Raw genomic sequence first — 144,179 nt, 5'->3', positions numbered from 1 at the left:
TCAAATCAAGAGTGACTAATCATCTCTCTCTTTTTATAGTCTTACATTTTATTGCATAAATTGCTAAGTTTTTGCAGGTTCTAGGACAATTAAAGAAGAGCACTATATGCACAAGTACCTTTTTAAAGACCAAGTTTCTTTTAGAAGAACATGATCATTCAATGTAAAATTAGATACATTGTACCATTTCTACTAAAAACATACCAATCTTTACTACTCATTCTAAGCCTACATTCGATCGATAAATTTCCATCTCCCTACTACCAAAAACTCATTCCCCTGCCTCATTTTCACTCACTAATCCCAAAATTAAAGTCATTCAATTCTCTTACAAAGATGACTCACCCCATTTTATTTTTCCTTTATGTCAAATAAACCTTGCTTCAATGCAAATTTTCCATCTATAGTTCTTCAAATTATTATTTCATACTCACGTTAGATGATCGAGGATTCATTAAGGCCTGCTTTCTAACAAGTTTTGACCCATCAACTCTGACACATCATCTGGGATCAAGACTAGATATATTTCAAGTACCTTGAGGCTTGCATGCCTTAATGGAAAGTTCTCTTGCCAATAAACAATGGGAATACATCAATGTCCCCTATTTGTTGGATCTTCTAGGTTACTCGACTACGACACATCTATTTGTACCTAGTAAGATGTACTTAGGCATGTTGACACTCATGAACATCAATGGTGAGTAGTCTCATGTTCGCAAATGGCATTAATTAATCACAAGTAATCCAACAATTTCTTTTCTATGTTCGACATCGAAACATTTATTCGCATAGATAAGAATTACGCCACTAAGTGGGAACGAATAAAGACTACATGATTTTAGTCGTTTGCAATAAGATTCAATTCAGAATTCAGTAGCCATAACAATAAAGATTCCAGTCTCATCCTCAATTCATACCACCAAGAGAAAGAAAAAGAAAATCAGATTATTTTACTTCACATTCCATGATCCAGCAACAATAACCGCATTCTTCAATATACATAGCTTGTCCATTTTTCAGGTAAGTGAAGGTATGTAATTTTCTAATTTTTAATCATGTAATTCCTTAAATGCTAAAATTGTGATTTTGGAAAATACCTCACTTCATTTATATTCCCTTTCTCATTTGCCAAAAACTGAAAACATCTTTAGTTTGGGGGAAGGGATATCAATTCATATTCACATTTCATGTCACATGTCACATTTCATTTCATCCTAACCAACATAATTTTTCCCAATCAACTATTATTGCATTTTGATTCCAAAAGTTTATATGTTTTGCAATGATCAATTAATGAGCACATTAAATGGTTGACAATCACTATGGGACTTAAAAGGTAATTCTCAATGTTTTCAAGTGTTTCGATGCAACAAAAATAACAAAATTATTGTTACACAATAACCAATACTCATAAAATTTTGGTTGTCACACAAGAACTAACCATAAAAATATTTATGCTGCAATCAAATATCTTTCAAAGTACACTTTGCAAAAAGAATAAAATTGCCAAATGATATTACTATGCAAAGTTAAAAGAGAATCAATACAAAACCAAAGCTCATATAGAAAAAAAACATTTCACGAATATCAACTTATGATTAGAGGAATAAATGCAATAGTTGCATGAGGAAATGCAAGATCTTTAGTTGGGGGGTATGCTGGGCTCAAAAATGTCATCCACTTTCACCTTCATTTCCATCATTTTACCATCATTCTATAACTTTATAGCCCCATCACCTTACATTAAATAACCAATTTCATCATTACATGGGTTTATCATTATTATTTTCCAAGTCACTAATTTTAAGTATTATAAGTGAATTTGTGATTAAATGTTAGGAAATTAACATGTTTTCATATATATCTAAAAGTGTTATGAATTTTGTGATATTGTGGGCCTACTTTGAGATTCTAGAAGGGTCCTACTGGCCACCCAACCACAAATTCGAATTTCAAATTCCAACTCATGAGGATTTGTGGAATAATTGTAGGAGATGTGGATCATTAACTGTGCACATTCAAAGGAGAAAAATCATGGATGAGAGAATTTTGAGAGGATTTGTATCTTACATTTTTAGGAGATTGGCTGTAACCACAAGAGATAAATGTGGATTTAGTGAGAGATCTAAGGATCTATATTTATTGTATAGTTATCCTCATTTTTTGTATAAATAGGAGTATACCCTTCATACAAAGTGTGGTCAAGTTATTAACTAGTTAGTGTTGTTGTCAATTGTTGTTAGATGCAAGTTAGAAGTTGTGAGTGTTAGTGTTAGTTTCTAGTTGCTAGTTGCAGGTTCCAAGTTCTACATGTAATTTGTAAAGTGAGGGTAAATAATTCTTGTGATATCTTGTAACTTCATTTTTATGAAATACATACTCCAATTTCATATTCAATATGTGATAGTTTGTCTGGTGTGCTTGCTTAGGAATGGAGGGCCACATCAACCCCAATTTGCATACCTTTGTACATATTGGTAACATAGTATAGTTTTGTTATTTCATTTATTTTATGCAAGTGTGCCTTCTCCTTTCAGTAAGTGTGATTTACTTTTTGGCAGATGTGATTTCAATTATGCAAGTGTGGTGTGATTTCAATTCTGCAAGTGTGGTGTTATTTCATTTATGCAAGTGTGGTGTGATTTCAATTCTGCAAGAGTGAATTCCTTTATGCAAGTGTGATTTCAATTTATTTATGTTTGGTTTGATTTGGTTTGGATTGGACTAATTTATTATGTTTTGTAATTAGTTTTAATTTCATTAGATTAATCTAATCTGGAAGATAACCACCTAGTACATATAGTACAAGTATACCTCGTCGGTTCTACGAACCCCGGGTTGACAATAAATGACAGGGATTTAACTCATAATTAAATCACCCAACAATATATATGAAACCAAGACCTATTACCATAGGTTCCATTATTTTTCTCTTCTTATTCTTGAATAATTCTCAACTATTCATGTTTATGCAACTCTGACAAGCATTGAAGGATCACTGCATTAACCTCTACCTGCTTTTCATGAGCCCTTGCAAGTATTTCTTGAGCCTCAACAAAATTGTCAGTGTCTTATTTGCAGCTTCTAATCTTTGCCCTCAAGCTTCTCAATTTATCTACTATTCCAAGACAGAACTCTTCTCCTTTCTGCCCAACTGATCTATAGGGAGAGTCATGAGAATTCTAGTCTACGATTTTGCTCGTTGTCTTTTATTCTCTTCTTCCTGCAAGTGTACCATGTTAGATAAACCAAATAGATACCAAAATCAGATCTATACCTTATTTTTGTTCAGGGGAGTCTTATCTCATCTGCAAGATCAATCCACAATAGCGTCATACATATATAATTATAATCATGTCCATAGAATAATATCAACACATCAACATCATAACAAAATAACAACATCATCCCTGACCATACCAACTATATACCATGACACCAATTATGACAAAAATAACCTTGACAATGTCAAAATTTACCTAAATAGAGCGTAACCTGCTCTAATACCACCATCTAATGTCCCTACCCCTCATTTACCCGCTTTTCCAAGCTCTTCAGGTAAATGTGAAACAAATTGCTACTATGATATGACTCAACCTCCTAGATGACCTTAAGGAAATCAAGTCTACACAACAAGACCTTACTAACTTTCCTCAAGTGCTAAAGGACCCCCAAGAGCTGACCCACACTTCCTGTACCTTTTTCCCTTAGACAACTTACCATTTTCTAAACTATATCCGTGCTCACTCTCTTGCCAGGCTCTCCAAGTGACTGAGAACCTCCACTCACTCCCATGAGCCTTCTTGAGTGTGACTATAGTCTTTTTCTGTCAGTTCTATGCCAACGACTATGAGATTTAAGGATATTTTCTAAGGCGAGGACCCAATCACTGTGTAGAACACCATGCAACTTCCAAAACTCATAAAATACATGAAGACAATTCTTTTGATAACAATCTTTATCAAGGAATTAACCAAATCTGGTTTAACCATAATTGTCATTCTATCAAGCTATAATCAACCCTAGTGAAAATTCCATGTAAAGGTACATAAGGCCATGACGATGGGACAACTATTCCAAGCTTAATGATGGGGAAACATCTGAATGGGTGTTTATTCGGTTTATTATTGCTAAGGAAATTGTCAAAGGCAATGGCAAAGGATTTGGAAAGGCATGAAGCATTTATTGGCATTTTATTTATGAAAATAATAGAAATTAGGAGAAAAGGAAGGTGAAAGGTCACAAGTTGCATGCAAGGAGGAAATTAAATGAAAATAATGGAAAATGAAGAAAATAGAGGCCTCATTAATAAATAGGCTTCTAAGGATCAGTGGGCAGGACTTGATCAGTTCAGTTTTGGAGCTCTATCATTATTCTCTCTCTCATACTCTTGGATACTTAGAATTTTGTTGGAGCACTCTTCAAGGGTGTGGCATACTTGGAGTTTTGGAGCAAGAAGAAAAAGGAAGAGTAGGAAAGCACAAGTGAGCATCGACATCAGTAGCTGCAATGGGTTTTTCTTGTAGGTATCGAGTTGCATGTATGCTTTCCTCGCTAGTTTTGGCATGCATGGCACATGCATGTTGTTTCTTGGTCATGATATTCCATTGGGATGGTGGATGGTCTGGATTGATAGTGGATTTCCTAGCTTTTCCATTTCCTCGATAGCCATGGTGGTTGTGGGTTTATTTCATTGTTGTGTTTTTGGTTGGTTCTCATGTTGCCTTAGCTTGGGTTGAGTTATTAGTCTCGTAGCCTTGGTTGGACAAATGCTCTAGATCCTTGGAACAACTTGCGCTGAGTTACTAGTCCCATAGCCTAGATTGGACAAATGCTCTAGAGCCCTTGGTGGGTTGATTTACTAGTATCGTAGCCTTGGTTGGAAAAACTCTATGGAGCCCAGTAAAAGTTATGGGTTGAGTTACTAGTCCTGTAGTTTGGTTGGACAAATGCTATGGAGCCCTGGATGGCTGGGATAGAGACCAATCTGATGATGATTTTGTGATGTCTAACCATGAGTTAGAATCAATGTTTGATAGGTTGAGGTCGATGGCCTCTAGAAGCCCTGGATGGTTTTTGATTGATGTGTTCTATGAGATCCCACATTCATGCTTGGAATATGGCATGGGGGTGAATGGTTGAATAGATATTTGGCTCATCCATTCTACAGTCAGGTGGAATGTGGAAGTCCCATCCCGGGTTTGAATTTTTCAACATTAATGGGAAGATATTTCTCCTTGTGTCCCTATGATTATTATGATGGATTATATGTGTTTTATATGGCTGTGATTTCATTGCTATTTTTTTCCCTATTATGTTGGTTATTTACATGTTTTATGACAATAGCCCTGAGTGGCGCTCACCATGTTCTTACTTGTTATTGAATGATTAATGTATCTATGACCTAATGGATGAAATGGAATCTAATGTGATAAGGAGACAATGTTTCACATTGAAGATTAGATAAGTATGAGACCCCTATGGTCAAATCTATTATTTACACTTGTAGGTTGCATATTTACTAAGCGTTTGACAAAATGCCTATCATGGCTAGTAGGTGTCCAGTCAAGGTCTTGAAGAAGAATTTACTTTAGTAATGCCATTTCCATGTTATTTTATTTATTTGAAGAGATGGTTCAATTATGGGCAGTGACTTGGGCTTTGGGCTTGAAAAAGTGGCTCAAATCCTGGAGTCACTAGCATAGCACTAACAATTTGGGTCTCTGGTCACTGGAAGGGAGGCTTGTGAGAGTGACTTGAGGGTTACATTCACAAGCATGCCTTGCCATGGGAGAGAATTTGGGTTTAATTCATCTAAATGTTAGGTTAACTAAGGGGTTGGGCACCTGGAGTGGTGGATTAACTCCTCGGGGTCTTGAAGCACCTGAGCGAGGTTTATGTATTGTATTTCCATCAATTCCATTTCCTTATGGTAACCTAGGAGGTTGAATCATATCATAGTAGCCTCTCATTGCATGTTTACGCTGGCTGGATGGTTGTTGAGTAAATGTGGGAGGAGGGTGTTACAGAGTGGTATCAGAGCGTGGTTTCACTCTCCTTGGGATGTGTGTCGATCATGCTTTCATGTTGGTTGCATATGTGTTCCTTATGCATTTAGTCCATGTGCTTCTTTCATTTTCATCATGTTGACCATGGTTGTAGTGTTTTCACCATGTGAAGGTTGAAGGTGTTGTCATGGTTTATGCCTTCATCCTCACCTGTTATCAAATGCACGTGAAGTGGTTGTTGTTTTCATCCATGAGATCATGGTTGTGTGGTTGATATGGTAATGCATTAATGATTAGACTCTAGCTAGAATTATGTGTATATGGTTTTCTACTCATGTGTTATATGTCTATATGAAGTTGTTATGCATGAAATGTAGGTCAAACATGCCTTGTGAAGTCATTGTATGCAATTTAGGTCATCATGATGCTATTGGTTGTTATGATGCTAATGTATTGGCTAAGATAGAGCAGGAGATGAAGATAATCCTAATGAGGTTGTGGGCTTAGAATTTGGGATAAGAGCATATAGTTATATAGGTATTGCATGTTTGGAATGCAGGTATGTAAGTTAAGGAATGTTATATGCATTAGGTTATATACATTATGTTTATGTACATGTCTTTGGATGTTATGGTTACATACATGGTAGATGATAGTTGATTAGTATAGTTATATGCACATGTGTCATGTAGTCAAGAATGATATTAACATGTGGTTGTAAGCATTGTTATTGTTCATTCAATTAAATAATCTTAATTTATGGTATGTTCTATGGTTAGTGCAGTATACTTCAATTTCTTCTTAATAGCCACTATTTAGCAATCACATAAACATAAAGTAAAATGTTGATAGAACATTAATAGATTGGTAGAAAACAAGCCAAGACAAGAGACACAAGATGTGGAGGCTAGCCAAGGACAAACCCCAGTGAGGGGAAACCCTTTGATCAATTCTTCTTTAATCTTCAATAGTTCAGTAGAGAGAAATAATACAATTCATAAATCTGTAATTTTATAACAGCAGCAACAAACCCTAAATCAGCAAAGTCAAACTTAGTCAAACAACCCTGGATTGACCTCTAGTCAACCTTGAAGAACTCGGTCTTCAACAACAAACTTTGGTAGCCCAAAAAAGCCCTTGGTCAACGGTCAAAACAACAATCAAAGATCAGTAGTTTGCAGTCATCCCTAACCAGTCAATGCTTTAGTCAATGTTGGTCAACGTAGCCCTAGAAAAGTTAGCGCAGGTCAACCCTTGATCAATGCTTGGTCAACGCTTAAAAAAAAATCCTTTCGCTTGGTCAACACAACCCTAGAAAAGTGAACACTGCCCAAACATTCAACGCTACCCTAAAATCAGTCAACCCTGCCCTAAACAGAAAATGTGTCCTTCTTCTTACATGTGTGAGAGAAAGTACTCCTATGTTGGCCCAATGAGATGAGGAGAGAGAAGATGATTTGAGATGAGATAAGTGAATAATGACTCAACCTCACTTGTACTTATATGATGTGCTAGGCATGTGTGCCACACATTTAGCTGTTGGTCAACCTTAACAATTTGTCAAGTAAATAAAAATAAATTCATATCTCCATAAATACTAGTTAGAATCGGGTGATTGTTAGATCAATCATACACCTCTCGACGAGAGGAATCTAGGAAAAATATCAACTGGCATAAATAAGATGATCCACATGGAGTTTGGCCCTTGTTTCCAATTTTGACACTCCCTCTCAACTTGGGAGAACTCCATCTGCTACTTTGTTTGACCCTCAGTACTATCTCTCCCATCAAATGAACTGCCCTGCACTACTCAGCTCTGCTCTGCGTTTCTCTGCTCTGCTAAAATATGAAGAAGAAGAAATCATCAAGGATTTGTCAGACCATCCTCCACTAACCCGAAGTCAGCTTCAGAGTGTGTCATACCACTCTCACTAATCCTAGATCAACATCATTGATCCCAGATCAATGAAGATCATCCTAGCATAGGGAGTATGGTAGATACAACGATGCATCCATTGATAGTACTACTAATGGTCCCTAACCCCATTCCCATACTCATTGATTAGATGAGAGGTACTTCCCATGAGTCCCAAACTACATGGGTAGGATGCCTCGATAGGATAACTAATCATCCTGTCCCAAAGTCACCACGAGGTATCACAGGACAGGGTTGAACATTTCAACCTATACATAACACACCACTAAGGGAGCGTGAGTCACCCTATGTTCGCATGTAGCTCCAAGAAGTACCCCAAGCCCCCTAGAACTCCCAGAGATCAATGTATGCATCATACACCACCCTCATAAGAGGGTCTATCAACGACACCAAGTCATTCTCGGAAAGTCAAGAATTTGACCTTTCCCAGGGGCTTCGTCAAAATGCCGGCGACCTGCTCATCTGTACTGATATGTTGGAGCCTTATTGCTCCACACTGCACCATATCCCGAATAGATTGGTACCTGATATCCATATGCTTGGAGCGATCATGAAATACGATATTATTTTATAAACGAATCCCACTCTCATTGTCACACATATCACGGTAGTATCCAATGTAAGTCCAAACAGCTCACTAAGGAGCTTCCACAACCAGACCGCCTCACAAGATGCCATACTTGCAACAATGTACTATGCCTCAGTGGTGCTCAAAGCCATTGACTTCTGCTTCCTCCTCATCTAGGATATTGAGGCAGATCCCAAAGAGAAACAACACCCGGAAGTGCTCTTTTGGTCCACCACACTGCCTACCCGATCAACATCAGTATATCCATGTAACCTCACATCTCCAGTAGTGTATCTCAACCCTTGAGTGATTGTGCCATGAAGGTATCTTAATATATTCTTGGCACCAATCCAATGTGTGTGGTGAGGCTCAACCAGATGTTGACTCAACGTGTTGATTGCAAAACATATATACGGACGAGAGTTCACCAAGAACATCAATGCTCCAATGAGTTGACGATACTCAGTAGCATTTTGTAAAATAGGTCCGGTAGCACTACCACTTAACTTCTTGAAGTCAAGCTCCATCGAGGTAGTCATGGTCTTGCAGTCCACCATACCGAATCTCTCCAATATATTCACCACATATTTTCTTTGAGATAGGAAAATCTCCCCTGGATTCTTCTAGACTTCTAGTCCTAGGAAATAGTTCATTAGTCCTAGGTCCTTCATCTCAAACTCAAAAGCAAACTCCCTCTTACATTTTTGAATGAGAGGGTCTGCACCTGTCAGAAGGAGGTTGTCAATGTATAACACTAGTATGATAGGTTTGTCATCCTCAACCTTAAAGTAAACGTTAGGTTCGGCTTCACTCCTAGTGAATCCCAGCTCCATCAAGTAGCTATCAATCCTCTCATACCATGCTCGAGGTGCTTCCTTTAGCCCATAGAGGGTTTTCTTCAACCTACACACATAAGATTCCCGATAATGAATCTCAAATCCTTCAAGTTGTTCCACATAGACTTCCTCTTTGATTGAACCATGCAAGAATGTGGTCTTGACATCCATCTGATGTAGGTTCCATCCTTGCGAGGCAGCAAGGGCTATGAACGAGCGGATGGTGGTATATCGGGCGACAGGTGCAAATATCTCTTCATAGTCTATACCTTCCTTCTAAGAGAAGCCATGAGCGACAAAACAAGCCTTATACTTTTTAGCACTTCCATCAGCTCCATGCTTTATCTTGTAAAGCCATTTTAAAGTGACAACAACTTTGTCGTGGAGTTTGGGGACCACATTCTAGATATCGTTCTTCATGATGGACTCATATTCCTCAATCATAGCATCTTTCCATACTTGATGCTTGACATCTTCTGTGAACGACAAAGGCTCATTTTGAATGATCGTGCTCATGATGGTCAAGTATCCCTGATACCTGGCCAACTTCTTACATTCACAAAAAGTCATTTTGGGTGCAATGTTTCCTTCGGCATCATCAAGTGTCCCCCTGAGCCATGAAGGCCTCTTCCTAGAAGAGGAAGGCTCTTGCGGAGGGGGATCAATAGGATCCATAGGTTCTTCCACATCGGGCATCGTCTCATGTTCCTTTTCCTCCGGTTTCCCGGTGTCAGCTTCATTAGATTCCCTTAGAGTAGGACTATTGTCAACTTTGCTAAGAGCTATATCTTCATCAAAGGTGACATCATGGCTAATCTTAACTTCCCTTTGACCAAACACATAGATTCTATAGCCCTTATTATTTTCACTATGGCCCATGAATATTCCTTTCTTTCCAGATGCACCCAATTTATTCCTTTTCTCTTTCGGAACATGAAAATATACATGACTTCCAAAAATTCTAAAATGAGATACGTAAGGTTTCTTACCAGTGAACATTTCTTTGGGAGTCTTGGAACCCAATGCTTGATGAAGGCATCATTTTTGCACATATACAATGATATTCGCAGCTTCGTCCCAAAGAAACTTTGGAAGCCTTTGATCATGGAGCATAGCATGGATAGCTTCTGTTAGCACCTAAATCTGCCCTAGGCTGAAGGAAGGAAAAATTCAGGGTAACCAAAAACCACGCTCAGTCTGGTAGCTAGCCCTACCAGAGCAGGAGAGGGCTCTCTCTGAGTCACACTCAGTGAATAGTGTTGTGGGGAAAAATGCCTATGCAGGACGATCCTATCCACCTAAGGTGTGACAGTGCCTTAGCAACAAACAGAGACAACTATTCTGGTTTCTTCCTTTATGAAATGGGAAAGAAGAGGGATCAATGGACTTACCGATGTCTTCCGTTTGTCCCTTGATCCAGATCCTCTTCTCCTTTGGATGTTCACAGCTACTTGCCTCCTCGCAAAACCACAAGAGAACAGCTACTTGCCTTCCTGCAAGATCACAAGAGAACAGCTACTTGCGACAAGAGAACAGCTACTTGAGACAAGAGAAGAACACAACACAAAGATAGATATTCATATTCATAAAAGATTCAGGATTAGAAATAAATCAAATACACTAATGCAATCATACATCAAAGATACATCAGTATATAAGAGAAAACCAAGATAGCTTTATTGATAAATAACAAGGTTCAGGAAGAGATACAACCCAGAGGGCTCCAATCCAGCATCTCCTTCCCAACAGAATGGAATTCCTATCTTCACCTCCCTTCAAAGCATTAAGCACTCAATGATTCCAGTCTCAAACCAACAGCAATTCTTTGCAATAACAAAATTCCAGCCTCTAGATCTCATGGAGGAGAGATCTATATATAGTTATTTTGGAGAGAGGATGAGTCAGATTGAGATCTGACTAGTGTCCTCTCCCACTCTCAGTTCTTGAGTCCACTTGGAGGTTCTTGCTTCCACTTGGAGATTTGGAACCTCTTACTCATCACCAGTCGAATTCCCTGAGGCAAGTGTCATTTTGGAAGCTTCCTGAGCATTGACACCTTGAGGAATGAGCCTGCCACTTGTCCAAACTCGCTCAGCACAGGTAGCCTTTGTTGCAGTTGACATTCAACGTAGGTAGACAGTGGAGCAGTTGACATTCAGCGCAGATGCTCAATGGAGCAGTTGACATGATCCTGAATTGACTTGTTTTTGAGCAGTTTCAGGTGGAGAACTTCTGTGAATTGCTGTGGTTTTCTAGCCTTGTTCCTCTAGGGGTAGGAACAACATGTTTAGGGACTTTGGATCTCTTAGATTATTGACATTTCATGCTCAATGCTGTAAGGCACAAAAATGTCTATAACAGTTGCCCCCTAAAGTATGAGGCCGTTTATCGGGTGAAATGCTTTATCCAGGAGGGTCCGAAGTTCATCCATTTGCTGGGAGGAGACCTGTAATAAGATACAATACAATACATTATGATTCATACTGCTTTCATGATCTAGCTGAGGCGGGCATTCCCATGCTCAGCTTTATAAATTCATTTTTGTACATAGCACAGACAATCGTCTGATGGTAGACTGATAATTTTGGTGAAATTATCATCCTTTGAGTAGGATGATCATCTGCTGCAATGATGTACATGTTAAATGCCTTTATCTTTCCTGAATATATATCGTAGCCCGGATTGATGAAACTAGATCCGGGGTCTTCAAACTCGTTCAATCTTCACTCTAAGTACAAGTCGATCCATGTGAGAATTGCGCTGAAGTCGAACATGGAAAGACATCGCTTGATTACCGGTCAATGATGTAAACCGTTAACAAGCGCGAGAGGAATCATCGATAATGATAATGACCCTCAAGGTACTGCAGTACAATTCACGTGGTGTGAATAAAGGACTTGGCGTCGAACACCACGCAAAATCTTCTGGTCGAAGGTCATTGATGTATACCTGTCGCCGGAAGTGAGAAACTTGCCATTGAGGCATGCAAGCTTCAAAGTACTGAAGGGGTTGTTCCTAGATCAACTTCTTGGATAATGAGCTGATGTCGACAAGAAGCAATCCGTCAAAGGAGGGCCTTAATGAATCCCACATCAGTGACACGGAACAGAGCTAATGATTTTAATGGAGGTGAGAACGATCTGTGACATATGATTCAGGGTGGCGGTCATGAATGGATGAAGGATAATGTATGGCAGTGGATGGGACCCGATTGACTCTTTCTGAACGACTTCTCTTGAACATATGGCGACACTGATGCGATGGATCGGTAGCATTACCCCAAATATGGATGGTATGGCGAGACCATGGTGATGTGACCAGTGAATGAAACAACCCAACCCGATTGTGGTACGGAGGAAAAGTGTCATGTTCAAGAGCGACCTGCTACCATCAAAGTTCTCTTTAGTTTTCTCCCAATTTTCCCCAGTCATTGCTGACCAGTACCTCTTTATTTTTGTCAAGCTTGAGGAGGATAACATATGCTTGTTCTATAACCTGCCCTTCGGGCAAGCCCATCGCTACGTTTTAACGAGCCTAGCGATAGTGAAACTCGTTCTCGTCTAAAGACAAGTTTGTCGCTACTTAGTGATTTTAACGAGTTTAACGACAAAGACAACTTGGTCCCTTTTCATTTTTAGAGAGTCTGAAAAGGTACATAAAGTTAACTCCGAAATTCCTTTTTCGTCATCTAATCCCTTAAGTCCGAAAAAGTATAAAACAATACAGAAGGGATGAGTTTTCGATCATTTTAATGAGCCGAATAAAACGAGCGCTCGATCTTTTTGTGCAATAATCCCTCAGGTCCAAAAAGATTAAAATCTAGAGGAGGGATAGCACTTCCGGTCGCTTTAACGAGCTGGAAGGCCAAAACTCTGAAATCTTTTCATATTTTACGAGTCAGTTGAAAAGAGCTTAAAGAAGACTCGTCTTTTGAGGAACGAGTGATAAACAGGGTTAGCAGCTGATTCCAGGTACAGGTTGGAATTTTCCAATCATGGCAGTGTCACAAGGATGGCTAGGTGAAATCACTCTTCGCAGCTGTTCCTCAAAATGGGTAAACGATCATATGGAGGCAAACGGTCGACCAAATGAAAAGTGGGGGTGACGGTGCAAACACGACCAAGGCTTTTATGGCAGATAAGGTTACATACACAATGGTTATTTACCGGGATGGGTTCATTTTTTAACGAGCTTGAATGCGCCAAAACACTGCTCGAGCTTATGTTTATTTTTTAACGAGCATGAATTCCGCGTTAAAACTGCTCGGATCTTGCGTTTATTTTTTAACGAGCATGAACTTTATGCTAAAACTACTCGTTTATATGGTCAAATTTTGATTTTTTACCATAACTAGTTTTTCCTCTTTTCAAGGACAGTACTGCATTCTCAATTGCTGCATCAAACTTAGTTAGAAATGAATGACATTTGCTTGAAAATGAGATTAAAACCCTAATATTTCGCTTTGAACTATGTAAAAAGCAATTAAAAAGTGTTTTTACCTCTCATTTTACCATTTCATTTGAACTTGGCTTGTTGGAGCTTTGGAGGTGCCTCTTCCCCCTTGATTTTCACCAGCTGATTTCGGGAGATTCTGTGGACGATTCTCGGCGCCGTCTGGACCAAGTAGGAGCTAAACCCTAGCTCTTTCTTTTCATGGTTTCCTTTTCCATTCTGTGCCTGTTTTCTTGTTCTCCTGAGCCCCTGGGGTTTTGCTAGGGCGCTCTGCCATCAGCGCAGGCAGTCCATTCGAAACCTGTGTTGAATGTCAAGCTGCCTTAAGGCAGTTTGACCTTCAACACAGGTAGGACACTTGCCAATTGCGTTGATCATAGAAAAGCAGTTCTATTTGCACAGTTTTTTGATGAAATTTCGCTAGTTTCTCATCAAATTCAGGAACTTACTCTTTCTCTTATTTGCTTTGCAGGGATCTTTGAACAAAATGTCCCTTACATGGCGAGAACGAGAACATGAAGAAGAGGACATGATTGCCCTCCATGATCCTGTCACGGTGAACGCATTGCGGAACTGCGGCCTGCTGAAGTTTTTCCGTATCTCGAGCATGAGAGCACAGATCTCCTTACTGCAGTATATGCTTGATGCTTGGGATCCTATCAACCAAGTATTCCAGATTAGGGGTAAATCCATCCCCTTGACCATCGTAGACATTTACTTCTTGACTGGGTTGTCAAGGCGGGGTGCCCCCATTTCTTTGTCAGGTTCGGCCCGAGGGAATGACTCTGTGAGAGACTATGTCCGCCAGTATTGCAGGGAAGGTTCCCAGCCGAGCAGAGACGGCAAGGTCGTTATCCGTGAGATTACTGACAGGTCTCTCAGGTCCATTCTGTATACTATTGGTGGGATGGCCGGTAGGGCATCTCTTCATGTTGCCAATAGATCTTATGTGCAGCACGCCTTGGAGTGTCTTCAACCGAAAGTATTCAACTGGTGTGATGCAGTACTTCTTCAGATGAAAAGTCAGTTGAACAAGGTAAAGGACGGGAAGCTGAAGAACTTTCGATTTGGTTCTATTCTGACTGCCTTTGCCTTGGAGAAAATACCACTGATGCAACCTCAGTATATCGCACTCGACTTGCCTTCTCCTACCGAGCCACGCATGCAGAGATGGGTTGATCACATGTCTAGGCATGCTGGTCAATCTCAGATTTCTTTCACTGATACCTTCTTTAGGTGGTTCGAGCGTCAGGAGATGGTCTATTCCGAGTATCCATACGTTGGTATGGATTTCCGAGGTGATCCGGACTTGGTACTGTCGGATGGCGAACAGTGGGGCGCTATTGGTAAAATCTTCGACCATATTACTGTTTACTGTTCTTATTTATAATGTCCTTGTGCTTTATTCTATCAAGACTTCTAATCAAACTCATGTGTGCATGCAGATGTTGGTCCTGTTCGTCCAGCAATTCGCCCGAGAGCGCCAGTCGCTGCCCCAGCAGGAGAGACTGCTGGGAGGGTTATTCTCCGCGATCTTGACGTGACCGAGACCCTTACAGCTATGCAGGAGCAGGTTGAGAGCCTTACTCTCGGCATTCCCGATGTGAGGATTGATGAGTTACCTTTACAGTTGCAGCGGCATACTACTGGTGTGCCTAGACGATGGACTCGTCTCTTGCGCATGATTGCACAGGCCGTGACGTGCTATCATGAGCATCACTAGGCTAGGGTGCCCCCTAGCATTTTTGAGTTTTTGGGTCATGCGATCGATTTTTGTCTTGGTTACAGAAAATTATGTGTGAACGATAAACAGCTTATATATATATTTTGATTTTCGGGGTTTATTCTGGTTGAGTTATATGATCCATATGTGCAACATTGATGATGTGTCTCTTTTTATAAATGTCGCAAATGTCTATCTAACACATAGTTTTCTAATGAGTCGGTTAATGTGTTTAAGTTCCTGGAAATATGTTGGTATTGAATTAAATCAAACTGTCTTTCCAAAATCTTAACCCTTAGAAACATGCGATAAATAGCTGGATTGCGGACAGAATATATACCATTGAGTTGTAGTATCACGAGTTGTGAGTCTAGCCTGACGATTAGTCGGCGTATACCATGGGTGATGGCATCAGAGAGGAGTTCTATCAACGCGCTATACTCAGCGATATTATTCGTTGATTGCCCAATACACACACCTCTGAAACTCACTAACTCGCTGCTTGGATCAAAAATGGCCCAGGCCGCGGAGGATAGGTTCCGCGAACTACGACTCGCTCCGTCGGCATATCCCACACATGTCTCAGAAAGGTTCGACATCTGCAATAAATGTAAAAAGGTGGATTACTCGACCAAAACAAACACTTTAGCGAAAACAAAATACAACAAAAGCACACAGGTTACTATTTAAGCATAGTAACGCTTGAGGTACAACCCATTGCGGGGTTGCGCCAGTGGAATTCCGTCATAATCCATTAACTCGTAGGCTCCTTTTGCTAACACTCGTTTAACAATATAGGGACCCATCCATAAAGAATTAAATTTACCTTCTCCCAATTTGTCGGATTCTTGGTCGTAAAGCAAGACCAAGTCACCTTCTGAGAAGACACGGGGTTTGACATTTTTGTCGAACTGCGCCTTGACTCGTTTCTTATGGGCTTCGTTAGCCAAAGCGGCGTCACGACGGGTTTCATCCAATTGGATTAATTCCAAGAAACGGGCCTCTTCTTCTGAAGTTCCGGGGAGGAGGTCGATTGCGAGTTTAAGGGACGAAATTTCGCACTGGACTGGTAAGACTGCCTCCAGGCCATACACCAGTTGGAAAGGTGTGAACCCAGTCTCATTCTTTACCGATGTTCGGTAAGCCCACAAGGCTGAGTACAGGATTAGGTGCCACCTTCTTTTGTGAACTCCGATCATCCTTTGCAACATACGCTTCAGGACCTTGTTGATCGCTTCAACTTGTCCATTGGCTTGCGGATAATACGGGGTAGAGCTGTCGTGAGATAGCCCTAGCTTGGCAGCTAATTCAACCATCATGTGATTGCGAAAATGCATCCATGATCTGTAACTATAGCCTGTGGAACGCCGAACCTGGCGACTACATGATTGAAAAAGAAAAGGGCAGCTGTTTCACCAGTGTTATCCAATGTAGGCATCGCCTCGGCCCATTTGGTAAAATAGTCAACGGCGACTATAATATACCCATGCCCCCAGGTCGAGGTGGGGTTACATTGCATGAAATCGATGCCCCATTTGGCGAAAGGCCCAACAGCAACTATTGGCTGTAAAGGTGCGGGTGGTCTTCTGGTTTTGCTATCAAAAATTTGACAAGCATGGCAACTTCTGACTGCGATTATGCAATCTTTGAACATGGTTGGCCAGAAGTATCCTGCTCGTAATATTTTTTGTGCTATTGCATATCCAGATTGATGCCCCCCACACGCGCCTGAATGACACTCATTCAGGGATTTTTCGGCCTCCTCATGGGTAAGGCACCTCCTCAGAACTGTATCGATACCACGACGGTAAAGTGTATCACCGACGATCATGTAGTCTTTCGCTTGGTATCGTATACGTTTCTGTTTAGAGTGAGAGGTGTTAGGCCTGAACTTTTGGGTTTGGAGATAAATTATGATACCTCCATACCATTCATTGCTTGTAGATATCAGAAACAAACTCTTGTCCACGATTGATTCTTCGGATGTTTTATCGTTGGACGACGATGGGAGATCGCACAATAATTCTGCGAAAACTAGAGCTTTCTTTGATTTGGATTTTACAAATTCCAGATCAAACTCTTGAAGGATCGCTATCCATTTTGAATATTTTCCCCCCAGCAACTGTCGCGACAGTATATAAGTCATGGGGTTGCAATCTGATAAAATGGTAGTTTTCCGAAAGAGGACATAATGTCGAAATCTTTGAATCGCTTGAACAGCTGCAAGCGCTAGTTTTTCAACATAAGAATATTTGCTTTCTGTATCATTTAAGTTCTTACTCAAATAATATATAGGATGTTCAATTCCATCGACTTCTTGAACTAAAACCATCACAATGGTTGTATCTGCTGCAGCCAGATACAGGTTAAAATCTCTTTGATAGTCCGGGGCATACATTAATGATGCTTTTACTAGAGAATCTTTCAGAGCATCAAAGGAAGCTTGCGCTACCTGATCCCAGACAAAAGGTACATCCTTTTTCAAAAGACGAGTATAACCTTTAGCAAGTTCCGCGTAATTTGGAATGAACCTCCTCAGAAAGTTTGCTTTCCCTTGGAGTTTCTGAATCTGAAGCAAATTTGAAGGTGGAGGCAAATTAATGATTGCCTGAACCTTGCAAGGGTCGAGACGAATCCCATCCTTGGAGACTACAAAGCCAACACAACTGACGCAAAACACACATTTATGTGGATTGAGTCTTATCTTGTAGTGTCGGCAACGTAGAAATATCGCTCTTAAATGCTGCGGATGATCAGTCCGCTTTCGCGAATGAGCCGGAAGGTCGTCGAGATATGGTTGAATGATGTTCTTGATGTCATGGAAGGCATAATTCATTGCCCTCTGAAACATCGCCCCTGCGTTCTTTAAACCAAAGGGTAATTTTCGATAAGCGAATGTGCCCCACGGACAAATGAATGCAGTCTTTGACTGGTCCTGTGGGCGGATATTTATTTGATTATACCCGGAAAATCCATCCATAAATGAAAAGATTTCACATCCGGTGCATTCATCAATTATCTGGTCGATGAAGGGTGTAGGGTAGTTGTCCTTCGGACAAGCTTGGTTTACATCCCTATAGTCGACACACACTCTAATCGTCCCTTGTTTCTTCATAACAGGGACAATATTCGATACCCAATCGGTTAGAGGAACCGGGTAGATGAAACCAGCATGGAGAAGCTTTTCAACTTCTGCTTTAATGGCAGCGGCTTTCTTGGGGTGTACCTGCCGAAGCCGTTGTCTTACTGGTTTGACATCAGGATACATTTTAATTTCATGTTCAACTATACTCGAGTCAATGCCTGGCATTTCATCATATGACCAAGCAAAGACATCTCTGAATTCGCGGAAAAGAGCGTTATATATTTCCAGTTCTGAAGGAGAACATCCTTTGCCGACATAAATATTCTCTACAACATTTGTTTTAGTCGAGATATTTATGGCTATAGTCTCTTCAATATTGGATAAGTTTCGCTCGGAATCCACCGTGTTTACAGTATTTGATAGGAATTCAAAAACTGAAGGGTGATAAAGGTCTTGTTGAGTATCTTCTTCGTATTCCGGAAGAAGGGAACGATGGTGGTGATCATTCCATGGTGCCCCCTCAATCAACATTGATTGTAAGATTCCTTCGTCAGTCCCATGCACTTTCGACCAAGGATCTAATGGGGTACCATATTCTCTAGACCTATCTACCCAAACGCTTGACGAGCGTTGACTTGGGTTCGCCTCCCATGCCTGAAACATTGATTGCTACAATATTTCTATAGGGCTTGGGGGCAAAACCATTGTATGATCCATGTCTTGTTTTTCTGCGACCTTCGTGGAAGATATCATGTTGCAGGTTGCTACCAACGCTATATTTCCTATATAAACAGGAGGTGGAAGCGCGAAAGTTCCCATCAATGTGGGGTCTTTCAATAGGCCTACTCCGATATCTTGAAGCGAATGGTTGCTCTCATGGATCATGGGAATGCTTCCAGTAACTTGTGAACCGTTAAGGAGGAAGTTCTGTTGGTCGACGACCGTAATCCCTCCTTGAAAAGGGAATGCAATCTTCCTAAAATAAGTCGACACTACAGCTTGCATGGCATATATCCATGGTCTTCCCAGTAGGATGTTGTAGTCAAGATTCGCATCGATGACTTCAACATCTATCTCTACTGTTTTTCCTCCTAGTTCAACCTTCAAGTTATTTAGGATGCCGTACGGGGTGTACGTCCTTCCATCGAATGCTTTTAGTGTTGTCGAAGATCGCGACAAGGTTGGAGACCCTAGAGTTTTCCAGCAACTCATCGACATGATACATGTAGATGCCCCCTCATCAATAATTGTTTGGTGAACAGTTTTGTTGAGGGCTTTCACTTGAATAAGGAAAGCTAGTTGAGCTGGTAACTGAGGATCATATCCTTTGTGGTCAAAGGATACAAGATTGGAATCCTTAGGATCAACCCCACCAATAGCCGATAACAATGCCTGCCTTTGGGATGGGCAATTTTGTAGTACCTCAAGAGTCGACATAGCGGATGGCGATTGTGCCAAATCTTCCACTATGTTATAATGTTGCGCCGCTCTGGCGCGAGGATTAAATGTCGACTTGTGTACTACTCCCTTCGGCGGTTTTATTGTTAATTCAGGAATTATTGGTGGGACAACTTCTGTCGAAGTTGTTGTCGAACTACTTGGTTGATCTTTACCTTTGTCGTTCGACAGCACAGGATTCCCGTAATCTTTGTTCCTTGTCGAGATCAAAGCATCATTCTGTTGCTTGGAGATCGACAACATTAGCACTTGCGACGGGGAAGCATTTCCACCTTCAACCAGATTTTGACCTTGATTGGGAAACGGATCAGTTAACACAGCTGAGGTGTGTGAACTTTTGAAGAACCTTTTAAGCTCAGCTTTGTATGGACATTCTCTTGTCCGATGATCCTCATCACATATTTGACATGGATAATTTGGTTTCCCTTTCGCAGGAGGGTTAGAAGAAGTTTTTTGAGGGGATGACTCACCCTGTTTCTTCTTCTTCCCTTTGTTTTGCTTCTTCTTGCTTCCTGGTTGATTGGGTTCTTTGCCTTTATCTGCTGATACGGCATTTACTTCCGAAGCAAGAATTTCTTGATTTGTATTTTGATCTGAAGTCTTACGGGCTTTCTTTGACGAAGCCTTTGTCGACTTTGCGTTTGCTGTGCCAATCACACCGTCGCCGGCATGAGAGTCACTATTTGATTTAGCAGGAGGAGGAATTGAAAATTCCGGTCTAGGGGCGTCAGGTATTTTGTCGTAAAGCGTGCCAGACTGAGTGTATACTAAGTCTAGATACTGTGCACGAGCAATAACTTGCTCCTCTGTTACGACTCCCCCTTTGGCCACATCTTCCGTTATGGCAGGAAGTAACGACTTTATAAACCATTCAGCTAATAGCTGATCGGGAACGTAAGTCTTCACCATCCTGCGACGACGACGCCACTCATGTATATGATCGGATATATGAGTTGCCGTCGTCTGCTTGAAGTTGGTTAATATTTCCGTTCCCGTTTCATACCTTATTGGTAATTGAAAATGGGTTAAGAAAGTCGTGGCTAGGGAACTGAAATTGTCGAAAGAGGCTCTAGGTAATTCAATATACCATTTAGCCGTTGGACCTGTCAATGTCCTCTGAAAAAGGCGAAGCCTTATCGAATCATCGTTCAGGGTGTTTGATGAACACCACAGATGAAATGTCATCACGTGATTCGATGGATCTTCGCCTGGATTTCCATTAAATTTAGGAATGTCCGATGGAAGTTTGTGAGGAATCGCTGGCCACCAAGGGGCGTAAGCAATTGGATCGTTCGTTAATCGGTGTAAATCCGGTAATTCTAAAGTTGCCACGAATGGTAACTGTTGATTCAGGTTAGGTGAGGCGTACCCAGGATACGATGGAATCGCCTGAACAGTTGGTCTTTGCATACCAGCATAATGTAATTGATGTTGGTATGACTGATACGGTTGGTGGACTTGACCACTGTAAAGTGGTTGGTTTTGACCGTTTTGAATATACGGTTGTCCACTGTTCGCAAAGATCTACTGCTCAGAACCTTGGTACACTTGCTGGAATTGTGGTTGTTGGTATTGCACTAGCCATGGTTGTGAAGCCATGCTCTGCTGTGCTATACTAACCGACGAACCAAGATGTGGGGTAATTGTACCCGTTTGGACCTGTGTTGCCCCACCAGTCGGCGATTGTGGTTGTGTTACAGGGTCAAGGGGCTGTTGCATTACAACCTGAGAAATCTGAGGTTGACACACAACAGGCATCGTTTGAACTTGTGACACTGTTACAATAGCTGTCGTTGTTGGGATGTTCGACATAGGTACACATTGTTGCATAGAATACACAACTCTTGGCTGTTGGGGTAGCATAGGTACCCAACCACTTGTCGTAACTCCAGTATAACCTGAATACTGTTGAGAACTGTCGTATGGATGTCCTCCCAGAGGGGGTAATGAAAGGGCATACTGCCCCCCATACGGTAGAAATCCGAAACTCAAGGGGATTGTTTTCCCTTGGGGACTAGATGGCCCAAATTAACCTCCATAGGGATCAATTTGTCGAGCCTCAACATAAGAATTACCGGGTATTGTCCCGGAGGAAAAAACTGGAACAGACCACACTGTCGAAATAGTCCCTGGGTGGACTCCTTCTAGCGGTTGCGAGCTAGTTGGGACAGATGGTACACCGGCAAACATCGTTGGAGTGACGGCAGGGAGTTCTGCTGTCGCTGTGTCATTTGACACAGTCCTAGATGTTGATGGTTGCTCAGACATTTTGAGTCTATCCAATAGATTGCCTAGTGATTCTACAGGAACTTCCACTGGTGATGGACTAACTTCTGATGTAGAAGGAAATAGAGTGACCCCTACTCCAAAATGGGTTGGAGTACTTGCTTGCAGATCCTCTACAATTTCCTCTATCGCAATCAAACCAGGTGGAAGAGGAAGACCGTCAGGTCCGTAAAATATTTCTGGTGCCGAAGAAGTGGTTGAATCGACAGTGACAGTTGTTTGAGGAACAAGACTCTCTGGACCGGTCACAGACGGAACTGGTTCAGTTACACAAGTACTTGTTCTCAGACTAGGATCAGTGTCACTGTCCCTCTGTGGCTGTTGAACTTCTTCAATAGAGGCAGGGTTTCCAGAAATGTTTGGAGTAACCGGAATCTCAGATGTCGTTGGAACACTTGTTCTAACTTTGATAGGAGATTTCGAACCGGTTAAACAAGTTCGCTTTGTCCGTACTGTTTTCGATTCCGGAGACAAAGACGGTTGACTCGTAAGCCTCCGCGAACGACGGGGTTTCAATTGACTTTCTTCCACGATTGCGGATTACTCGATCAACTAAAATACAAAAGGGGAAAGTGTGTTTCTGAATTGAATGAATTTTTTAGACGCTTTAGACACAACTTGCTTTTTCACTTTTAAAGAGTCGAGAAAAAGCTAAAGATGACTCTAGTCTCCTTCGATGTTTTAACGAGCCCGAAGTGACAAATGCTCGGATGGACTTTTTCTGTTATAGAGTCTGAAAAAGGCCAAAAGAAACTGCTCTGGAGTTCTAGGCAGAGGGTGTGCCAAACTTTTCGCAAAACCGCAGAATACTTTTTAGGGTACGGGCGGTCGATCTTCGTGAATGCTGTGTTCACTGCATTGCGATCAGTAGGGCGGCCGACACGGCTTCCTAAGGATAAAGGATATATGCCTATAGGGGTCTCCCAATATATACGCGACGGTACGTGGGAGCACAATCTGTACTAGTGCTATCGTCCCTCAGGAGGAATCACCCACCTTCCACGAGATCGACAGTCACTAGGCTTAACGACGCCGGAACACGTCTCTAGCCTAGACCTCTATGTTGTGCGTTATGTTGCAAAGCGTTGTTAGGTTCATTCAGTTTATTTTAAGTTGATCTTTTTAGAATTTGCCTTTCAAGGTTCACCACGAGATGTATGATACAAATTCCTAAATGCAGTCTAAAGATGATAAGCAAGCTTTATATCTTTTCAACTTTGAAAATCCTAGCTACTAAGGGAAAAGAAAGACACCATCTTTTCTCCAAGAACAATCAGCACACTCTAATGCACTGTTCCTAAATCAAGCATGCAAACTTATCAAAATGCAAATGCACAATGCAGGTGTTTGTTTTCCGCTTTCTTAGTATTGATGCCTACAAAGAAAGCTTTTTTGTACAACTTTGAATTTGCTTTTAAATGACAAGTACAAACAAGTTTACTTTTTCGAAATCAGAAAGGGTAGAAGAGATTACAACACTTAACGATTTCCGAAATGAACTTTTGTTTCGACACTTTAAAAGAGACAAATTCAAACCAATAAGCAAGAGTAAATGTATAATCAATCTGCAAACAGCCAATGAACCCTCTCCTAAGATCACAATCAACAGATCTGAATCAAGGGTTACAGGATGATTATTTCACTCATGCAAAGGAAAACTGTAAATGATGCCACAAACACATAAAAACACTCACAATCTTTTTGTACAAAAGGAGGTGGAATCTAAGCAAAGAAAAGGAGTTATCAGACTGGTACCTATGCTGGTTACAGGCTGCAAAAAACAGAGATCAAAACAGGGCAACAGGGAGCAGAGAACCCCAGCTACACAAGGCTAAACTGGTTCAGCGCAACTCCAACACTGTGGGTTTGACATTCAGCGCAGGTAGCATTCACGGGACCTGCGTTGAAATGCAGACTGCCTTCACAGCAGTTGCGCTGAAGGAGAAACTCTCGTTTCCCCTGGGTTCTGGGTCACAAAATGCTCAAAAATCAACTGTTTCAGGCCAAATCAGAAACACAAGCAAGGTATAATCAAAGGGATGCTTTGAAAGGGTACTAAGATCTATCACAAAGGATCATCAAATCATTTGTGAGTCCATTGTTCAGATCATAGACAAAATCCAGTGAAGGATTAAGGCAGCAACTGTCTACTTTGCAGAAGCAGTTCGATTGTTGCTGTTGAGTCTATGAAACAAACAATGATGTAAACACAAATAAAATGACTAAAACAGATCTCCCCAGTGGAGTCGCCAATTTTTTGTGGGGAAAAATGCCTATGCAGGACGATCCTATCCACCTAAGGTGTGACAGTGCCTTAGCAACAAACAGAGACAGCTATTCTGGTTTCTTCCTTTATGAAATGGGAAAGAAGAGGGATCAATGGACTTACCGATGTCTTCCGTTTGTCCCTCGATCCAGATCCTCTTCTCCTTTGGATGTTCACAGCTACTTGCCTCCTCGCAAAACCACAAGAGAACAGCTACTTGCCTTCCTGCAAGATCACAAGAGAACAGCTACTTGCGACAAGAGAACAGCTACTTGAGACAAGAGAAGAACACAACACAAAGGCAGATATTCATATTCATAAAAGATTCAGGATTAGAAATAAATCAAATACACTAATGCAATCATACATCAAAGATACATCAGTATATAGGAGAAAACCAAGATAGCTTTATTGATAAATAACAAGGTTCAGGAAGAGATACAACCCAGAGGGCTCCAATCCAGCATCTCCTTCCCAGCAGAATGGAATTCCTATCCTCCCTTCAAAGCATTAAGCACCCAATGATTCCAGTCTCAAACCAACAGCAATTCTTTGCAATAACAAAATTCCAGCCTCTAGATCTCATGGAGGAGAGATCTATATATAGTTATTTTGGAGAGAGGATGAGTCAGCTTGAGATCTGACTAGTGTCCTCTCCCACTCTCAGTTCTTGAGTCCACTTGGAGGTTCTTGCTTCCACTTGGAGATTTGGAACCTCTTACTCATCACCAGTCGAATTCCCTGAGGCAAGTGTCATTTTGGAAGCTTCCTGAGCATTGACACCTTGAGGAATGAGCCTGCCACTTGTCCAAACTCGCTCAGCGCAAGTAGCCTTTGTTGCAGTTGACATTCAACGCAGGTAGACAGTGGAGCAGTTGACATTCAGCGCAGATGCTCAGTGGAGCAGTTGACATGATCCTGAATTGACTTGTTTTTGAGCAGTTTCAGGTGGAGAACTTCTGTGAATTGCTATGGTTTTCTAGCCTTGTTCCTCTAGGGGTAGGAACAACATGTTTAGGGACTTTGGATCTCTTAGATTATTGACATTTCATGCTCAATGCTGTAAGGCACAAAAATGTCTATAACAAATAGATAAGCAAAAATGGTCTGAGGTGACTTACAGTGGAATATTGATCTTAGGCTAGTAAGTGAATATGGATACAAGAAACAATTTTTATGAATGACTGAGCTTTTGGGATGGTATGGGACCAACGGTCAACAAAGAATAGAGAATTTAATACAAAGGCACAGATTACTTCGTGAGGCAACGCAGGCGGAAAGTGTAGCAATTTAGTTTGGAATAACGTGGAATGGAGAGATTGTTGAGGAGTGTGAAAAGGGCATAGGAACATGAATCCTTTTCAACAGAAGAAGAACACTGAACATAAAATTTTCCCACAGGCAGAGCAATAAAATTGAATTCTACCTAATCTCACTCAGAAAATTTCACTGGATATGAACATGAATTGAATTATGAAACATAATGAAATACATATGAAAACATAAGAGACACATTTGCTACACTCACAACCACAAGAATCTCATGAAACAGAGCTGCTTCCTTTCATTAATTCTCTGTCAAAAATATACAGTGAAGAAACAGAGTTTCTTTCCCACAGTCTCCCAGAAGTTACAAGCCAACCAACCCTTTGCAAATAGCTTGCATACAATATATAGAATGTGCCATGAAGAGATAGAATTCCCAAGGGTTGGGGAGTTACTTGAATCATCACAAAATGGAGATGAAGAGCCAACCATCAGCTATAGGTGTAGCATTACAAACATGAAAAATGGCTTGGGTGACCGTTTGCCTTCCTTTGCCACTTGGCTAGAAGAAAATCTGGGGAAAAAATACTTTAAATGCCACCTTAGGTGCCAAAAAACCGAAATGTAGATGAGCGGGCCCACTTGGAGAAGTCGCGAATCGAAATTTCGCGAAACGAAAGCAAGTTTGGCAATTTTTCCTCTGTGCGCCGCGCCATTTTCTTTGTGCGCCGCGCTACTTTGGGGCCTGTTTTGGGGCACTTTTAGGTGTCCAAAATGTACCGAAGTGGGCTTGTTGGAATGCCTGTCCTGTCTACCTTCTATCCCAACTAGAATTTCTGAATTTGGTGCTCATTTTCCCCTCCAAATCTTCATTCTCCCAAGACTGCTTCCTGTGTGTCAAAAAAGGGGCAGAGAGGCCATTTTTTGGGTGTTTTTAACCTCCTGGAGACTCAGATCTTGCCCAAATTTCTTGTCCAAGCACCAGTAGTCTTGATTTTCCATGATGAATCCAAAAATGCAAACCATTCTTCATTTGGAGCTCCCAATTTTTAGTGTCGCGCCACTGGGAGAAAAAACCTGTGTTTTGCCCAAAAATTTGTCATGTGACCAAAATTTCCCCAAATTCCTTGAAATTTGGGCTAGAGGTTCTCTATGGAGTGCTATGCTGTGTCAAAGAAGCCTCAGCCAAGATTCAAAGCTGACCTTGCTCTTTTGCCTCTTTTGCCTCTTTTGTTGCTTTGCTCAATTTTGCCTTCAAGCTCCTTATTCGGGCCTTTACACTCATGTTTCGTGCCCTGTAATGGAAAGCCATGTGTCTCAGTAAGGCAAGGTCCTGATCGGCCTTTTCCAGCATCCTCTCCAAGTGCATGTTGACTCTCTCGAGATTGGCCTCTCGATCCTCATTGATCTCTTGCTCCAATGATGTGAGCTCAACTCTTATCCTTTGAGCAGCTTAGCAATGCTCACGAATGTTTTGCAGCTCCATAATCGCCTGCTGATCCTCTAGCTGTTTGTTTCTCTGCTCTAGGTACTTCATGTTCCACTTGGCCCTCTCCAAGTCAAGGGATAAGGCCTCAATCACTGATTGTTGCTCCCGGATGATCACTACAAGCTTTGCATTTGTTGGTTCTGTATATGTCTCATCATCATGGAGGAGAACGAATTCGGTCTCTCGTTCACCTAATGGCCCTTCCTCCTGCACTGGCTCCTTACCTCTACCCTACTCATGTGATGATGATGTCAGAAGTTAGGCCCCTTCCACCCTGGGTGGAGATAACACTCGCTTTGCCGCTACAAACAAATGTCTACTGCCTCTCTAATAGGTGATGAATACTGGCATAGTAGTGGTCTCGTGGCACTCATACTGATGTGAAGGACCACCTATCTCATGCTCTGCCTCTGATAGTACCTGTGGAGTGCTGAAGAAGTCATGGGAGATGAAGTATTCCCAAGCAATGCCCTGCAATCCCAACTGATGATCCACCAAACCCGGATAAGAGCAAAGTGATAAACATTGTTGAGCTGCTGCCGAGGTGTTTTACGCTGCGTGAAATTTTTCATCCTCTCTATGTTCCTGCAAATGAAAAATGGGAGGTTCATCATCCGCACCCTGGTAAAGTGCATGAGCAACCTGATGTGATAGGCATATAGGTGAGAGAAACTCCCCTCACAACTGAAGTATTTCATGATCAATTTCATGAGCAGAGCATACTCATCTTTCAAAAATCTGAATGGGAAGGCTCTCGTGAGATGCCTCAAGCAACTGGCCTTAATGTAAGGTTCATAATGATGCCTATCCACCTTTTTCTTCTTATGCCACTATTATCCAACATTTGGTATGCCTGTTGCCACTGATATAGTTTCAGGTGTCAATGTGAAGGTGACCCCGGCCAAGGTAAATTGACCACCATGTAGGTGAAGCAAAAACAGACGGGCCAACTCATGATGAATTCTAACATTTGCCACCCTTTGTCAAAATTCAAAACATGTTGGGTGATGGAAACATGACATATCAAGAGGGCATGCCTGCAACTCAGTGAGGGTGTTTGGCTCATCCCTAACATGTTTGCCACTCCTATGATGTCTCCTGGGAGCCTATTCTCCTGAAGCTCTATCACTGTGAGTTTCCCCCTCATATTCTAATGAACCCTCAGATGCCATGACTGTTGTTTATAGACTGTATTTAGGCTACCCCTTTGATGATGGCGAAGCTGGGTGTTGTTTGTGATATCTGGCACCGAGGGGAACAATCAAACAAGGGAGTATTAGGAGGGGAGTAATGTAATGGGAATAGGGGTTATAGGGAGAATTTTGTTTAGGGATTTCTAGGGATTTTGGGTATTTTGATGAGTTAGGGTTTGGGGTTTTAATAAGGTAGGGTTTGGGGTTTTTATTGAGCAATAGGAGGAGGGGAAAGGGAATATGAGTTTGGTAGTGTTAGGGTAGTGATAGTAGGAAAAATGGTATAGGGGAATAAGGAACAAGGGTAGGGTAGGAAAAAATAAAGCCTTGGCAGCGACAACACAATGGCACAACCCTAGCAAAATGGTTTTTTGGTGTTTGCTTGTGTTTAACTTTATGAAATGTTTTTGCATTCAATCACCGGCAATAAACCACCATATCTTTATCAAATTTGATGCACAAGTGAGTTTGAGAGCCTACCTTGCAATTAGAGGGGCCTCACAAAAGATTTGAGGGAGTTTTGGCACCTTCTGGGCGCTTTGTCTCTGTGCGTCGTGCGCAAAGCCTAGTGCGCCGCGCGCTGTGTGTGCATCGTGCTGGTTAGAAATTAACACTACGGGTGGGCTCTGTGTGCGCCACGCCCTGTGTGTGCACTGCGCCCCTGCCTGTGTGTGCCGCGCACCCTGAAACTTCCTCCAACTGCTCCAAATCACGCGATTTCACACTCCACGACCTTGCAATGCTTCTCTAAGTTCTTTGATTGCACAATGACTTAGATTTATGATGGAAACTTTTGTATATAGGCTTGGAGGTCGTGTTTTAAATTTTCTTTTTCAAAAAATCCACCTTTCTAATGTCCTGTTTGACACTTTTTCACTGACTTTAATACAACCCTAATTTTCACTCTTTCTCTGAATTTTGGCTCAAATGATGAAATTTTCGACACTTTTTGTGGGGATTGCATGATAGAGAATTTGGCCACAAAAACCATGACTGCATGTATAGAAATCAACTGAAGACTCTTTTTGAAAATTTTGTCATCAATAGCATTGTTTGACTTTTCTTAAAAACAGAGTTTTGAAGAACAGTCGAAGTTTATCAATATGACGATGAAACTTTGTGAATCATTACTTTGCAAGGTCATCACTCTGGCCTGCATGGCTTTACTGGACATATTTAAAGACCAAATTGTTTAATTCCTATATCAAATGACCAAAAATGACCTTTGTCCGTTGAAGGACCAGACCTTGACTGTCATGGACTTTGGTGATTATTGACACAAGACCTAAGCCAGCAGGAGCCAGACATGAGGGGAGATGACTAGCATGACCTTCTCCATCAGATCATGGCATGCCCCTAGCGGAATGCAGCTGAGTGAATGGAGCGGGACACCTAAAAATGAAATGCATAAAGAGTTTTGATATCTGATGGAGGACTGACCAGAGTGACTCTAACAGCTTCCACAATCATACGATTCTTCCTTTCCGCCACACCATTCTGGTTAGGATTATATTGTGTTTTAGTCTCCCTCTTAATGCCAGCCTGTTTGAAAAAGTCATGGAAATTATTGGATTCATACTCAGTCCCATTATCAATCCTTAAGATCTTTATCTTCTTTTCGGTTTGATTCTTGATCAAGGCTTCAAAGTGACGAAACAAGGAAAACACTTCATCCTTCTTTTTGAAGAAGTATATCCATGTATTGTGAGAATAATCATCTGTAAAATTGAGGTCATATAAATATCCTCCCAAGGAGTTCAAAGGCATCATACCAAATATGTCTTAGTGAAGCAACTGCAATATATTAGAGGCCTTGCTATGGCTTGAGGGGAATGGTCCCCTTTTGAGCTTTCCTTCGGCACATCCCGGACATACACCTTCTTTCTCTACTTTGAACTTGGGCATCCCTATCACCATTTGTCTCACATTTGGTAGAGGTTTATAATGAAGGTGAGAAAACCTCTAATGCCATAGTTCGGACTGAAGGGATGTGTCACAAGACATGACACCCAGCGGACTTCCTCCGACCTGATATAATGAATCAACTCGAAACCCAAGAGTGAAATCATCTTTAAAATTCTTTTTCCATACATGTACCTTGCCATCAATGAAGGCCACCTTGTAGCCTTTGTCTTCCATTGTCTAAATGGACACCAGGTTATTTTTGAGATCAGGTACATACATATAGGACTTCTTGCAAATGAATTGTATTACCCTGATTCAATTGAAGAGTGACATTCCCTGCACCTTTCACGAGCTATTTTGAGTTGTCCAACAATTTCCAGGTTGGTCTCCTTCTCTATCAGATTAGAGAGAGTTTCTTTGTAACCAGTGAAGTGCCTTGAGGCACCACTATCAATGAGCCAATTTCCCAGCGAGTACAGGGGGGCAGTAGTTGTAGAGAGGACCGCTGGTAGATAATATTCATCTTGCTTATTGTTAACAACGTTAGATTCATACTTGGAGTTTCTTGCCTTCTTGCAGGGAGGATCATCGTCATGATGTGAGTCCTTTTTATTAGGGCACTCCCTTGCATAGTGGCCCATTTTGTTGCAATTATAACATCTTTCTTTTCTTCCACCCTTCGGTCCAGCCTTTCCTTTAGATTCAGCCCCATAATTGTTTCCTTTTAGCATGAGAGGAGAATGCAGCGGGATTGACTCTAAGTGCAAGCATTTCCTGCTCTTCCATCCCTGTTTCTTCTTGAATGCATCTCGCCATGAGTTCCTAAAATCCTAGGATTACATTATTGTTGAGAAGAGTGGTTTTGAATATATACCATTCAGCTGGGAGCCCTCCGAGAGTTGTGATAGTCATTTCCCTATCAAGAATGACTACCCCAATTGATAGGAGATCATTCTTGATCTCTGTGATCCTTAAGAAATATGCTTGCATAATCTCATATTTTCCCTTCTTAATTTCCTTTAGCTTATTTATAAGGAAGAAAACTTGAATTGCATCATTAACTTTAAATAAGCTTACCAGTCTATCCTAGATTTTCTTGGAGGTGGTCAGCGCGGAAACATAGGCCACCAGGCATTTGTCGATAAAGTCCCAGATGATCTTCTTTGCTTTGACTTCTCCCCTGGTCCACTTGTTCCTAGCAGCAGTCGATTCATTTAATGGAGGCTCAACGTGTTTGCCTCTCACATGGTCGAACACTTCCTACTCTTCTAGTGTCAGATCGAGAGACATCTTCCATCCATGATAGTTATACTTCTCACGGATCTTGTCTTCAGCGGGGAAGTGTGATGAGGACCCATTGAAGTATTTGAGATTTCTTCAACAGCCTTTGGTGATTTCTATTTCTCTTTCTCTTGCTTGGGCTTTGTCTTGACCTCAACTCTGATACCATGTTAATTTATCGTATGTTCTATGCTTAGTTCAACTTACTTCAATTTCTTCTCATTAGCCATTGTTTAGCAATTACATAAACATAAAGTAAAATGCTGAGACAACACTAATAGATTGACAGAGAACAAGCCAAGACAAGAGACACAAGATGTGGTGGCTAGCCAGGGAAAAACCCCAATGTGGGGCAACCCTTTGATCAATTCTTCTTTAATCTTCAATAGTTCAGCAGAGAGAAATAGTACAATTCAAAAATCTGTAATTTTATAACAGCAGCAGCAAATGCTAAATCAACAAATTCAAACTTAGTAAAACAACCCTCTATTAACCTCTAGTCAACCTTGAAGATCTCAGTCTTCAACAACAAACTTCGGCAGCCCAAAATAGCTCTTGGTCAACAGTCAAAGATCAGTAGTCTGTAGTCAGCCCTAACCAGTCAACACTGGTCAACGCTTTGGTCAATGTTGGTCAACGTAACCATATAAAAGTCAGCACAGGTCAACCCTTGGTCAGCGCTTGTTCAATGCTTCACAAAAAAACCATTCTCTTGGTCAATGCATCCCTAGAAAAGTCAACGCTACCCTAAAGTGAGTCAATGCTGCTTTAAATAGAAAATGTGTCCTTCTTCTTGCACGTGTGAGAGAAGTTGCTCCTTCGCTTGCCCAATGAGATGAGTGAATAATGACTCAACCTATATATGATGTGTTGGGCATGTGTGCGACACATTTAGCTACTGGCCGACCTTGACAATTTGTCAAGTAAGTACAAATAAACTCATATCTCCATAAATACTAGTCAGAATCCGATGATCGTTAGATCAATCCTACACCTCTCGATGAGGGGAATCTAGGAAAAATATCAACGACCATAAATAAGATGTCCCACATGGAGTTTGGGCCTAGTTGCCAATTTTAACAGATAACTTCATGATTATGTTATATATTATATGTTGTTGATGAGTGTGTTATACATTAACTAATTGTTGTTATATGTTAGTTAACTTGACAGTTAGGGTTATAACATTACTATCTTGATTTTATATGTATCATGATAAATTGGGTTGGATTATGTAGATGGATATGGTTACGATATTCAGGTATGAGCCACCCTATTTGTGATTTGGTGTCGTACTAATCTAGGTTGACCTTGCATATGTGGTTGTTATGTATGAATGATAATTGTGTATGATTTATGATGTAAACATGTTAACTACTGACTATTTCGGATATCATGATCTTATTTATGTTTGAGTTAACATGTTGTGAAGTTATATCGTTCTAACTAGATTGATTGTGCAGACAAGATAACCTCCCTTGAAATACACTAAGGAATGAGTTCGCTTATGTTGTATATTTGGTGCTTGACTGTTTGATTGTTTCATTTATTTGGTGTTCGAACGTTTGGTGTCTATTACGTTATCTGGTCAATTCATTTAACATGGTATGTTTGCAAGTTGGTTGAATGTTTGATAAATTTCATGATATGAGTATGAATTTATAGGATTTCATGAAGGTATGATATTTTTTTAAGAAGATTGTGCTAACACATAAGTGTTGAGACAGTTGATATGTACTTGTTTGTAAGTAGGTGATAGTTGTAGAATTATGTATAATGACTATGAGTTGACTATGGATTATGACATGCTTATTTGTAAAGGTTGATTTCAAATTTATAGATATAATTGTCTTGGTATTTGAAACATATGGTTAACATGTGTGAGTAGTTGCAGGGTAACATGCGTGGTACTAGCATGACAATGTAATAGTTGATATGTTTATATAACGAACAATTAGGTGATGTTACTGTATATAGTAAGACTCAGTTGCAGCAAGTTAAAGGTAAAAGAAAGGAATCAAGTAATAATTCCTTTACCTATGTTTGGAAACCCTAATTCCAAATGAATAAGTACTTTTCATACAATAAGTCTTCTTAGCCTTTATTTTGTTTGAAATTATGTGGATATGTGATATAGTCATGAACATGTACTTGATAGGTATATTATCCAATTTGTAGTTGCAGGTGGATATGTCAAGGGAATTGGAGTACCTTGAGAGATGTTGTGGATGTGTTCAATTGAAAGCAATGTGCTTGGCAAAAAAAGGTAAGACAAATGGTATATTGATATATTTATTTATGCACTGGTAGTTATATATTTATGACAGCATGGTGGAGGGAGTTGCATGGCAAGAGAGGTTTCCATGAAATCTCGAAGAAGTCTCAGGTCGAGCTTTCCCTGGGAACCATGGGGATTGAGTTATGGTGTTTTTTGTCAGTCTTGTGCTTTTTTTTTTGTGATTTTTTGTTCTTGATTTGTGGCTTTTTTTATGTCTAGTGTATGGCCATACAACTTTGTTTGAAAATTCATGTTGCTATTGGTTTTCATGTTTTTTTTCTTCTTTGTTTCTTGTGCTTTCATTTTAAGTTTTGAGTCTTGGGAATTGGTTGGGAAAGAGGAAAGTTAGTGGAGCTCAGGGAGAGCTGAATGAAAAGCAAAAGGTAATGTAAGACATGGATGAATCCTGGTGCATGATTAAGTGCAGTAGAAGGTAAATAGTTTGAATGTCATTTGGATTGGTTGTGTCCAAGGTGATGGTGGTAGTACATACATGAGAAAGGTAACCATAAAGGTAAAGGAAATGGATCTGAAGTCTCAGATTCCTTGGCTAAGTTGGGAACTGTGGTTCCCAATGTTGCACATGTTGTGTACAATAAGAAAGTTATATAAACCTAAACCTTATGTTATCTGGTAATTATGTTATGATCATGGCTATGCTAATGTTTTTATATGTATACATGTATGTATGCATGCATGTATGTATGTATGTATGTCGTTTTCTAACAAGATCATGACTATTGTATTCTAAATGTCTATGCATATGTATATATGTATCTATGTCACTGTTTGACAGGGTGATGAGGAATCGTTCTTTGGAGGAATGATTACTTACACAGGCCAATGACATGAAGAGGTTCATGGTCTTACGAGGAATTAATTAGGAAGAGTAGTCTTGACAAATGTATGAGGTCAGTATCATGTGGATATCAATTGATATTGTATGCTTTTATTATGCATATGTCTATGTTATGACAAGTAACATTGAGGGATGCATCTGCATAATGAAAGACGTGTGGTCTGTGGCATGCTAGGATAAGCATGGATGGTGGAGAGACACTAGAAGCAAGGTTAATTCGTAGAGGTATTGTGGTTTCGGATGTGTGGTATTAATTTTGTTCATATGTCATACATGTTGTACATGTTGCATCTGTGATGATTTTGTGCATGCAGTATTGTGCATATGTAGTGTGTGTACATGTTGTTTATGCAATATTACGTATATGATGTTAGTATAGATAATGTAGTGTGAATGTTGCATATTCAGTGTTGGATATATATGGTGCTATGTACATCTTCAATATATGGCGTTGTGTACATATTGTACTATGTGCATGATGGATATGTGGTGTTGCAAGCATACTGTTCTCGACGGGTGTTGGATATGCAGTGCTGTCTACATATGATGCTATGTACATGTTGAATATGCAGTGTTATGTACATGTGGTGTTGCGTCCATGTTGTACGTGGTGCTATGTACATATGGTGTGGTGTGCATGTGGTGTTGTGTATATGTTGTACAAGTTGCGTTGTGTGTAGGTGGTGTTGTGTAAATGTGGTGTCGCGTACATGTCGTGTATGTGGTGCTATGTACACGTGATATTGTGTACACGTTATACAAGTGGTGTATTGTACGTGTGTCATTGTGTGCATGTTGTGCAGGTCGAACCGTGTACATGTGGTGCTGTGCACATGATGTGCAGTTGGTGCAGCGTACAAGTGGTACTATGTACATATCGTACATATGGTAGTGGTGCACGTCTGATATTGGTTGCATTTCATATATGTTGTGTTGAGGGCATGTGGTACTAGGTATGTGCATTATGTAGTCATGGTATCATGACATATGCATTCATTGTGTTGCACTCTATATATGTATTTGTGTTATGTTGTATATCGAGGTAGGTGTATGTATTGTGTTGTTCATTAGATGTAGGCGTATGTATTGTGTTGTGTTGTACATTGGGTGTAGGTGTATGTGTTGTGCGTCAGGTGTAGGCACATGTATTGCATGATGTGTATGTCATGTGTGGTTGTATGTGTGTTATGTACACTATGCGTATGTGCACCTGGTGAGGAGAAGGCATTGGGTGTTTTTTGGGTGTGGTAACCGATCCAGTGTGTGCACAAAAAGAAAAAAGGCAGAAGTAAGGATCGAAGAAGGATAAGTATCAATACTTTATTTCAGCTTTATTATACATGTGTTTTATCATTATGGTTTATGATGATTATGGGTGATCTATGAATGTAATTTATGATTTTGATCTATAGTGGTTGTGTTTTGAACTAACGTGATGTGATGTGTTTATTCATGATGTTTTGATCAAATAGTTAGTTTGAATTGTTGTGACAGGAAGCTAACATGATTGCAAGTGTACCTTATTGAATAACTACCAATGAGGTATGATTTGAGGTTATTTAAATTTATTTGAATATAATGGAAATTATATGCTTGGAGTAGGAAAGCATGAACATGCCTAGTTGGGTGGTTGAAATCGACTGCAAGAATCGACAACAACAACAAAATAAATTGAAAGAGGGAGTAGTATGTTGGTAAAGCACTTCAGGAACATGGTAATTGTGGGAGACTAGTACCTAATTGTGTCCATTTATTTCCAGGAGCATGCTATGACTGGTATGGTGGTTTTGAGGAAGGTATATGCCTTGGTTTATGTATCTTCCGATGTGAGGAAGCCTTGCCAAGGGATGGACCACACAAGATGGGGGTGACAACGGAACTTGGAAGGTGAGTAACTGCATGAAAGGGGTTGAACAGATTTCTAGAGGGACTGTATAGCAGAGAAGGGAAGGTTAGGGATGGATTTGTTTTTGTCATTAGCATTGCGAGATGGAATCAGATGCACATTGGGAGTGCACCCTGGAACAATGAGATGGTAGTTGTTCCCTAAGAGGGAAAGTGCTGCTGGATTGTAGCACTAGACATTGAATGCAGCTTTGATTTTTGACAGTGGATTCTAGACTTCTAGGAAGGAGGTGAATCCTGGTATTACTTGAGGGTGGAGGTGTGAGCCTCTGGATTCCCTTATTGCGGATACAAACATCATATAATTTTATTTGTTGGTTGAGAAAATGTGCATACGTATATCACAAGGGCTTTACTGGGGGAGCAATACCATACCACGTGGGTTCATATTGGGGGATATTTATTGAGGAAAAAATGGCATAATATAATGGGAGATATATAGGGGGTAGAGGATTTTTCTATTGGCAAGTATAAAAAATGGAGCCTAAAGTTAATGAAAAAATATAAAGGGGTATAAAAACCTTTAATGAAAAAATGGATACCAACAATATCTAGTGAAAGTAGGGGTTTTTAAATTGGGAAGGTATATCAGGTTCATATTGGTAGGGGCTTAAATAATGTGATTTTTGGAGGTATTTTCCAATATGTAGTCAAATTAAGGGTATTTTTTAATATGCCATGAACACACGCGATATGTCAGAGGTTCATTAGGTGAAGCCCTCGTGACATATATATGTGTATACCAGGAAAAATTTTAAGAATGGAAAATTATCTTGAAGTTTAAAAACATTGGCAAATCTCACTGGTCCCTAATATGGAAACTATAAATTATTTATTGATGTATTTGTAAAACTATTCAAATTTATAATGATTTTATATATACTCTCTATATAATGTTGGCAACTTTTAAGGTAAAATAACTTTATATTGTAAAATTTGGGCGAATCATTTTTATAAAAAATGGAAATTGGCAAATCGTATTTTTTTTTAAATCATGGAAAATTAGCCCACTTGTGAATATTAGCCCCTAAAATTTTCCATGGTGTATATTATTGCAAATACTGTATCAAGCTAGTTTATAAAACTCCATAGACAATATGTTTATTTGTTGGTTGAAGAAAATTTGTGTATATGTGTTTATTGTAAATACTGTAATGAGATGTGTTATAAAGCTCCATTTAAACGATATGTTTGACATGTTTCAGTAGTGGTCATTGTAATTATTGCAACGAGCTATGTTATAAAGCTCCATGGGAAGTATGTTTTGTTTTGAGTAGTCATGTTGGTTATAGGTGTCATTGAACACCGAGGACAGCGTTTCCCCAAGGGGGAGGGTTTTGTGACAACCCTGGTGAAAATTCCATATAAAAATATATAAGGCCACAGTGATGGGACATGTATTCCAAGCTGAATGGTGGGGAAAGAATCCTAATGGGTGTTGATTCAGTTTATTATGTCTAAGGAAATTGGAAAAAGGAAATGGAAAAGGCTTTGGAATGGAATGAGGCATTTATTGGCATTTTATTTATGAAAATAATGGAAATTAGGAGAAAAGGAAGGTGAAAGGTCGCAAGTTGCATGTGAGGAGGAAATTGAAGGAAAATAATGGAAAATAAAGAAAATAGAGGCCTCATTAATAAAAAGGCTTCTGAGGATCAATGGGTAGGACTTGATAAGTTCATTTTTGGGGCTCTCTCATTATTCTCTCTCTCTCTCATACTCTTGGATACTTAGAGTTTTCTTGGGGCACTCTTGGAGGGTGTGTCATACTTGGAGTTTTGGAGAAAGAAGGCAAAGGAAGAGATGGAAGGCGTAAGACGACATCGGTATCACCATGTTTTGCTTGCAAGTATCGAGTTGCATGTATGTTTTCCTCACTAGTTTTGTCATGCATGACACATGCATGTAGTTACTTGTTCATGATCTGTCATTGGCATTGAGGATCATTGGGATTGATAGTGGATTGTCTAGCCTTGTCATTTTCTCGATAGCCATGGTGATTGTGGGTTTATCTCTTTGTTGTGTTTTTGGTTGGTTCTCATGTTTCCTTATCTTGGGTTGAGTTATTAGTCCCAAAGCACTCGAATAGATTGGGTTGAGTTACTAGTCCCGTAGCCTGGGTTGGACAAAAGATCTGGAGCCCTTAGTGGGTTAAGTTACTGGTCCCATATCTTTGGTTGGAAAAATGATCTCGAGCTCAGTAAAAGTTGTGGGTTGAGTTACTAGTCTCATATCCTTGGTTGGACAAACTATCTGGAGCCCGGTAAAAGTTTTGGTTTGAGTTACTAGTTTTGTAGCCAGGTTGGACAAATGTTATAGAGCCCTAGATGGCTGGGATAGAGACCAATCTCATGATGGTTTTGTGATGTCTGACCACAAGGTGGAATTCCTCTAGAAGCACTATATGGTTTTTTATTGATGTGTTCTATGAGATCCCACATTCATTCTTGGAATATAGCACAAGGGTGAATGGCTGAAGAGAGATTCGACTCAGCCATTCTATGGTCGGGTGGAACATCGCGGTCCCATCCCGGGTTTAGATTTTGCATCATTAACGAAATGTTATTTGGTCCAAACTTAAATGGGAACTCAACAACTTATAGATATAATCATAAATACAGAGATGAAACAAAAAAACACTTCATTTCATTAATAGAAAAATATTGAACTATGCTTACAAACAAAATAGAAATAAGATAGCTCGAGTGATCGTAGCCTATCTCTAAGAAGAGATTTGGTGGCTTCATTCCTCTGAACTATGTTACAATGAGGCTCAAAGGCCTATTTATTATTGAGAAACAATGGAAAACCCTAAACATCCAAAAACCTAACCCTAGGAGATGAAGTGCCAAAACTGTGGGCCCTATTTGGGTAAATTTCTACATCAACTTCTTGGGGTCATAACTTTGGCATATGATCTCTGTTTGGCTATCATAATAACTCATCCCAAAGATCTCGGAGAGAAGGCCAAACACAAATTACCAAGCGTGCAATCCGGTTTGGGATGATTTTGGTCTCTTTTCTTTCCCTAAAAATGTCATTTAGGGCATCAAAACTGCTCCAGAAGTTTAGGACCTGGAAAAATGCCAAAAATAGTAAATTGTGTTGCAATTAAGGGGACCAAAAAACTGAACGAGACAGTCATTAGAGGAAATTTCAGCCTAAAATTTCCAATGAAATTTTCATGTACACAATATGTAAACCAATCAAAATCCTATAAATCTAAAAAAAAGTTACATGTAAATATTTTAGAGGGAAAATAATTATTATTTTTTTAATTGTAATTTTGGCTTATCTCCTAATAGATTTACTCAAATTTCAAGTGCAGACACTTGTTGGATGTGGAATTAAATTCTGCATCCAACGAGTAGACATTATGCATACATTGAGAATACACACATCAATAAAATTTGAAGATACATTAAAAAATATGTGTTCAACATGTTTTCTTAATGTATCTTCAAATTTTATTGATGTGGGTCTTCTCAAAAATATGCTTAATGTGTACTCTTTCGATGCGGAATTTCATTCTGCATCTAACAAGTTTCTACACTTGAAATTTTAGTAAACCTATAAGGATATAAGCCAAAAATACAATGAAAACAAAAATACTTCTCCTCTTCTCCCTCCAAAATTCATAACTATTATTTTATTATTTTTCCTTAAGAGGCCACTTTTAGGGAGAAAATTTCCCTAATGGTTGGGGGTCCAAGTGGAATAAGCAAGTGGCCACCAATATCCACCTGGATCATTCCTCCACCATTAGGAAGCAATGGTCCCGATTGTGTTGAGTGCTGCCATGAGATGGGGAAACTTCTGTTGAACTTGGTCCCTGGTGAAACACTTAACTTGGTGAAGGAGTTCGCCAACTTTGACAACTCGATATAGTTGGATCTTCTGTTGGCGACTATTCTTGATTTGTGTATCCATGATTTGATTAGTGGTGGCTTGTTCCATGTAGTCTGGGTTTATCTCTATTGGTGTGAGCTATTCTGCAATGTTGGATGTGTCCAACAATGGTGGAAAGTATGATCGAAGGCGTTCTACATTGAAAACTGGGTGCATACCAAGGAATGGTCGAAAGCTCGAAGGCATTGTCCCCTATAGCCTTGGTGATGGTATATGGCACATATAGGAGTGGACGAAGCTTGCGGTGACGTCGAGCGAGGTGCTCCTTCTACAAATGTAGCCAAACTTTGTTGCCCACTGGAACTTGTGCGCCACCAGATGCTGATCATGGTGCATCATGTACATAGAACTGGATTTGTCAAATATATCATGGACCTACTGGCAGAGGTATTGAATGCACTCAATGCAATTGTTACCCTTGTCGACGTTGGACTGGACATGAGCCAAATCTGCCTGAGTAGCTGCAAATGGTATGGCCACATCAATGAAACATAATGGCTGAAATACCAGCTCTACTTGAAAGGGCCTATGGGTCGTTGAGATGTGGAGAGCTCTGTTGTAGTTGTGTTGGACATAGGGGAGGCTTTCAACCCATGTTCATGGATTCTTCAAGTTGTAAATGCGTAGAATGTGTACGATCATATTTTTGAAAACCTCTATTTGGCCATCAATTTGGGGATGGAAAACCATGGACTTGGTAAGTCTTGTATCCAACATCGACCAGAGACTTGACCAAAATGAACTTAGGAATCTGTTGTCCCGATCTAAGACAATGGGATGCTGTGGTATCCCAAAGTGTACCCACAATCTCTCAAAGAAGAGCTTAGGAGTGGCCACTCCTGTGATAGTCTTCTTAAATGCCACCATGATGGCCATCTTAGATAATTTGTTGATGGCCACAAAAATGCAATCATTGTCGTGCTTAGTAGAATGAAGGCCTAACATGTAATCCATGGGATAGATTCCCAAGGCCAACTAGGAGTAGGTAGAGGAGGATACAGGCCTTGCTTCTTGATGGTTGGTTTGTCAATGGTGCAAGCGGTGTAGGATCTAATGTACTTCCCAACATCTTGAAAATGTTTCGGCCAATAAATATACTTCTACAATACTAACACTATTTTATGTACTCCGAAATGTCTAGCGACCTAACTATAGTGTGCCTCCAAAATCATCTTGGCACACTTGCTTGAAGGAACATAGATGTGTCCTAGGTGGCATAACAGTGGATCCTAAAGGTAAAAATTTTGTACTTGCTTCCCTTTCAGGAGTGCCTGGTATGTGCTGTGGAATTTTGGATCGCTCTTGTAAAGATACGACCACCCCAATGTCTTGTGCCCATAGGAGTCAATCATAGTGATCAACTCCATGACCGGTGGTTGGCTAAGGCAATCATCAACATTATTGGTGTTGACCTTCTTATACTTAATGTTCAAATGGAACTAGTGCAGGTAGGTGGACCATTTCTAATGGTGATCGTTCTACAACTTCCCTTGTGTTTGTATGAATTATAGAGGTCGGTGATCTGTGTGGATGATCGTTTCCTTCCCTAGAATGTAATGATTCCATTGATGGAAAGGCATACAAAATGGAATACATTTCTTTGTCATAAGTGGGGTACTTTTAGACTGTTTTTGAAAGTGTCTCACTGTGGTAAGCCACTAGATACCCATGCTGAGTAAGAACAACAACAATAGCATAGTTAGAGGCATCTGTCTCAATTTCAAATGGTTGTTATAGGTTTGGTAATGTGAGAATTGGTGCAGAAAAGAGGCGATTTTCCAACTTGGAGAACGCTTTTGCTCTACCCTTGGTGACTTGACTTAAAGGCCAAGTGATATGAGAGAACCCCAACATGAACCTACGGTAGAAGTTGGCAAGGCCCAAAACCTGCCAAGCTCTGTTAGAGTGGTTGGGGTTGGACAATCCCGAATAACTTATATCTTGGATGGGTCCACATGTACACTCTGCTCACCAATTATGTACCCCAGATATTCAACCTGGGTTAGGCCAAAGGTGAATTTCTCCAAGTTAGCACATAGCTTGTGTTGTCGTAGGGTTTTAAGGACTTGCCGAATATGGTGGAGGTTCTCGTCCAACCTCTTGCTGAAGATTAAGATGTTATCTAAATACACCACCATGAATGCATTGGTGAAGGGCCATAAGATGTTGTTAGAAAAGTATATATTACAGAGCAATCGAACACATAAAATATTGAAGAAATATAAACACAGAAAATGCATAAAACAAGAAAGACACAGATATACGTGGTTCACCCAGTTTGGGCTACGTCCACAGAGAAATAGCTAGTCCTTCCTTTTATATTACCCAACAAATTGAAGAGATACAACCTACATCAGATCCGCTGTAATTCCCTCTTCGCTCTCAATCTCCTCTCTCTTCCTCACTCAGAATACAGATATACATAGACACAATAAAATTCCCTCATATATAGCAAGGTGTTTCCTTCTAGGGCCAAAAACCCTAAATTAAACATTGCTTCTACTGTCAGATCTTCGCCGAATGAACAGCCCAGATTGACTATGAAATTACAACATTTAACAAGGCAATTTTACATCTATTCTTAGCTTCGAGGCCGCCCCCCTAGACCCCCCCTGCAATGAATATTTTACTAGAGGAGTTGCCACCCCATTACGAACTGGAGTCTAATGCAGTGATACCTTTGAATACAGAAGATAATCGGGTTCCACAACCAACAGATGTCGTCCATCAATCTCATGAAGGTTGCAGGGGCATTCGTTAATCTGAATGGCATGAACAACCATTCAAAAGGGCCCTCCTTGGATTTGAAGGTAGTCTTACACACATCAGAGGGTTTTATAGGCACCTGGTGATAACCTGACTTCAAGTCAATCTTGCTAAAATATTTGGCCCCCTTGAGTTGGTCAAGAAGGTCATCAATCTACGGGATTGGGTACCTATTCCAGACAATGATCTTGTTCAATGCTTGGTTGTCAATATAGAGCCTCCAGGTCCCATCCTCCTTCTATACCAATACAATTGGGCTCCCATAGGGTGATGAGCTTAGCTTAATGTTCCATTTCTACAATATTTCTTGAATCTTCCTCCTGATCTCATCGTTCTCCATAACAGAGTCCCGATAGATTGGCCCATTAGGTAGTAGTGCACTCGGGGTCGAATCGATGAAGTTCTTGACCTGACAGTGTAGAGGTACCCCTGTAGGTGAGGCAAAAATATCTTTGTACTCCACCACAACCTTATCCATATGTTGCTACTATGTAGAGGAGTCCTACCTGGAAGTCATGACCACAACATTCTTCTTGTCCTCAGGGTGAATCATAAGGAAAAAACAAATCCTGGTCTTGGAAATGATCTTACTATGTTGCTTTGTAGTGATCAAAGAGATGATGGTACGTTAACTTTAATATCCTGTACAACTTGTTGGCCAAGGCAATAATGACAGAGTGAGGTCTAGACTCATATACAATATGTCGCTTCTAGAAGTATGGTTGTCCTAACAATACATCACAAACTTCAAGAGGAGAAACATCACACAGTACCTCATCTGTGAAGAGCTTGACATTGTAGGGAAGGCGACATTGATACCTGACGTGAAGATATCGTCCTCGGTGAAGCCACTTGATGGTGTACAATAGTGGTTGTGTTCTAGTCTTTAGGCCCAACCACTTCACAACCTCTGCTAAAAGGAGGTTCATTTTTCTCCTGCTGTTGACGACGAAGTGCAGTGGAGAACCCTTCACCCACGTCTATGAGTGGAAGAAGAATTCCCCCTCCATTTGATATTCAAGCTCAATCCTCTAGATCTTGGTGGTGGCCATGGTGGCACTAGGCTTTGCATCAATGGTTTGCTTCCCTTCATCAGTTCCCTTATCAGGTTCTGATTCAGAGTTGAAACATGTGTCTGATTCAGAAGCCTTCATCTCATCCACCAGTGACTTCTTGGCCCAACACTCACATGTATTGTGAGTGGAGCTCTTATGGAACTCACACCATTTTCCCATGTCCTTCTTGGTCTTCGTCGTGTTATTATTTGCTTGCAGCTTCGGCAGGATGTCATGGGTAGCCCCGCCTTGGCTTGGTCCTTTGTTCTATGGTTTGGGCGTTCCTTTTCCTTGCTTTGGATTCACAGATCCAAAGTCCCACTTCTTCTATTTAAACTTATGCTTAATCTTGACAGCATACCAGTATGATGTGCTGAGCAAGGAAATTTCTAGGAATGCCATTCGTCTTGGACGTACTTGTGTATATAGTTGTGGTACTTGAGCACCAAATTTTGCTTAGTATCCTTGATACCCAGCTTCGTGCGAAGGGTATGAAAAATATTTGTGAACTCTACACATCTTGGTCCCTTCCTTGCCATAGTGTGGTCCACTTTATGTATTTATCTTCATAGCTCCCGATAAGGTAATATTTTTCCTTGATGGCATCTTGGAAAGAATCCCAAGGGGGTGTCGTAGAAAACAATGAGGGTTTGCTCTTGTTCTGTTCTTCACAGTAGGTTTCCCACCAGTCCTTAACATGTGGGGCAGCTTTGAGAAGTGAAAAAGTAATCTTTTCCAAATTGGAAAAGTTATGAACTGAAAAATATCCTTCCAACAGATTTAACCATTTATCTACGGCGTATGCATCTATCAAGCCTTCAAATATGGGAATATCAAAGTTAATGTGTACTTGAAAAGGAGTGGTGCCTCCAGAGCGGCTGTTGGATGAAGGTGCATCGCATGTGGGTAACCGTCAAAGGATCTGGGCAAAGTTATCCATCATCGCGTCCCTCTGTCACTCGAGGGCTTCTTCGAGAAACATTTTGAAAGGATCTCCTCCCCCCTGTCTTTATTTTCTTCTGCCATGGGAGGTCGTCTAGTTTTGTGAGGCTGATCTTGCAATAGTTCAAGTGGATCGAGCCGTAACTCCTTATACCCTGACCTCGTTGGGGACATGCAAAGAAAAACATAGAAGATAAGACCACTCTGATACCACTAATCTGAACTTAAATAGGAACACAACAAATTAAAAATATAATCATAGATACAGAGATGCAACAAAAAAACACTTCCTTTCATTCATAGAAAAATATTGAACTATGCTTACGAACAGAATGGAAATAAGACAGCTCAGGCAATGGTAGCTTATCTTTGAGAATAGATGTGGTGGCTACATGCCTCTAAACTATGTTACAATGAGGCTCAGAGGCCTATTTATTATTGAGAAACAATGGAAAACCCTAAACATCCAAAAACCTAACCCTAGGAGATGAAGCACCAAAACTGTGGGCCCCGTTTGGGTAAATTGGTACATCAACTTCTCGGGGTCGTAACTTTGGCATATAATCTCCATTTGGCTATCATAATACCTCATTTTGAAGATCTCGAAGTGAAGGCCAAAAAAAGATAAATTAGAGAATTTAGGATGTTTTCGGTCTCTCTATTTTCCCTAAAAACATTTTTTAGGGCCTCAAAATGGCTCCAGAAGTTTAGGACCCGAAAAAATGCCAAAAATAGTAAATTGTGCTATAATTAAAGAAACCAAAAAACTAAAAGAGACAGTGCTGGGGGTCCAAGTGGAATAGGTGGGTCGCCACCAATATCCACCTAGATCATTATTTATCCTTGTACCTCTATGAGTATTATGATGGATTATATGTGGTTATATGGGTGTGATTTCATTGGTATTTTTTTCCCTATTAAGATGGTTGTTTACATGTTTTATGACAGCAGCCATGAGTGGCTCTCACGATTCTCTTACTTGTTCTTGAATGATCAATGTATCTATGATCTAATGGATGAAATTGCAGCTAATGTGATAAGGAGACAATGCTTTATAACGAATCTTATATGAGTATCAGATCCCTATGCTCAGATATGTTATTTAGACATATAGGTTGCCATTTACTAAGTGTTTGACAAAATGGTTGTCATGGCTAGTAGGTGTCCAATCAAGGTATTGAACAAGAATTTTCTTCAATACTCTCATTTCCATGTTATTTTACTAATTTGAAGAGATGGTTCAATTATGGGCAATGACCTAGGATTTGAGCCTAACAAAGTGGCTCAAATCCCGGAGTCATTGGCATATCACTAACAATTTGGGTCTCTGGTCGCTAGGAGACAGTGTTGGAATTGTTGTCGATGGTGGAAAAGGAACAACGTAGGAGAAACAAGAAAATAGGAGGAACAAGGTATGAAGGAGCAAAGCAAAGGATAAGAAATTGCAAGGAGAAACAAGCAAAGGAGTAGCACAATACCAACAAAGGAATAGGAGCAGCACAACGCCAGCAAAGGCAGGAGTAGCAACAAGCAAAAGAAAGCAAAGGAGAAGCACAAGAGCAGAAATCAAGGGAGCAACACAAAGTAATTGTGATATGCTTGGATAATGTTGCAGAGATTGCTATATTGAAGAATTTGTTGTGATGTGAAATTGTTGATTGAGCTGAATTGTTGTGATGCAAAGGCAAGAATCCAAGGCAAAGGCAAAGATTTTTGTGATGCATTAAGGATACATATTGTTATTTGTTGTTGACATTTGACTGATGCATTTAATCATTACATATGGATGCAATTAGTATTAGATGAATTATTTATTTTTGTGTTCCAATATTCAAGATCTAAAGAGTTTGGAAACGAATGAGTGGAAGGAAAAGAGTCAAGAATATTCACTTCATATTCCTATATGGGATACAAATAGCCAACAAGCTATTTCTATAAAAGATGTGATTTTGGAAGGCATAGAGTGGTTAGAGAATGGGAGAATGTGAGAGATTTGATTGAGATATTATGCATTAGTTACCTCATATATTTGAAGTATATGTGATGCAGATTTGAAGGGAAGAACAGGCAAGAATGAAGAGGGAGACATGGAGAAATTTATGACCAGGTAAACCAACACTTTGTTGTTTCTTGTTTTCATCAGGGAATGGTAGTAGCCTTTCAAGTTGTGGCTTGATAAATATCCAGTTGGAGATGGTTGAGGTAGGAACCTCCTGTGGGTTGTAGCCTATAGAAAACATATGGGAGTTGGAGCTTCCTTGCATGTTGTAGCTTGCAGAAAATTGAGGTAGCAACCTCTTGTAGGTTGGAGCCTATAGAAAATCAGATGTAATAAGGAGTAGGAGCTTGCCTTTGCATCACAACAATAATAAAATCATGGTTTTCTCCCTTTATGGGTTTCCACATATATCTGGTGTCAATATGTGTTATTATTATTTGACGATATGATGTTTTGGTTTGAATATTAATTTTTGTTTAGATATTCAATCTGTTGGTCATCATTTTTCAAGTTTCTCATCTAATGGTTTATTTACTGAGATTAATCAAAATAATTTTAATGTCCATGAATATACTAAACTAATTCACCCCCCCCCCCACTTTAGTCAATCTTTCATCAATTGGTATTAGAGTCAGTTCCTTAAGTGTAATCCTAGTAGCTTAAAGGTAGATATAGTTCAATCATGGATTATCAAAGTGTTCATGTGATTAGTACATCAAAATTTCATGAATGGAAGGATAAAGCTAAAAATAAACTGATAGGTTATGGACATCGTGTATGGAAGCTTGTACGTGAAGGTTACTGTAAAGACTCTCCCTCTATGCAAGAAAAACAATGGAACGCTAAGGCAAAATGTACTATGTGTGATAATATTCATGATAAGAATATTGATATAGTAATAGACTTAACTTGTACAAAATAAATCTAGGATAGATTGCAGCTCATGCATGAAGGAGAGACTAGTAGTAGCAGTGCAGAAAAAGAAAAGAGGAAGAAGAAGAAGAAAAAGCCATGTCAAAAGGAAAGGGTTCAATTAAATGAAATCTCTGCATGTGTGAGTGCACTTGGCATTCATGGGAAAATACAAATGAAAATTTAATTGAACATCAAGCTAGGCTTGACTTAGCATTCGAGGAAATAGATATAATGAAAATTGCAAACAAAGATCTAAAGAAACTTGCACAGGTACGTGATGACAGACAACATCAATACAAGGAAGTGATTGGTAATCTGAAGACAAAAATTAGAGAGGCAAGGAGAATAGAAGAGATAATGAATAGTTAGCTAAAGGAGAAAGAGGTACAGTGTCAAAAGGTTAGAGGTTGAGACTATTTCAACAAAAAGGGAGTTAGATGAAAAGAACATGTTGTGTAAGAAACTAGAAGAGGAGTTTGTCTCTATGAAAAACTCAAAAAAGTGCAGTAGATTAGAAACAATGTGAAAAGCATAGAAGGAAGAAAAATACAACAACAACATGAGTTATAGAGAAGCAAAAAAAAACAAGAAACAACATCAAGAGCCAAAGAACGAGGTTAAGAAGGGGTTTGTAACAAGAAGGTCATTTCCTCCTAGATATGAGTTGAATGAATTTAGAATATCCAAAAGGAAAATCTATGCTCATGTAAAAGATATCAAATTCTTCTCCTGTCATGGACCTGGACATGCAATAGAAGAATGTAAGAGAAAAAAAAATCTAATCAACAGAAGATGCAACAAATAAGAAGTCTCCCGCAAGCAAGCAAATAGAGAATACATTCATTCACCAGGTACACAAATAATTTATATGGTTACTATTATTTATGCAATGGATTTGGACATAGATCTCTTTAATGAAAATTGTATAGAAAGAAGAACATGAACCCAAGAAGAAATAAACCATCTGCTCCATTTCATAGCCAAACGAGGTGTTATTTATGTAGCAATATTGGCCACATAGCCAAGGATTACAAGTTGCATTATAGTTTAAAGAACTCCAAACAAAAGGAAGAAGTCATTCAGAACAAACCAAACAATGATCCAAAAGGAAATTAAGATACACACAACAATAGGGAGTACACTAAAGTATGGAAGAGTAAAAATGAAGAGAAACTAGTGACCTAGCTTGGTCTAAGGGGGAGCTTCTCATGGAAGAAATGAAAAACTTGTTCTAACTTAGAGTAGCACTATTTCACGGGGAGATCACTTTTAAAAATGAAATGGAGAAATAAAAAATATGAGGAGACTAAAATTATGAAGTATGACAAAGGAATTTTCTATATAAATGTTTTTGACAAAATATCATATCATGCTTGAAGTATGTAGTTAAAGATCTTGAGGACCTAAGAACGGACATTTGGAGGTATCAATCCTAACTCCATATATCAACAATGAAACAAAATGAAAGAGTGCTTAGTAATTTTTTTAAAATAAATAATTGATTAAAGGAAGCCCAAACAGTGCTCCATTTAGAGAAACTATGAAAGACAAGTTATTTTTTATAGAGAAATAATACAAAAATTTGTGTATAGACAAACTATGCAGAGAAAAAGCATACAATGGAAACAAATATTATGATTTTACAGTAAGACTCTATAGCTAAATTAAACAAATCAACAAAAATAAATAAATATTTGAGGGTTGTAAGCTCGCTACCCATGGTTCTACATAAAGGGCGTAGGGTCTTAATCGCATCAAAATTCTAAGGGAAATGATACAACATAAAAGAAATCTCCATGTCAAGTAATGACAAGAAGAGTAGTGTGATTTATGCGCCTAATAACTTCTATGGGATTAATGAATAGTTGAATGTTGGTCCATGAAATTGTTTGCAGATCTCTTGTTGGCTTTGTAGAAAATGTGAGGCTTTTGGTAAAGCGAATGAACATATTTTTTGTGTAATTTTCTATGAAATTGGTGGTGCACTCAAGCCAACAACAAATCCGACAAAGTGGACACATATATTTTTGGCATTGTATACACATGAAGCATTCTTTTTAGGCACTGATTCTATGGAGCGAGTTCATGGTGTTTCTGCTATTGAAGTGTAAACTGGGAGACAATGAAGCATAATGAGTGTTTTCTCAGTGTGATCTCTTATACTACCATTATCAAGATTTTGGTGAAGAAAAATAGGTCAAACGAGGCTCGGTTTTTTAATAAATAAATATCATGAAGCCTGGAACAAGAACATAAAAGTATTGCAGTTATGATTTAAAAAACAAAAAAAAGGAAGAAGAGGGTGCTGGTAGTTATCAAGAAGCAAAAAATTTTCATTGACTATGGGGAGAAATAAACCCAAGTCTCCAAGTCTAGTAGCTAAGAAAAGGAGACCACGATCTCAAGAGACTTGCAAAACCAGGATCTATGACTGTGTTTAATACACAGACACCACAGAAAGATTGCATAAATGAGTCTTACATATTATGTGTTATTTGAAGAATGCATTAAAATGTACTGAAAGGATGAGCATGTCAGATACATGGCGGTGAATGGTAAAATTCATTTTCGCATGCATTTATATTGTGCCAGCGTGAATACTTTTGTCAATGTGCATATTCGACTACAACACTAGTTATTGGTGTTGGGAAAAATACTGAGAGGGAGGGTGAATCAATATTTTAAAACTCTATATATTAATTTTCTTTTCTGAAATGTATATGCGACTTGACTGAACCCAACTAGAATATATATGCAACTATTGTAAAAGAAACTAGTGTATGCTTAGTAAACTTTTAAAACAACTAATTCTTTATCTGTTAAACTTGAACCAGAATGTAAGGAAATTGATAAAAGTAAACATGTGCAGAAAGAATAAAATAAAGTATCATACATAAGTAACAAACATGAACACCAATATTTTAGGGTCGAAACCCAATGTGGGAGAAAACCACCATTGTTGTTGTCTCAGTCTTCAAAAACTTATTAATATCAAAAAAATCTTACAGTCTTGTACTGATGTAGACTCGTACCATTATGAAAGAACCCACCTGTTGATGACTACAACCTTCACTTGTTCTCCAGCTCCTACTAGAAGGGAGCTCCAACCCCCTGATCTGATCACCAGCTACTACTGGCAGGAAGCTTCAACTTCCTTTATGAAGGCTCCAACCCTCAGCCACTTTTGTGGACCATGTTTCATAAATTTTCACACTGGATCCAATATCAACACTTAAGCTCAAGATCAATAATCAAACTGTACCTCATCAATATCTGACACAACTGTATCAACCAATGACTGAAACCCAATCAACTTAATCAAATTTCAACCAATCCACTGGAACAGTTAGATCATTGTAACCAGTACACAGAAATGAACTCAGAATACTGCATCAACACACATAATCAACTACAACCATGATCATTCAAATGAAAAATTGTATACGCTACTTCACTAAAGGCAACCCACGTGTATACGCACCTTTCCATAGAGGAACCCGCGTACAGATCTTAATATATTGAAAACTGAAAACTTGTAATTTTGAATCAGACAGGGAGTTGACTAGAGATATTCTAAAATATTCTGTTAGCTTACATAACTCTCATACATTTAGCAACATCAATAATATTTTCAACCAATCAATATGTAAACAAATTCAACTTCATCATTCAATCAGTTTTACTTTAGAATTTATCACTCATCCTAGATCAACATGAGGACATCATTGAAAGACAACATAGATGCATCATCATAAATCAAGTTGATCAATCATTTATGAACAAAAACCCTTACTTTATATATGCGACTTGGTAGAAGCTAACCCGTGTGTATATGCGCTTTTCTAGAGACCAAACAACGTATAGATCTGCAAATTTTGACCTAAAATTGTGCAACTCTATAGAAATTTATAAAGACCCAAATCATAATATTCAGAGGTCAAAACATGCTTCAATACTTAGATCTAGTCAATCCATGAGAAGATCATACAATGAAAATTCATTTCATATCTCTTGATCTTGATCCATCATTGTATTCATCAGTGCATAATTATTTCAGAGCTATGTGACAATTATGGCCCTTACAATGCAAACATACTTCAAATTGAATTATTCATCAAAAACCCTTTCACTTTCACACTTAGCACTTTCATCTTCACCTCTTTATATAATTTATCCCTTGTCCAATACCATGGGTTAAAACTACACTAGTGTCGGTGCTAATCTTTGACGTGATCAATATCCATTTTCATGCTCATTACTATGGGCCAATACCATGGTAAAGACCCTTGGTATATAGAGTACCATGTTGCAAAAACCATATGCTACTTTGCTTCACCAAACTCGTGTGTATACGTGACTTGGCCTTAACGAATCCACATATATATTTTCATAAATTCTCGTATATCAAACTTCTATTTCTGATCTGTAAACCTTTTACCCATCACTCTAGTATTATGTTCCATCATTTTTTCATCTCTAAACAGACCTATGGATTCATCTAGTTACCATATAATTGTTCTGTTACACGTGAGTTTTCATCAAGGACAATACATCCATCATAATGCCAACAATCTCCCCCTTTGGACTTGATGGCAACCATGTTGGTGTTGATCACCTCAACCTGAAGAAACCTAACTATTATTCAAACACCAAAATATATTCTCCCCCTTTGACATCAAGAGAAAAGGGAAGATCAAAACTCCCCTTGTGGATCTGATTTGCACTATATTGTCCATGTCCCCCCTGAGCACATGCTGAATCTTTAGAAAGATTTTCAAATGAAGAACATGACTCTATAACTCAACTGAGTATGGCGTTTCTATCACCAAGGACTCATACTTACAGCAATCACCCAACCAAGTGGAGATACATATTTGACATGACCTCAAAAGCCCATACATGACTGAATATGACAATTATTATATCATAGGTCTCCACATTACCTTTACATCAAATGATAGATATGGCATTAATAACTGATACCAAAATATCTTAATAGTAGCATAAATCAGCAATCAGAATGCCAACAATGCATTATATTCTACAAGGCTAATGCTCCCCCCTAAACCTGTTCTACTTGTTCATTTTCAACAACTCATTCATTAAAGCATCTTCATTAATAAGATAAATATGAATGAGAAAAATATAACTCAATATCATATCAGTAGATTGTACCCATCAACACTAGACAAAAAAATTCAAATCATAGCTATCAGAAGCATGTCAGAGGCTGATCGTGAGTCAGTCCCACTATTTTTCTATTAGAGAAAAACATATGCGACTGTCTGTAAAGAAACTCATGCATATACATGACTATAATTCATAAAATACATGTATAGCCAACAACCTTCTAAATTTTCACCTGCAGAATGAGCAGACTTGATTAACAACAAAATGAGGCAGAGAGAACCCCCAAATTCTGTGTGAGATATTCAAATTCTTCTCTGGGAAGGGGTTTAGTAAATATGTTGGAAACTTGTTCTTTGGAGAGAACACACTCCAATTTAACCTTTTTCTCAACCACTTGTTCTCATAGAAAGTGATACTTAATGGGAATAGGCTTGGTCTCGGAGTGCATAACAGGATTTTTCGAAATACTAATAGCACTTGTATTATCACATAGGATGGAGATGGGTGGAGAACATTTGATTTGCATATCTTGTAATGTTTGCATCATCCAGATAAGTTGTGTGAAACATGATGTAGCTGCCACATATTATGCTTCTGTTGTAGATAAGGCAATGGAACTTTGTTTCTTACTGAAACAAGATACCAATTGGGACCACATGTAAAATGCACCTCCACTAGTGCTTTTTTTGTCATCAAAATTTCCAGCCCAATCCACATCTGTGTATGCATGAAGGGTAATTTTTGTATCTTTAGGATGCCATATACCAAATTATTTGGTTCCTTGGAGATATTTGAATATTCTCTTTACTGCCTAAAGATGTGATTCCTTTGGATTGGCTTGGAAATGTCCAACAATCCCAACTGCATGCATGATATCTTGTCTGGCACCTGTTAGATAAAGCAGACTTCCAATGATAGATCTCTACTCTAGTTGGTTTATTGTGGGAGAATCATCATTAGAACTAAGGCTACATCATGTCATCATGGGAGTAAATATGGGTTTGCAATCTTCCATCCCATACTTCTTTAGAATCTGCTGGAGATATTTTGTTTGTGAGAGAAAGATGTCATATTTTGCTTGTTGCACTTGTAGACCAAGAAAATAGGTTAGCTCCCCAAGTAAAGACATTTCAAATTCTTGCTGCATAACAGAAGCAAATTTTTGACTCACAAATTCTTCATTTCTACGAAAGATGATATCATCAACATAAAAAACAATAATTAGCAGTTTATCACCCTCAATTTTTGTGTACAAGTGGTTGTCTACGGATCCTTTTATGAAACCTTGTTGTTGAAGATATTTGTCAAGACGATAATACCATACTCACAGAGCTTTCTTTAGCCCATAGAAAGCCTTTTTGAGTTTGAATACAAGGTTTTCATCATTCCCCAAAATGAATCCTTCTGGTTGTTCGATATATACTTCTTATTCTAGATCTCCATTAAGTAAAGAAGATTTTACATCCATTTGATAAACGTTGAAATTTCATAAAATTAAAAATGCAAGAAACATTCTTATGGATTTAAGTCTAGATACAGGTGCAAGCGTTTCTTCAAATTCTATACCTTATTGTTGAGCATATCCTTTATAGACAAGTCTAGCTTTGTTCCTAATGACCTCTCTATTTTCATTCAACTTATTTTTGAATATCCATTTTGTCCCAATAATGTTTTTATCATGAGGCCTCGAAACAAATTCCCAAGTATCATTCTTTTAAATTTGATCAAGTTCTTCATTCATGGCCTTAACCCAACATTCATCTTTACTAGATTGATTTACATTTTGTGGTTCAATGGTGGATAATAAATCTATATAACTAGAAGATCCTACAAGGTTTGTTCCTGTTTGTACCCCAGATTCCTGTTCTCCTAGAATTTGAGTTTCTGAATGATTCTTTTGAATGTACCAAGATGGAGTCTTTTCTTTGTCTGATGTGTCTTCTTCTGCTGCTTCATTATTTTCTTATTCTATATCATTGTAATTTTGATGTGGAAAAAAATTCACCATCATCATCCTCTTTTACTAATGTTACCTTTTTGAGCCCTGTGCATGCTTCACAAATCACAACATCAATGCATTCAACAATTTTCTGAAGTCTCTTCTTGTAACATTTGTATCCTTGTAGGTTTTAACCCCGTACAGAAATTACCTGCATACGAATTCTAAAACAAAGAAAATAAACAATGCAATAACATAACACATAAAACACATACACATAGAGATTTTCCCCTGGATCCCAAAACCAGAACTACCAGCTTGATTTTTTATTATATTCCTTTCAATGTTACAATACATATTTATACATGCTGAAGCATCCAATACCATGGACCGAAAATCATCGCGTCTAAAACCATGTGCGAAAGTCATGCACAAAACCATAGGTAGGTCCACCCAGCCTAATATACAGTCCAAAAAAAAAATTCCCGGGGCGCTTCCCTGAACCCCGTAGAGGGGGGCTACCCACCCCACTCTAACCCCCCCAGTTCACTACGTGGGTTAGTCATGGAAAGAATAACATAACCCAACATTCTCCCACATTTTTTTTTCTTTCCACAGGGGGCCTCAAGAGAGCTTAGTCATTTATCCAGCCCTGCAAAGCCCATTGTTTCTCTACACCAAGACAACTTCTCAGAGCTCATAGATTTTGTCAATGCATCTGCAGTATTCTTCAAAGTGTCCATCTTTACTAGCAATACCTTTTTGTCTTCTATCATATCCCTCAAAAACTGATATTTAACATCAATGTGCTTTGAATTTGAATGGTAAGCAGGGTTCTTTGCCAAGAAAATTGCACTTTTCTTGTCACAGGCTATCCTTATAGCTCCCTGTACTAACCCCATACTTGAACACAATCTTTGCAGGCAACTGCTTCCTTGCTTGCATGAGTGGCTGCCATATATTCTGCCTCTGTAGTTGATAGTGCCACTACAGATTGTTTCTTACTCATCTAACTGACTGCACCTCCAAATAGGTTAAACACATACCCACATGTAGATCTTCTCTGATCCAGATCTCCAGCCCAGTTTGCATCAACAAAGCAATGGATATTAAAAAATCTGTCCAATCTTGGTCTTCCTTGATAGCACAAACCAGAATCACTAGTACCATGCAAATACCTGAAAACCTGCTTCACTGTTGTCCAATGCTCCTTCCCTGGTTTTGACATAAACCTTCTCAATACTCCCACTGCATGTGCAATGTCTGGTCTAGTATAGACCATCACATACATCAGGCTACTGACTGCACTTGCATATGGAACATGGGACATATCCTCTTCCTCTTCTTGTGTTTTGGGACATTATTCAAAAGATAACTTTACACCTACAAGAATGGGAACCTTCACCAGTTTACTATCCTGCATATTAAACCTCTGCAATATTGTCTCGACATACTTGCTCTGGTTTAACCAGAGCTTCCTCTTTGTCCGATCTCTTTTAATTTCCATGCCCAAAATATAGTTTGTAGCACCAAGATCTTTCATGTCGAATTTGGAGGAAAATTGGGTCTTCAAATCCTGGATAATTTCTTTGTCATTTCCAACCAGCAACATATCATCCACATACAAGACTAGATAAATAACACGGTCACCAATTAATTTAAAATACACACAGTGATATACTTTGCTTCTCGTGAAGCCAACAACCCGTATAAATGTATCAAATTTTTGATACCACATCCTTGGTGACTGTTTTAACCCATACAGAGACTTCTTTAACTTACATACCACTTCTTTCTTACCCTTAACCGCAAAGGCTTCAGGTTGCTTCATGTAAATCTCCTCTTCCAAATCTCCGTGAAGAAATGTTGTCTTCAAATCCATCTGTTTTACCTCAAAATCAAAAGCAGCAAAAACAGATAAAAGTAATCTAATAGAAGCTACCTTGGCAACAGGAGAAAAAATATCACTGAGATCAATTCCCGGCACTTGGGAATAACCTTTTGCTACCAACCGAGCTTTGTATTTCTCCACCTTTCCTTCTGCATTTGTCTTCTTCTTGAACACCCATTTTTTGCCAATGGGTTTCCTTCCAGCCAACAACTCCACCAGATCCAAAGCCTCATTTTTGTGCAAAGATGCCATTTCATCAACCATGGCCTCTTTCCAGAGTTTTCCATCCTCTAAATCTACGGCTTCCATCACAGTTCTGGGATCATTGTCAGTAATAGATAAAGCAAAATTTGAACAGAAAGCAGATGGACTATACCTTTCTGGCTGCCTTCTTTCTCAAACTGATCTTCTCACACCTGAATTTTGTGGCTCTTCATCTTCTGATTCCTCCTCTGTTGTAGAGTTTGATTCTTCCTCCTTAAGCTCAAACTCTATCTTCTCAGGTTCCTTTGGTTGGACTTCATGTTTAATAACATCTTTTACCTCTCTGAACACCACATCTCGGCTATACACAACCTTCCTTATTACTGGGTTCCAAAGCTTATAACCCTTTAAACCATCCTTATACCCAATAATGATGCACTTTTCAGATTTGCTATCTAACTTGGTTCATTTCTCCTTTGGAACATGTACATATGCATCACATTCGAATACCCTCAAATGTGAAAGAGAGGGTTTCTTACCAGTCCATACCTCTTTTGGAGTCTTATCCTCCAACGCTGATGAAGGTGATCTGTTGACCAGGTAACATGCCATCTCCACCGCCTCTACCCATAATTCCTGTCCTAACTCGACACCATTGAGCATTCTTCTTGCCCTTTCCATCAACGTCTTGTTCATTCTTTCTGCAACTCCATTTTTCTAAGGTGTACATGGAGTAGTCTTTTGTCGTGCTATACCACACTTCTTACAGAATTCTTCAAATTCCTTACTGCAAAACGCTCCACCATTATCTGTCCTTGGCACCTGCATGTTCTTCTTTGTCTAGTTTTCCACTAGAGCCTTAAATTCCTTAAACCTATCAAAGACTTCAGATTTCTTCTTAAGGAAATATATGCATGTATTCCTTGAGAAGTCATCTATAAATGATACATAGTACACAAACTTACCCAGTGATGGAACCTTCATAGGTCCAAACACATCACTATGTAGAAGCTCTAATATCTGCTTCGCCCTCTTACTACCAGAGGGGAAACTCAACTGATTCTACTTCCCATATACGTAATTTTCACATAAATCAAAATCCAGAGAGCTATTACGTATACCTTCTACCATACCTTTACCATGAAGTATTCGAAGCCCCTTCTCTCCAATATGTCCAAGCCTTTGATGCCACAGCATGGTCTTCTCTCCAGAGACCACTAGATTTTCTGCTCCACTTTCAGGAACCACATAACTGTTGCACCCATCAACAACAGTGCTACCTTGCAACTTGTACAAAGTTCCAATCCGAACTCCCCGCATCAATACCAGTGCTCCCCGAACCATCTTGCAGGTATCCTTCTCAAACACTTTTTTTACACCTACATCATCCAGCTTGCTTACAGAAATCAGATTTTTGGCCAATGCAGGAATATGTAGAACACCCGAAAGTATTCTAACCCTTCCACCTTACAACTTCAACTTTACTTTTCCACGACCAATGATTCTAGCCTTCCTATCATCCCCTAAGAAGACATCACCACCATCATATTTCTTATACTCGCAGAACCACTCTCTATGGGGAGTGAAGTGAAAGGCTACACCTGAGTCAATAAACGATGCCTCATGATCTACATGTGTACTTGAAGAAGCCAAGTACATATCCCCACCTTCATTTGAGGGGGTTTTGGCCTCCGCAAAAGGAGCATCATCAGATCCCTTTCCTTTGTGAGGATCTTTATATTTATAGTCCCTTTTGTAGTGCCCTTCCTTTTCGCATTTCCAGCACACCACCATTACAAGCTTTCCTGGAGATTTAGATATCCCTCTAGATTTTGATCTCCTACTCGATGACTTATTTTTTATTCTGTTTTGGGACCGTCCTCATACAGACAAGGCATCACCATTCTGGCTCTCCATATTTTTCCGTCTCATCTCCTCCGTCAGCAAGGATGAGACTATTTCATCAAACTGCAAGGCAGTTGCATTGCTACCTATTGCAATAACTAGACTATCCCATTCATCTGAAATTTTGATATCAACAGATGATAACTGACTTACCACAGTATTAAACGCATTCAGATCCTCTATCACCGAATCTCCATCTTTCATCTTCAGGTTATACAGCTTTTTCCATAGGAACAATTTATTCACGAGAGACTTAGATTGGTATAAAGTCCCTAACTTGTCCCACAAAGCCTTCACTGTAGCTTCCGCTGATACATTTAGCAATACTAAATCTAAGACACACAATCGTATTGTGCTCTTTTCCTTTTGATCAAACTTCTTCCATTCTTCATTAGACACTCTCGTTGGTTTAGTACCCGGATCTACCATGATCTGTTGATCTTTATCCACCAACAGATCCTCCATCTTGAGTTTACACAACTCAAAACTCTGACGATTAAATTTCTCAATCTCTATCTTTCCACTGCTCACCATCTTCCTTCACCACCGGAATCGATCCCGCAGATCTCCCACTAAACGGGCTCTACCACAGGCTCGAACGAAACCCCTCAACAACAAAGGTGTCCCCTTGAAGCCAAAACAACTCTGATACCAAATGTAGGTTTTAACCCCGTACTGAAATTACCTACATACAAATTCTAAAACAAAGAAAATAAACAATGCGAGAGCATAACACATAAAACACATATACAAAGAGATTTTCCCCTAGATCCCAAAACCGAGACTACCAGCTTGATTTTTTATTATATTCCTTTCAATGTTACAATACATATTTATACATGCCCAAGAATCCAATACCATGGACTGAAAACCATCACATCCAAAACCATGGACTGAACACCATCACGTCCAAAACCATGTGTGAAGTCATGTACAAAACCATAGGTAGGTCCGCCCAACCTAGTATAGGGTACCAAAAAAAAATTCCCAGGGCACTGCCCGACCCCTTAGACGAGGGCTACCAACCCCCCTGAAACCCCCTTGTCCCCCCCACGCTGCGAAATCGGCACAACGAAGGGGGGGGGGCTCCCGCCCCCCCTAACCCCCCAGTTCACTACATGCACTAGTTGTAACAATTTAAACTTTGAAACAGGAACTATAAACTCAAAACGGGAACTCTGGCCAAAAAACCCCGAAAAAACATCAAAAACAGTGCTAAAAATGAAAAGTGTTGATGCTGGAATAACACCTTTTATTTTTTTGGGTAAATTTTCAGCATGTTTTAAAAATGGCGGTGAAAACCAATTTTTTGTGAAAAAATTATCTAAAAAACACACTCGAAACGAAAAGGGTTAATTCTGGGAGAACACTTTTTTTTTTTCAAAAGTAAAATTTCAACATTTCGAAATAATGGCATAAAATATTTTATCATGACCCGAAAAAAATTAAATTTAAAAAAATAATGAAAACATAAAATTTAAAAAAAAAAATTAAAACAATGAAAAAACACAAAAAAAAAAAAGTAAAAAAAAAAAAAACAAAACAAAACAAAACATAGGTTAAAATATTTACTAAAAGCAAAACATAAAATAAAAATAAAAAATGAAAAAAAAAATCAATCATAAAAATGTAAAAGAAAAACAAAATTAATGATAAGAATTAAAAAAAAAAAAAAAAATTATAAACAATTAAATAGTAAAAAAAATATTTAAAAAAATTGGGAAAAAAAGAGTTATCTTGTAAACCAAAAAAAGAATTGGTAAAAAAACAAAATATATGGAAAAGAAAAAAAAATCATTTAAAATAAACAAAAAATTAAGTAGGTAAAAAAAAAAAAAAAAAAAGGAAAAAACCAAAAAAGTAAAAATTAAAATTGAAAACAAACTAGATCTAAAAAAAATAGAAAATTAACAAAAAAAAAAAAACTACTAAAATTAAGATTAAAATGTTGATTACTTAAAAAAAAATATAAAAATATATATAAAAGACAAAAATAAAAAATGTTAAAAAAAAATTATCTCACAAACCATTAAAAAAATTGGAAAAAAAGAAACAAAATTTGCATATATATATATATATAGTAAAAATAGAGAAATTGAAAAAAACATTAGCAAAAACTAGGAAAAAAAATAAATCAATAAATAAATAACTAGTTAAAAAAAAAAAAAAAAAAAAAATTTACAAAAAAATTAAAAAACTAGAAAAATTAATATTATATATATATATATATATATATATATATATATATAAAGCCAAAAAAATGTGTATTTTTTTGTTAAAAATAATAATAATTATTATTATTTTTTATGAAACATACATATTTTGTTTAAAAAAAATTTAATTTAATTTTTTTTTTTAAACAATCTTTTTTATTATTAAAAAAAAAAATTATAATTTTTTTTTAAACAATTTTTTTTCTTTAAAAATACAAATTATTAAACCTACCTTTTATATTTAAAAAAAAAAAAAATGAATTAAACCTACATTTTATATTAAAAAAAAATTAAAATTAAAATTTCTTTTTTTTAAATAATTTTTTTTTATTAAAAGAAAAAAATTTACATTTCTTTTCTAAACAATTTTTTTTTTTTTTTTAATTTTAATTTTTGTTTTAAAACAATTTTTTTTTAATTTAAAAATATAAATAATAAAAAATATTTTAGTCTTTTTTAAACCAATTTAAATCCTTTTAATTTAAAATTTAGAAAATTATTAAAAAAAAAATTTAAAAATTAACATTGTGTTTTTTTTTTTATTAAAAAAAAAAAACTGTTGTGGCCCTCTGCCCCCGGCCGCTCGTGGTGGTGCGGCCATGGGTGGAGGGCCTGCATTTTTATTTTAAAATATTTTTTATTAATTATATACTAAAATAAAAAACAAAAAAATTGTTTTAAAAAAAATTATAATTTTTTTTTAATAAAAAAAAAATTGTTTGAAAAAAATGTAAATTTTAATTTTTTTTTTTTTGTTAAAAATGCATTGTTTAAAAAAAAAATGTAAATTTTAATTTTTTTTTTTTTTTAATATAAAATGTAGGTTTAATTTTATTTTATTTTATTTTATTTTTTTTAATATAAAAGGTAGGTTGAATAATTTTATTTTTAAATAAAAAAAAAAATTGTTTTTAATAATAAAAAAGATTGTTTAAAAAATAAAAATTAAATTTTATAATTTTTTCAAAATAAAATATCTATGTTTAATAAAAAAATAATTACATTTTTTTTTAATAAAAAATACTCATTTTTTTGGTATTTTTCTTTTATAATTTGAATTTATTTTTGTTTTTTTTTTAATATTAATTTTACTAGTTAATTTCTATTTTTTTCTTTTTTTAACTAGTTTGTTTTTAATTTTTTTTTTTTTTTCCAGTTTTTTCTAATGTTTTTTTTTTTAATTTCTCTATTTTTACTTTATATATATATATATATATATATATATATATATATATATATATATATATATATATATATATATTTTTTTTAATTTTTTTTTTTTGTTTTACAAATTCTTTTATGGTTTGTGAGATATTTTTTTTAACATTTTTTTTTTTTTAAATATTAATTTTACCAGTTTTTTAATTTTTTTCGTTAATTTTCTATTTTTTTTTTTTTTAACTAGTTTGTTTTTAGTTTTTTTTCCTAGTTTTTGCTAATGTTTTTTTTTTTTAATTTCTCAATTTTTACTAACTTATATATATATATATATATAGATATATTGTTTTTTTTTTCCAAATTGTTTTATGGTTTATAAGATAAAAAAAATTTTACCTTTTTTATTTTTTATTTTTGTCTTTTTTATATATAATTTTATATTTGTCTTTTAGAGAGAATTATTTCATTTGGATTGAAAATTTAATTCCGATGTATAAATATGTAAAATATTGAAAATGCAAAATATTGACCTTCTTCTTTAAATATGCAAATCAATAAAAACCTCACTACAAAAAAAAAAAAAAAAAAAAAAAATAGAAACAAAAAAATATGAAGAAGAAGACCACTTCCAAAATTATTAAATTTAGAAAACATTTTTTTACATTTCATACATTAGAAAAGTTAAAGTCAAAAAATAGGTCTTTTAAAAAAAGGGTCTGATGCAAAATAACCACTTTTTTAAATCAGCGTGAAAATCACTACCATTCTAAAATGCAATGTACATAAAAAAAATTAAAAAAAATTAAAGTGCCAAAAACTATGCTCTAAAAAAAACATGTGTGTTCTACATCACCCCTTTTCAAAATCGGGTCACCTTTTTGCTATCTCTACAAAACGGGTAATAGTATCAGTTCCTGTTTCAAAGTTTACATTGTTTTGTGGAAAGAATAACACAACTCAACAATCCTTTGCTTCTAGATGAGTAACCAAGAAGTATTCCTTCATCTGCTCTAGCTTCAAACTTACCAATTTTTTCATCATTATTTTTTATGAAACAATTGCTTCCAAAAACTCTTAAATTCTCTATAGTGGGGGGCTTACCATACCAGAGTTCATACCAAGTTTTATCACTATTCACATGAACATGAGCCTTGTTGAGAATATTTATTGCAGTATGTGTAGCTTCACCCCATAATGTGTCAGGAGTTCCAGACTCATCAAGCATAACATGAGCCATTTATTGAACATTTTTATTCATTCTTTCTGCCACGTCATTTTGTTGAGGAGTTCTAGCTACAAAAAGTTGTCTTTTAATGCCTTGTTGTTCATAGAAATCAAAGAATTCATCTAATATTTATTTTCCTCCTCGGTCATATCTGAGACATTTGATATTTAGATCTAATTCATTTTAAAATAATTCTTTGAAGACTTTAAATTTATCAAATGCTTCATCTTTTTGTTTCAATAAACTGATCCCGCACATTCCAGAAAAGTCATGAATGAATAAGATATAGTATTGTTCTCCACGAGGTGACTTTTTCCTTACTGGTCCACACAAATCAGTATGTATGGTTCAAGAGGCTTTCCTACTGATCCTTCTTTGGCATTGAATTGAACTATTGTTTGCTTACTGAATTAACATGACTTACATATGGTACCTTATGGTATGGTGATGTTGGGTAGATCATGAACAACTTTGAGCCTGTTAGAGCCTAAATCTACCTCAGGCTAAGAAAGGTAGGATCTGGGGTAACATCAAACCAAGCTTAACCTGGTAGCTAGCCTACCAAGTTGGGAAAGGGCTCTCTCCTGTCAATCTCAGCAAAAATAATCAATGAGGCTTGAGATGACTTGAATGAAGACTGATTTTGGGCTAGGTATTTGTGCAAAAGGGTTTGATTGAATAAAATGATGTTTTTGTTGGCTCAAATGGAAAGGTAGATTTTGGGTGCAGGGAATGAGGCTCAGTTTTGCAAAGATCTCAATGGGGCAAGGTAGGCAACTGGTTTGGCACTTTAAATTGAATGAGATGGAGAGATAAGACAGGTGAGGAGTTGAAGAGGGAAATAAATCTCAAGGATCCTCCTCAAACAACTGAAAACATCAATAGCTAAAGCAAACCCTAGGTAGAGCACTGCATTTTCAATGGATTCTACCTTTTCCATTGTTTGTTTTAGTTAAGAAGAAACAAGATAGATAATGGCATACATAACACATAAGTAAATTCACAATTATGGAAGAAAGAACTATACCAAAACAAAATGCCACATCAATCCCAAAGAGTGCTGCAAACCCTGCTCTCAATTCCTTAGCCAAAATGTTGATATGAGTATACAATGAAGCTCCTTGCTTTCTCAAAAGTCCAACCATGCTAATGACTGAAAAAACATAAGATATAGGCAAACAACAACTCATCCTAGCCTCTAGGGGTCGAGCTCATGACTTTAGGAGTTGTTCCAACTAATTCTAAACTGAGAACTAAAAAGTAGGCAGTGGAACAACATGTTTCTAAAAACTAGGGAACTGATTCATTCAGTTGTAAACTACCTTTTCATGGATGAATCTACCTCTATGAGTAAAAAGTCAACATAATTACATCAAGATCCATAAAATTACATTAAATTACATTAGGAGTTTGACATTAAGAAGGAGAAAAGTCAAACTGTCAAGAAACTAGGCAAAAAACAGAGTATTTTGGTCAAACTGAGCAAAATTTCTCCAATGTGCCGCGTTGATTTCCCTATGTATAGCGCCTTTTTGCAGCTGCTTTTAGAGGCTTTCCCGGTGTCCAAATTTTCTCCAAATGTGCTTCTTGGAAAGGTATACCTGTCTACTTTCCAGAAGAATTGGAATTTTTTAATTTGACTACAATTTACCCCCCCAAAATTCAGTTCTCCCAACATTACTTCCTGTGTGTCAAAATAGGGGCAGTAAGGTCATTTTTTGAGTGTTTTTGACCTTTTTGAGGGCTCAAAACCTGTCAAAACTTCTTGTCCATTGGTAGGAAAGCATATTTTTCCATGCCAAATCCAAAAATTTTGATTTTTTGTCATTCGGAGGCTCCCATCAAAAGCGAGTGCCAGGTGGCGTGCCGCATAGGGCAGAAAGTTCTATTTTTTGAGCCAAAAATTCCAAAAATGCAAAAAGTGCCCCAAATTTTTTGAAATTTGGGCTGAGTCTTCTCCATCAAGTGCTATGTTGAGCCAAGGAAGCCTCAGCCAATATCTGAATTCTATCTTGCTCCTTTCGCCTCCTCAATGACCTCTTCAACTTTGCCTTCAAGCTCCTGATTCTTGCCTTGCAGACTTTGTTTCTCGCCATGTAATGATAAGCCATATGCCTCAACAATGCCTTCTCCTTGTTGGCCTTCTCTAACAACCTCTCTAAGCAGATCTTAGCTCTTTCAAGCCAAGATTCCCGATCAGCATTGATCTCTTGCTCAAGTGAAGTGAGCTTCACCTTCCTTCTTTTGGCAGCTTGGCAGTTTTCTTGTAAGTTTTGCAACTCCATAATCACTTGTTGATCCTCAAGCTGCTTGTTTCTTTGCTCCGGGTGCTTTATTATCCACCCGGATTTGTCTAAGTTGAGGGACAAAGCATTGATGTCTGCCTATTTCTCTTGGATGACTTCCTTGAGCTTTGAGCTTTGTGGGCCCAAATCCATGTCATCGTCCTGAATGAGAATGAAATTGGTCTCCTGCTCACCTGAAGGTCCCTCATCATGTACTGGCCTCTTTCCCTTGTCCTGAACCTGTTGTGCTGATGAGGGAAGTGAGACCCCTTCCACCCTAGGTGGAGATAATACTCGCTTTGCTGCTACAAATAACGGTCTAGTGCCCTTCTGATAGGTGACAAACACCGGCATACTAGCAATCTGTGTCTCATGACCTTCCTACTGATGTGAAGGTCCACTTGTCTCATGAAAAGTCTCTGGAGGTACTGCATGAGATGTGAAGAACTCACGAGAAATGAAATATTCCCATGTGATGCCCTGCACACCAAGCTAAGGGATGACCACAATCTTAATGAGAGAAAAATGGTAAATACTGTTGAACTGCTGTTGAGGAGTTTTTTGTTGTACTAGGGTGGTCATATTGTCAATATTTTGGCACATGAAGTAGGGGAGATTCATCATCCTCACCTTGGTAAAATGCATCAGCAACTTGATATGATAGGCATATAAACGAGAAAACTGGCCCTCATAGCTGAAATACTTCATTATCAGTTTCATCAAAGGAGTGTAGGAATCTTTCAGCTACCGAAAAGGAAAAACTCTGCTGAGTTGTCTCAAATAACTAGGCTTGACATATGGTTCATAATGTTGCCTGTCAATTTGCTGCCTCTTGTTCCATTGCTCTCCAATATTAGGAATACCAGTTGCTAGAGAAATAGATTCTGGTGTTAAAGTGAGTGTTACAGCAGCTAGAGTGGCTTGACCATCATGTAAATGAAGCACAAACAACTGGGCCAACTCATGGTGAAACTGGACTCTAGCAACCATCTCACAAAATTCATAGCAAGATTGGTGTTAGAAGCATGTGATGGCGAGAGGGCAGGCCTGTAGCTCAGCAAGGGTAATAGGTTTCTCTCGTATATGTTTGACACCTCTATGAGGCCTCCTTGGTGCATGTACCTCTGTAGGAGAGTCACTGTGTGTCTCTTCTTCACGATCATATGAAGGATCAAACTCCATGCTTGCTAGTAAGTGAGTTTTCTTGATTGAGTAGGAAATTTATGGTGTCTTTAATTTTCTGCCACCAAGGGAAAATTGCTGGCATTATGACATGGGTTTGGCTCAATGAGATAAGTGTTGTCCTTGATGGAAACTCACTCAAATAGCAGATTACAAGTTCAGACTCTCAAAATAGTAGAAAATAAGATACTCATAGGTTCCTGTTCACAAAGCCACAGACATACGCAAGTGCGCCGAACAAAAGCTACGGACATGTACACAGGTGCTCCGAACAAAAAGTGCGGACATAAAGTACACGCACTTTCATGTAGAGAAAAGCATGCACTTGGGAAATCTTATGGTTGTTCCATGGTATTTAGTCCAACATTTTTGATCCTATGGTTTTGGTCCGTGGTGTTTGCATCTAAAGTATTGAACCTAGGTTTTGGGTTCGTAGTATTGGATCTCTATGGTTTTGGACCATGGTTTGAGTAAGCCCTAGTCTATAAAAAGGAAAGGAGATCATTTGGCTTCAACAACTAATGTGTTCAATATCTGGAGATGAGCGAGATCTGAAATACTGGTGGTCGGTTGGTGAGTTATAGCTGGACCTGAATCAAGGAGAAACCTGAGAATTACAAGACGGATCTACTGATGGGTTGAGATCTCTATGGTGCACGATCAGATCTGTAAATTTGATAATCTAGGGTATAAGTGAAGTCTGATAAATTATCCATACTTGCAAGTGCGACACAGCGCAGGCGCGGATACCCATAGGCTTGACACAACGCAGGCACGGATACCCGCAGGCTTGACACAGCGCAGGTGCGGATACCCGCAGGTTTGACAAAGAGCAGGCACGGATACCCGCAGGCTCGACACAACGTAGGTGTGGATACCCACAGGTTCGACACAGAGGAAGTGCGGATACCCGTAGGTTAAAGAACTGAATATTGTGGACGTACGCAGGTTTCTATTAGTGAAGTTGCAGACTTTTTCTTGAAATATGTTTTAGCTGTTTTTGCTTATTCCTACAGTCTTCAGGGTTCTGAATTGGTGTTTGGTTACTGGTATTGTGTTATGAGAAGTTATTGATTCATTATTTGTACAAGGAAGTTGGTTGATTGCAGATCTATTTGATGTTTTATTGATATTCATGGATCCAGTTTGAAAATTTATGAAACGTGGTCCCTGGAAGAAAAGAGGTCTTTTGCAAGTTAGCACCTACGTACTAGTACCTCAGCTAGTACAAGAGCTAAGGGGGTTGTAGCTCCCTTCTAGAAGAATCTGGAGAACGAGAGAAGGTTGTAGCCTTCTGCAGGTTGAAGCCTGCGTACTGGTATAAGACTGCACCAATACAGAATCATTGTAAAAAGAAGTTTCTAATTGAAAGAAGATAGAGACATATTGCAGCAGGTGGTTTTCACCCACGTTGGGTTTCCACCTTATATCTTGTGTTCTTTTGTGTGACTGTGTGCTCTACTTTTCTGTTCTTGCTTACTGTTATATGATTCTGACACACAGATTAATGATCAACATCTGAATATAAGTCTGGAAGGTATACACAAGTTTCATTAGTTAGATCTGCTAATCTTTATATAAGTTGAAAAAGAATTTGATAATACTGATTCACGCCCCCTCTCAGTATTATTTTCAACAATTGGTTTTAGAGCTAGGTCCTTCAAGAAAAGCTTGATCGCTTGAAGGAAGATCTATCATCATGAGCAACTACGAAAAAGAAGCATCTATCAGGCCACCGATCTTTGGGGGGAGCAACTTCGTCTATTGGAAGGTAAGAATAACTGCTTATCTTCAATCTCTTGGTACAGAAGTTTGGGATATTGTGGAAACAGGATACACATTTCCATCAGCAACTCCCATAGATGCAGCTGGTAAGAAGTAGTATGAAACAAATGCAAAAGCTATCAATACTCTATTAGGAAGTCTATCTCAATCAGAATTCGTCAAGGTTATGCAGTTCAAAAGCGCAAAAGAAATATGGGACAAGATCGTTCTGAGCTATGAAGGAGATGAATAGGTAAAACAAGAAAAATTACAAACTCTTAGAATTCTATATGAAAGTCTCAGAATGCATAATGATGAAAGTGTGGCTAGCTATTTCCTACGTATAGATGAGATCGTAAATTGTATGAAAAACTTGGGTGAAGAAATAAAAGAAGCTGTATTGGTTGAAAAAGTTCTAAGATCTTTTTCTCCTAAGTTTGATTCAAAAGTTTCTTCCATAGAAGAAAAGCAGAATCTACAGAGCCTTACCATGTCACAGCTGCATGGAATTCTAACTGCTTACGATATGAGAAAAGGAGGACCATCAGACATGAGAGAAGCTGCATTCAAGGCTTGAGGAAAAGGAGATTACTATGAGGCAGGAAATATGTCAGAAGAAGAGGAAGAATCAAATTTTGTCAAGAACCTTCAACGGGGAACTGGAAGATTCAGAGGTAAGCCTCCTTTCAAATGCTTTGCTTGTGGAAGAGTCGGTCATTATGCTGCAAAGTGTCCTCATAAGGAGAAACTAGACAAAGGTAAGGAACCTGTTAGATGGAATAGAAAACAGAATGTAAATAAGAAGAGCTATTACACGCATGAAGACAGTGATGGATTGTCAAATAGTGATGAAGATGAACAAGATAATGATGATAGGCTTTTGATGGCTTTTGAAGATGATGATTTCTTGGATGCTATAAATGAAGAAGGTCTTTATGAAGAAATTTCTAAACTTATAGTTTGTTTAGAGGAAACGAATATGATTATAGATACTCTAACATTCCAACTTGCTTAAAAAGATAAACACAATGAAGAGTTAGAATGTGAAATTGTGGGACTTAGAAAAGAAATTAAGAAAACAAAAGCCCTTAATCTCGGATTTGATAAAGGATCTGAAACTTTAGATGAGATTATCAAAGTGCAACATTCTCCTCTAATCAAGACTGGTCTCGGATATTCCGAAGAAGCATCTCAAGCTCAAAAGCAAACACAGAAGCCATCCACCTTCAAAAGTTACCTTGATGCAGCAAGGAGAAGTGAGCAAGTTGACAATCGACAGCAAAAGCATAATGCAGATCACCAAGTAAATCGGGGGAAATCTACGTCAAGGATGAATAGAAGTCTCAACTGAACACAGGTAAATCATTCTCAATTTGGCTCAAGATTGGATGGAAACTACAATCATATGGTTGGTAGATTTGATAATCGCAGGAATTTCTTCAATGGCCAATGTTTCTCTTGTCATAACTTTGGTCATAAAGCTGCTCAATGTGTTGCCTACAAGACCATCATGACTAGGGAAGCTCAAAAACAAAGGAGTATGACAGCAATCATGAAAAGAACCTACAATAACTTCTCTGCTCTTGAAAATGAGAAAGAATGTTCTCTCTGTAACAACTTCGGTCATGAAGATTCTGAATGTAGAAGCAGGTTTCGGCAAAAGGAGCAAGCTTCATTGAGTTCCAAAACATGGAAAAAGAAAGAAACGCAACCGAAAAGATGTGGGATAACCTTATAAGTGGAAGGACAGGAAAATCAATGGTACATCGACAATGGATGCTCGAAACACATGATAGGTAATAAAGAAAAACTTCAGTCATATAGTGCCTTAGAAAAGGAAAAGAAGGTCTCATTTGGAAATGACACCCCTGCATTCATAAAAGGTAAAGGATCTGTTCGTTTGAAAGAAAAGGTCAAGGATGGAAATGTTATGTATGTTGATGGCTTAAAGCATAATCTATTGAGTGTCATTCAGATGTGTGATCAAGGAACTGAGGTAATATTTCAATCAAATGGATGTATTGTTCATGAGCTTGATACAGGAAAAACAGTGATCAGAGGCATAAGAACTCCAAATAACTTATACGTAATCAAGGGAGAACAACAACAATGCTATTTAAGCAAGAATGACGAACATTGGCTATGGCACAAAAGACTGGGGCACCTTAGCTTCTCTCAGATAAGGAAAGCATGCAAAAATCAGGTAGTTCGTGATCTTCTTGACATCAGAATTCCAAACAATACAATATGCAAATCATGTCAATTTGGAAAGCAAACCAAAACTAATTTCCCTGAGAAGGAAGGATCAGCTAGCAGGCCACTTGAACTTGTCCACACCAATATATGTGGTCCAACTAGGAAGAGGTCACCTCGAGGAGAAGAGTATTTCATATTGTTCATTGATGACTTTTCAAGGATGTGTTGGATAGGTCTCATGAAGTATAAAGACGAAGCTTTCGAAAAGTTCAAGTCATTCAAAGCTTTGGTTGAAAACAAATCAGATCACAGAATCAAATGCCTCAAATCTGATCAAGGAGGGGAATTTACCTTAGATGAATTTTTCGATTTTTGTGAAGAACATCGAATAAGAAGGGAATTTTCTGCTGCAAGGACTCCTCAGAAAAATGGAGTAGTGGAAAGGATGAACATAACGGTTCAACAAATGGCTCATGCTATGCTTGATGAGTCTGGAACTCCCGTAACTTTCTAGGGTGAAGCCGCATTTGCTGCTATTACTATTCTCAACAAGAAAAAGGTCTGGGTAAACAACACTCAGACTCCTCATGAACTTTGGTACGGTAAGACTCCCACGGTAAAATACTTCAAAATTTTTGGAAGAAAATGCTACATTAAAAGGACTGATGAAAATCTTGGCAAGTTTGAACCTAGAGTAGATGAAGGCATTTTACTTGGCTACTCTCCCCATAGCAAAGCTTACAAATGTTACAATAAAATACTTGGTAAAATTATTGAAAGTATTGATGTAGTGGTTGATGAAGAAGGAAACACTCCTAGGTAGGTAAAATCTAAAGATGGAAAAGACTATCTTTCAACATCAAATCAGATTCATGACGAAGAAGAAACCCATGAGGCACCATAAGAATAGATAAGGATAGAAGAAAAGACTCCATCCAGATACGTTCAGAAGAATCATCCAGAATCTCAAATTTTGGGGTAGAAAGAGTCAGGTGTACAAACAAGAAGAACCATTTCAGAAGCTTCAAGCTCTCTAGCATTGCTGTCCTCCACTGAATCGCAGAATGTAAGAGAGGCTTGCAAAGATGAATGCTAGGTCAAGGCCATGGAGGAATAACTCGAGCAGATTGAAAAGAATAACACTTAGGAGTTGGTTCCTAGACCAAAAGATAAGAATGTCATAGGGACAAAATGGATTTTCAAAAATAAGTTGAATGAAAATGGGGATGTGATTAGAAACAAGGCAAGACTTGTTTGTAAAGGATATGTGCAACAAGAAGGCATAGACTTTGAAGAAAATTTTGCTCCAGTTTCCAGACTTGAGGCTATAAGAATGTTCCTTGCTCTCTCTAGCTTTCAGAAGTTCAAAGTATTTCAAATGGACTTAAAATCTGCCTTTCTGAATGGAGAATTAAATGAAAAAGTATATATTGAACAACCAGATGGGTTTATTCTTGGAAATGATCCAAAATGTGTATGCAGACTCAAAAAGGCTCTCTATGGCCTTAAACAGGCTCCAAGGGCATGGTATTATCGGTTGGATAAGTACCTTCATCAACAAGGCTTTATAAAAGGATCGACTGATAGCAATCTATATATAAAAATCGACAATGATAAGCTGTTGATACTTGTTGTGTATGTTGATGATATCATCTTTGGTAGCAATGAAGAAGACATGAGTCAAAATTTTGCCTTGGTGATGCAGAAAGAGTTTGAAATGTCCACGCTTGGTGAGCTCACATATTTTCTTCGTTTACAAGTTCAACAAAACAAATACGGCATTTTTCTATCACAAACCAAATATCTCAAGCAGATCTTGACGAAATATGGGATGGAGGATTCGAAACCAGTATGTACCCCTATGGTGACAGGATGTAGCCTCAGCGCAAATGACAAGTTAGCAGCTATACATCAACCAACCTATAGATCCATGATTGGTAGTCTGCTCTATCTAACAGGTAACCGACCAGACATTATGCATGTAGTGGGAATAGTTGGGAGGTTTTAGGAAAATCCAAAGGAAACTCATCTTCAGGCAGTTAAGAGAATCTTCAAGTATCTTCAAGGAACTCAAAACTATGGTTTATAGTATCCTAGAGGTACAGATCTCACACTTCATGCATACACTGATGTGGATTGGGCAGGAAGCATGGATGACAAGAAAAGCACTAGTGGTGGTGCATTCTTCATGGGTCCTAGATTAGTATCTTGGTTCAGCAAGAAACAAAGCTCTATTGCATTATCTACAGCTGAAGCAGAATATGTAGCTGCTGCATCTTGCTGCACACAACTCCTTTGGGTGATGCAATCATTGAAAGATCTTCAAATCACCTGCACTCCACCTATCTCTATTTTCTGTGACAATACAAGTGCAATCAATATTTCAAGGAATCCTGTCATGCATTCAAAGACTAAGCACATACTGATCAAGTATCATTTTCTGCGAGAAAAAGTGCTTGAACAAAAGGTCAAATTGGAGTATGTTTCCTCTAAGGAACAAGTTGCTAATATTCTCACCAAACCACTGCCCAGGGAGACCTTTGAATACCTCAGACAAAAGCTGGGGGTAATTGATGCATCATCTTGCTATTGAATCTTGTCTATTTTCATAGATTGTTGGTTGAACACGAGTTTCATATGGGGTATACGCGTACATACGCTGGATGAGAAGAGTCCGATATGGGTCTGTCAGAGACAATCTGGCACAGGTTTAGGGGGAGCATATATTCTTCTAATAATGCATTGTTGGCATTATCATAGAAGATCTTGGTTCAATTATTCAGTTGTTTTAATTTCAGGAGGAGCAAGTGCAGAAGGAGAACATGGATACTTATCTGAATAATGATTGACAGATGCTGTTGATATTTTGTCACTATATTTCTTTTATCAAGGTCATGTAACAGCCTATCTTGGTTGCCCCACTATGCCTGGGATGGATAATGTAATATGCTTAATATATCATGTATCCCAACTTGGTTGGGAGTCGTATGTATGAGTCTTTGGTGATAGGAAGGTCAAAGTCATATTTCTTTTGTAGAACATCTTCTTGCAGATCTTGCCTATATGTCAGGGGGAGCTTGGACAGCACAACAGAGCAGAGATTTCAACATGTACTCAGGGGGAGCATAACCCTTTGCCCTTGATGTCAAAGGGGGAGAAAAGACTTTGAGGGACTTTGGGTTGCCATCAAGTCCAAAGGAGGAGATTGTTGGCATTATGACACAGGTTTGGCTCGATGACATAAGTGTTGTCCTTGATGGAAACTCACTCAAATAGCAGATCACAAGTTCAGGCTCTCAAAATAGTAGAAAATAAGATACCTGCAGGTTCCTATTCACAAAGCCACGGACATACGCAGGTGCGCCGAAAAAAAGTTGCGGACATGTACGCAGGTACTCCGAACAAAAAGTGTGGACGTAAAGTACACGCACTTTCATGTAGAGAAAAGCACGCACGTGGGAAATCTTATGGTTGGTCCATGGTATTTAGTCTGACATTTTTGATCCTATGGTTTTGGTCTGTGGTGTTTGCATCTAAAGTATTAAACCCAAGTTTTGGGTTCATTGTATTGGATCTCTATGGTTTTGGACCATGGTTTGAGTAAGGCCTAGTCTATAAAAAGGAAATGAGATCATTTGGCTTGGGCAACTAATGTGTTGAATATCTGGAGATGAGAAAGATCTGAAACACTAGTGATCGGTTGGTGAGTTATAGCTGGACCTGAATCAAGGAGAAACCTGAGCATTACAAGACGGATCTACTGATGAGTCGAGATCTCTGTGGTGCATGATCAGATCTATAAATTTGATAATCTGGGGTATAAGTGAAGTCTGATAAATTATCCATACTCGCAGGTGTGACACAGTTTAGGCACAGATACCCGCAGGCTCGACACAGCACAGGTGCAGATACCTGCAGGCTCGACACAGTGTAGGCACGGATACCTGCATGTTTGACAGAGCGCAGGTGCGGATACCCACAGGCTCGACACAGCGCAGGTGAAAATACCCGCAGGTTTGACACAGAGGAGGTGCGGATACCCGTAGGTTAAACAACTGAATACTATGGACGTACGCAGGTTTCTATTGGTGAAGTTGCGGACTTTTTCTTGAAATATGTTTTAGCTGCTTTTGTCTATTCCTACACTCTTCAGGGTTCTGAATTGGTGTTTGGTTACTGGTATTGTGTGAGAAGTTATTGATTCAGTATTTGTATAAGTAAGTTAGTTGATTGTAGATCTATTTGATGTTTGATTGATATTCATGGATCCAATTTGAAAATTTGTGAAATGTGGTCCCTGGAAGAAAAGAGAAGTCTTTTGTAGGTCAGCACCTACGTACTAGTACCTTAGCTAGTACAAGAGCTAAGGGGGTTGTAGCTCCCTTCCAGAAGAATCTGGAGAATGAGAGAAGGTTGTAGCCTTCTATAGGTTGAAGCCTACGTATTGGTATAAGATTGCACCAGTACAGAATCATTGTAAAAAGAAGTTTCTAATTGAAAGAAGGTAGAGACATATTGCAGTAGGTGGTTTTCACCCACATTGGGTTTCCACCTTATATCTTGTGTTCTTTTGTGTGACTGTCTGCTCTACTTTTCTATTCCTGCTTACTGTTATATAATTCTGACACACAGATTAATGATCAACATCTGAAGAATAAATTAAATTATAAGTCTGGAAGGTATACAAAAGTTTCATTAGCCAGATATGCTAATCTTTATATAAGTTGAAAAATAATTTGATAATACTGATTCACCCCCCCTGTTGGAGAGGTAAATCCCCTCTACGGATAGAGGCGATCCCTACTAGCCCAGCAAGGGTCTAGCAACAATCAAACAATGCTGCTATGCATGTTCCTAATTACAATTAAACAAGAGGCAAAGAGCACCTACTTGGATTCCAACGCTGTTGTTTGGCGAAGAGATGTTGCCTTCGCTCCTTCGCTTTGGCTGGTCACAATCCTCTGCGATCCCCGCGAATGGATACCTGCACACACGAAGAGGAAACAAACACAAGCGTGAAATCTAGTAAAAGCAACCATACATCAGTCAGAAAAGATGTAATTCACATTTAACCATTGCAAGTACGAATGAGAATGGAACAATAATAGCAGTCATCTATTATTAATCAGAATAGAGAAGAGTACAACCAAATGTTCTGACATCGGTAACCTTCTCAGGAGGGGCCAGTCAGCATGTATCTCAAGCATTCACCTTTGAGGATGATTTTCCTAAGACAAACAACTCTCTCTCTCACAAGCAACACAAAACAACCTTCCCTAAGCAATCAATCACTTCCACACCTAGCACACCAAATACCTATAGTAGCAGCAATCTGAGCACTATAAGCTCTATACAATCCAAGCTATGTCTAACTATCCAAAAACTAGCTGCTCATGGTAATGGTGGGAGTATATGTAGGAGAAGGAGCCTCCTAAAAGGGTGGAAGGATGAGCTTATCTTCAAGGGAAGTTGTTGGAAAGGGTCGAACGGACATGCCATAGAAGGAAGTCGACATTCACAAAGCTAACAACCAAGCCTGGAGTGATCTGGAAGGCAGGTTGTTTGAACAAATTCGCCCAAACTGGATCAGCGCGGATTATAGGGAAACTGCCGCGCTGTCAGCACATATCAGTAACTGGACAAGTCACGTCAGCGCGGAAGAACACGGGAAAGGCGCGCTGTTAACCATCGCGGAAAAGTGATGTTCTTCCGCGATGGCAGCGCACAAAATACACTGGAAAGCGCCTGTCATCGCGGTTATTTTAGGAACAGACGCGCTGATGCACAAAACTTTGGAAAAAGTGGGTTTTTAAGCCAGTTCAGGGATCAAACACTTAGTGATGGTGAATTCTGGACACAGCAGGGTGACTGACAGGAAGGCAGTGATAAATTACTGTGTAACAGATGCCCCCTAAAGCATGAAGACCGAGAGAGCGGGAGGGGTGAAATGCTTTACAACACACGCCGAACTGGAACACCACCAGGAAGTACCGACAATCTCTGACAATCAAATACATGCAGTCTAGGCATGGGCGCAGCCATCCAAAAGACATGCGAGAATGGTCTATGGTATGGACGCAGCCACCCAGCTAAAGAGACCAGAATGATGATAAGGTATGGTCGCAGCCATCCATGAAGACTCAGGTATGGGCGCAGCCATCCATCAACGAGTCATGTAATGATCATCCACAAAATCGCAACCTGGCCCACAACAGACAGGGATCCAGGGTCTTGCGCTCCGTCCCGATCCGAACAAAGTACAAGTTCAAGCATGTGAATATATGAGTTGAAGTCGAACATGCATGAACATCGTCTGATTACCAGTCAATGATGAAAACTGTTAACAGACGCGAGAGGTACCACCAATAATGACAATGGTCCTCAAGGTACTATAGGTACAATCCGCGGCATGTGAATCAATGAGCTGGTGTCGAACACCCACGGAATCATTCGATCGGAGGCCAATGATGTAAACCTCGCGTCGAACACGAAGAACCTGCCATTGAGGCATGCAGGCTCTAAGGCACCTGAAGGGAGTCTCTAAGTCACCTTCCCGGATAATGAGCTGAAGTCGACAGGAAGGGACCTTGATCGAAGGTGGGCCATAATGTTTCCCACATCATCGACGCGAGACAGAGGAAAAATGATTTGTGTGAGATAGCAGATGAGGTTGTATTATTGCAGAGGTCAACTTCTCTTGAACATATCGGCGGCACTGTGGCGGGCTTGGCAGTATTTGACATCAAATGAGTAAGGGTCATGGTGACAGGGCAATAAGCAGATGAGAGGTCAAAATAGGATAACCCAAACCCACGGAGGCCAGTGAACGATAAGATGAGATGGTCCCACCCAGACACGAAGCAGAAGAGTGCCATGTTCAAGAGCGACATACTGCCGACACGACTACGATTACAGTTCCATTTTCCCCACCATTTCTGGCAGGTACCCCGATTATTTTTGGATGACAAGCTTGACGGGGATAGCATATGCTTGAGGAGCGTCATGTTGACAATATCCGATGTCATTGAGTGTTTAACGAGCCTGACAAAGGAGAAACTCGGCTTCTTTTCTTGTTTCGAGAGTCTGAAAAGAATGCGGAAAAGGAGACTCCAGGGGGGTCCTTTTTCGTACAGTTGTGTCTCTCGAGCCCGAAAAAGTATAAAACTATGCTCGAAAGAACCGCCCGGTCATTACAACCGAGGAGTACTTTTCATGAATAGTCTCTCCGACCTAAAAAAGTAAAAAAGTGGTTGAAAACACGTCGTTTTAGAGCCAATATCGAGCGCGAAACGACAAACACCCGGCGATCTTTTTGGTTTAACGGTCGGAAAAAGAGCTTAAAAACGACCGCCTTTCATTCCTTTTAACGAGCTGAAAGGAAACTCGGCTATCTTCTCTTGTTTAACGTCGGAAAAGAGCTTAGAGACGACACTTTTTGGGGATCACATGAATTGTGGACCGGCATGACCAAGCTGCTATACCTGTACCTGCACAAGGGCACTACCCGCATAAATCCATTCGATATACGTAAAAAACACACTAAAACAAAATCAGGGCTAGTGTTATGGTTAAAAATGGTAAAAACCCAAAAAATATGGCAATTTAGGAGTTTTTACTATAAATAGGGGGGAGTAATAAGTCATTTTTACCATTTCACTATTCTGGAACGTGAAGGACGTGGAGGAGCCAAAAAGTTGACGGAGTGATTTCCAGCCCGTACGGAGACCATTTTCAGATCTGCTTCTTCCAGGTAGGTTCTCGTTACCTTGCCCTGCATTCTGGTTCATTTTAGTAGGTTTTTAACGGTCGAATTGGCCCAATTGGGCATTTTTTATTTGCATGGATGCGCCCTCGGTCAGCGCGGATATCTCCCACGGGGTCGCGCTGACCGAAAAATAACAAACGTAGCCAACTTCGGGTCAGCGCGGAAAAGCCGTGTTCTTCCGCGCTGACCTCGAATTTTTTACAAAGAGCTGCCATTGTCAGCGCGGCTGTTTCTAAAACAGCCGCGCTGGCGCGGAAAAATTTTTGTTTTTGAAAATGAACGTGAATTTTTACATGGAAGCACTTCTAATTTGTTTTTATGGTTTGTGCAGAACATCATGGCCTTTCAATGGCAAGAGAGAGTTCACGATGTAGAAGATGTAGCTGCTTGGGGAGATGTGAATTGCTGCAACGCCATGCGGGCTTGCGGATTCATGAAATTCTTCCTTACGCCGCGTTTGAGGGCCCAGCATGATCTTCTGGAGCTGCTGATCAGAGCATGGAACCCTGTAGACCAGAAATTCACCATCCGTGGTCATGACATTGAGTTTGACCACATGGACATCTTTTTCTTGACTGGGTTGTCGCGCCGAGGTGCGAGGCCCATCTTGGAGGGGCAGCGACCTAGCAGCGGTACTCTGGATGACCTGATGGCTCAGGTTTGCCCGGGGGCGGTGAAAACGCGGAGTGGGAAGTGCTCGATCCCCACAGTGAGAGACATAGTGCTGCGCACCATCCTGTTCATGGTGACCCGGGCAGTGGGCAGCATGGCGAATCATGAGGCGTCCAAGACCCATCTCCTACTAGCTCTCGAGTGCCTCGAGCCTACCGTGTTTGATTGGTGCACGGCGGTGGCCAACAACTTGAAGAGGCAATTGAGCAACTGCCGTCGTGGGGAGACGAAGCAGTTCGGCTATGGATCGATCCTGGTCCCGCTCATTCTGGAGCGAGTACCAGCCATGCGGCTGCAGTCTATGGCTATGGATGCCCCCAGGGGTCCTCGAGAGACGAGGGCCTCACGATGGGCTCGTATCATGCCACGTGGGGGTGGCGGCCGGCCACATAGCTGGGGGGCATTTTTCAGAGACTGGCTGGATCAGCAGGAGATCTTCGTGCAGGATTGGCCATATGCGGGGATGGATTTCCGCAATGATCCTGATTTGGTACTGCCTCCGGGTGAACAGTGGGACGATGCAGGTATGACACTTTTTGTCTTTTTGAGTTTTGTATTGTTTTTTAATTTTCATGTACATGTCTTAATAAATGTCTTGTTATGCAGATGTGGGGCCTACTAGACCGATTGGCCTGGCTGCCACAGCACGGAGAGAGGGCCCGGGAGCCGGAGCTTTGGCCTTATCCCCTCCAGGGGCCAACACATCGGAGACTGTGGCTCGCAACCTTGAGGGGTTGCTGGAGGGGGTGCCAGACTACCAGGGGGTCGAGGAGGTCCCCGTGGAGCATCAGATTCACACAGTGGGGGTGGAACCCAGAGTGCACCGCCTTCTGAGGCGGGTGGCACGAGCATCTGTGTACTATAGAGAGCACCATCCAGCTGACTAGTTGTCTAGGTTTTATTTCCACTGTTATTTCAAGACTCATGACTCAGACATACTGATTTTGGACATATACACTTATTTTTGAGCGCCTCAGTGCGCCACATGATATATATATATATACATACCGGCTTTTGGATGAGTCGTTGTTACATGTGATGATGTATTGTTTATGTTATGCGTTTATTCAATACAATTGTGATCTTATGTATGAATTTGCATGACACATGACCCATGGATTTTATATTTTTTTAATGCAAGCTTAAAAGCACATACATGCAAACTATGCTTGAAATGATTTATTTACATATGCTTATTCTTAGATGGATCTTTACATATGATGATGTGTTCTATATGCTATGCGACTGTTCGACACACATGTGATCTAATGTATCTACTTGCATAACAAACGACCCATCGTTAAATATGCACGTATTTTATTTTTTATGAAAGCTTGAAAACACACATGATAATCACGTATGCAAACTATGCTTTGAACAATGGATTTTATTTTTGATGCAAGCTTAAAGGCACGTATATACATGCAAACTATGCTTGATGGGAAAGGAAGCGGGCACGCCCCCAGCCTCGTGTCTCAATTCGAGGTACAGGCCCCCCAAGCTTCAAGCCATTGAAAATGGGTTGAAGGTTGACAAAACAGTTATTGCGCTCGAATTGCACGAGCTCATGTTTCATTGTTTTAACGAGGTTGACACAGGTAAAAGAACTATCCTCGGAACGCCGTGTTTCATTTTTTAGCGAGCTTGACACAAGACAAGGAACTGTGCTCGGACCAGACCCAGTTTCATTTTTTAAGGAGCTTGACACCGGAAAAGAACTATGCTCCATCCAGACTTCATCATAATGAACGGGAAGTGGAGGCCTCCAAGAAAGTGGCTCCGGAGGGAAGGCTGACATCTTGGAAATCAGGACCTAATGCCCCCAGGACACTATGCACGATGGTGTCATCACTGGGTACGGGCACGGGGGAGGTGGCCACGTAGTTGATTTGCGGCGAGGCAGATGCAACTTGTGGATGAAAGCCAGGAGGGAAGGATGAGTGCGCCGGAGGGGCTTGTGGACGAACGAACGATAATTGATCGAACGTCACAATTCTTCCATCGTGTGGAAAGCAAACCACACGGAAAAGTGAAGAAACAAGGGCTCCCATGGCATACACAAAGTCACGACCAAGGAGAAGACTGAAGTCTAAAGAACCTTGGGTAACCGAGACGTCGATATAGACAGTCTTGCCTCCCAAAGTGATAGGAAACTGTGGAAGGATCCCTAATGGGTGACTCGTTCCTCCGTCAAACGCGGTGAGATGCGGTGCAACAGGTACAAGCGATGGGGAACCCAAAGCTCGCCAAGTAGTAACGGGCATGAGACTAACCGATGCTCCTTCGTCTAACACAGTGCCGGGCAGCGCCCTATTGCAAGCATAGGCGGTGACCCAGAAAGGCACATGGGATGGAAGGGGAGGGGCAGTCAAACGACTCCAATCAAAGGATATGACTGAACTACTTGGTGGGGGAACCATATGGTTGCCCCCCTGCTCGGAAAGAACCGACTCTGAATCCTCGGGAGAGGGTGGGGTGGGAACACCATTATCAGGCTCCGGAGAATTCGCCGAGACAAGAAGAACGTGAGAATTTTGCTCTTCCGAAACAGAGTGGTTGAGAGGAGGTGGACTCGAATCAACACCCTTTCCGACCAATGACGGGTCTGGAACAGGCTGGGAACAGCCGGGTTCGGGAAGAGGGGACTGGACAATAGGAGAATCTGAAGCGATCTCTTTGTGAAGAGGGGCGCGATCTACAGCTGTAGAGAGACGCTGATAACCAGCGGGGAATGGATTCGGAGGAGCAGTAAGACTTTCCAATACAGCAGAGGCTTTATCCATGAGTGGACAAAGGTGAAGGGGATGTTTGCCTTCACAAAGTCGGCAGGGGATTTGAAACTTCCCTTTCTCCTTACCATTCCCAACTGGTGAGGTAGCATCGCCGTGATCATCAGTGGACGATGAAGGGCGGGCCGGATCGTGAGACCAAACTTCTAGTACCCTGGGAATGCCAGGACAATCTCGAAGCAGATGGTCCTCCCTGCATAATCGACAAGGAAACTTAACCTTCCGCGGAGGAGCAGAAGGTGACCCGACTTCATGTGTACTAGAGTGGATAGCTGGACTTGAGGGGGGGACTGTGTGTGTAGGCTCTCCCTTAGGGGACTTCTTCTTCTTGGTCTTCCTCTTCTTCCTCTTAGCCACCCGGTTAGTCGAGTCAAGACTTTCACCAGGCGAAGTAGAAGATGAGGACGTAGAAGTAGGCGTCGAAGGGGAGAGGTCCACCTTTGGATCAACATGATGTTGTTCAGGTGGTGGGACTGATGGACTAACAGCCGATACGGTAGAGACAAAAGAGGTTGAAAACAACCACACAAGCAACCCGACAGTTAACCCTGGTAGGGACAACGTCGCCATATACGGGGCACCAACATTCCCAAGAGGAGGGAATTGTCCCGGATTCCCATCAGAGGGGGAACCTGGGTTGGTGAATCCCGGAAAAGTTGCCATAGCAAACGAAAACGAAACCTACTCAAGCTAACGTGCACAAGATCTAACTGGGTGATGTTATTGTGGCCAAATTAATTTTAAGACGCAAGAACCAAACTTGACCTTTTCATGTTTCAGGAGTCGAGAAAAGGACAAAAAGGTGACTCCAGTCTCCTTCGAATGTTTAATGAGCACGAAGTGACAAGACGCTCACAGGCACCTTTTCGTTTAGGGAGTCCGAAAAGGATCAAAAGTGACTGCTCTGGAACTCTAGGTAGAGGGTGTGCCAAACTTTTCGCAAAACCACTGAATACTTTTTAGGGTACGAGTGGTCAATCTTCGTGAATGCTGTGTTCACTGCATTGCGAATCGTAGGGCGGCCGACTCGGCTTCCTATGGATAAAGGATAAAAGCCTAGTGGGGTCTCCCTATATACGCGACGGTACGTGGGAGCACAGTCCGTGTTAGACCACTATCGAGTCACAGAAGGAGGAATCACCCAACCCAATGTGAAACAACAGTGACTATGTTTAAAGACGCCGGAACACGTCTCTAACCTAGACCTCTAGATATTTGCGTTTAGTTCCAATGCGTTTTTAGATTCATTTGGTTCATTTTACAGTTGATCTTGAGATTAAGTTTCAATTTCAAGCTCTATCATATGTTCGCTCACAATTACTTAGATGCAATCTATATGCAAAAGAATTTCGTTTCGTTCGATGAATTCTAGCTACAAGAGAGCAAAGAAATTTTTTTAAACCAAATCAAACGAATACAAACAAACAAGTAGCTAAATACAACTAAAGCGAGGAAAGCAAACTTTTCTTTTGAAAATGCAAATCAATGAAACATCCTTTTCCTTTTCAACCCTTTTTTTTTTTTTAAAAAGCAAAGCTACTAGTTTGATTTTCTTTCAGTGACACAAAGCATCCAAAATAATTTGGAGGAACTAGAACACCAAGTAAACTACTTAATGAGAGCACACAAAGTTCCCAAAACACTCAACCAAAGTTTCGAAATCAAAAGAAACAAAGTAATGCACGAGCTATGTGATCTAAGCTCTGCAAAACAAGCAAAGATTGCAAGCAAGGAGGAAGCGAAAAGAAACCACTTGGAAACACAATCCAAAGCACTCCAACAATCACTGAACAAGTGCGTGAACAGATCTGAACTTGGCTGGTCGAACAAACAAACAAGCTCCCTACGGTAGGCTTGACACACACGCGACCTCTAGATGTCCTAGAGTTAGAGCGCGAAATCAATAGAAAAAGGCAAACACCCGAAGGACGAAAGTCACAACCAGTCAACTAGAGACACAACACAATCCAGCAATTGCAAAAGTGATGGTGGGAACACGAACCAAGCAGCGAAAGCAAAAAGGGAAGGTATTTGCAAACTCAAACCGAGCAAAACGAAACCCTATGAGGCTAAGCTTCGTAATCAAACAGTTCAAGGTTCAGACAGTGAAAAACAAGTCATTAGACAGGTGGAGAGAAGAAGGGAAAGTCACAGCAAGAGGTTCAGGAGGCCGATTTGGTCAAAAATGAGTTTTTCAGGCTCAGCGCGGGTAGCCTTCAGCAACTCGGCACTGATAGGGGGAGACCTTCAGCAACTTTGGGACGTCAGCGCGGAAAGACGGGGAAAAAGCGCGCTGTCTCAAAAAAACGAGGTCAGCGCGGATATAAAGCACACAGACGCGATCACCGAAATCACAAAGAAGAGGGGGCGCGATGTCAGCGCGGAAGGACACGAATAAAGCGCGCTGTCTCTAAAAACGAGGTCAGCGCGACTGTTAGACGTACAAACGCGATGGAAAGAAAACCAAAGAACAAGGTCGCGATGTCAGTGCGACTGTTTGGAATTAAAACGCGCTGAGCGCAAAAAACAAGCAAGGCCAAACTAAAAACTTCCCAAACCAAATGCAAGAGCTTTTAAACAATAAAGATGCTTCCCAGAAACGCCCAGAAAGTTCATAAGCAAAAAAGACAATCCCAAAAACTCGAAAAGAGATCAATCAAAGCCAAACACAAAAGTGGACTCAAGAGACAAAAAGGCTGATCCCCAGTATGGTCGCCAAATTGTTGGAGAGGTAAATCCCCTCTACGGATAGAGGCGATCCCTACTAGCCCAGCAAGGGTCTAGCAACAATCAAACAATGCTGCTATGCATGTTCCTAATTACAATTAAACAAGAGGCAAAGAGCACCTACTTGGATTCCAGCACTGTTGTTTGGCGAAGAGATGTTGCCTTCGCTCCTTCGCTTTGGCTGGTCACAATCCTCCGCGATCCCCGCGAATGGATACCTGCACACACGAAGAGGAAACAAACACAAGCGTGAAATCTAGTAAAAGCAACCATACATCAGTCAGAAAAGATGTAATTCACATTTAACCATTGCAAGTACGAATGAGAATGGAACAATAATAGCAGTCATCTATTATTAATCAGAATAGAGAAGAGTACAACCAAATGTTCTGACGTCGGTAACCTTCTCAGGAGGGGCCAGTCAGCATGTATCTCAAGCATTCACCTTTGAGGATGATTTTCCCAAGACAAACAACTCTCTCTCTCACAAGCAACACAAAACAACCTTCCCTAAGCAATCAATCACTTCCACACCTAGCACACCAAATACCTATAGTAGTAGCAATCTGAGCACTATAAGCTCTATACAATCCAAGCTATGTCTAACTATCCAAAAACTAGCTGCTCATGGTAATGGTGGGAGTATATGTAGGAGAAGGAGCCTCCTAAAAGGGTGGAAGGATGAGCTTATCTTCAAGGGAAGTTGTTGGAAAGGGTCGAACAGACATGCCATAGAAGGAAGTCGACATTCACAAAGCTAACAACCAAGCCTGGAGTGATCTGGAAGGCAAGTTGTTTGAACAAATTCGCCCAAACTGGATCAGCGCGGATTATAGGGAAACTGCCGCGTTGTCAGCACATATCAGTAACTGGACAAGTCACGTCAGCGCGGAAGAACACGGGAAAGGCGCGCTGTTAACCATCGCGGAAAAGTGATGTTCTTCTGCGATGGCAGCGCACAAAATACACTGGAAAGCGCCTGTCATCGCGGTTATTTTAGGAACAGACGCGCTGATGCACAAAACTTTGGAAAAAGTGGGTTTTTAAGCCAGTTCAGGGATCAAACACTTAGTGATGGTGAATTCTGGACACAGCAGGGTGACTGACAGGAAGGCAGTGATAAATTACTGTGTAACAGATGCCCCTAAAGCATGAAGACCGAGAGAGCGGGAGGGGTGAAATGCTTTACGACACACGCCGAACTGGAACACCACCAGGAAGTACCGACAATCTCTGACAATCAAATACATGCAGTCTAGGCATGGGCGCAGCCATCCAAAAGACATGCGAGAATGGTCTATGGTATGGACGCAGCCACCCAGCTAAAGAGACCAGAAGGACGATAAGGTATGGTCGCAGCCATCCATGAAGACTCAGGTATGGGCGCAGCCATCCATCAACGAGTCATGTAATGATCATCCACAAAATCGCAACCTGGCCCACAACAGACAGGGATCCAGGGTCTTGCGCTCCGTCCCGATCCGAACAAAGTACAAGTTCAAGCATGTGAATAGATGAGTTGAAGTCGAACATGCATGAACATCGTCTGATTACCAGTCAATGATGAAAACTGTTAACAGACGTGAGAGGTACCACCAATAATGACAATGGTCCTCAAGGTACTATAGGTACAATCCGCGGCATGTGAATCAATGAGCTGGTGTCGAACACCCACGGAATCATTCGATCGGAGGCCAATGATGTAAACCTCGCGTCGAACACGAAGAACCTGCCATTGAGGCATGCAGGCTCTAAGGCACCTGAAGGGAGTCTCTAAGTCACCTTCCCGGATAATGAGCTGAAGCCGACAGGAAGGGACCTTGATCGAAGGTGGGCCATAATGTTTCCCACATCATCGACGCGAGACAGAGGAAAAATGTTTTGTGTGAGATAGCAGATGAGGTTGTATTATTGCAGAGGTCAACTTCTCTTGAACATATCGGCGGCACTGTGGCGGGCTTGGCAGTATTTGACATCAAATGAGTAAGGGTCATGGTGACAGGGCAATAAGCAGATGAGAGGTCAAAATAGGATAACCCAAACCCACGGAGGCCAGTGAACGATAAGATGAGATGGTCCCACCCAGACACGAAGCAGAAGAGTGCCATGTTCAAGAGCGACATACTGCCGACACGACTACGATTACAGTTCCATTTTCCCCACCATTTCTGGCAGGTACCCTGATTATTTTTGGATGACAAGCTTGACGGGGATAGCATATGCTTGAGGAGCGTCATGTTGACAATATCCGATGTCATTGAGTGTTTAACGAGCCTGACAAAGGAGAAACTCGGCTTCTTTTCTTGTTTCGAGAGTCTGAAAAGAATGCAGAAAAGGAGACTCCAGGGGGGTCCTTTTTCGTACAGTTGTGTCTCTCGAGCCCGAAAAAGTATAAAACTATGCTCGAAAGAACCGCCCGGTCATTACAACCGAGGAGTACTTTTCATGAATAGTGTCTCCGACCTGAAAAAGTAAAAAAGTGGTTGAAAACACGTCGTTTCAGAGCCAATATCGAGCGCGAAACGACAAACACCCGGCGATCTTTTTGGTTTAACGGTCGGAAGAAGAGCTTAAAAACGACCGCCTTTCATTCCTTTTAACGAGCTGAAAGGAAACTCGGCTATCTTCTCTTGTTTAACGTCGGAAAAGAGCTTAGAGACGACACTTTTTGTGGATCACATGAATTGTGGACCGGCATGACCAAGCTGCTATACCTGTGCCTGCACAAGGGCACTACCCGCATAAATCCATTCGATATACGTAAAAAACACACTAAAACAAAATCAGGGCTAGTGTTATGGTTAAAAATGGTAAAAACCCAAAAAATATGGCAATTTAGGAGTTTTTACTATAAATAGGGGGGAGTAATAAGTCATTTTTACCATTTCACTATTCTGGAACGTGAAGGACGTGGAGGAGCCAAAAAGTTGACGGAGTGATTTCCAGCCCGTACGGAGACCATTTTCAGATCTGCTTCTTCCAGGTAGGTTCTCGTTCCCTTGCCCTGCATTTTGGTTCATTTTAGTAGGTTTTTAACGGTCGAATTGGCCCAATTGGGCATTTTTTATTTGCATGGATGCGCCCTCGGTCAGCGCGGATATCGCCCACGGGGTCGCGCTGACCGAAAAATAACAAACGTAGCCAACTTCGGGTCAGCGCGGAAAAGCCGTGTTCTTCTGCGCTGACCTCGAATTTTTTACAAAGAGCTTCCATTGTCAGCGCGGCTGTTTCTAAAACAGCCGCGCTGGCGCGGAAAAATTTTTGTTTTTGAAAATGAACGTGAATTTTTACATGGAAGCACTTCTAATTTGTTTTTATGGTTTGTGCAGGACATCATGGCCTTTCAATGGCAAGAGAGAGTTCACGATGTAGAAGATGTAGCTGCTTGGGGAGATGTGAATTGCTGCAACGCCATGCGGGCTTGCGGATTCATGAAATTCTTCCTTACGCCGCGTTTGAGGGCCCAGCATGATCTTCTGGAGCTGCTGATCAGAGCATGGAACCCTGTAGACCAGAAATTCACCATCCGTGGTCACGACATTGAGTTTGACCACATGGACATCTTTTTCTTGACTGGGTTGTCGCGCCGAGGTGCGAGGCCCATCTTGGAGGGGCAGCGACCTAGCGGCGGTACTCTGGATGACCTGATGGCTCAGGTTTGCCCGGGGGTGGTGAAAACGCGGAGTGGGAAGTGCTCGATCCCCACAGTGAGAGACATAGTGCTGCGCACCATCCTGTTCATGGTGACCCGGGCGGCGGGCAGCATGGCGAATCATGAGTCGTCCAAGACCCATCTCCTACTAGCTCTCGAGTGCCTCGAGCCTACCGTGTTTGATTGGTGCACGGCGGTGGCCAACAACTTGAAGAGGCAATTGAGCAACTGCCGTCGTGGGGAGACGAAGCAGTTCGGCTATGGATCGATCCTGGTCCCGCTCATTCTGGAGCGAGTACCAGCCATGCGGTTGCAGTCTATGGCTGTGGATGCCCCTAGGGGTCCTCGAGAGACGAGGGCCTCATGATGGGCTCGTATCATGCCACGTGGGGGTGGCGGCCGGCCACATAGCTGGGGGTCATTTTTCAGAGACTGGCTGGATCAGCAGGAGATCTTCATGCAGGATTAGCCATATGCGGGGATGGATTTCCGCAATGATCCTGATTTGGTACTGCCTCCGGGTGAACAGTGGGACGATGCAGGTATGACACTTTTTGTCTTTTTGAGTTTTGTATTGTTTTTTAATTTTCATGTACATGTCTTAATAAATGTCTTGTTATGCAGATGTGGGGCCTACTAGACTGATTGGCCTGGCTTCCACGGCATGGAGAGAGGGCTCGGGAGCCAGAGCTTTGGACTTAGCCCCTCCAGGGGCCAACACATCGGAGACTGTGGCTCGCAACCTTGAGGGGTTGCTGGAGGGGGTGCCAGACTACCAGGGGGTCGAGGAGGTCCCCGTGGAGCATCAGATTCACACAGTGGGGGTGGAACCCAGAGTGCACCGCCTTCTGAGGCGGGTGGCACGAGCAGCTGTGTACTACAGAGAGCACCATCCAGCTGACTAGTCGTCTAGGTTTTATTTCCACTGTTATTTCGAGACTCATGACTCAGACATACTGATTTTGGACATATACACTTATTTTTGAGCGCCTCAGTGTGCCACATGATATATATATATATATACATACCGGCTTTTGGATGAGTCGTTGTTACATGTGATGATGTATTGTTTATGTTATGTGTTTATTCAATACAATTGTGATCTTATGTATGAATTTGCATGACACATGACCCATTGATTTTATATTTTTTAATGCAAGCTTAAAAGCACATACATGCAAACTATGCTTGAAATGATTTATTTACATATGCTTATTCTTAGATGGATCTTTACATATGATGATGTGTTCTATATGCTATGCGACTGTTCGACACACATGTGATCTAATGTATCTACTTGCATAACAAACGACCCATCGTTAAATATGCACGTATTTTATTTTTTATGAAAGCTTGAAAACACACATGATAATCACGTATGCAAACTATGCTTTGAACAATGGATTTTATTTTTGATGCAAGCTTAAAGGCACGTATATACATGCAAACTATGCTTGATGGGAAAGGAAGCGGGCACGCCCCCAGCCTCGTGTCTCAATTCGAGGTACAGGCCCCCCAAGCTTCAAGCCATTGAAAATGGGTTGAAGGTTGACAAAACAGTTATTGCGCTCGAATTGCACGAGCTCATGTTTCATTGTTTTAACGAGGTTGACACAGGTAAAAGAACTATCCTCGGAACGCCGTGTTTCATTTTTTAGCGAGCTTGACACAAGACAAGGAACTGTGCTCGGACCAGACCCAGTTTCATTTTTTAAGGAGCTTGACACCGGAAAAGAACTATGCTCCATCCAGACTTCATCATAATGAACGGGAAGTGGAGGCCTCCAAGAAAGTGGCTCCGGAGGGAAGGCCGACATCTTGGAAATCAGGACCTAATGCCCCCAGGACACTATGCACGATGGTGTCATCACTGGGTACGGGCACGGGGGAGGTGGCCACGTAGTTGATTTGCGGCGAGGCAGATGCAACTTGTGGATGAAAGCCAGGAGGGAAGGATGAGTGCGCCGAAGGGGCTTGTGGACGAACGAACGATAATTGATCGAACGTCACAATTCTTCCATCGTGTGGAAAGCAAACCACACGGAAAAGTGAAGAAACAAGGGCTCCCATGGCATACACAAAGTCACGACCAAGGAGAAGACTGAAGTCTAAAGAACCTTGGGTAACCGAGACGTCGATATAGACAGTCTTGCCTCCCAAAGTGATAGGAAACTGTGGAAGGATCCCTAATGGCTGACTCGTTCCTCCGTCAAACGCGGTGAGATGCGGTGCAACAGGTACAAGCGATGGGGAACCCAAAGCTCGCCAAGTAGTAACGGGCATGAGACTAACCGATGCTCCTTCGTCTAACACAGTGCCGGGCAGTGCCCTATTGCAAGCATAGGCGGTGACCCAGAAAGGCACATGGGATGGAAGGGGAGGGGCAGTCAAACGACTCCAATCAAAGGAGATGACTGAACTACTTGGTGGGGGAACCATATGGTTGCCCCCCTGCTCGGAAAGAACCGACTCTAAATCCTCGGGAGAGGGTGGGGTGGGAACAACATTATCAGGCTCCGGAGGATTCGCCGAGACGAGAAGAACGTGAGAATTTTGCTCTTCCGAAACAGAGTGGTTGAGAGGAGGTGGACTCGAATCAACACCCTTTCCGACCAATGACGGGTCTAGAACAGGCTGGGAACAGCCGAGTTCGGGAAGAGGGGACTAGACAATAGGAGAATCTGAAGCGATCTCTTTGTGAAGAGGGGCGTGATCTACAGCTGTAGAGAGACGCTGATAACCAGCGGGGAATGGATTCGGAGGAGCAGTAAGACTTTCCAATACAGCAGAGGCTTTATCCATGAGTGGACAAAGGTGAAGGGGATGTTTGCCTTCACAAAGTCGGCAGGGGATTCGAAACTTCCCTTTCTCCTTACCATTCCCAACTGGTGAGGTAGCATCGCCGTGATCATCAGTGGAAGATGAAGGGCGGGCCGGATCGTGAGACCAAACTTCTAGTACCCTGGGAATGCCAGGACAATCTCGAAGCAGATGGTCCTCCCTGCATAATCGACAAGGAAACTTAACCTTCCACGGAGGAGCAGAAGGTGACCCAACTTCATGTGTACTAGAGTGGATAGCTGGACTTGAGGGGGGGACTGTGTGTGTAGGCTCTCCCTTAGGGGACTTCTTCTTCTTGGTCTTCCTCTTCTTCCTCTTAGCCACCTGGTTAGTCGAGTCAAGACTTTCACCAGGCGAAGTAGAAGATGAGGACGTAGAAGTAGGCGTCGAAGGGGAGAGGTCCACCTTTGGATCAACATGATGTTGTTCAGGTGGTGGGACTGATGGACTAACAGCCGATACGGTAGAGACCAAAGAGGTTGAAAACAACCACACAGGCAACCCGACAGTTAACCCTGGTAGGGACAACGTCGCCATATACGGGGCACCAACATTCCCAAGAGGAGGGAATTGTCCCGGATTCCCATCAGAGGGGGAACCTGGGTTGGTGAATCCCGGAAAAGTTGCCATAGCAAACGAAAATGAAACCTACTCAAGCTAACGTGCACAAGATCTAACTGGGTGATGTTATCGTGGCCAAATTAATTTTAAGACGCAAGAACCAAACTTGACCTTTTCATGTTTCAGGAGTCGAGAAAAGGACAAAAAGGTGACTCCAGTCTCCTTCGAATGTTTAATGAGCACGAAGTGACAAGACGCTCACAGGCACCTTTTCGTTTAGGGAGTCCGAAAAGGATCAAAAGTGACTGCTCTGGAACTCTAGGTAGAGGGTGTGCCAAACTTTTCGCAAAACCACAGAATACTTTTTAGGGTACGAGTGGTCAATCTTCGTGAATGCTGTGTTCACTGCATTGCGAATCGTAGGGCGGCCGACTCGGCTTCCTATGGATAAAGGATAAAAGCCTAGTGGGGTCTCCCTATATACGCGACGGTACGTGGGAGCACAGTCCGTGTTAGACCACTATCGAGTCACAGAAGGAGGAATCACCCAACCCAATGTGAAACAACAGTGACTATGTTTAAAGACGCCGGAACACGTCTCTAACCTAGACCTCTAGATATTTGCGTTTAGTTCCAATGCGTTTTTAGATTCATTTGGTTCATTTTACAGTTGATCTTGAGATTAAGTTTCGATTTCAAGCTCTATCGTATGTTCGCTCACAATTACTTAGATGCAATCTATATGCAAAAGAATTTCGTTTCGTTCGATGAATTCTAGCTACAAGAGAGCAAAGAAATTTTTTTAAACCAAATCAAACGAATACAAACAAACAAGTAGCTAAATGCAACTAAAGCGAGGAAAGGAAACTTTTCTTTTGAAAATGCAAATCAATGAAACATCCTTTTCCTTTTCAACCCTTTTTTTTTTTTTTAAAAGCAAAGCTACTTGTTTGATTTTCTTTCAGTGACACAAAGCATCCAAAATAATTTGGAGGAACTAGAACACCAAGTAAACTACTTAATGAGAGCACACAAAGTTCCCGAAACACTCAACCAAAGTTTCCAAATCAAAAGAAACAAAGTAATGCACGAGCTATGTGATCTAAGCTCTGCAAAACAAGCAAAGATTGCAAGCAAGGAGGAAGCGAAAAGAAACCACTTGGAAACACAATCCAAAGCACTCCAACAATCACTGAACAAGTGCGTGAACAGATCTGAACTTGGCTGGTCGAACAAACAAACAAGCTCCCTACGGTAGGCTTGACACACACGCGACCTCTAGATGTCCTAGAGTTAGAGCGCGAAATCAATAGAAAAAGGCAAACACCCGAAGGACGAAAGTCACAACCAGTCAACTAGAGACACAACACAATCCAGCAATTGCAAAAGTGATGGTGGGAACACGAACCAAGCAGCGAAAGCAAAAAGGGAAGGTATTTGCAAACTCAAAACCGAGCAAAATGAAACCCTATGAGGCTAAGCTTCGTAATCAAACAGTTCAAGGTTCAGACAGTGAAAAACAAGTCATTAGACAGGTGGAGAGAAGAAGGGAAAGTCACAGCAAGAGGTTCAGGAGGCCGATTTGGTCAAAAATGAGTTTTTCAGGCTCAGCGCGGGTAGCCTTCAGCAACTCGGCGCTGACAGGGGGAGACCTTCAGCAACTTTGCGACGTCAGCGCGGAAAGACGGGGAAAAAGCGCGCTGTCTCAAAAAAACGAGGTCAGCGCAGATATAAAGCACACAGACGCGATGTCAGCGCGGAAGGACACGAATAAAGCGCGCTGTCTCTGAAAAACGAGGTCAGCGCGACTGTTAGACGTAGAAACGCGATGGAAAGAAAACCAAAGAACAGGGTCGCGATGTCAGCGCGACTATTTGGAATTAAAACGCGCTGAGCGCAAAAACAAGCAAGGCCAAACTAAAAACTTCCCAAACCAAATGCAAGAGCTTTTAAACAATAAAGATGCTTCCCAGAAACGCCCAGAAAGTTCATAAGCAAAAAAGACAATCCCAAAAACTCGAAAAGAGATCAATCAAAGCCAAACACAAAAGTGGACTCAAGAGACAAAAAGGCTGATCCCCAGTATGGTCGCCAAATTGTTGGAGAGGTAAATCCCCTCTACGGATAGAGGCGATCCCTACTAGCCCAGCAAGGGTCTAGCAACAATCAAACAATGCTGCTATGCATGTTCCTAATTACAATTAAACAAGAGGCAAAGAGCACCTACTTGGATTCCAGCGCTGTTGTTTGGCGAAGAGATGTTGCCTTCGCTCCTTCGCTTTGGCTGGTCACAATCCTCCGCGATCCCCGCGAATGGATACCTGCACACACGAAGAGGAAACAAACACAAGCGTGAAATCTAGTAAAAGCAACCATACATCAGTCAGAAAAGATGTAATTCACATTTAACCATTGCAAGTACGAATGAGAATGGAACAATAATAGCAGTCATCTATTATTAATCAGAATAGAGAAGAGTACAACCAAATGTTCTGACATCGGTAACCTTCTCAGGAGGGGCCAGTCAGCATGTATCTCAAGCATTCACCTTTGAGGATGATTTTCCCAAGACAAACAACTCTCTCTCTCACAAGCAACACAAAACAACCTTCCCTAAGCAATCAATCACTTCCACACCTAGCACACCAAATACCTATAGTAGTAGCAATCTGAGCACTATAAGCTCTATACAATCCAAGCTATGTCTAACTATCCAAAAACTAGCTGCTCATGGTAATGGTGGGAGTATATGTAGGAGAAGGAGCCTCCTAAAAGGGTGGAAGGATGAGCTTATCTTCAAGGGAAGTTGTTGGAAAGGGTCGAACATACATGCCATAGAAGGAAGTCGACATTCACAAAGCTAACAACCAAGCCTGGAGTGATCTGGAAGGCAGGTTGTTTGAACAAATTCGCCCAAACTGGATCAGCGCGGATTATAGGGAAACTGCCGCGCTGTCAGCACATATCAGTAACTGGACAAGTCACGTCAGCGCGAAAGAACACGGGAAAGGCGCGCTGTTAACCATCGCGGAAAAGTGATGTTCTTCCGCGATGGCAGCGCACAAAATACACTGGAAAGCGCCTGTCATCGCGGTTATTTTAGGAACAGACGCGCTGATGCACAAAACTTTGGAAAAAGTGGGTTTTTAAGCCAGTTCAGGGATCAAACACTTAGTGATGGTGAATTCTGGACACAGCAGGGTGACTGACAGGAAGGCAGTGATAAGGGAGAGAGTATAAGGGATTTTGGGATTGTTGGGACAGGCTTTTGTTAGGGAAACAGGGGATTAGGGAGTGATACGTAAGCTTTAGGGACAACACTTAGGGTTTAGGGATTTATAGTTAGGATTTGGGAAATGGGAATTGGGGATAGGGATAGATGATTTTTTGGGAATATGGGAGTTAGGGAATGGGGGAATAAGATGGGAAAATGAGTGAAGGAGTGAAAAGGTGAAGGAATGGCAGAATGGACTTCGCAGCCAAAATAACCAATGCAAACCCTAGGCAATAGTTTCTTGAGAAATAGCAAGGATATAGGGTTTGATTTTCTTCACATAACCACCATAAACCTTGAAGAAAAACGCCTTCACTAGCAATGAAGAGATCATGACTTACTTGCAAAATGAAAGATTTGAGCGTTTTGGGCGATTTGAGGGAGTTGTTGAAGAAATTAGGCTTGGCAGCTCTATGCGCCACACCTTAAACCCAACGTGTCGCGCCTTCTGTGTGCACCTTGCCAGAACAACTTTACACTAGAAATTGTGGCCCTATGCACCGTGCCTCTTCTATGCGTTGCGTCTTCCACCCAGTGCGCTACGCCTCTGATTTTGCACAGTTTTCTCCAAGTTTCTCTCATTTTGCTCAAACATCACTTCCACTTTACTCACACTTTGTTCTTTGAATGCAAATGAGCCTTTCAATCGAGAATAATGATTTATACCCAAGAACTTTTAATTTTTGTTTCATAAAACCCACTTTTACAATGTTTGCAATATGACTTTACTTTTCCACTCTGTTTTTTGAGCTTTTCACTTTATTTAAACCTTTTAATGAACTGAATGACTTAATTTGTCTTGATTTTAATTTTCTTTGTAGGGGATAGAGTTACTAAGGTTTGGGAAAGAGACCAGGGTTGCCTCTGAACTGCTTTACATACAAGAGAACTGAAAATACATGAATTAATACAATAAAATCTAAACTACTCTGTTTTTTCCTCAAAATAGAGTTTTGAGGAAAAATACATCTCTAGGCAATTGATGATAAAATTTATTGGTACTGGAACCTCCTCATGTGCCTGCTGACTGTTATTGGACATTCTGAAAACCTTTTTGATAAAACCCTAGACCTAATGACAGTGAAACCCTAAAAGAATGACTCTTGAAATTTTTAAGACAAAAAGTGACTGCAAATGATCATGATGAATAAAAAATGGGTCAACAGGTAAAGGACATGAGGGAAAATGTACAACAAGCCACTACCCTCAAATGATCCATGCTCCTAATGGAATGCAGCTGATTGAGTGGGACACCTAATATGCAATGCAACAAGAGGATTTGATCTCTGACGAAGGGATGAAGATACCAACACTAACAGAGCCTGCTTGATTTTATTATTTGAGAGAAGCTTAGATGTCCCAACCTTTTGTGCCATAACCAAGTTTCTTCTTCCTTTCCTAGATAACATTGTTCTTGCACACCTTTCAATATATACAAATTTCTCAGGGTTATTGTTCCTTTTATTATGGTCTTTCATGTGTCAAGTTCACAAACCACACATTCTTTTGACCGGAATACCACCTCATTTCCTTGGTCACACATTTGGCTAAAACTAAAAAAGTTATGCTTTAATCCATCAACATACATAACATTACCATCTTTAACCTTTTCTTTTAGAAAAATAGAACCTTTACCCTTAATGACAGCAGTTGATCCATTTCCAAAAGTGACATTTTTATCTTTCTCTAAAGAATTGATTGAAATAAGTTTATCTTTATCACATGTCACGTGTTTTGAGCATCCGCTATCAATGTACCATTGATTTTCTTGTCCTTTTGCAAACAATTCTATGCCACATCTTTCTAACTGTAACTCCTTCATTTTCCATATATATTTTCTCCTTTTGAGATGTTGGCTGTAATTCGCTCTTGCATTTAGATTCTTCATGTCCAAATTTATTGCAAAATGAGCGTTCAATTTCATCTATAAGAGGTGATAAGTTATTACAAGTGTTCTTCTTGACTCCTGTCTCATTCCTTTGTTTTCTTGCTTCTCTATTAATGATAATTTTGTATGCAACACATTGAGAAGCCTTATAACCAAAATTATCACATGAGAAACATTATCCATTAAAGAAGAAATTTCTATGATCGTAGAATCTCCTGGTGTTGTTTACCTTTTGATTGGTTCTTCTATTGTTGTTCATCCTTGGATTGGACTGAACATGATTTCCCTATGGAATGCCTTTGTTATTTTGCTGAAGACTGAAGCTTTGCTAACTGATTTTTGTTGCATTACTGAAGGTTTGCTAACCTGTTTTTGCTACATTTAGATAGCTTTCGGTGGTAGCTAAATAATTTTTTGTTTGAGATGTTTCTCCAGTGTATCCAAGACCTGTCTTCATAAGAGGAGAGCATTGTACCTTGATAATTTCATCTAAGGTTTCAGATCCTTTAGCAAATCTAAGATTCAGAGTTTTTATTTTCTCAAGTTCCTTTCTTAGACTTACTACTTCACACTCTAACTTCTCATTATGCTTTTCCTTTTCTATGAGTTGATGCTTCAAAATATCTATGGCTACTTTTTTTTCCTCCAAGAAAATTTTGAGTTGAGTAATTTCTTCAAAGAAATATTTTTCCTGTAAAGCATCCACAAATTTATCATTAGACTCACTAGTATTTTTCTCAAAAGCCATGAGTAATTTTATATCTTGATCAGATTCACCTTCTTCACTATTTGACAATCCATCACTATCTTCATGAGTATAATAACTTCTTATATTGTCAAATCGTCTCCTATTACCTTTTGCAATATCCTTCCCTTTGTAATGGTTGTCTTTAAAAGGACATTTAATAGCATAATGACCAACTCTACAACAAAACATTTGAAGGGAAGCTTACCTCTGAACCTTTTGGTGCCCAATTGAAGTTTCTTTACAAAGTTCACCTCATCTTCTTCTGATATGTATCCTGAATCCTTGTGTTCTTCCTTTTCTTTTCCTTTTCTAGATGCTTTAAATGCTACTTATGTGACTTCTGAGGGACCTCCTTTCCTCATTTCAAAAGCATTAAGGATCCCGTGAAGTTGAACAACAGTAAGAGTCTGCAGATCCTACTTCTCTTTGATGGTAGACACTTTTGACTTAAGTTTAGGAGTTATAGATCTTAAGATTTTCTCTACTAAAGTAGTGTCCTTTATTTCTTCACCCATATTTTTCATGTGATTTACAATATCCTCTATAAATAGAAAGAAACTAGTAATACTTTCATCATTATGGATTCTGAGAGTTTCATATTGAATTTTAAGAGTTTCGAGATCAGCATTTTTTACCTTGGTATCTCCTTCATAGATTTGAATGATTCTATCCCATATTTCTTTTGTTGTGCTTAGCTACATAACTTTTACAAATTTCGATTCTATCAGACTTCCCAATAATGGATTGATAGCTTTAACATTAGTTTCATACGACTTCTTTTCTGCTGCATTTGTGGGAAGTACAACTGGATATTGGTAACCTCCTTCCACAATTGCCCAAATATCTGCTCCAAGAGACTAAATATAGGATATGGTTCTTGTCTTCCAATACATAAAATGATTTCTATTGAATATTGGTGGTATGATAGATGTCGTCCCATTTTGATTGCTCATCTTCAGAGATCTTCCTTCAAGCGATCAAGCTTCTTTTGAAGGACCTTCTCTGATACCAATTGTTGGGAAAAATACTAAGAGGGGGGTGAATTAGTATTTTAAAACTCACAATAATACTTTTCTTTTCTAAAATATATACAGGACTTGACTAAACCCAACTAGCATATATACGTGACTGTTGTGAAAGAAACTAGCGTATGCTCAGTAAACTTGTAAAACAACTAATTATTTATCTGCTAAACTTTAACCAGAATATAAGGCATTTGAAAAGCAGTAAATAGGTGGATTTTAAGGCGGAAACCCAATGTGGGAGAAAACGACCGCTCCTATTGTCTCAGTCTTTAAAACTTATTAATATGAAAAACTCCTTACATTCTTCTACTGGTGTAGACTCATATGAATACGCAACCACCCACCCGCTAAAGGCTACAACCTTCACTCGTTCTCCAGCTCCTATTGGAAGGGAACTCCAACCCCCTGATTTGATCACCAACTACTACTCATAGGAAGATTCGACTTCCTTTCTGAAGGATGCAACCCTTAGCAACTTCTGTGGATGAAGTTTCATAAATTTTCACATTGGATCCAATATCAAAACTTAAGCTCAATATCAATAATCAAATTGTACCTCATCAATCTCTGACACAACTGAATCAACCAATCACTGAAACCCAATCAACGTAATCAAAATTCAACCAATCAACTGGAATAGTCAGATCACTGTAACTAGTACATAGAACTGAACTCAGAATACTGCATCAACACACATAATCAACTGCAACCATGATCATTCAAATGAAAAAATGTATACGTTACTTCACTAAAGGAAACCCATGTGTATACACACTTTTCCATAGAGGAACCGGCATACAGATCTTAATATACTGAAAGCTGAAAACTTGTAATTTTGAATTAGACATGGAGTTGACCCAAGATATTCTAAAATATTCTGTTATCTTACATAAGTCTCATACATTCAGCAACATCAATAATCTTTTCAACCAATCAACATGTAAAAAAATTCAATTTCATCATTCAATCAGTTCTACTTTAGAATTTATCACTCACCCCAGATCAACATGAGGACATCATTGAAAGACAGCATAGATGCATCATCACAAATCAAATTGATCAATAATTTATGAACAAAAACCCTTACTTTATATATGCGACTTGGTAGAAGCTAAAACATGTGTATACGTGCTTTTCTTGAGACCAAACAACGTATAGATCTGCAAATTTTGATCTAGAATTGTGCAGCTCTTTAGAACTTTATAAAGACCAAGATCATAATATTCAGAGATAAAAACATGCATCAGTACTTAGATCTAGTCAATTCATGAGCAAATCATCTAGTGAAAATTCATTTCAGGTATCTTGATCCTAATCCATCATTTTATTCATCGATGCATAATTATTTTAGATCTATGTGACAATTATGGCCCTTACAATGCAAATATACTTCAAATTGTAGTATTCATTAAAAGCCATTTCACTTGGACACTTGGAACTTTTATATTCACCTCTTTATATAGTTTAGCCCTTGTCTAATACCACGGGTTAAAACTACACTAGTGTCGGTGGTAATCTTAGACATGATCAATATATGTTGTCACAGTCATTACTATAGGCCAATACCATGGTAAAGATCCCTGGTAGTTAGAATACTAGGTTGCAAAAACCATACGCTACTTTGCTCCACCAAACTCACGTGTATACTTGAATTTGCCTTGACGAACCTGCATATCTATTTTCAAATAGTCTCATGTACCAAACTTATGTTTCTAATCTGCAAACCTTTGACCCATCATTCTGGTATTTTGTTCCATCATTCTATCACCTTTGAACTGACCTGTGGATTCATCTAGTTACCATATACTTGTTCTGTTACATGTGAGTTTCCATCAAGGACAACACACGCATCATAATGCCAACAATTGGAATATATTAGTATGTTACAGGCAGTGTATGAATTGCGACAACACCAACGAATCTGACATAGCTGGCCAATACAGTGGAAATCCCTCCAAGAGACAAACCCAACATTAATTTGCAGAAAAAGTTGTTGAGATGGAACGTGGTTGTTGGCATAGTGGGTCCTGACCCAGGGTCAGAGTTAGCTACGCCAACTAAAAAAGCCCTACGCTACTAGCCCTTTCGACAACAACCCGCATGGTGCAAGCTGCAGCCTCACCCCAAGTAGTATGGGGGGGATGCAAGAACCAAGTTTCTGCATCCAGAGGCTAGTGTGATGCTTTTTACCGCCTCAGATCTGCCTTCATGTAGATCAGTAAAGTCTTAGGGCTCAACGTTGTAATCTGTTAAAACAACCTTTAGACCTTCACGACGGTCTACAATTAGTCCTTGTGGACCTTTAATAGTCAATTTGCATACTTACGCACATCAAAGAGTAGTCCTAAATTAGCGTTCGCGTAGACTTACTTAAGTTATTAGTAAACATAAGAGAAGTCATCAGAGTCTTCGTGAAAGTACTTAGACATGCATTACATAGATCATTAACACTTATTCGAGAGAATCGTGCAACATTCAATCAATATCTTATAAAAGGAATCATTCATTGACAGCATATAACAATGACAAAGATAAACAAAAATACTCAAGAATTCTTCAGAAATTGTCTTTATTGATCTTGAATTAGGATTACATACTCGAAACTACCTTCTGCACACAGCTGCAGGGGTCTACGCACTCAGTTGCGGACTCTTCCTAGGCCTTTGCGTAGTTAGCTGTAGAGCCTTTCCTCTTCTATCCTACCCATTTCTCTATCTCCATGAGTCGACTCTTCCCTTCTCCTTGTTAGTTCCTTTTTCCTTTCACAAATACTCACTACTTATAGAAATTTTCATACAATTCCATGGTCCGCGAACCATGGGTGAACCTCAAAACTGACTCAAACTTATCCAAAACAAGGGGCTAAGCCCCTTTTACCCCTATTTAACTCTGTGCTCCGCATCCAAAAGTCGTGGAGACTTTACATTATTTCCAAAATTGTATCCAAAAATTGGGTTATCTTAACCCCAAACTAACCCAGGGGACCCCATCCCAATAGGCCCCCAACACAAATATCATGACTCGCCCTCAAGTCACTCTGCTGGCGCCGCAATATTACTACGAAGATCCCCCAGCTCCACTTGGACCACTGCAAGTTCGGTAGTGCTCTGCATTGTTGTCTGCTAAACTTCCTCGACCAATATTTTTGTGGCTGGTCCTTCTACTGCCAGCCTCACCGTTCACTGCATCTGGTGCAGTCCCTTAAGCTTATCATGAATGGAAGTCATGACTTGATAATATTTCTCCAACCAAGGCTGTAGCCTAGCCTTTAGCAAGGCCTCCTTCTTCTATGCTTCCGCTACTTGTGCCAATAGTTCTCTTCCTCCCTATAATTTGGTAATGCGTTGCGCTAGTGCTAAGGTGCGCACAGTCACCCTGACCTCATCATATTGGTGGTGCCTTGCCCTTACCTCTCTGTTCAATGTCTACAAGTTTGGGTCCTCTTGCAGATTGGCCAATAGTTCCATAGCTTGATCAAGTAGCACCACACATTCCATGACCATGGCATCCAAGGTAGCCATTCCTTCCTTAACTACGGCTCCAAGCTACTCCCAGACCTCGAGCGGAGTTGTGGGCTGCAACTTTAACTGCAACTTTGCAATCTTCATGTTGAACTCAAACTTTACTCGTCCAACTTTTTCTTTAGCCTCAAGCACACCAATGGCTAGTCTTCTGATTTTGGCTTATGGCTGTGCATACTCTGGGATGTGAAGTTCAAGCACTATCTTACATGCCTCCTCTAATACTAACTCCAGACGTAACTATGTGCCTACAGTGCCTTATTTTCCTTTAGAGCATGCATCTTTTCAATGAACAATTTCTTATTATTGACATTAATTTCACTGACAGTGGAGAGTGCTCGCTTCTCTCTGATCTTGAGCTCTTCCACGACTCCCCGCAGTAATGCATGTAGAGATTCAAGGGATAGCATAGCAAGGTTCAGTCCCATGTTCATGAATTTGTAAAGAAATGTGTGTTGTTCATCTGTTTTGGCACATACTGACCCTTCACACAAAGGGAAGACACTCACATCCTGTGGCCAAACCATCTCCGCAACTGTACTCTTTCCTTGTGTCAGGCTGACTTTCATGCCGCTAGTCTTCCCAACATCTTCCTGGATTCTGGTTGCTTGAAGATGAAACTCTCGTAGATCCTTTTGAACGCCTCCCAATGTATGCATGTAATGCTACTCAAACTATTGCAACACTTCTATTATGGTGTCTCGAATTTTTTCACCAATCTCATCGAGATTACCCTCTTTTAATACCATGGGATCAACCCGTGTTCTATCAGATTTATGATTCTTCCTTGTTCCACCTTGTTTCTCTTTGCGACGTATTTTTAAAATAAATGGGGTGCTCTGCCCATCATCACCTCCTCAGCACTAGCCCAAAAGATCTTCTTCCTTTCTCTCTGAAGAAGGTAACTTATCATCTTTCTGCAACTCGTGCTGCTCTCTCTTTGCCTGCTCCTTAGCAACGTGTTCCTTCTCTGTGTGAGTCTTCTCTACATATTCCTACTTTTTCTTCTCTGTTAGGGTATGCACATTTTTCTTAGTGGCCTCCTTTCATTTCTGCGCAGTAGAAATCTCCGCGGCTATGCTTGTTCCAACATCTAATTCTAACGGGGTGCGCCACTCTATAGGCCATTTTCCTACAACCTCATAGACATCCGTTTCTAACACCAAATAGGGAAACTAGTGCCATTTCTGCTCTGGATCCTTCCACACTTGGATATAGATTCTATGGAAGTTAACCTTGAACGGCGTGTAGGCTAACAGCTACATGAACAAGGTTGAGGACAACCTCAGATGCTGATTGATCGCCATGTGGAGATCCATTTCCACCAGAGTCCAAAATATCTTCATCTCTGTGATTCACATGACATCCTTTGTTGACCATAAGGAAGCGAATTGCACTGCCTCTAACAATCCTTACTCAGGCGGAGGAAATTGACTATCCTCTAGCAATCTTCGTGTAATGAGCAAAATTGACAGCAACAACCAAGCATAGTGGAACGATTTGGTCTTGTCCTAGGCATCTTAGGAGTTTGCTAGGAACTCCTAAAAGAGGTACCTTTCCCAATTAAATTCCACGCCCTTCGTGCACTCTGCAGCAAGAGAAACTACGAGCACCAGAACTTCATCCGCGCGACATTTACTCATAAACTTCCTTGCTAAAATCTGGGCAGCGAACTGAACTTGTGGGTCTATGATGGAAAGAATAGAATACCCTCGTGATTTCTTGAGGAGGCCGTACTCCTTCTTCATCTTTTCTGCAATATCTTTCTCCCCAGTCTTCCCTCCAAACTCCTTAGCTAGGTTCACGACTTTGTAAGGGAGCCATGTGAATCTGTGAATTATAATGTCAGTGATGGGGATAGGCTCTCCTAGCCATAAACACCCATCATGCACTAGTGTGAGGAGCTGGTGCACACATATCATATTAATGGGGGTGCGGTGATAGTGTGGTACCAACAGTAGATTGAGAAACCCTGATTGCTCGACACCGAGGACCCATTCCTATGTCTCTAATGTTGTAACACCTATTTCTTCACAATAAAACTTTCACATATATTTGTCCATCGCCAAATGCGGAAATTTAGTATGGTTTGCTAGGTCCTAATCCTCCATTTTCAACAACAGTATCCTCGCGAGCCGAGGGCCTTCAAAAGGGACCTACTCAGGTAGTAGGGTCGTGGATACTATAAACTTCTCAGCATCTGGGTCTTTCATGACCTTTGCTTTTCCCTTCTGTGGAGGGATATATTTAGGTATCCTTGTCATGGGTTCCACCCCTTCAACATCGATGTCCTCTGTTCCCTAAAATTATTCCGCCTCTAGGTCCACTACCCTCTCTACTTAATTATCTTTCTTCTATTTTGTCTAGGTTTCAGTATGTTTTCGTGGGGAAGTGTGCACTAGTACCAGATTTTACTGCTTTTCCTTTGTCATTGGTTGCTTTTCTATTGTTGCAGGTTGTTTGTCTTTTGTCATGGTTTTTCTGGCCTAGGCAACCTCAGTGCCATGGGCACTGTAGGCGTAACCTCTACACTTGATACTTCTGGTCCTGGTGTGTTAGATACCGCTACTTCTGAGCTGAGGGCTTCAGCGGGGTTGGTGGCAGTCGTTCTGTCAATAAACAACTTGCGGGCTATGGGAGAAACATTTTCTTTCAATAGGAATTCTTCACAGAACTCTTGGCTCATAGACAACAGATAACGAAATTTACCAAGAAATATTAGAGCGCAAAGTGTTCTTTGTTGAACTGGCCGCGTAGTTTATAGGGGATTTTGAATTCAAATCCAACCGTTTCCCCCAATTTCTGACAATAAATGCTGTTTTGCTAGCATATCTTCAAATATTTTTTCCTTAACTGCTACCACCCCGCTCCACTTAACCCTCTTCTGGCCATCAAGTCATGAACAATAACTTCAACAGTCATTTTCCTGTAGCGTTGTCGGTGCATTCCTCCATGGCACAGCTTTATGGGTTGCATCTTCATCACTCCTCGCGCAGCCTCCTCACTGCATTGTCCTCCATGCTGGGCAGTGTAGTTTATAGTCTCGTGCTCCCTTGCAACTACCTGGAGCACTAAGACTATCTTGCTGCTATATAGTCATTGTGCAGGATATCCTATATACAACTTAAGCCTACTTCCATTCACTCTTCTCGTCAAGGGTTCCCCATTCAGCTTCAGGAGCTGAACTACTCCTCCATCTATAATTTCCTTGACAGTATATGGCCCTAATCAATGCATCTGCAATTTACCCATAAATTTAGTGAACTTACTATCATATAACAGCATAAGATCATTTGCTTTAAATGTGTGAACCTTGTTATGGCAATCATGCCACACTTTTTCATGTTCCTTCTGTACTTGTTGATGGATCCTTCCAAAAATCAATCTTCTTCAAGCTCCATCAGTTGCGCAACCCATTCTTTCAAGGCCTTGTGATCTTACATATTCTTCAGCACTACTATGCACAAACTAGGTACAATGTACTCCATTGGCATTATGGCTTCAACCCCATATACTAGTCTGAACAGTGTTTTCCCTGTCAGCTTCTTACAAGTAGTCCTATAAGCCTAGAGTACTACAGGTACGAGCACATCCTAGTCATTTTGATGCGCATTCTTCGTCAATGCATTCTCCAAAATCTTATTAAAGGCTTCAACAGTCCCATTTGCCTGAGTGTGATATGGTGTATGCTTCTGATGGTAGACTTGGAATTCTTTAGTCAATGCACTAATTGTTTCTTTCAGAAAGTGCATACCCTGATCACTCGTCAACACTTTCGGGCAACCAAATCTAGTTAAGACACACTCAAACAAAAAAGTTGTTTTCATATCCCCTATACAATATTTAACCAGCTATGCTTCCACCCATCTGGTTAGATACTCCATCGCGATGATAATATAGCACGCACCTACTTTCTTTCTCAAGGGTTGAATTGGCCCAACAAAATCAATCGCCCACTTTTCAAATGCCTGCAAGGACAGCTAAGGATGTAGTGGTAACTCATCCCTTCGCAAGGGTCTGCCACTTCTTTGACATGAATCACATGCCTTATAATACATCTTGGAATCCTTGTGCAATGTTGGCCACCATAGACCTATGCGTAAAATCTTCTCCATGTTGTGGGGAAAAGTATCTGACTCGGAATGACCCTATCCCGACTCTAAGGATGATAGTTCCTTAGCAACAACTGAAAGTAAAGCTTTGATAGTTTTCCTTTATGAAAATACAGAGAAGGAAGAAAAGATTGACCAACCGATGTCTTTCGCTTTTGTCGATCCCGTCTTCTCTCTTTGCCTCTTGCTCCCAGCTCCTTGCTCTCTTGCCGGCCCAGCTACACACAGATCCTGCAAACACAAGAGAGGGAAACTACAAGAAACATGTACTCATAACTGATGCATGGATTAGGATGAATCAAATATACAGATGAAAACAATACATCATTGCAATACAAGTATATAGGAGAACATCAAAATCTTTATTGATAGAAGAAAAAGGTTCTGAGAAGGTTACAACCATAAATGGCTCCAATCCAGCAGCACCTCCCCAGCAGCAAGAAATCTCCTCTTCTCCTCTATAAAAGCAATCACCCAATAGCTCTAACTGTAAACCAACAGCACTTCCTTGCTTTGCACAAAATTCCAGCCTCCCTAGACCTCATAGAAGAGCTCTATATATAGGAGATTTGGAGAAAGGATGAGTCAGCTTGAGACTGACCTAAAGCTGCCTTGTGTCCTCTCCCTCTTCAGTTAAACTTCAGTTCTTGAGTCCACTTGGAGATCCTTGCTTCCACATGGAGATCAAGTACCTCTTACTCATCATAGGGTGAATTCCTTGAACCAAGTGTCAGTTTGGAAGCTTCCTGGGCAGTTGACACCTTGCAGAATGACTGTGCCACCTGGCCAATCTCGCCCAGCGCAGGTAGCCTTCATTGGTTTTAACTTTCAGCGCAGGTACAAGGAGGAGCAGTTGACATTCAGCGCAGATGCTCAGTGGAGCAGCTGACATGATCCAAAAATAGCTTGTTTTTGAGTGTTTTCAGGTGGAGAACTGATAGGAAGTGCTGTGGTTTGTTGACCTTGTTCCTCTAGGGGTAAGAACAACATGTTTAGGGACTGAGGATCCCTGTAATTATTGACATTTCATGCTCCATGCTGCGAGGCACAAAAATGTCTATAACAGTTGCCCCCTAAAGTATGAGGTCATTTATCGGGTGAAATGCTTTATCCAGAGGGTCCGAAGTTCATTCAAGTGCTGAGAGGTGCCCTGTAATACAATACAATACAATATATTATTTTTCATTCTGTTTTCATGATCTAGCTGAGGGGGGCATTCCCATGCTCAGCTTTATAAATACATTTTGGTACATAGAACAGACGATCATCTGATGGTAGACTGATAATTTTCTGCTGAAATTATCATCCTTTGAATAGGATGATCATCTGTTGCAATGATGTACATGACAAATGCTTTTATATTTCCTGAATATGTATCGCAGCCCGGATGGATGAAACTAGATCCGGGGTCTTCAAACTCGTTCGATCTTCACTCTAAGTACAAGTCGATCCATGTGAGAATTTGGCTGAAGTCGAACATGGAAAGACATCGCTTGATTACCGGTCAATGATGAAAAACCGTTAACAAGCGCGAGAGGAATCACCGATAATGATAATGACCCTCAAGGTACTGCAGTACAATTCACGTGGCGTGAATAAAGGACTTGGCGTCGAACGCCACGCAAAATCTTCTGGTCGAAGGTCATTGATGTATACCTGTCGCCGGAAGTGAGAAACTTGCCATTGAGGCATGCAAGCTTCAAAGTACTGATGAGGTTGTTCCTAGATCAACTTCTTGGATAATGAGCTAAAGTCAACAAGAAGCGATCCGTCAAAGGAGGGCCTTAATGAATCCCACATCAATGACACGGAACGGAGCTAATGATTTTAGTGGAGGTGAAAACAAACTGTGACATATGATTCAGGGTGGCGATCATGAATGGATGAAGGATAATGTATGGCAGTGGATGGGACACAGTTGACACTTTCAGAATGACCTCTCTTGAACATATAACGACACTGATGCGATGGATCGATAGCATTACCCCAAAATGTGGATGGTTTGGCGAAGACCATGGTGATGAGACCGGTGAATGAAACAACCCAACCAGATGTGGTACGGAAGAAAAGTGTCATGTTCAAGAGCGACTTGCTACCATTAAGCTTTGATGTTCTCCCAATTTTTCCCCAGTCATTTCTGACCAGTACCTCTTTATTTTTGTCAAGCTTGAGGAGGATAACATATGCTTGTTCTATAACCTACCCTTCGGGCAAGCCCATCGCTATGATTTAACGAGCTTAGCGATAGGGAAACTTGTTCTCGTCTAAAGACAAGTTTGTCGCTATTTAATCATTTTAACGAGTCTAACGACAAGGAAAACTCGGTCCTTTTCATTTTTAGAGAGTCTGAAAAGGTACAGAAAGTTAACTCCATAATTCCTTTTTCGTCATCTAATCCCTTAAGTCCGAAAAAGTATAAAAACAATACAGAAGGGATGGGTGTTCGGTACTTTTAACGAGCCGAACAAGACAAGCGCTCGATCTTTTTGTGTAATAATACCTCAGGTCCAAAAAGATTAAAGTCTAAAAGAGGGATAGCTCTTCCGGTCCCTTTAACGAGCTGGAAGGCCAGAACTCGGCAAACTTTTCATATTTTACGAGTCAGAAAAGAGCTCAAAGATGACTCGTCTTTTGAGGAACGAGTGATAAATAGGGATAGCAACTGATTACAGGTACAAGTTGGAATTTTCCAATCACGGCAGTGTCACAAGGATGGCTAGGTGAAATCACTCTTCGCAGATGTTCCTCAAAATGGGTAAACACACAAATGGAAGTGAATGATCGGCCAAATGACGGTGGAAGTGACGGTGCACAAACACGACCAAGGCTTTTATGGCTGATGAATTTACGATCTCAGAAGGTTATTTACCAGGATAGGTTCTTTTTTTAGATAAAAATGATCTTAAACTCTGGAGGGAACATTGCTCACTGCTTTTATTTATTTTTTAACGAGCATGAAGACCGCGTTAAAACTGCTCGGATCTTGCGTTTATTTTTTAACGAGCATGAACCATGTGCTAAAACTGCTCGATATACCAGTCATAAGATAAGAATGCCTCCTCTAAGGATCCATTTTTTATAGAGCTTGCGCCTTACCACAGCTATGCTCCAACTCATCCTCCCTTTATGTAAGTTCCGAAAACGGTTAATCTTAAAACCAGATAAATAACCGCCCCTAGCTTGCACTCCAAAAGGTTTGCATGCCCCCAGGTATAGGGTAGGATTTCGAGGCTACCCCTCCTCTCCCCCACCTCTGCTTTTCTTTGGGTGTTCACAGCTACTTGTCATCTTGCCAATCTAATGTTAACGATACTAGTCTTCTCGTTATTTTAAGGGGTCTTACGCGGTACTTGTCTTCCCGTCGGCCCAACTTTTAACGAACAGCTATTCGTGACAAGAGAAGAACACTACTCAAAGACAAAACATTGGTATTATTGAGGGAGGCTTGCCTCTTTCTTATTATCCGAAGAGGGTTCTATTTGCTGCCGCAAATCAATCTCTTTCTTCGGCGATGTCTATCATTAGGTTACTCAAAGATGGTTACCCTATGTCACAACAATAGAATCTCTTTCTTTGGAGGCTGCCCCTACTTATCCTTCAAAACATTTGTTTTAATGGGTGAGGCTTGCTTTTCCCCAAAGATGGTTACTGCTTATTGCAATAAGGGAATTCCTACTTGGGCATTGCCCACTTCTTTAGACAAAGGTGAATGACTCTTTTGCCAAACACATAACTTTAACAAAAGAATATTATTCCAGAACAACCCCTCTTCCATCCACGGACGGGGTACGGACTAGTCATATTCTTCTGCGGAAATTCTACCTTATACCCAGGGTTTCTTCTGCCCGAAGCAGACCAGGGTGCATGCCCCCTGGGTACCAGTCCCTCTCTTCAAATCACTCGCATTCATCGGGAAGGAGGACTGGGGGTGGAGGCATATCTTGAGTGAACAGACCATTTAGGATTGGTATTTGACTATTTGCGATGCGAGATCCCGGAAATGAAAGTTGGTCTACGAGCTTGACCACCCTCCCTTCGTGTGGAAAACACATTACTCTAAAGAGTGAGGAGACTATCGCTCCCATGCAATAAATATAGTCACGTCCAAGGAGTAGGTTATAATCCAAGGGTCCTTGGACGACCATCACGTTCAAATTAACGGTCTTCCCTTTCAATGTAACAGGCACATTGGGGAGGATTCCTAATGGTCGACTGGTTCCTTTATCAAAACCTGAGAGATTTCTTAACTCAGGTAAAAGCGCCGGGGAACCCAGTGCTTTCCAAGCAATAGAGGAAAGGATACTCACAGACGCCCCTTCATCAATGATAGTACCAGCCATAATCATTCTATAGATCTGGACAATGATTCTGAACGGTATACTGGCTGGTAACCGGGGTCTGCCTAGTTGATTCCAATCAAAGGATACAACCAGGTTGCTTGGTGGTGGGACCGAATACACGGCCGGGTATGACCCTGATGATGTTCCTTCCTGCGATAAAGGAATGGGCGCATTGCCCTGACGCTCATCAGAGTCGGTGCTAATGAAAAGAACCTGGATGGTGTCATCCTTATTCTCTTCAGTGAGCGTGTCGCATGAAGATGACTCTTCGGCGACGGTGTCATTTGAAGATGAAACTTCTGAAGGTAGAACCGGGTCAACTGCCATATCGCCCTTTGGACTTTCGTCTGGTCTGGATTCAGTAGGTTCATTTTCAGTGACCGACGCTTCAGCCGACCACTTGAGCGGGCCAGCTGTATTTTCAACCAACGAAGGACTTGGCACGAGTTTTTTGTATCCAGGAGGAAGTTTTACCGGTGAAACCGGACGATCTTCCAAAACTCTCTTCGCTTCGTCTAAGAAGGGACAACGGTGGATGGCATGACTGCCTTCACACAACTTACAGGGGAATCTTACTCCCCCTTTTTGTCTTGATCCTTCACTTTCGCTGGTTGACGGAAAGCAATCAACCTGATTGTCAGAGGTTGATGCCCCCGAATTGTGCAGACGAGGGGACCAGTCCCTTAGTATCCGGGGAATACAGGGACAATCTCTGTGGAAATGGTCTCCTCTACATATGACACATGGCGATTTAGGCCCGGTCTGTGCAGTGGGTGGGTTTTTGTCAGATGTCTTTTGCTTGCCCCCAGTCGCCTTAGGCTCCTTCTTCTTCTTTTCTTTCTTCTTCTTTTCCTTCTTCTCCTTGGGAGGCTGACTTTTTCCGACTCTACCTTGCAAAGACGAAGGATCGGAGGAAGAACTTTTGGAAGTAGAAGGCTGGTGGGCAGCTCTAGACTGATCTAACTGTTGACTCGATTGATCAGGAACCATGGTGGCCTGAACTACATTGGTTGAGAACAGCCAAACTGGCAGGCCTATTGTCAGTCCTGGAAGCGACAATGTGGCCATATGGGGTGCACCAACTTCTCCCCAAGAGGAGAAAGGACTAGGACTTCCATCTTCTGGACTTCCTTGGTTGGGGCGTTCCATGTTCTCAACTTACAGATCAACGCGGGAATAAGAGGTGATTATGTTCCGTTTAAAATGAATTTTATAACGACGCTTTATTAGACACAACTTTGCTTTTTCATGTTTTAAGAGTCGAGAAAAAGCTAAAGATGACTCTAGTCGCCTTCGATGTATTAACGAGCCCGAAGTGACAAATGCTCGGTTGGACTTTTTCAGTTATAGAGTTTGAAAAAGGCCAAAAGAAACTGCTCTGGAGATCTAGGCAGAAGGTGTGCCAAACCTTTCGCGAAACCACAGAATACGTTTTACGGTACGGGTGGTCAATCTTCGTGAATGCTGTGTTCACTGCATCGCGATCAGTAGGGCGGCCGACATGGCTTCCTAAGGATAAAGGCTTTATTCCTATAGGGGTCTCCCAATATACTCGACGGTACGCGGGAGCACAAGTCCGTATTGATACTTATCGCTTCACCGTGGAGGAATCACCCAACCACTCAACGCTAAGATATCACGTTTAACGACGCCGGAACACGTCTCTAGCTTAGACCTCTATGTGTTTGCATTATGTTTCAATGCGTTGTTATGTAAATTCAATTCATTTTAATGTTGATCTTGCTTAGCAGTTTGCCTTTAAGGATCACCACGAGATGTATATATACAACTTCCTAAATGCAATCTAAGATGAGAAGCAAAACTTTTCAATCTTTCAACTTTGAAAACCTTAATCTACTGAGGGAAAAGAAAGACATCAACTTCTCACACAGATCATAGAACACACACTAAATGCACTTTTTCCTAAATCAACATGCAAACTGTCAATAATGCATATGCACAATGCAGATATTTCTTTTCTTTATCCTTAATGTTGATGTAAGACAAAAAGGAAACTGTTGTATAACTTTGAATCTAATTTCAAGCGAAAGTAAACAAGCTTGTCCAAAATCAAAAGACACCTTAAGATCGACTTGTTTAGACACTGGAAATGTATAGATTCAAACCACAAAATGAAAAACAAACAAACTCAAACAGCCATGAACAGTAATAAAACTAGCTCTTAAGATCACAAAGACACTTTTACAGTTCAGGATCTAAGAGGCCACAGCTATACTGGTTTGCTTTTCACAATGGGAAACTGTAACTGAGACAAGAAATACTGAAAGAACAATCACAGTTTCATCACACAACTGAGGCGGAATAATGTCAAGGAAAGTTGGTTTACAGCAAGTACAAATGACAAGCAATCAGCAGCAAAATAACAGTGAAAACAGGGCCAAGACTCAGTGGGAAACCTCAGGAAGACATAGCCTAACTGGTTCAGCGCAGGCTCTGGTCTGTCAAACTGACTCTCAGCGCAGTTCCCGAAGGGAGTACCTGCGCTGAAATGCAGACTGCCTTTGGACAGCCTGCACTGAGACACGAGAGTTGCGTTTACAAGGGTTTCCGGGTCATAAAAAGCTCAAAAATTCACTGTTTTTGCTGAAATAAAAAGCTATAGGTCAAGTACAAGCTAAGGGATGATCAAGAGGATGAAAAGCTATCACAAAGAGCACAAGAGTCCTTGTGGATCAGCTCTTCAAATCATAAACTTGCTCAGAAACTGAGCCAGAGCAGCTGCCCTCTACTTTGCAATTGAAGGACTCAATTGCAGTTCGATTTGGTGCTCTCCTTGTTTATGAGATGAATAGCAAGAAACACAATAAACCAACAAGATACTAGTTTCCCCAGCGGAGTCGCCAGTTTGTTGTGGGGAAAAGTATCCGACTTGGAATGACCCTATCCCGACTCTAAGGGTGATAGTTCCTTAGCAACAACTGAAAGTAAAGCTTTGATAGTTTTCCTTTATGAAAATACAGAGAAGGAAGAAAAGATTGACCAACCGATGTCTTTCGCTTTTGTCGATCCTGTCTTCTCTCTTTGCCTCTTGCTCCCAGCTCCTTGCTCTCTTGCCGGCCCAGCTACACACAGATCCTGCAAACACAAGAGAGGGAAACTACAAGAAACATGTACTCATAACTGATGCATGGATTAGGATGAATCAAATATACAGATGAAAACAATACATCATTGCAATACAAGTATATAGGAGAACATCAAAAGCTTTATTGATAGAATAAAAATGTTCTGAGAAGGTTACAACCATAAATGGCTCCAATCCAGCAGCACCTCCCCAGCAGCAAGAAATCTCCTCTTCTCCTCTATAAAAGCAATCACCCAATAGCTCTAACTGTAAACCAACAGCACTTCCTTGCTTTGCACAAAATTCCAGCCTCCCTAGACCTCATAGAAGAGCTCTATATATAGGAGATTTGGAGAAAGGATGAGTCAGCTTGAGACTGACCTAAAGCTGCCTTGTGTCCTCTCCCTCTTCAGTTAAACTTCAGTTCTTGAGTCCACTTGGAGATCCTTGCTTCCACATGGAGATCAAGTACCTCTTACTCATCATAGGGCGAATTCCTTGAACCAAGTGTCAGTTTGGAAGCTTCCTGGGCAGTTGACACCTTGCAGAATGACTGTGCCACCTGGCCAATCTCGCCCAGCGCAGGTAGCCTTCATTGGTTTTGACTTTCAGCGCAAGTACAAGGAGGAGCAGTTGACATTCAGCGCAGATGCTCAGTGGAGCAGCTGACATGATCCAAAAATAGCCTGTTTTTGAGTGTTTTCAGGTGGAGAACTGATAGGAAGTGTTGTGGTTTGCTGACCTTGTTCCTCTAGGGGTAAGAACAACATGTTTAGGGACTGAGGATCCCTGTAATTATTGACATTTCATGCTCCATGCTGCGAGGCACAAAAATGTCTATAACACTCCACAGTTGCCTTAACTGCATAATTGCCTCATGCAACTCCCGCATGAGCTTCAGCGAGAATGCTATCCCACTCAAAGTTTGGTAGATATCTTTACAATATTTCATCGGCCCCCATTTTATACAAATTTCCTGCAGTGACTGAAAAATTGGTCACGAGCACTACCAACTCCTTCTTTTGCTGGCCTATATAGCCTTCCGCTGCCATCCCCATACTCAAAAAGTGAATAATGTCTGCAAAATGGTCATTTGCTACATGAACCACAAAGATCTACGTATCTCGCAACCCTCCCTCTAGATTATTAGGCTCCTCTCCTATTTCGATCCGTGACAGATGGTCAGGTCCCAAATTTAACCTTCTTGGATTCACAATGACTTCAAAGTAATACTCCTGAAATAGTAGCAACCATTTGCAGATCTTCCCCCCCAACACAGGCTTATTGACAAAGTATTTCAAGGCAGAATGATCCGTGTACATATTGAAATGCCCTCCTAGTAGATAATGCCTAAATTTTTGCAGCACGTACACAATATCCAATCCTTCATGCTCAGTCATTGAATAATTTTTCTCGGCCTTCAATAACTTCCTACATGCAAAGGCTATAGGATGGTCTATTTCTCCTTCCCCAGCCCATGTTAGCACTGCACCTTGTGCAATGCATGATGCATCGACATGTACTTGAAACTCCTTTTTCCAATAAGGGAATACCAAGATCGGCGTTGTGACCATTTTTTCTTTCAACACATCTAAGTTGTGCTGGAATTCCTCGTCCCAAAAGAATTTCACATCCTTCTTTAGCAGTTTCTCCATGGGCGCAATAATTTGAGCATAATATTTGATAAATTTTCTGTAGTATCCTGTATGTCCCAGCCTCACACACAGTTTTTTAACATTCCTAGGGGCCTCTAGATTCACAATTACTACAATATTTGCAGGTTCCACCATCAATACTTTCTTGCACACAACATGACCCAGCAAGATCCCAAAAGGAACACAAAATATGCATTTTTTCAAATTTAGCGCGATCTAGTATCTGCTACACATATCTAACATCAAGCGTAGACTTGCGACATGGCGCTTCACTAATCCAAACACCATCCTGTCATCAAAGTATACTTCCAAGAACTTATTAATGAACTCCTTGAACACTTCTATGACTACATGGGAAAATATCACAGGCGCATTCTTAAGCCCAAACAACATTACAATGTATTGAAAATAGCCCCACTCTATCGCGAAGGTTGTTTTTCTCCTATCCTTTGGCGCTATCATGATCTGATGATACCCTAGAAACCATCAATAAAGGAATAGGCCTCCTACCCTCCAACATTGTCTAATACTTCATTTGTAAACAACATTGGGAATGGGTCATGAACACACGCATCATTAAGCTTCTGCAAATCTACACAAATCCTTATTTCTCCTTTTTTTTGTTTTCCTAAACCACCATCGGGCTCACCCAGTCTAATTCTTCAACAGGTTCTATGATGCATGCCTCCAGCATTTTATCCTACTCTTGCTAAACCTTTTCCTTGTATTTAGAATTAAGGCGATATGGCATATGTTTAATAGGCTTTGCATATGGCTTGAGAGTGATATTCATAATGCCCAAATCACCAACTATGCCCTTTAAATCTGAAAACTTAGTAGGGAAGAGATCCTAGTATTCGCAGAGTAACTCAACAACTTTATCCATGGTAGCGTCATCCCAATAATCTCCAATTTTCACGAACTTCGGTTCTTCATTAGTGCTAATGTTTACTTGCTTTTCCTTCAAAGGTGTAGAGATGTTTGAGTTTTTTTATTTTTCGGCTTTCGACTTCGTGACACCCTTCTGCCTCTAGAATATTAATGTTTCATGGGTCATCATATTCCTCCTCAGCGGTCACATTATAGCATTCCAACGCATGGCGCAGCTAGGTGCTCCAGTTTGGTTGGATCCATTCCCTAGGTTCCATCAGTGTTCTCAAGATAACCACCTTAATTTCTTGTAGTGCTTCATCGATGCTTGCGAAGCCATCCTCAAAATTGAAGGTCAATAAGAATCCTTCCTTCCTTACATCCCATTCTGCGGTGCCATGGCAGAGCTCCATTTCATGGGAATGGTGTCCAAGGTATGGAAAAATATGTGTACCCACTCTTGCTATGTTTTTATTCCCCATGCTTTAGTCCATTTCACTAAGTGATCGAGCGGATCATCCCTTCCATTATATTTCTCAGTCATTATGGTGTTAGCATGCCTAAACCATAGCTTCATCATTCTTCTATAATCTCGCCATCTAGCAAAGTTATCCTTATGTGTACCCCACCATCGTGTGGGTGTAGCACGCAATGCCAAGTCTAATGCTTGGAAGTAGTGATCCTTAGGGACTTCACGCTCAAATTCATCCAAAAACAGATCTACGCCAGTCAAACCATCATAATAGTGTAATTCCCTCACCTTCGATGAAACACAGCGTAGTGAATTCATCATCATATTGCATTGCAAGGTAGACACTTCATGTAAGCGATTCTGTAACTGTTCTAATTCATAATTTGAGTCAGAGGTGTAGGAAATCTCCCAGTCCCATCCAATCCTCCCATTTGCTATCACATTGATCCAATCTTGATCTGGTGCTGTCATTTTGTAGACCTGATCCAGTTCATCATCACTTTCTTCATAATCATGGATTAGTTCAATATATCGCGCACCTTCTTTAGGGTCCAATGGTACTATAACCCGAAGTGACTTCCTTTCAAATGACATTATCATTTTCTTCAAATTAATGACCCCATTCATATGAATATCCCAGTATGTTCCCAAGAGTGTGGGTTAGGGATTATTGTCGTCAACGATTTCTATAACTTCAAATTCTACTACCGTGCTCGCATGGGGATGATTTTCTACTGGTCCACCATTCTGAGTTGAATCAGAGACCATTGCAACATAGGTCTCCCATCCTTTCCCAGCTTTGTTTGGGTAATATGTTCACTTCAAACCCCAGATCCAAAATGACCTGGTCCATCTCATAATCACCTATCTGCGTGGTGAGCCTTATTTCATGCCCTGTTCGTGCCTTATGTTTTCCAATATTTATGACTACATAGTGTCCGTTAGGGGCTTTCTATTTTCTGGCACATTTATTTATTAGTTCCTACAGGCCCTCCACAACCTTGTTGTCACGCAATAACTTCATGCAAGTCTCCAAAAATGTAGTGAGTAGAGAGGGATCAACCTCTGTAGGCACGCTGATTTCTTGCACCTTGTCCTAGATTCCTGAGGTGGAGGCCTCAATGATGTTATTCTTAGCTTCCATAAATGTTTCCTTAGTGCGATCCAAGTCAAAGCCGACTTCATTTTCTGGTGCTTTGCGGACCCATCCTTCTTCTTCAAGCTCTTTACCCTTATCAACTCCAGTCGTCATTCCACTTCTTAGAAAATGTTAACGTTTTGATATTCTTTTCGGGGCTCAACCCTCATCATCTATAGATTTTGTGTAGGCTGCTGAGGCTCTATTTTCTTCTCTTGCATTTTAGCTATCAACACTGGTCATTCTTCGATAGTATAGTCAAACTATCTACAATATTGACATGACAGGTGTGGAGGATTCTACAATTCTCACGTGTAGTACCGTGGTTGTCCGAAATTGTAGCAGATAATATGAGTGCAACCTATACCAAGTCGTCCTCCTCCATGACCCGTTCCTCGACCCTGATATCCTCCGTGCACTCCTCCAACACCTTGATCTAGGGGCCGAGTTTTTGCTTGCATCCAATAGGTAGGCGTCCTTTCCATCATTAGCTCATAGCTTAGACAGTGGCACTCATTGTGGCCCACAGATTTGTAGAAGTTACAAAACAATTGTTGGGTTGTCTTGATGAACTTTTGAAGTAAATGGAAATTATACGTCGCATGTTGTCCAACAACCTGAAAAATAGCACACCAGAGCACAACCCCCATGCTCGGCCCTACTAGGGCTTCTAGATTTAGGGGAATTGGCCGCCCTCCTCTAATATAATTCATGTAGATTGGGCAGTGATCCTTATCATGCCCTTGTCCCTTACACTTCAAACACCAGACTTCTGCGTGCACTTCTGGTTTAGTCTCCTTTTCTTTCTTCAAACTTTATAATTCTAGGTGTAAGCTAGCTAATTGTGAGTGGATCTGTTGTACTCCCAAGTTCATATCCTGAATAGGTGATGCATGCAACTTCATCATGATTTCCAAGGCTTATACATGCATTCCTATCTTCCTTTGTGATAGAGAAATTCTCAGGTGGGGTAGAAGAAAATCTCATAAACCATTCGCGATGCTGACTATTTGTGAGCTGCATGTTAGCTTCTCAAATCTGACACTTCAACGATTGATCTAATTCCCAAGGCACCTCATCGACCCTCATCATGATTTCTTTGAATCCAATTACTAACTGCAAATCAGACTTAAGCTTACTAAACTCCTTGTTTAAATTCGCCTTATTATTTGCTAGCAATGCAAGAGGATTATCAAAATAATACTTAATATACCAGGTTAGCGGCAATCCTGCAAAGTAGTAACCAACTATGCCTTCTTTATGTTGTCATTAATGACCTGTTGCACTGTCCATACAGGATTCGCAACAAATAGAAAATCCTCTGCATCTTCACTTCCTATGCCTTTGAATATTTGCATCTTCATTGTGTTCTCCATGTTGAATGGTGGTGGTGGAGGTGGAGGTGTGGTTGAAAGTGTATGAGGTGGATGTGGAGGTGGTGGCCGAGTGGAAGGATGATTTACTTGAGGAATCCCCTAAGTGATTATCTGAACAACACTTCGCGGTGTAGTTTGCCTCGCCCCTTCATCGTCACTTGAAGGGGGTCTAATCAATGAACTATATTTTGGTCCTGATCCTCCGCGATTTCTAAAGATTCATCCACTTCGCATAGCTCCGAACATGAAGGTAATGGTATCACCCATTTTTCACACTACAACATCTTAATACAAGAATTCAATGATCTTAAATACTTTCATCGCAGTCCTTTGAAAAATCTTTGCTCCGCTTCGCTATAGCTGACTGAGGTATGAACTGCAAATTTTGTAACAAATCCTCCAATAATTCGATGGAGCCACTGATCAACATCTCGCGCAATCTTGCTTTTAGAGTCTTCTAATCGACACACTAATTCAAGAGTCCACAGTATAGGATTATTGAGCTTCCACCTTCCTTGGCTATCTATCAACTTAGCCAACCATTCATACAGCTCAATGGGGAAGGTGCAGAAGAAGATCTCATGTATCTCTGTATACACATACTTGTTCAGCCATTCTTCCTTCAACAGGCGCGAGTTCTTGTTTTCTTGTGCCATGAACTCGTGAATCTTTCAATCCAACCACTTTTCAATCACTTTCTTAGTCGGATTCCAATGATGTGACATCACACATCTCTTCAAGTAGATCTCGGTCCTGGCAACAAAACCATTTGTTGGCTTAGGGGGTCCTAACCCAGCTTCATAGTTAGTTGCGCCAACCAACAAATACCTACACTACTGGATGTTTCGGCAATAACACGTGTGGTACAAGCTCCAATCTCACCCAAACCAATGTGGGGGGATGCAAGAACCATGATTCTGCATCTAGAGACTAGTGTGATGTCTTTTAGCACCTCAGATATGCCTTCACGTAGATCGATAAAGTCTTAGGGATCACCATTGTACTCTATTAAAATAACCTTCAGACCTTCGCAAATGTCTACGATCAGTCCTTGCAGACCTTTAACAGTCAATTTTCCTACTTACATGCATCAAAGAGCAGTCCTTAATTAGTTTTCGCGTAGACTTAAGTTATTAGTAAACATAAGAGAAGTCATCAAAGTCTTTGCAAAAGTACTTGAACATGCATTACTTACATCATTAATAATTATTCAAGAGAAACATGCAACATTCAATCAATATCTCATAAAAAAAATCATTCATTGACAACATATAACATTAACAGATATGAGCTTCATCTTGATCAGGGTTTCTGAGGGACACTTGGTTCTCTCTCTTTGAATATGTGGTTGAGACGACAATGGCAGCACTATGGACCACCTGCATGCCAACAGGCCTTCTCACAGGCCATAAGGGAAGGGAGACATCGAGCAGAAGAGGTTTCAATGGCCGCATGACGCTCGAGCCTTTTGCTGAACGACCCATGGCTCGAATCTTCTAGCGATCTACGGATCTTTCCTTACCCCTGAGCACAAAGAATCCATTGGGGCAGGCAGAAGGTGGAACAGAAGATTGAGAGGTTGCGATGGGATGCAGAGACGAACACCTAAGCACCCTAACAAGCAAAGGGCCTACGGGAAATGGTGCGCACACAAACGAGAAGGTAAGGGTTTTTGTAGCCATTTTTCTTGCACAGTAACAGTCCCAAGATCAATGGATTTTTAGTGCTCAGAATGTTGGATCTGGCTTCCATAGTGCTATATCTGGCAGCCTAGCACTCGATCTGGCAGTCTAGCCTTCCATGCACTTTATTCAAAATCCTGCATCAGGCCATGCTGTACTCGAATGGCAGTTCGGATCTAGGAGGCGGCGAAGTGTTTCTAAGATCGTTGAAGAGGGAACAAAGACGTTGGCAAACACAGCAAATGTAGCATGTGGCTGGAACGCCTCCACTCCAAACCTGCTAAAAGAGCCAATAGAGCCCATCTTCAGATCCACAAAAGAATTAGTCTCCCCATCCTATTGGCTCCAATCCTGAACTACCCTGCCCACACTGGAGGACATGCCCGGATCTAGATCGGGAGCTGTACACAAACAAAATGCACCAAAGGTTGACCACGCATCTAATGGCGCAGATTAGACTAATGCATCCCTTAAGGGTAGACACTGTTATATGAATGACCTCACGATGCTAGAGCTGAACAATTTTCGGGGGAACCGATACCATATCCTAGATCACGAGCTTCCTATAACCACAAGGGATCTGAAATGGGGTAATAACCTTAGATCGACCACTGATTCAATAGATCTAGTGCTCAACAAACAGAATAGCCCACAACAAACCCAGATCTGGAGGCCTACTCACAGAAAGGCTCCTCTGTGCCCTGGATAATAGCCCTTGATCGTAGATCAGATCTAGCAACAGAGAGCTGCGACGATTGTGCAGGAATAGGCAAACACCCCAACTTTGGATCTTGAAGCATCTGCTCCTGAAATGATCGAAGGTAAACAAAGTACCCTATTTATCAGATCTATGGAAGGGAACACAATATGCATCATTATAGGGAGATGGGAGGAGATAAAAACACTCAAACAAAGGATACAAGACAGGATAGGAATTCCACCCTTACAACAACTCTTGATCTACACAAGAAAAGTATTGTAGGAGGAGCGCAAACTAAAAGAATATGACATAGACAATGACTCAACCATCTGCCTTTGTACAAGACTCCGCGGAGGTTGTTCAGGCACAAGCTCAAAAGGACCTGTTTCCTTCAAAGATGCAGTAAAAGGGAATATGGAATCTCAAGCACAATCAAAAAAGCAAGCTACAACCCCTGGTGCCTACATTGTCGAGTAGACAACACAGAACCCTGCACTAACAATTGCTATACCCAAGGTAAAAGAAATACATGTTGATTATTTATCTAAAGTAGTGATATGCAGGTTCAATGGTTTTTGGCCAAAACCGGAAGCCCTTCATCAATGGATTTACTCCATTTGGACAGAAAACTGTGATATCCACCTTTGTTCAAAATGGTTTTTTATTGACAAATTTGACACAATAAATGACAAGGAATATGCACTGAACGAGGGACCATGGTTCTGGGGTAATGCTGGCCTTTTTATGACATCTTGGTTTTGAGAATTTGACCCAAACACCATGGTGGTTTCCAAAATGCCCGTGTGGGTAAAACTATACAACCTCCCTCTTCACTTTTGGCACATCAGAGTATTAGAAGGCATTGGCAACACCTTGGGAAAATTCTTAAAAGTAGACAATGAGTGCTTTTCCAAGGATATCTATACATTTGCTAGGATTTGTGTGGAAGTTGATCTCAGTCAAGGATTACCAGGCCACATCCTCTTACTCCACAACGAAAAGCAATAGGCCCAGCCACTGGATTATGAAAAAACTACCTTTAGATGCTGCATATCTCATCAAACTGGTCATCTACAATGTGCGTGCCCATAAAACAAAAAAGATAGGGAAAGAAGATAGCCACCAAAGCCGAAAGGATGGCAGTTTTCAGCCACATGGACAAAAGACATAGAAGGGGAAAAAATACAGAAACTATAAACACATTTCAAGAAGTAGAATATCTAGGAAATAATCCAGAACACAGCGAAAAAAAATTCCACACAACCCACAAAATGAAAAAAATCAAATTGAATCTGCAACAGTTCTAAAGACAACCAATCCACAGTAGCAAAGTGAGAATTGCATCCTAGGGCAAGAAATTGGAGGAAGAAAGTGAGCACACTCTACAGAAAGCTCAAATTCTGAAAAAGAAATCTCGACTGCCAAAATGAAGCATGAATGTCTATTGTAATAGCCACACCCAACAATGAAGGTTGGCGGAAACTGGAAAAAAAGAAAGGTAGGAAAGCATAGATAGACAACAATTTGTTTTAGATCCTATTTCCAGCGAGACAAGTTTTGATAAAGAATATGTTGATTCAGCATCTACAACATGTAATTTTACTCAATATGAATAAAATTACGATTTTTCCATGGGAAAAAACATTAACAGAGATAAACAGAAATACTCAAGAACTCTTCAGAAATTGTCTTTATTGATCTTCAATTCAGGATTACAGACTCAAAACATCCCTGTGAACACAGCTGTAGGGGTCCGCGCACTTAACATCGGACTCTTCCTAGGCCTCTATGCACTCAGCTGCAAAGCCTTTCTTATTCTATCCTACCCAGCTCTCTATCTCCGCCTTCCCTTCTCTTCATTATTTCCTCTTTCCTTTCACTAAGACTCACTACTTATAGAATTTTTCATACAATGCCATGGTCCACGGACCATGGGTGCATCTCAAAACCGACTCAAACTTATCCAAAACAAAGGGCTATGCCCCTTTTACCCCTGTTTAGCTCCCTACTCCGATTCCACAAATCACGGAGACTATACATTATTTAAAAAATTGTATCCAAAAATTGGGTTATCTTAACACCAAACTAACCCAAGGATCCCATCCCAACACATGTTAATTAATGCAAGTCTAGAACATACTTTATGGACTTGAAATGTTAGAGATTTGTATGCCAACATATGATGATGTGTTTTTTTCAGCCAACAAATCAAAGTACAATTCAACATAATGCAAAGATCTTTCATTCAGAGGATATTTAATTGTGTAACGCCCAAGTGACCAAGCCGACAGAGAAACGCTCAGTGAGATGATGAGAATGCATTAAAGAAGAATGATAATGATTTTGACAAATGTCAGGATAAAGGATTCTATGAGGACTGAAAATATCTGCGAATGCCAAAGAATAATGCGTTGAGTACACCTAAGAACATCGAAATCTATTCCCTGTAGAGTTTGACCTCTTCAACATTTGGCGATAGATATTTTCATATTTATTTTGTTGTGTCAAAAGATCTGTATTTTGATAAATCTCACTGCAGGGGTCGAGAAATAAATATTTCACTATAGTATCTCACAAAAGGGGCATTAAAGAAGTGCAATCCTAACCACCTATGACTATGGGACACTGCTCTTAGCTCCTTCAATTATGCTGTTAGATTGTGAGGTATAAATTTCACTGAGGCCTCCTTGACATCAGGGTGGCACATTTTCATGGCACAAACAAGACAAATGGGAGGTGACAAGAAAGCAAAGTGATGACATCATTGTTGATATGGGAGTGGCATGGAAAATGAAGTGAATGTGGAGGTGAGGTAAACAAAATGCCCACATGGAGGGTGGCATGATGGCAAGGCATTAATTCGAAGGCAATGTGGCACAGAAATAACTACAGGTGATGTGAGTTGGAAACGTCACTGCATTTTCTAGTGGGCAGATGATAAAATTTTAATGTTCGGGAGGAAAGTGAGATGCGCATGGTGCCAACATGTCACCTCGTCTGCATGACATCCACGTGTTTGCGTGCATGAAACTTAGTGGTGTGATATGTCTAGCATCGTTGAATGTATGGACATCTCCACTATTGGATCATGGCAGCACACATATTCCATCGATGCCCCTCTACCCACTAGTTTTGTTTGTTGCAACCTAATGTGCCTAGTGCCTAGAATTGTTGTGAAATACACTATATGGAAATGCACCTATATAAAAATGGTTGTCATCACCCAGGAAAAAACAAATGGCCATGCTTGGAGGTCTTGAAGCTATCCCCACAAAATGATATTAAGCCCCTATGTTGCTCATTGAAGACTCTGATAGGATCTCATCCTTAATTTCCCATTAAAAAATATGATGCCTATCGAGCTTATTAGATTGGATCAAAAGTTCATATATAGTTATTATATGTAATCTGTGCTATTGGCACCCAACAACGTTATACATTATGTCTTTAGTTTGAGAAGGATTGAAGCAGTGTTAATAATTGGAGTAGCGCTTAATTGGAGCAACAATTAATATGTCACCATGGTTGATATTATTGTTTAATAGTACATTCTTATTGCATTCATATGTTTGGTGTGCCCATATTGCAGTTGTCTTCATATTTCCAGACATGGAAATTGGAGATATGGAATTAGTGTTATAGTATATATATCGACATATAATGGTGGTTGCTAATAGATCACTAGTTGCAAGCATTAAGTTAAATCTCAACGACCTGTATACCTTATTGATTGGCCTACCATGTATGCTAGAGATCTTCACATTATGGTGAATATTACAGTGCGTATGGTGGAAATCCAAAAATATTATGGTTCTTATTCTCTGGCCACATAATGTCATATAATGGTTCATTGTAGAAATCAAAATCACAAGACTTTGTGTCATTTTATGTCACTGTATCAAGAAGTATGGTGATGTAGGTTTTTGGGTGTGGATCTGTAATGTAGACAGTGTTAGGAAGAGTTGATTCCTATGACTCTCCGAGGATGGCATCTCAAGCATTGTTGAGGTTTATTATATCTTTGTCCAGATTTGCACTTCATTAAAGTATGAACAACATAGTCAAAGTCAAAATTGCATCAGTAGCACTAGCTCATCTTCCACCTCCATATCTCCTTCAACTTTGGATACCACCAAAAATTATGTATTTAGAAATGACACCGCAAGGGCACTTAACAAAGTTCATTATCCCATTTGATAGTGTTGCCACAAATGATCTTCAGGTGTTTGTGACTAATAAACATATGTTGAGGCTTGGTTGGGCTAAAGCATGGATATTTATGATTAATTTAGGCAAGACTTCGAAAAGCTTCAACTTGGTGAAATATTGATCCTTGCTATTGAAAATCCACAGGATAATATTGTCCAATCTACAAGGTTATATAGTCTATTCAATATTGTAACTATAATGTAGCAACAACAAGATGAAGTGGGATGCTTTCTTGATACTATTCAAGGCATCAGAGGAAGTGAAGAATTCAGATTCTCTCGAAACGACTTCCTATCCAAAGAAGCTGGTGGACTTGGACAGAAATTTGGGAAGAAAATATCATATATTAATTTGGTTGATGAGAAAGAATTGAGGGATGCACTTCTGGCACTAGTTCCAAAACATGTGAATGAAAAAGTAGCTCTCATTGAGAGTTATAAATATTTTTGTTCTAAGTGGTCTTTTCCAATTGAGGTGTGGCTTTGGACTTCTCATGTATGGGTTTGGATTGAAAAAAAAAATGTTTGAAGACTTTTCTTCCTCAACTTTGACTGATGGTAGAGTAGTTGTGATAAATGAATATCATCCATCTATCAATTGAAAAGTGTTGTATCTACTATTTTTAATGTCTTATGGGATCAAGTGGACAACATGTTTGCAAAAAAACAAAAGAAAAGATACCTCACATTTCAATCCACATTCCTTACAAGAGTATATTTCATTTCTTGATGGATCTTGTGGTAGTGAGTCCGTTTTTGCTGTATATTTTATTATACATAACATTAATGGACCAGGCCTTAGAGAAAGTGAAGCACGACAATGCCTTGTTGTTGTTGCAGCCTACTCACGAGTTTGATTTGTGGCTTTTGTTGATCATGAGAATGCACAACTCTTATGGGAAAAGAAAATGACCAGAGCAGAATGCAAGTGGTGGTGGTATGACACCACAACGTATGCACCATATACTATCGAATGGAATTTCTTTCTTTTGATTCTTGCAAACACATGAGCTATGGAAAATGTGCAAATTGCAACAATTGTTTTACGGAGTTTGACCCCCAATGCACAGAGCATCTTTATGATACTTGTTGATTATCAACTTGTCCATGATGAGGAACAAGGATTGCATGTTCAACGCTTATGTATCTTATGCAGGGAACAATTTCTTTCTTATTTTTGCACCACTGTTATGAATACTATATTCTTACAAGTAACCTAGGAGAGCACCGGTATTGAAACTTGTGTTCAAACTACATTTTGGATATGATATTTGTTGCTAGACTAATTTTTCTATAAGGGGCAGGAAGAAACGGATAAGAGTACTTCTTTGGTTAGAAGCAATTCATGAAGTAATTTTTTTTTATAAATTATTAGGAATCCTCACCCCAACATCTCAAAAGAACATTCAAGAAGACTCTTCAATGGGGTTAAAGTCTTCGTTGATGTCGTACTATTGATACTGAAGACTCTAAAAGAAAATATGAATTATTGGTCTAAATCATCAGACAGAAAGGGCATATTCCTGCTTTAATATGTTTCATTAAAATGACTTTAATGCTATCATTTGGTATTAAATATGCTGCATTTTTTTAATCTCAAGCAGTGCTCAATATAATGCATTTCTCATGCATACCATGTTTTCCTTACAAAGTGTTCTCCCAACAATATTCCTGTAATGTGCCCAGCAGTGTATTAAATTAAGTGAGTTCTTACAATATTTTGCAGAGGGTTCTCACAACAGTGTTCTACAACACTTTCGAAACAATGTTTATGGAGCAACATTCATTTAGGAGTGGCATTCATTCCATCACAACATCAATATTGTTTATTCAGAATAAGACATTGCAGGATATAAAGAATTAATGCAATGATGACAACTATAACCCCTTTACATTGATGTCAAAAGGGGAGGTAAGCAGAGGTTATGGGAAGGAATGAGAAACATCTTTCAAGACAAAAGGGGGAGGATGAATGTTTTGCCATCAATGCCAAAAGTGGAGATTGTTGTCATTGTTGTCATTGATGGAAACGGAACAACACAGGAGCTACAAGGCAACAGGAGAAACAAGATATGTAGGAGAAAAGAAAAGGATAAGAAAGCACAAGGAGAAACAAGAAAAAGAGCAACACAATACCAACAAATGCATAGGACCAGCGCAAGACCAACAAAGGCAGGAGGAGCAACAAGGAAAAGAAAGCAAAGGAGAAGCACAAGAGAAGAAAGCAAGGGAGCAACACGAAGAATTGTGCTATGTTTGGATACTTTTGTAGAGATTGCTATATTGAAGAATTTGTTGTGATGTGAAATTGTTGATTGAGCTGAATTCTTGTGATGCAAAGGCAAGAATCTAAAGAAAAGGCAAATATTGTTGTGATGCATTAAGGATAAATATTGTTATTTGTTGTTGACATTAGACTGATGCATTTAATCATTACATATGCCTACAACTAATATTGGATGGATTATTTATTTTTGTGTTCCAATATTCAAGATCAGAAGAGTTTGGAAATGAATGAGTTGAAGGCAAAGAGCCAATCCTATTCACTTCATATTCCTATGGGGGATACAAACAACCAACAGACAATTTCTATAAAAGATGTGATTTTGGTATGCATAGAGAGGTTAGAGAATGAGAGGATGTGAGAGAGTTGATTGAGCTATTATGCATTAGTTACATGGTAAATTTGAAGCATATGTGATGTATATTTGAAGGGAAGAACAAGAAGAAATGAAGAGGGAGACATGCAGAAATTTATGGGCAGGTAAACCAAAACTTTGTTGTTTCTTGTTTTCATTAGGGAATGGTAATGTCCTTTCATTCTATGGCTTGATAAATATCCATTTGGATATGTTTGAGGTAGGAGCCTCCTATGGGTTGTAGCCTATAGAAACATATGGGAGTTGGAGCTTACTTGCATGTTGCAGCTTGCAAAAAATTGAGGTAGCAAAAAATTGAGGTAGCAACCTCCTGTAGGTTGGAGCCTATAGAAAATCAGATGTAGGAAGGAGTAGGAGCTTGCCTTTGCATCACAACAATAATAAAATCATGGTTTTATCCCTTTATGGGTTTCCACATATATCTGGTCTCAATATGTGTTATTATTATGTGATGATATGATGTTTTGGTTTGCATATTAATTGTTGTTCACATATTCAATCTGTTGGTCATCATTTGTTAAGATGCTCATGTAATGGTTTAGTTAATGAGATTAATGAAAATAATTATAATGTCCATGAATATACTAAACTGATTCACCCCCACCCTCAGTGTAGTCAATCTTTCATTAGGTAGGCCTATGAGAGCAACGATATGGTTACAATCACATGCATGCCTTGTCATGGGAGAAAATTTGTGTTTAATTCATCTAAATGTTAGGTTAACTTAGGGGTTGGGCACCTCGAGTGGTGGATTAGCTCTTGGGGGTCCTAAATCACTTGAGGGAGGTTTGTGTTACATATTTCCACCGATTCCATTTCCTTAAGGTCACCTATGAGTTTGAATCATATCATAGTAGCCTCTCATCACATGTTTATCTCGGGTGGCCGGTTGCTTGGGTAGATGTGGGAGGAGGGTGTTACTCAAACACTTGGTAAATATGCAACCTACAGGTCATGAATGCAAGTCTGAACATAAGGAGCTGAAACTTATCAGAGTTTTAATAAGAAGGATGATATCCTTCTCACATTATTTGTCATAACATCAATTAGGTCTTCCATTCATTATTCACTTAGGTACAAGTAAAAACATGGAGGGAGCCATGACTAAGAGTTGTCAAATAACCATGCTTATATCCAACATATAACTAGATAAATAACAATGAGAGAACAACCATTAAATCCACATAATAACAATTACATTTACTCATCAAAAGCAAGAGAAAATTAGCTGTTATTAAACATAGGAAAAAGCCAACTAGGCTTAGGACTTCCACATACCACCTGATCATATATTGGCTTAACCAAATATTTATTTCAACAAATCACTCTCATGCCATATTAAAAGAATGAATGTGGGATCGCATGGGTTAAGCCAATCCATAAAAAACCAAGGGAATATATAGGTTAAACCACCTCCACCCACACCATATCGTGATCTCACTTAAACCAGTGATGAGATCACTAAATAAAACCGAGCTTAGATGCATAAGAATTTCTTCTCCAATACCTTGAGGAATTTTTCCATCTCCACCCTCAGGCTTTACTATGTATCCCACCATTACCGGTCAAGGGATTCCTAGGCCTTTTTGACTTTTCCTGAGACCACCTCACCCAGATACAAAATCGCCTCGAAATCCAAAGCTCAAACTGATAAAAGTCCCATCACACCATGACAATATGGAAATGGCAAGGTAAGGCTAAAATCCGCCATCAAAACCAGCCAAAATCCATGCCAATGACAGGAAAAGAACCAACTACCAACGTGCACATACCATGCATGTCAAAACCATCTAGGAAATCATACATGCAACCTGTTACCTGTAATTATTCATGCTCAAGCTGTTCGATCAAACTTTTCCTTCATTGATCATTTCTTTCCATGTCCTTCCTTTGCTTGATTTATTTCCTTCTCCTCTTGGTGCTCTTATCCTCTCTGAGACTAATTCCAAAATTGAACGAACAAAAGGCTACCAACTGATGCTATGATGTTGTTTTATTATTTATGCCTCTAATTTCTTCATTTTCCATTGTTTTCCTTCAATTTCCTCGTCACATGAAACATGTGACCTTTCACCTTCCTTTTCTCCTAATTTCCTTTATTTTTATAAATAAAATGCCAATTAATGCCTCTTTTCATTTTCAAAGCCTTTGTCATTGCCTTTTCTAATTTCCCTTAGCCATAAACACAACAAGTGATGCCCACTAATATATCTTTCCCAACATTCAGGTTGGAATAAGTGTCCCTTGACCTTGGTCTTCTTTTGCCTTTACCAACTTTTATTACATGAAATTTTAACATGGGGCTATTATGACATTCAAGAAAAAACCAGTCATTTCAAATCTTCAATAGAGGTAAAGTATGTAGCTGTCACTTCAGCAGCTTGTCAAACAGTGTGGCTTGGAACATTATTGGCAAATCTTTCAAATGTTCAAAAGGAGCCAACTTCGATTTACTGTCATAACAATTTTGCAATTTCTTTATAAAAAAATCATGTCTTTCACAAATAAAACAAGCACATTGACACACATTTTCATTTCATCCATGAGCTTGTCAATGATGGATACATCTCAGTTTCCTTTTCTGGTTCTAGAAATCAAATTGTAGATATTTTCACAAAGCCTTTGGGAAAATTGTATTTGATTTTCAAAGAGAGAGATTAGGCATTGTAAGTGCTAGTACAGTTTGTAACAATTGAGATTAGGAGGGGGTTTTTACGTATTAATCTCGTTGTCTACTAGGTGTCATGATATTTACTTGATTTTCTGTTAGGTGTCATAGTCAGTTTTGATTCTCTTGAGTTTAGTTGAGTTCTAGTTCAATCTCACTACAATGTAATTCTATTCTCATTTTCAATATTGAGAAGCGTAGTTCTCTCCATTCTAGCATTTGAGTTCATTGTTTGTTTATTTCCACAACTACATTCTTTGTTAAGCACTAGAACTAAACTGATGTTGCAAATCATTATTCTATAATGATTGAACTCCACGTTCTCTGGAGATGTGCACGTACGGGGCGATGCTAGATTCTTACAAAATGCAAGATATTTTATAAATTGTAACAAAATAGCCCCCAACAAACTATATTTTATAAAAATGGAAATATTAGCTCTTCTTTTTCGTGTTTCAGTAAAATATATTTGACATGGTGAAACATATATTTTAAACTCCACATGAATGAAAATAACTAATTAAATACAATTAATAGACACCATGAACCATAATGTTTGAACTCCTAATCATTAGGAAGATTGCCTCCTACAAGGTTGATAGAAAATAGAAGGTATGGGATCTATTTCATAAGATTGGTTTTGCTGGCGTAAGTTGAATGGTTGTGAATAAAAATTGGGTTCCATCAATAAAATTTGTGGTAATGTGTTTTTTATTAGTAGTTTAAGTGGTTGCGAGTGTTGTTTATATAGTTATTCTGCCATAGACCTATATTCAATTCTAGGATATATGTTTGGCCTGTTGTGATAAGAGTCTAAGAGTAAGTGACCCCTGGGACATAGTACATTCCAATAAGGCCTAGATCCTCCAAAACGTTTTATCTTGGACCTTGTAAAGATTACTCCAATCAATTATACATTCATATGGTCTAAGGTAAGCATATAGTGCTAGTATTCTCATATTACAACAAAGTTTCTAAGTTGGGGTGTTAATAAAGGTTTAAAAATGATGAACTTTTATTGGAGAAAAGGATGTTAGGATTCAAAGGTGGTATGGAGAATTTCATCTCACAAATATGCCCATTAACTCCTAATTTTTGGCACTTACTAGAGATAGTTAAACATTTATGAAGTCTTTTATTTCTTTAGGTAAGGTGCTACCTCAATAGATTGCTAATTTTATTTTTGTGAGGGAAGGTTTTAGTATCTCAACACAATGGGATTGAGATCACAATTACAATCTCATTTTTTTGGGGAGGTACATCCCTAGTAGTGGATGTATAAACTATTCAGAACGTTAGTTTAGCATTTGGTAAAGTTGATTTTTCCAATGCTTGAGGTGTTGGGATTGTTGTTTCACTCAGATGTGAAGAGGAGGTGTTGGGAATTAAAGGACACACAAGAGGGCTTTAGATACAATGGATATGCTTATTTAATTACTCTTTGACAATAAAGGATGTGGTAGTGTTATATTTAATATACCATAGGAATAATAAGATGAAGGTTCCCAATATAGTGCAAAGCAAGGATGATATATAATAAATTTATAAAATGTTGGATGGTCATTAAAGTGTCTAGGTTATATTGAGTGGTAATAGTGGTAGATGGGAACATGATTTGGATCTTTAGGTGATTGGTCATGGATTTTTAATGATTTCTAAGTATAAGAAAAAGAAGGAAGTGTGTAAAGAAAAAAAGCTTGCCTATCAAATTTGTTTCAGATAAAGATGGTAAATACATGAAGTTTTCATATGGTATCCTAAGCCCTTGTTGGTTGGTTCCACAGTTTGAAAGTGGGAGAGGCCTCCTATAGGGTGTGGTTAAATTATAATTGGTCTCTTAGAGGTTGTCGTTAAAGAACAAGTGCCCTTCTTGGTAAGGGTACATTCCAAAATTCATCATTTTATCAAGAGTGTGGTTCAAATGTCAAGAGGATTTGAGGTCATGGTTGTTGACTAAGAATTGGAATCAATTCCACTCATGCTAAAATAGTGGACTGTTTTTGCTAAGTCTCACTTTGAAAGTTTTATTTTGCTCTTGTTTCAATGAAGTTCTCTAAATTTCCAGTGGACTTATAGTTAATGGGGTTTTTAAGTGTTGGCATTATGATGTATGTGTTGTACTTGATGGCTACCCACTTGTAGCAGAACAACTCATTGTATATGGCAACCAGATGTATCTACAGAAGAGATATCAGATGTGACAGAATGTATGACAGTAGCATTTACAGATGTGATGAAATGCAGGGCAACTTCAAGGAATCAGTTCAAAAGGAAACTCACTTAGATGAAAGATCATAGTATAGCAAGTAAACAACAAAAAAAGTACAGATCAGTCTTCACAGAATGAAGAGGAGTATAAGCAGGTTCACCATTGACCAAGTTGCGTATACACGCAGGTTCACTGTTTACAAGTCGCGCATACGTACACACGCACTTTCACAAAAGGAAAAGCGCGTATACCTTGGAAAACTAAATTTTTTGTCTGAAGTATTTGGTCCATGGTATTTTGATCCATGGTATTTGTCCAAGGTATCTGGCCCGAGGTATTGACCCTAGGTATTTGGTCCAAGGTATTGGTCCTAAGTGGTTTTGGTCCAAGGTATTGAGAAAGGCCTAAAATTATAAAAGGAGGAGAATATCATTAGGCCAAGGTGTGCAAGTATCGAATATTTGATGAAGTGTGAGACCTCGTATGTAGGTTATTAGGTTATGGTGCATTGCTAGATCTGAACCAAGGGTGAACCTTAGCTAATGATGAGGGATCAGATCTAAAGATAAATTGAGATCTTAAGGCGAAAAATGAATTATCATTAGGTGTTTTTGCTCATGTATATTATAGATCTAAATTCTGACGCATATATTATTCTATAAATGATATGATCTAGGTATAACTAAAGTATAGAATAGCTGCAGAATTTTGAATTTATATTTGCAGAGATATACGCTGGTTGGCTTGGAGGAAAACGCGTATACACACAGGTTCAACACATGGAAGTAGCATATACCTTATAAAATATGTTTTAGTTTCTTCTGTTTGCTGTTGTAGTGTTATGGGTTCTGGCTTGGGTTCTAGTTACTCTATTCTAGTGATAGCATTCTGAATGATCAAATTGATGGGTTGTCAAAGTGATTGATTGATTCGATTGTGGTTGGTTCAAAAGGAGATCTGTTGATGCAAATATGTTTGATGATTAAATGATGTTGTTGATGGATCCGGTCTGAAAATTTATGAAAAAGGTCCCTGAAGGAAGAAAGAAGCTTGTAGCCTTCTGTAGGTCGGTGCCTATGTACTAGCAAACATATCAGCTAGTACAAGAGCTAGGGGGTTGTAGCTCCCTTCCAGTAGAAGCTGGAGAACAAGAGAAGGTTGTAGCCTTCTGCAGGTAGAAGCCTACGTACTAGTATAAGACTGCACCAATACAAAAATTGTAAACATAATTTTCTTATTATTAAAAGAAGACAAAGACGACAGCAGCAGGTGGTTTTCACCCACATTGGGTTTCCACCTTATATATTGGTGTTCATGTGTGTTGCTTATGTGTGATGCTTTATTTTTCTTTTACTGCACTGTCTAATGAATTCCTGATATACTGATTAAGGTTCAATACATGATAATTTGGGTAAATCAAAACATCTCTACATATACGCCAGTTTCATTAAGTACAGTTGCGTATACACACTAGTTCATTGAGCTGAAGTAGCGTATACAAATCAATTTTGAAATTTAAATTATTGATCTGATAATATTGATTCACTCCCCCATCTCAATGTTATTTCCAACAATTGGTATCAGAGTAGGTCCTTCAGAAGAAGCTTGATCGCTTGAAGGAAGATCCATCATCATGAATAATGAAGAAAGCGGGGGATCCATCATACCACAAATCTTTGATGGGAGAAACTTTGTTTATTGGAAGGTAAGAACCACAACCTATCTTCAATCTCTTGGAACAGATGTCTGGGAAATCATGGAAGGAGGATATACATTTCCATCAGCAATTCCTACAAATATGGCAGGTAAAAAGAAATATGAAACCAATGCCAAGGTTGACAATACATTATTGGGAAGTCTGTCACAATCAAAGTTTTTCAAAGTTATGCAGCTCAAATCAGCCAAAGAAATATGGGACAAAATCATTCTAAGCTATGAAGGAGACTCTCAGGTAAAATGTGCTAAACTACAAACTCTCGGAATTCAATATGAAACTCTCAAGATGCATAATGACGAAAGTATAGCTAGTTACTTCTTATGTATAGATGAGGTTGTTAATTGCATGAAGAATCTAGGTGAAGAGATAAAGGAAGTTACCTTAGTTGAAAAAATTTTAAGATCCTTATCTGCCAAATTCGAATCAAAAGTATCTGCCATAGAAGAAAAGCAGGATCTACAGACTATTACTATGACACAACTTCACAGAATCTTAACTGCCTTTGAGATGAGAATAGGAGGTCCATCAAATATGAGAGAAGCCACATTTAAAGCTTCAGCAAAATGAAAAGAAGAAATCAATGAATCAGGACATATTTCAGAAGAAGAAGAGGAAGCAAACTTTGTCAAGAAGTTTCAACAGGGTTCTGGATGATTCAAAGGTAAACTACCTTTCAAATGTTTTGCCTATGGTAGACTCAGTCATTATGCTACCAAATGTCCTCATAAAGATAAATATGATAAAGGGAAGGAATCTGCAAAATGGAATAGAAAACAAAGTGTAAGTAAAAAGAGCTACTATACTCATGAAGATAGCGATGGTTTATCAAATAGTGATGAAGATGAAAATAGTAATGACTATAGACTTCTGATGGCTTATGAAGATGATGATTTTTTGGATGCTTTAGATGAAGATGACATTTATGAAGAAATCTCTAAACTCAAAATCTGTTTAGAAGAAAGGAATATGATTATAGATACCTTGACATTCCAACTTGCTGAAAGAGAAAAACATAATGAAAAACTAGAATGTGAAATTGTGGGTCTAAGAAAGGATCTTGAGAAAACAAAAGCTCTCAATCTTAGATTTTCTAAAGGATTAGAAACCCTAAATGAAATTATCAAAGTGCAACGTTCTCCTGTGATAAAGACAGGTCTTGGATATACTAAAGAAGCACCTCAATCACAGAAGCTGTCAACCTCCACTAAAAGCTATCTTGATGCAGCAAAGAGCAGTGAACAATTTGACAATTGTTAGCAAAGGCATAAAGCAGATCACCAGGTAAATCAGGCTCAATTTACTTCAAGGATGAACAGAAGCCACAATCAACCTCAGGTAAATCATAATCAATTTTCTTCAAAGATAAATATCAATAGAAACTACAATCACCAGGTCAGTAGATTTGATAATCACAAGAACTTCTTTAATGGTCAATGTTTCTCATGTCATAATTTTGGACACAAAGCTACTCAATGTGTTGCTTACAAAACCATCATGAATAGAGAAGCATGAAATCAAAGGAATGTGATAGGGATCAAGAAAAGTTCCTATAATAACTTTTCTCTTCTTGAAAATGAAATAGAATGCTCAATCTGTAACAAATTTGGCCATGAAGAATATGAATGTAGGAGTAAATTTCAGCAAATATCTCAAAAGAAGCAAACTCCATTAAATCTGAAAATATGGAGAAATAAAGAACCGCAAACAGAAAGATGTGGTATAGCCTTGTATGCAGAAGGACAAGAAAACTAGTGGTACATCGATAATGGATGCTCAAAACACATGACAAGTGACAAAGAAAAACTACAGTCATATAATGCCCTAGAAAAGGAAAAGAGTGTCTCATTTGGAAACGACACTCCTGCTATCATAAAAGTTAAAGGCTTTGTTTTCTTGAAGGAAAAGGTTAAAGTTGAGAATGTTATGTATGTTGATGGCATAACTTGTTGAGTGTGAGTCAAATGTGTCATCAAGGAATTGAAGTAGTGTTTTGATCAAATGGATGTGTTGTTCGTGAGCTTGAAACAGGAGAAATTGTGATCAAAGGTACAAGAACTCCAAACAACCTATACATACTCAAGGGAGGACAACAACAGTGCTATCTAAGCAAAAATGATGAAAACTGGCTGGAACAGAAGATTGGGACATCTAAGCTTTTCTCAAATAAGAAAAGCATGCAGATACCAGGCTATTCGTGATCTTCCAGTTATCAACATTCCTGAAAATACTATATGCAAATCATGTCAATTCGGTAAGAAAACTAGATCTCACTTCATCGAAAAGGAAGGGTTAGCTAGTAAGCGTCTTGAACTTGTTCATACTGATTTATGTGGACCATCAAGGAAAAAGTCACCTCATGGAGAAGAATACTTTATATTGTTCATTGATGATTTTTCCAGAATGTGTTGGATAGGTCTTCTAAAGAATAAAGATGAAGCATTTGAAAAGTTCAAAGCCTTCAAAGCTTTGGTTGAAAATGAATCAGATCGCAAAATCAAATGCCTCAGTTCTGATCAAGGAGTGTAATTTACCTCAGATGAATTCTTTGACTTTTGTGAACAACATGGAATAAAAAGGCAGTTCTCCACTGCAAGGACTCCTTAGCAAAATGGAGTGGTAGAAAAGATGAATAGAACTATTCAAAAAATGGCTCGTGCTATGCTGAATGAATCTGGAACTCCTCCAACCTTCTGGGGTGAAGCTACATTCGTCGCCGTCACTATTCTCAACCAAGAAAATGTTCAGGTAAACAACACTCAAACTCCACATGAACTTTGGTATGGTAAGACTCCTACTGTAAAATACTTCAAAGTTTTTGGAAGCAAATGTTACATCAAAAGGACTGATGAAAAACTTGGTAAGTTTGAACCCAAAGCAGATGAAGGTATTCTTCTTGGCTACTCTTCCCGAAGTAAAGGATATAAATGTTATAATAAAAGACTTGGGAAAATTATTGAAAGTATTGATGTTGTGGTTGATGAAACATGCAAAAATCAAAAACAAATAAAAGCCGAAGATTATGACAATGAAGAAGATGAGGATCATTTTCCCTCATCAAATCACACTGATTCTGAAGAAGAAACTAATGAAGCACCAGAAGAACAGATAACGATAGAAGAAAAGACTCCGTCCAGGTATGTTCAAAAAAATCATCTAGAAACTCAAATTTTAGGGGAAAAAGAGGTAGGTGTGCAGACAAGAAGAACCATTGCCGAAGCCTCAAGGTATCTAGCATTACTATCTTCCACTGAACCTCAAAATATAAATGAAGCATGCAGAGATGAATGTTGGGTCAAGGCCATGAATGAAGAACTTGAGCAAATTGAAAAGAATAATACTTGGGAATTAGTTCCTACACCTCATGATAAGAATATCATAGGAACCAAATGGATATTCAAAACAAGCTAAATGAAAATGGAGAAGTTATCAGAAACAAGGCTAGACTCATTTGCAAAGGATATGCTCAACAAGAAGGTATAGATTTTGAAGAAACTTTTTCACCTGTTGCTAGACTTAAAGCCATAAGAATGTTTCTTGCTCTTTCTAGTTTTCAGAAATTCAAAGTATACTAAATGGATGTAAAATCTGCCTTTCTTAATGGAGACTTAGAAGAAGAAGTCTATATTGAACAACCAGAAGGATTCATTCTTAGAAATGATGCAAAACTTGTATGCAAACTTAGAAAGGCTCTCTATGGTCTAAAATAGGCTCCAAGGGCCTGGTATTACCGTCTTGACAAATATCTCCACAAACAGGGTTTTTCAAAGGGGTCAATAGATAGCAATCTATATACAAAGATGGACACTGATAAATTGCTAATAATTGTTGTGTATGTTGATGATGTCATTTTTGGTAGCAATGAAAAATCCACAAGTCAGAATTTTGCTTAAGTAATGTAGCAAGAATTTGAAATGTCCTTTCTTGGTGAGCTTACCTATTTTCTTGGCCTATAAGTTCAACAAAATAAAGACGGTATTTTTCTCTCACAAACCAAATATATCAAACAGATCCTGAAAAAGTATGGCATGGAAGATTCTAAACCAGTATGTACCAAAATGGTAACAGGATGCAATCTTAGCTCAAATGATGAATCGACAGTGGTACATCAACCAACTTATAGATCCATGATTGGGAGTCTTCTTTATCTAATAGGTACCCGATCGAACATCATGCATGCAGTGGGAATAGTTGGAAGATTCCAAGCAAATCCAAAGGAATCACACCTTCAAGCAGTCAAAAGGATTTTCAAATATCTTCAAGGAACACAGAACTTTGGTTTATGGTATCGTAGAGATACAAATCTTACACTTCATGCATATACAAATGCAGATTGGGCAGGAATTGTTGATGACAGAAAAAGCACTAATGGTGGTGCATTCTATATGGGTTCTAGGTTAGTTCTTGGTTCAACAAGAAACAAAGTTCAATTGCATTATATACAGTTGAAGCAGAATACGTGGTTGCTATATCTTGCTGCACACAACTAATTTGGATGATGCAAACCTTGCAAGAAATTCAGATCACATGTACTCCACCCATCTCCATTCTATGTGATAATACAAGTGCCATCAGTATTTCAAAGAATCCAGTCATGCACTCCAAGACCAAGCACATACCCATAAAATATCATTTTCTACGTGAACAAGTGCTTGAAAAAAATGTCAAATTGGAGTATGTTCCCTCCAAAGAACAGGTTTCTAAGATATGTTGGCTGATAAAAGGTGCCTTTTAAAACTCCTAATTATCCCACATTAATTATCAACGCGGGAAAGTCCTCTTATTTTAAGAGTGTACACAGTATGTGGTTGCTATTAATTCAGAGAGCAATGTTTCCTAAATTGTAGTATAGACCTTGAAATACAAGAGTAAATGGATGCAACTAATGAACTCCAATTGCAATCATTAAAGGGAATATAACATCTAAACTTCAAGACTCAACATTCTACCAAAATTGTAATCAATCCTTACTCAAGCAATTTGAGTAGCAATGGCATCAACTGAGAGTACAGTAGCAATAACTCATCTCTTCTTAACTGATTTAATCTAATTCAAACCCAATCTCCAGTAAATAATCTAAACAGCAATGATATCAATCTGAGAGACCAACATCGATAGTTAAACTCTTACAGTTGATTAAATCAAGTTGAATGTTTATCTAAGTAACTCAATCTGAAATGAAAGTGAACTAAATCAAAGGACAATGTTGTAAGTCATATAAAGCAAAGATATTCTGTCAACACAAGAAAACAATAAACAACGAAGGAGATAAAATTACAGAAAGCAAGAAAACTACCAAACCATCACACTTGTGGGAATTGGAAATGTATGACAAAAAGAAAGCAGTTAAATCCACCAGAGGTCGGGCCCTTAGCCGCCAACGAACACTGCTAAGTGACTTCAGATAACGCTAGGGAATAGCAACTTCCCTTATGTATTAATCATCGAATGTAAGTAGCATTACAATATAACCGTGTTCTCTCAAACAGTGAGAGTGTAATTAAAATTACAAATCCAATAACAACAGAGATTCCTCCCATTCTTCTTACAATCGTCTCCTTTTATAATCAGAAAGGGTAGAATATAAATGGTAAATGTGATCCTGAGGGATCTGATCCTGAGGGATTCACAACCGTTTCCAACTTCAGACATCCTTTCCTTTCTCGCACTGATCCTCCTAATTCGTCTTTAGCCTTGTCCGTAACCACTGCATTCCTTTCTTTGCTTGTTGATTTTTTTTGTTCCTTCGTTGGGAGCAACAATTTTCCCTTTTGTTATTTTCCTGCATAAAGAAGGGTAATAATTAGCTAAATCGTAACTGCAGATAATTCCTTCATTTCTTACCATAATTCCTCAATATATTAACACATTAATATATAGAAAAGATAAGAATAAAGGAAAAGGATGATGAGATTAATAGTAACTACATACCCATTTCGTGATTCAACATACTCCCCTGCTTACCCTATTTCATGTCCTCATGAAAAGCAAGTAATTCGTATGCAGAGCAGTTAAAGAATAAGTTGGAGAAGGAATGTCATAAAGTGGTCCAAAACCATGATTCTTGGCCAAGAGCTCAAATATGGGCCCCATCTATCCTTTAGGCAATTCGTATATAGCCCGATAACCTTCAGCAGGATACTAAATGATGGGGCTATGGAATCGACATCCTAACCAATAAGGACCTTCTCTGAAAATGAGATTGCTATATGTGATAGAACGGTCTGTAGCTAGTTTAAATTTTTTATAATTAAATGGCTCTCTATTATGTACATTACTAGTGGAGACTGCCCACCTGAGCTTGGCTGCAACCAAGGAGATTTCCTGAATGGAGAGGAAGTATTCTACTCCCTTTTGTACAATATCTTTCTGAATAGGCCCCAAAATTTTAATCACCCTTCCCTTGTCATTAGAATCTTGTGATTGGCCAGCATTTGCAAAGGGCGCTTGGGTTCACTTCTAACCCAAAGATCCAATCCATGCTCTTGTCTTTGGAACACATTATAAGGCTTGAACCATTTCAGTTTATTGACAGGAAATGAGATAAAGGCTTGGAATTTAACATCCCCTGCAAAAGGGTTGGGGTTCTTTTCCACCACTTCCTCTAATACAAAATTGTGTAGGTAAAGTTCACAAAGAAACCTTTAAACTTTTACCCCATGCTGTTTGCAACAGTTTATAAAATCCTCGATTATTTTTAATTCAATTGGTTTTCCAGCTCTCACAGCTTTAATTTTTAACAGCAATTATCGTTCTAACAAAAATAAGGCATAATTATTGGCAGGAGATCTGCATGCCAAGACATCAGTATATAATGAGCAGATAGTGTCTGTTTGACTCATGACCTTCTCTAATCTGAGCTTAATTTTCTCAATTTTCTCTTCTACTTTTCGATATTTGATAAATGTCTCGCTCTCTAATGTATTCATGTCCCGAAGCTGCCTCTACAATTCTTGGTATTTTTGCTGGGAGACGGTTTCTTGTTCAAGCCATTCTATGACAAGCCGAGCCTGTGTTAAATCTTCTTGAATATTCAATATACTGGGGTCATTGTGCGTCATGATATCTTTGGCTTGAATGGTTGTCTAAGTACTTATGTTATGAGAAGGAATTCCTACTTTTTGTGTTTCTTTATTATGGTAGGTCCAAACCTCCATCTAGGTAGCCATGCTATAGGAGGGTACCACCTCCATCTGAATAGCTATGTTATAAGATGGTACAACCTCTATCTGGGTAGCTACTTCTGCAAGAATTGCATGTTGTTCCTTAATAGGTTGAGTAAGTATGGGCTCAGTTTGAGTCCCTGTAGCCCTTCTTTCATATAATTCAGTTTGAACTATTGCGTTTACTGTCTCTGAGGTTTTGTCTGGAACATTCCCTGCCGATATTTCTTTTATCTTTCTTCTGAGCCTTTTTACCATTTTCCAAACCCTCTGTTGTTCCTTCCTAAGATTTTTAATTTTGGCTCTATACTTTTTCGGAGAAGCAATTGTTTTATTAATAGTTTCTGCTTCTAACGAGCCTGGTTGCTCATCCTAGCTCTGTTCTCAAAGAACCGTGTCCCCAGATTGGTAATCGTCTTCCTGGTTTATTTCTACTCCTTCTGTTTGGCATATATTACCCATGTTTAGGCCTACCTGGTTGGGTTCTCCTGCAGATGTGTCACCAGGTTGGTTCACCTCTTCTTGAATGGCTCCTACCCCTGTTTCTGCTTCACAGCTTACATTTTCTGATATAACTATGTCGTGGCCAAAGTTCTCTAAAGATTGGGTTTCTCCCAAATTAAAATTGAGTGGGACTTCAGGCTATATGAAGTCATTCATATTGGCCAGGATCTGAGCCAATTCGATATCATGCAATAAATCACCTTGGGGACTCGTTCTTGGTGCTGAGGGAAGCCTCGATTCATTTCTTGGTTCATCTCTAGAACGTCTTGCTTCTTACTCATGGTCTGATTCAAGGTTATCCTGGCCTTCTATTTGCAAGTATTGTTCACTTCCTAGGCTAGACAATTCTATGGGTTGGCTGACACTACCTTGAGGATTCTCGGCTGCTCCTATTCTTGATCTCAGCCTTGAGGATCATCTACGCTTTTGGGGTATGTTCCTTGCAAGGCTAGTCCTCTTCCTTTTCAGAACAAGGTTAGGTGCAGGCAGAGCTAAACCTCCTTCAATAGCAAATAGTAGTTCCTCCCAGCTTGATTGTTGTTGGGCGAGGTTATAGCTAATTATCAGTCTGATTAAGTAGTGGTGGCTTACTACGGTTTCTATGTGTTGGGACCATCTTATCCTTTCAGCGATGTCATGCAGTAGAAAATTCAATAATGCAAGTAAATTTATAGAGCACTTTTGTTTT

The 144,179-nt window shown here is 39.8% G+C and overlaps 1 pseudogene; it reads left to right on the top strand.

Annotated features, from left to right (window-relative positions):
• Window positions 1–89,558: 89,558 nt before the first annotated feature.
• LOC149145228 (origin of replication complex subunit 2 pseudogene) lies at window positions 89,559–127,793 on the top strand (annotated as a pseudogene).
• The last annotated feature ends 16,386 nt before the right edge of the window (window positions 127,794–144,179 follow it).

Source organism: Pinus tabuliformis, chromosome X (genome assembly GCF_031772625.1).
Source record: "Pinus tabuliformis cultivar Carrire ecotype Pingquan chromosome X, CPIR1, whole genome shotgun sequence".
NCBI lineage: Eukaryota > Viridiplantae > Streptophyta > Pinopsida > Pinales > Pinaceae > Pinus > Pinus tabuliformis.
Note: the sequence above shows the minus strand (reverse complement) of the source record. Positions and strands in the feature narration are given on the sequence as shown.